The 144179-nt window shown below is 40.2% G+C and overlaps 3 long non-coding RNA genes and 1 pseudogene across 3 annotated transcripts, besides 2 other annotated features; 2 read left to right on the top strand and 2 right to left on the bottom strand.

Moving 5' to 3' along the window:
* Window positions 29300–29500: a silencer, noted in NCBI's record as "peak2041 fragment used in MPRA reporter construct". NCBI's record gives its function as "represses an SCP1 promoter by STARR-seq MPRAs in K562 erythroleukemia cells {active_cell/tissue: K562}" and the evidence as "EXISTENCE:reporter gene assay evidence [ECO:0000049][PMID:32103011]".
* On the top strand, window positions 32910–132812 carry LINC00508 (long intergenic non-protein coding RNA 508). Its single transcript, NR_126452.2, has 4 exons — window positions 32910–32999; window positions 33676–33734; window positions 76066–76227; window positions 131696–132812. It is a non-coding gene; the product is annotated as a long intergenic non-protein coding RNA 508 (long non-coding RNA).
* LINC00507 (long intergenic non-protein coding RNA 507) lies at window positions 65249–101391 on the bottom strand. Its single transcript, NR_046392.1, has 5 exons — window positions 101119–101391; window positions 82452–82511; window positions 72002–72083; window positions 67843–67977; window positions 65249–66827 (listed from the first exon to the last, which is right to left on the bottom strand). It is a non-coding gene; the product is annotated as a long intergenic non-protein coding RNA 507 (long non-coding RNA).
* Window positions 72623–72917: an enhancer, noted in NCBI's record as "tiled region #13079; K562 Activating DNase matched - State 9:DNaseU". NCBI's record gives its function as "activates a minimal TATA promoter and a strong SV40 promoter by Sharpr-MPRA in K562 cells {active_cell/tissue: K562}" and the evidence as "EXISTENCE:reporter gene assay evidence [ECO:0000049][PMID:27701403]".
* On the bottom strand, window positions 118162–135184 carry LINC02393 (long intergenic non-protein coding RNA 2393). The gene is made up of 3 exons (NR_033987.1): window positions 135070–135184; window positions 122840–122933; window positions 118162–119972 (listed from the first exon to the last, which is right to left on the bottom strand). It is a non-coding gene; the product is annotated as a long intergenic non-protein coding RNA 2393 (long non-coding RNA).
* On the top strand, window positions 139285–139802 carry LOC100419932 (FGFR1 oncogene partner 2 pseudogene; annotated as a pseudogene).

Raw genomic sequence — 144179 nt, 5'->3', positions numbered from 1 at the left:
ATTTCCTTATAGCTCTGTACTTTAAAGATGTTACTCTTTTTTCTTTTGGGCTGTGTGGTTTCTGATGAAAATTATTTCCTAAGTATGTTCTGTAGAACATAATTTATATACACATAGATTTTCTTTTGCTGTTTTTTTTTTTTTTTTTTTTTTTTTTTTTGAGACAGAGTCTCGCTCTGTTGCCCAGGCTGGAGTGCAGTGGCGCGATCTCGGATCACTGCAAGCTCCGCCTCCCGGGTTCACGCCATTCTCCTGCCTCAGCCTCCCGAGTAGCTGGGACTACAGGTGCCCGCCACGCGCGCCCGGCTAATTTTTTGTATTTTTAGTAGAGATGGGGTTTCACTGTGTTAGGCAGGATGGTCTCGATCTCCTGACCTCGTGATCCGCCCGCCTTGGCCTCCCAAAGTGCTGGGATTACAGGCGTGAGCCACCGCACCCGGCCCTTTTGCTACTTTTAAGATTCCTTTTTATTACTTGTTTTCAGAAATTTTATTATAATGAGTCCCAATGTAGTTTTCTTTATGTTTCTTTGGCTATGGGTTTATTTATCATTTTGAATCTATGCTTTACAGTTTTCATAAGATTTGGAATTTTTTAGCTCTTATTTCTTCAATTATTTTGGATTCTTACTTCTCTCTTTTTTGGACTCCAATTGCATTTAGAAATTAAATATATGATAACCACACAAATATTTCAGTGGAGGGGGTAACAGCTATATAGATACTACAGAAGAAGAAATTACTTTTCTTCAGCCATCAAAAATTATACGTGTGCATCCAAAGAAAAAGTTGCAAAATGAAGCACAGAGATAAATATGTCTTTTTTTAAAAAAGGCAAAACAAAAAAACAAAGCTTCAGTGCCCTTTGAGGCAGTACAAAGCAGTTTAATACAGATTCCTTTTTTCTTCTCATTACATTCATATTCTTCATTAAATCCTTGAGTAGACTCAGTATGTTCACTCTTTTAATGCTCATATCTGAAGATGCCATCATCTCTATCATTTATGGGTCTGTTTCTACTGACTTATTTCCTTCCTGTGTTTAGGTCATGTTTATCTGCTTCTTCATATGTCTTGTAATTTCTTAATTGAAAGCTAGACAGCTTAAATTTTGCATGGGCATATGCTAGATTTTCTGTATTTCTTATGAAATACATTGAACTTTATTTTTTATATCAGTTTGATGTTTAAGTCTTGTTTTAAACCACTTTTAAGACTTGTCCAAAGTACCCTTTAATCTATAGCTAATTTAGGTCTGCTTCTAAGGTGTGGCTCTTCTCTACTGAATGCCTTATGTATAAACAAAACGATTCCCAGCCGTTTGTGACCTCTGGTCATTTTCATCATACAGCTCCTTTGTGAACTCTGGTCATTTTCATCATACAGCTCCCTGGCAATTTTAATTTCCCCAGAAGTTTTTCTTTATTCAACCTGTGAGTTTTTTCCCAATACATATGGAGATTTTTTATCAGCCGAAGGCTCAAGTGTGCCTGTGTGCACATTTTTGGAACTCCTGCTTTGCACAGCTCCTTCCTTCCAGGTGTTCTGTCCTGTAAGTCCCAGGAACATCAGCCTTCCCAAAGTCCAATCTCTTTCTCCTCAATTCAGTGAGAACAGGAGGCTCTGTTTGGGTTGACCCTCCCTGCCCTGCAGTCCAGAAATTGGGAGTGATAGATCTCATCTTATTTGTTTTTCTTTTTTCAGGTATCGTAGTTTTGCCCTGCCTGTTGTCCAATTCCAGAAAATTTGTTTCCTATAAGTTGCCCAATTATAAGAATAATATTTTTCAAATTTGTTCACTGTAAAAAGGTGATTCTGGGCTGTGTTTCCCTCCTATGGCCAAGACATAAATTTCCCTTCTATTTATGCTCAACTATAAAAACAACTTTCTATGTTTTATCCTCCCATTTTCTTCTTCCTCCTTGTTATTTACCTTCTCCCACCTCTGTCTTACCATTGTCATGACCAACATTATTACAAGCATCAGCTAATGTTTTTTCCAGGTGCTAAGCCAAGCATGTTACTTGCATTTTAGAATTTACTTCTCTTGCAGGGTAAAGATGAATAAATTCTGTGGACCTAATGTACAGCATGGTGATTATAGTTACTAATAATGTGTTGCAACCTTGAAATTTACTGAGAGTAAATATCAAATGTTCTCATCATAGGCGCGCACACACGCAATGTAACTGTGTGAAATGATGCACGAGTTAATAGCTTGATTATGATAATCATTTCTCAATATATATGTGCCAAATCATCGCATTGGACACCTTGAAAATATACAATTTTTATTTGTCAGTTATATGTCCACAAAGCTGAAAAAAAGAAAAACACAAAATTTAATTCTAACAACAGCCCTAAAACTAGGCTGCCAGAAACCCCTTTATCTTAGCCCTCCTGATACGTGTGGTCATATCTCATCATTCTCAGCCTTCCAGCCAACGCTGCAAAGATGCTGGTTTAACTCAGTCTCCTAAAATGCATGAATATGTGCCCCTCTGGTCAGTTGGGGGTCTTTTTAGTTACATCTTATTTTATTTTATTTTATTTTTATTTTCATTTTTATTGAGATGGAGTCTCATTCTGTTGCCCAGGCTGGAGTGCAGTGGTATGATCTCAGTTCACTGAAACCTCTGCCTTCCAGGTTCCAGTGATTCTCCTGCCTCAGCCTCCCTAGTAGCAGGGATTATAGGTGCCCGCCACCATGCCAGCCTAATTTTTGTATTTTTAGTAGAGACGGGGTTTCACTATGTTGGCCAGGCTGGTCTCGACCTCCTGACCTCAAGTGATCCATCCTCCTCGGCCTCCCAAAATGCCAGGATTACAGGCGAGAGCCACTGAGGCTGGCCTACAACTCATTTTAAAGCTATTCATCAGGCTAAACCTGGCTCAGGATTCTGCTTGCTCTTCATATCCTCTAAGAATCTTCCGTGGTGGTCTTCATGTTCTCCCCTCCCACCCTCACTTTGCTAGGTTGAATTAGGCACAGCTACATGCACTTTGTATCCCAACCCATGCACAGCCATAATTCCTGTTGTTTATACCAGAGACTACTCTGTACTTCCTCCTTTCTTCCCTCAGAACGTCAGTGTGTGAGGTCCATCAGCTTCATCTCTTTGTTTCCAATGCCCAGCACAATGCCAGATGAAGTGGGTGTTAGCTAGATTCTAGCTGTATTAATGGATACATGCATAAAAGGATTCACTTTTCTCACTAATAGTCTTAGCTTCATGGAACCAGCGTCATTCACATTCACTTACATAGCCTACTCAATCGGAATCTGCTAACCTCCTTGTCCTTAAATACAGAAACAGTTTCCATATTCCTATTGTACACAATTGGTGCTCATTAATGCTCTCTTAATCCCCTGAGAAGTGGGAACCATAAAATCCAATTGAGCAATTGAATCTCTTTTCCTTCTAGCTCGCGCTGGAGCCAGAGGGATGGAGATATTAAAAGTTCCCTGAATCTCATTATCAGCTCAGAATTTTAAGTGTGTGTCCATGCCTCTATCACCCCCTGGAGCATCACGACATGAGTGAAAGCCCAGTGCTTCCCAGGTCACACAGGCTGGTCCCTTATTTTGTAGAGGGTTTAACTGACACTCAGACTGTGACATTCTCTAAGGTCATGTGATAACTTAGTCGCAGAACCAGGATTAGAGCCTATATCCTTCCTGCTTAGCCAGCATAAACTTCCTTCTCATTTGAGTCCTAACTTGGCTCTAATTTCATCTGATTTCTGCATGCATTTTGATATATATCATTTATTAATTCATTAATTCATTCATTTGATAAACAATAAGTATTTTATCTGTTATATATGCCAGAAAATACTCAGATAAACAAGAAACAGACTCTACTGTCTTCTTCAACTATTCAGCTTCTATTTAACATTGCTTCAAGCTTTTATTTATTTCAACATCATCATTTTTTAAAGTTGATACATACAAATAGAGCATATCTGAGTCTATACAGTGGCTAGTTCAAAATTGATCTGAATTTTATCTACATTTCTTAGTTTCTGATTTCTTTTTCTTTCAGCTGAATGACTGACATTTACTCCAAAACTTATTTTACTTAAAATGAATGCTTGATTTTTAGTATTTAGAAAAATATGAAATATATAAAATGCCCTCTGGTATACTTGAATTGAATTTTCTTCCTATCACAAACATTGAATTCTTTTCAAAGCATAGTTTAATATGCCTGTGCAATCGTGCACAATGATATATTCTAGGTTGGCCTCATGAATGAATTTTGAGACAATATCCTATTCCCAGCACTATCACATTGTATAGGGAAACAATTTTTAACTTTGTATTTGATTGATTAACCTTAGTGTTTTGAAATTGGGTTAAGTATTATATATGACCACACATGAATAAAAAATATCCATGACTGTTTTCCCTGGAGCAGAGAGTGAAAATAAAGTTGTCTTAGGTTGCAGGACTGGTTTCTAAGACATCTCCAAGATCAGTGCCCAGGGAGTGGCTGCCAGCCATATCTCATGCCTTTGAATCAATAAGAGCCTGAAAATCATTTCAGACTTCACACTCCTGCTTTGCTCCTGTTTCTAGGTGAGAAACTGCTTGTACCTATAAGAAAGTATAATTTGTTAAATCCTTCTGATTCTAAGTGTAGCTACCCACAAAAATTCAAAGTCTGTTCTCCTAATATCACACTTGGATCTGAGGGCAGCTAAGCCCTACAAACTACTTGTACAGGTAACATAACTTTTGGCTTTGACCCACGGAATTCATGCACGTGAAGCTCAATTTTACCTCTAAAAACATTTCAGCATGATGCCAGAGCAGGTTTTCATTCCTCCCATTAATTGATGATAATACAATATCACTTTTATTTGAACATAAGGAAAACCTTCATCATTATCCTTGGTGCCTGGGCCCATTCCCCATGGGGCCAGGGTTGGATTTCTTTATGTAAATCTCCCTTGCTGAGCAAACACAGGAGCATTATCTGGCTGGTTAGGATTTCAGAAGGTCTCTGTTGAGGAACAGGAGTCAAGAGCTCCACAAAATTGGGAAATAAACCTAGAAGTGATGCTTTCTTGCAGTTTCAGGGATTCTATTAAAAGTGACAGGTGTTTTGAGGATGTAGGGAAAGGAGAGCACATGCAAAGTAGTCTCTGTCTCATTTCTGCCAAAACTTTTATGCCTAAAACTTTACATCAAAATATTATCTAACTGAATATTTGCATTTCTCATTCTGGACTGATAATGCAAACAAGGCATACACTTATTAAAATATCCAGTGTTTCAGTTTCCTTATCAATGTCAGGATGGTAGGTGCTAGGGAGAAGAATGGAAAGATGTTAATGGATGGAATTGAAATGAAGCCTCTTCTGCCTATTTATGGAAATCAGAGAACTATACATGTCCTTAAGATATCTAAGAATTACAATGAGCCACCGGGCACAGTGGCTCACACCTGTTAACCCAGCACTTCAGGAGGCCAAGGCAGGCAGATCACTTGAGGCCAGGAGTTTGAAACAGCCTGGCCAACATGGTAAAACCTTGTCTCTACTAAAAATACAAAAATTAGCCAGGCATGGTGGTGCATGCCTGTAATCTCAGGTACTTGGGAGGCTGAGGCAGGAGAATCGCTTGAACCTGGGAAGTGGAGGTTGCAGTGAGCTGAGATCGTGCCACTGAACTCCAGCCTGGGCGACAGAGCGAGATTCCATCTCGAAAAAAAAAAAATAGCAAAAATCCTCTAAGCATATCGGGGAAAATGTAAACCTGGAGATGTGTTTCAGAAGTCCCCAGGGATCTCAGTTCCTGCCCCCAGTTCTTTTTTTAACTGGAGGCAGCCAATGTACTTTCTGATAACACAGTGCTTGGCACAATCAATTGGTCTGTGCTAATGTGGATGCCACAGTCCCTTCAGTGTGATCCACGCAGCACTAGTGGGTGGCCTTTACTGAATCTGGAAGAGAATGTAGTAATAATCAGGACCTTCTCAGCATAGGCTGTGTCCAAACCTTGTTTGAGTGGTATCCAGAAATCTCAGGATATCATTATAGCCGAATAGCCTGAGAAATGAAATCAGGATCTGAGTAGAAGTGTGATTCTCCATAGCCATCCGGAAACATATTTGTGTTTGTTTAATATCCATTGTGAGGTGGTGGCAGGGAAAGTATCTTTTATAAACCAATAATAAGGTAAGGTTCCCACAAAACCACCCCTGAAAAAGCCTCTTTCATCATGATTAAGATCAGATGCATCACTGTGAAATGATCTCAGTCAATGCCATTTTAAGAAGCATCCACCATTCAGATAACCCTCTCTGTGACAAAGAAGGACAGAGACATTCAGCATGGATTTTGTCATTATTCTGGCATTTGACCTCTTAATAGCAAGCATTTAATGTGAGATAAATGGAAAAAAAAATGCCTTGATGTAATGAAGATGGGTATCTGTGTCCAAGAACAATATTTGCAGAAAAGAATTATACAAAGAGCTTTTCCTCATATTACCAAGAGGAGTGATACATCTTTTTAAAAGTTACTTCAATGAGCCCAAGGATAATGAAAAAATATCCTGATGTTAAAGAGACATGGAAGGAGTGTGAATTAAATCATTTCATAAAATGAAAATGCATAATTACTTGTAGAGAGGTGTTAAACAAATGAAAAAGTTAAAAATATATTACCCTGGCATATTGACTGTTTTGAGTTAAAGGTACTTGAAAAATAGCAGGTGCAGGACGATTATTCTGACCTCTTTTCTGTGTCTTAAAAGCAGGAGATGAAATTCCCACGTGAAATTCACCTTCACTATACCAAAAGAAATAGCACCTTTATCCTCAAGGACGAGAAGTGGAGACCAAAAAGAATTCAGTACAGACTTCGTGAAAATAACTCCTGTCTCTTATGTCTTCCCACACAATTTAGCTGCTTCTTCACAACTTTCTATTCTTTGTCCAATCCAGTATATAAGTAACTCTCTCTAACTGCTTTAGTCTTTTTTTTTAATGACAGCTCCCATGCCATGTAAAACTTGTGTTAAAGACATTTGCCTGCTTTTCTCCTGTTGACCTATCTTAAATTTCAATTTAATTTTCAAGCCCATCTGACAAGAAGCCCTAAATGGGATCCCCACTCCCCTACCCACATATGAAACTCAGTGAATTATGTAAATAGATTATTTGACCTCTTAACTCTAAAATTTTACATGTTAAGTTGGCCCCTCAAAAGTTTTTAAACGCTATTCTTTTAATTTGAAAAATGGGGCCGGTCCCTTCTATTTGGGTATGACATGTAGTAGATATTGCAGGGCCCACCCAGATCCCCTCACCAGGAGCTGCCGGAGCATTAGCTGCAGACAGCTCAGAGCTGAGTCCCTCTCTGGGAATGTCGCTGGCCAAAGGAAAGTGGCTCTCAACGTTAGGCACCCTCCCTGCAGCAGGCTGCACCCAGTAACGGTAGGCGGCGGCGAAACAGTTTATAAAGGCTCAGCCCCATTGCCTTGATCAGGTCAACTCTGAAAAGCCAGCTCAGCATCAGGGCCTCCCTTGGGATTCCTGGGGGCTGATGTCACAACTCACAACAGATCACCACCTTCTACAGGTAATTCCTCCTCCCTGACTCCCCTCCCTCCCAGATGCTGCTTTTGAGAATTCTGCCCAGTGAACCTCTGTCTTAGAGCATGTTTCTCGCATACCTAACCTAAGACATTTTATGAAGAGGATCCTGTTAACAAATCGATGTACACCCAGGAGCACACTGTGCAAGCATCTGTGTGCTGGGTACAGTAGGACGCACAGGGAAAGATCAAAACATTCCTCTGCGCCAGAGGTTGCAAATGCATGGCAGTAAATCGACGGAGTTGAGCTCACAGATATGTTTCCTTTGATTTGCCTGAGGGTTTAAAAAAACTTTGCATTCACTGACAATGTGTAGTATCAGGAGATTTTACATTTAATATAAGATATGTAACTTTTCTTTAAAAATGAAAATCTGAGATGTGGCAATACTGGTATGCATTCCAACAGCCACAATCAGCTGGAGATGAGGTGGTAGCCATTGTGCTCTTTAGACAGCATGAGAGCTCTTCAGTGAGCCACAGTCTCCAGCACTCCCTATTGCCCCACACCAGTTAGTTTCATTCATCTGTCTAACCTGCCTGGCCCCTGGAGGCATTTGAGTTTGTGACTTCCCGTCTTGTCTATGACTTCTATTTCTACTAGAAAAAGACTGAATTTCTCAAGGCCAGAAACTGTTAATCCTATTCCAGCATTTTTCTCCTCCCAGAAACTTGACTTTTAACCTATGAGAGTTTATTTAACTGGTGATTCAGATATATCTATTTAGCTGGTTTATTTAACTGGTGATTCAGACATGTCTGCTCGGGGAGAGAGTGACTCCACGCCTGATAGTCTGTAGAATTTAAGTCACTCATTTATTTTTATCCTATTTAAAAAGTTGGACTGCAGGTACATAATTAAGTTACACTTTTCTGTTTATAACAGATCAGTGGTCTGTGTAAGGCCTCCTTCTTGTTTTATTCATTTTATTAATTTGATTGCATTCTCTATTCTCATACCCATTCCCACTTAGTCCACAAGCACAACTCGAGCATGTGTGGTATTTGTCCTTAATATAGCATGGTGTGTGTGTGTGTGTGTATGTGTGTGTGTGTGTGTGTGTGTATGCTGTGGGTTTTCATTTACATAATTGGTATTTGCCTACATTCTTTTTTCCAACATTTTTCAATCAACATTGTTTTTTAGATGTGTCTCTGATGTGCATGTTTACCTGGGGAATTTTTTTTGACTGTGTGAATGTATTTGAACCTAAACTTCTAATTATCTAAAAATCCATCATCATAAAATATTTCCTCAACCCTTGGTACGTAAGACTTGGGGTAATGCACAAGTCTGTGGCCCCTGCTCCTAACACACGACTCGGCCATTCCTTTCTATGCACACAGCGCTCGGAGTGCTGGTCACCGAGCACAACTCAGAAAAGCAGAAAAATTCTCCCCATTTCCTCTTAGTGAAGGGTGCTTTGGTATTGATTCTTGTTTGGAAAGATACTTTTCTCCCCCTATTTTTTTTAATCCTCCAATAATGGAAATTTCACTCCCTTCTTGACAAAAGACATCCATCATGACCCAACTTAAAACCCAGGTCTCTTAAATGCCCAGATTCTCATTTGCCAGGAGAAAGCTGAGTCCGGACCCAAGGGCTATAATTCCATCAGCTCTTTCCTGCAGCATTTCCACAACCTGTGCCTACCCTGGACAATGGCTTTTCCCCTCCTATGCCACATCCTCCCCTTCAAACCACAAGGGTAGGGGCAGTGTTGTAGTTATTTTCTGACTCCCACAGCCACAGCCTGGCACAGGGCTTAGCGGCAGATGACCTGGAAACATTTACTGGAAAAGCAGACGTCGTTTTTTTCTGATGAGAGCTTCAGTTCCACTGCATTCTCCTCCTTAAATTTGCCTGGTCTTCCTCACAATTGAGTTTTCCTGTGCAGTGCAATCAACCACAGACAGACACACAAGAAAGTGTGCTGGGCAAACGGATCAGCTTAGGATACATGTTCGATCATTGCGGAGTCAAGTCTTATGGCACATTAATGAACGTGAAATACACGTTGTGGTGTCTTTTATCCCCTCTGCAGCGGGATTACTGAGGAAAGATAAAATAAGCCCATGAGTACACTCTGAAAATAGCAACATAACTCAATCATGTGTCCTCAGAAGAGTTTGACTTAAAATTGAAAGAAACTATTTTGTCTGTTGTTAAGAATATAAAAGTAGGACAAGCTATAGGAGATCAATTTTAAATTATTTGAAGCTACAGGAAAGATTCTTCCTGAAACTTTTTTCAAATGAGGTAATGTGTTTTTCTGTCATGGCCTTTTAATAAAGAAATCATGCATTATGCAAACGTTAACATTTAAACCAATTATGAGCAATTGAAGTTAATTCTTTTAAGAACATAGAGTTGAGATATGACCTTCTTTTTATGAATATAATGCCTTTACCAAAATAAAACAATGAGAGTTATGTCTTATGCATTAGCTCACACTGTTGGAGAAAAAATGATTTTCTATTTTTCTCTTTTTGGATGAGAGCACATTATCAAAAATTTTTATGTACACAATATTATTTCTTAGTAAATGTAGGGGGTTCAACAATGACAGGCATTGTTTCACAATAACACAATAACTGTCATCAAAACACTAGGAGTAATTACAGCATCCTCATTATACAGATGACAAAAGTTAAGCATCAAAGGTTTATTTGTCACTCACAGTAGGTCAAAATAACCTGAAATACACCCAGTGTTGGGACTTTTGTTTAAAATGAGTGAATATTCAATAGGATAGTAAAAATGTAGTGTATTTTAAATCTTTATTTTTTAAAAATAATGCTTTATTTATGTATTTTTTGAGACGAAGTTCGCTCTCGTTGTTCAGGCTGGAGTACAATGGCACGATCTCGGCTCACCGCAACCTCTGCCTCCCAGATGCAAGCGATTTTCCTGCCTCAGCCTCCTGAGTAGCTGGGATTATAGGCATGCGCAACCACGCCTGGGTAATTTTGTATTTTTAGTAGAGACGGGGTTTCTCCATGTTGGTCAGGCTGGTCTCGAACTTCCAACCTCAGGTGATCCGCCCGCCTTGGCCTCCCAAAGTGCTGGGATTACAGGCGTGAGCCACCGTGCCCAGCCAGTAATAAGTTTAACCCTTATAAAATAGAGTATGATATTAGGATGTGTTATAATTCACAATATAAATCTAAGGGGTGTGTATGTGTTTAACTTCAATGGTGCACACTTGAGACACTTCATGAATATGAGGTCAGGGTCTCCCTTCTATATGGGAATTGACTTATTTGTGTATCCTTGACCCCTGTCCCCTTTTTTTCTTTGGGAGAGTCCTGGACTGAAGGACATGGGATTATGTATGCACTTATTTTTCGTTTACAGTGACCTTGAACAAGACTTTCCTCTTCTCTAGGCTTCAGATCCAATCTGAATGGCACAGGTGCCAAACAGATAATTTCTAGTCTGTGAGTCTAAAAAAGCTGTTACAGCTCTTTGTACCAAGCCTGCTCTGCAGACATGTGGCACATTTTATTAAGCTCAGGAAGTGTTTTAAACAGTTTCAAATCAGTCTTTTTAACATTTTAAGATTTTGCGCAAATATCCAGACTTCCTTTGTCTCCTGGAGCATCTGAGGTTTTGGTGCACCAGCCTGCATTTCTGCAGGGCCCTAGGGTGGGAATTGGGCTGCGGTTCCTCTTTTCCACACCTCAGGCATCCAGTGACTCCTGTCTGCTGGTTCCCCCACCCCACTGACATAGGAGCTAAAAAGAAATTATTTAGGAAGTTAGTGAGGTAAGAGAGTCCTCAGTAAGGTTTCCCTTTGAACAAAAAGCAGCCCCCCAAATAATTTCTTTTCTAAAGAAGAGCAGCCTGTAAAATGGAGCTGCAGACATAGAAAAGTAAGCTGGGACCCTGCACAGGTGAATGCCAGTAGTTGTGCCAACAGAAAAGGGCTACCTGAGGGCCAGGCATCTTCAACATGGATGCTCCATCTTCTCTTTTCTTTGTCAACCACGTGTACAGCAAAGGAGCAGGCAACATGGCGCCAGCCAGGTAGAGATGCCCTCTGCATAGTAAAAGATGAGGGTGGGGCAGCCAGCTTCTTTGTGCACTATGTAAATGGCACACCTGGTCCAACCAATCTTTGGGCACTATGTAAATCAGACACTGCCTCTTCAAGGTTGTCTATAAAAAACCCCATGCATTTCACCTGGAAACTGGACGACCCACTTGAGAGCCCCTCTCCGTCTGCAGGAGAGAGAGCTTTTCCTTTTCTCTTTCTTTTGCCTATTAAACCTCTGCTCTTAAACTCACTCCTTGTGCGTGTCCTCATCCTCGATATCCTTGGTGTGCAGCAACGAACCTCGGGCATTAGCCCAGATGCACTGCAGCAGGACTAGCCGCGGACAAAACCCCACAGGCACCGAGGTGGTGAAGGCAGTGCCTTTTAATCAGCTGCAAGCATCAGCAGACTAACGCCTCAAAATCCGAGCTTCTCGAGTGCACAATTTCTGTTCCTTTTAAGGGCTCACAACACTAAAGATTTTACATGAAAGGGCCGTGATCGATTGAGCAATCTAGGGGATATGTGACAGGGGCTGCGTGCACCGTTAATCAGAGTGAAACAGAACAGAATGGCAAGTTTCACAATGTCCTTCAATACAATGCCTGGAATCTATGGATAACATCGGTTGCTAGGTCATGGGTTGAATTTTAACTATCAGGTTAGGTCAGGCAGGTCCAGGCCTGGTTCTGGGTCTGGTTTTGGGTCTGGTGCCTGGCGCCGGGCTGCCTGCCTTTGGTTTCACTTCCTTGTTTCTTCTTAAAACAGGTACTGAGTATGAAACAATATAAAACAAATATGGAGGGGTCTCTTTCTCTCTTTTCTCAGCAGGACGCCACTTCACCACGTCCAGTCCTTTCTAGGCTGAGATGATGTCACTGCAATAACTCACTTTGCTTGCCCTACTGATCATCTTAGAGCAAAGTGGGGTCTTTCTTGTCCCTGTGTCTTTCTCAAGACAGCACCAGTGGTCAAGTATAAGAACTGTTAATTCCAAGAAAAGAAGCCCTTGTACTCCTTTCAGTTTGCAATCCTTTCCTCATGAATATTAAAAGATTCCTTCAATCTGGGTTGCTTTTCTCTGACCAGAAATCCCACAGCACCAATCCCATTAATCTAGGCTCAGAGACTGTATTTTCTTTTCTTTTTTTAATAGTCTTTGCATTTCTCATCTAAATTTGTTGCCCAGATTCAGTCACAATTAAACATTCATATGCAGGGGACTGGGAAGAGGCGGAAAAGAGATTAAATACACTTGATTTTCTCAAAAGGCTTAACTTCTGTTTTGGAAAACCCAAAACCCACTGTAAATAGAGTTCCTCATACAGCACAATGTAATAATGGTAAAAGCAATCAGTTATGAATCCTTCACTGTTTGCTGCGATCTGTTCTGTGTATTGTCTCTCCCTCTCTCTTTTTTTTTTTCGAGATGGAGTCTCAAAAAAAATGCCAGGCTGGAATGCAGTGGCATAATCTCGGCTCACTGCAACCTCAGCCTCCCCGGTTTTAGCGATTCTCTTGCCTCAGCCTCCGAGTAGCTGGGATTACAGGTGTGTGCCAACACACCTGCCTACTTTTTGTATTTTTAGTAGAGATGGGGTTTCACCATGTGGGCCAGGCTGGTCTTGAACTCCTGATCTCAGGTGACCCACCTATCTCGGCCACCCAAACTGCTGGGATTATAATAGGTGTGAGCCACCACACCTGGCCAATTCTGTGTATTCTCTCTTTTTAAAATTAAAATATTAATAATGATAATAATTGTAGTAACAAAACACATAACATATACTTCCAAATATTTAAACAGAATATATATCTCTTTTTTCATTTTAGACATAAAAATCTATCATATTCTCCATATTCCTGAAATCTATCATATTCCCCATATTCCTGATACATATGAAAGTTACCGTCGTAACCATTTTGAAGTATACAGCTCCATAGTAGCAACATTCACATCACTGTGCAACAAACTTTCAGAACTTTGTCAGCTTGCAAAACTGAAAATCTGTGCCTCCTCTCTGTCTGTGAGTGTGATTGCACTAGCTACCTTCTATTTGGAATCCTGTGGTATCTGTCTTTTTGTGACTGACTTCTTTCACTTAGCATAATGTCCCCAAGGCCCATCTATTGTGTTATCCCCTTTAACTCTTAAAACAATCCTGGGAGGTAGGTCTTATTTACAGATGAGCAAACCAAGGCTCCAACAGGCATCCAATGTCACCTGACAATGTGCGACAGGCCAAGGATTTAAATCCCAGTTGAAATCCCTGTTGCTACCTCTTAGGCCAGGGCTTCTCAAATCAGGATCTGCTGGGGTGCGAGAGGGCAGTCTTCAGCATTTCTCAGAAGCTCTGCCATTTTCTACAGTGTTTTTAAGTTTTATTTCTATTTTAGTGGCTATCTTTTCCTTTCTGTCTTTTATTTGGGAGCGAGTTGGGCTCAGGTGCAAATACTTAATCACACTTCTCATCTAATGGTGCAATCTATCCCATGATCTGTAGGAATCTGTGCTATTCATGCGTTTCCTTTTCCTCCCCCATCCTAGATTCTTCCTCCCGCCATCTTCTAAGGCACAGGTGCTGGCTATAACTTGAACAGAACAAACATCCTTATAAAGTCTGCAGCGTTGGTGTGTGCGTGCATGGGTATGTGTGTGTGCATGGGTATGTGTGTGTGCATGGGGGTGTGTGCGTGTCTGGGTGTGTGTGTGTGTTTCAAGTCACATATTGAACTCTCTATTTGACACTCTTCTTATTTTTAAATTTGTTTTGCGTTGTTCTTAGTTGTATCAAAGTTATCACTTTTCACATTTTGAAAAATCAACAGGTCTATAGATCTGTAAAACATATCACAAAAAGGAGCAAATTCTGTTCATCCACTCCTCCCATTATTCGTTTCCCAGAGCTGTTTTCAACACATCTAGCTGAGTTTCGGTATTTATCTTCAAATAGCTAAACAGCATGTCTTTCTTATTACTGTTTTTATTTACTAGCTTCTGCCATAATCTCTCATAGTCTTAATATTGGTGATGTGCCTTAAGCTTTCTTTCACCTCCCTCATCTCTGTGTGCACCCCTCCCATCCCTCATTTCCACAGTGTTTCTAACTTACTTTTTTTTAACTTTTATTTTAGGTTCAGGGGTACATGTGCAGGCTTGTTATTAGGTAAGTTGCATGTTATGGGGATTTGCTGTACAGATTATTTCATCACCCAGGTGATAAGCATAGTACCCGATAGGTAGTTTTTTGATCCTCACCATCCTCCCTTCGCCTTCAGGTAGGCACAAGTGTCTATTGTTCCCTCCTTCCTGTCGATGTGTATTCAATGTTTTGCACCCACTTAGGACGGAGAACATGTGGCATTGAGTTTTCCATTCCTGAGTTAGTTTGCTAATTAGGGTAATGGCCTCCAGCTCCATCCCTGTTGCTGCAAAGGACATGCTCTCATTTGTTTCTCATGTCTGTGTGGTATTCCATGGTGTATATGTACCACATTTTCTTTATCCAGTCTACTGCTGACGGGCATCTAGGTTAATTCCATGTTTTTGCTATTGTGAATAGTGCGGTGGTGAACATATGCGCATATGTGTTTTTATGGTAGAATGATTTACATCCTTTGGGTATATACCCAATAATGGGATTATTGGGTCGAATGGTAGTGTTGCCTTGAGTTCCTGTAACATGCATTTTTTTCTATCAGTATTCTGTTATATTTATGAACATACAAGCCCTAAGCTGAACCACCTTTTGCTTTCTTGACTTTTACTGCTTTTCCTTGAGCTAATAACTGTTATGGTTTTTATTTGCCTAGATATCTGTGCTTACTGCTCACATGGTCAGAACGATCCATTATTCTGTCCACCTTTGCTTCCTGAAGGAGCCTCCTGCTCTGCTGAGCTGCCCCAGCCTGGCTGGGTGCCTCAGGCCCGAGCACCACTTCCCCAGGCTCACCCTTCACCATCTCCCTGGCATCCCTCTGCCTCTCCGGGGCTGGATCCCCTGTTTCCCGTAGGCAGAGTCCTCTCTTTCTCTGTCTGGTGAAGTGCTTTCTGCACTATATGCTGGGGATTGGGTGTGTGACATTTCTTTCTGAGTTTTGGATGTCAGAAAATGTCTTTATTCTTAACCCATATTTGATTAAACACCACATATATTTGAATACTAAACTGGACATCAGTCTTCATTTGAATTTTAATACATTGATCTATTATTTTGTAGCCTTCCACTATGTTATTGAGAAAATGGAAACTACTCTCATTCTAACTTTTTTAATATGGTAGAAATATACACTCCCGATTCAAAATTATCAAAGACTGTGGTTTGTTGCTAGAGAGAAAGAGGAAGAAATGTGATTGGCTCAAATCTCTAGTCTTCTCAGTACTTCGAAGTTTACCTTGGATTTCGCAGTATTTTATTTTTAAAATGTACCTATGTGGTCATATGTAATGCATCCATGTGGTCACATGTATATTATGTTTGTTACTTCTATTTGCTACATGGCATTCCATGGTAAGCACCTATGGCTATGTCCACACCCATTCCTTCTTGATGGAGAAATCGGTTGCTTCCATCTTCCCACCAACACTCACAGTTGTTTACCCACAGCCCAGTGTGATAATGACCCTGGGTTATTTACCACTAACAGGACTGCAGAGAAAGGACATATATGTATATATATATTTATTTTCACAATTTAATCTGGTTCCACTAATTTGCTCTTTGGAAATCTGGCTGAGCCAGATTTATTTTGCCCCCAGCAGTGGCAAGGATCCCATTATGTTACGTCCTTACTAACTGTTGGAATTAATCCATCCTGCCCAGTATCCCCAACTGATGGGCATAAAGTGGTATCATGTTGCTCTCTTTTACATTCTTAGTTTCCTAGTTAGTTTGAACGTATCTTCAACTCTTAGCCTTTTCCTTTTGCAAGTATATTCTTAGGCATTTAGAATAGTCTAAGTGGCTGCTTTTTAAAAAATATTTTTAATTTTCATGGCTACACAGTAGGTATATATAACAGACTGCTTTGAAAGAAAGTCACATCTAACTATTTCAGCAGTTTTATTAGTGTTGATATTCATAATGGTTTCAGCATCGAGTGGACACTCAAACCAGGACAGCATTGCACAAATTGTAGACTGTGGGCTCCTGGGGATACAAACATACCCTCTCTAATGTGGATGTGTTGAGAAGAGTGCGTGAGTGTTTGGTCTGAGAATTCCATTCTATCCTACACTGCATGAATAAAGCCAAGTGCAATGATCTGTGTTAACAGCAGTTATAAGGAGGACTCCCTTTGAGATGGGACAGTGAGGAACAGTTGACTGGAGAAGGAGGTCTTTGGGTGGCTGCTGATGGATGGGGAGGAATTCTTGTTACCAAACCTCCATCGCTGCAAAGCACATTGGTGAATGAAGTCAAGAATGGAACTCCATAAGATATGATTAAGCTGATACGAGCACAAGGAAATGCCTTACAGTCTGGGGAAATCAAATAGAATATGAAAGCTTATAGGCAAAGTAACTTAGACAATAAACAGGTATATGAGTTAATAAAGATAAGCATAAACACCCTCTCTCAGCTTCCCAAACACCAATTTTTCCTACCACAGTTTGACATTTTTATTGTGATTTTTCATAGTTTATGGAAAATGAAAATAACCATCTATATGTATAATGTGAAATTATTTGCATAGATCATGTTTACTATTCTCTGCACTAAACGCCCTTAGTAGCAATTAATTTTTAACAGCTGTGCATGAAATTCTTAAGATATCTGATATATGTGTCTTTCTTATGGCTAATGAAAAAGTCTCTTTTTCTAGAAAAAGTGAAAGCTTGTTAGAAAAACATTTCATATTTATGCTGAGTCATCTTTTCCATAAATGTCATCTTTTTCTTTTTTCAATAACTAAACTAACTTTTACAATACAAAAGAATAGAATGGGCATGGCTGTGACTAATTTTGCTCCAGGATAATGGAAAATTTATATCCTTACAGGCTCAATGACCTGAGTCATGTGGCTCAGCTGCAGAGACCCCATCACTCACACTGGTCATGACGCGTTGCTTCAGTGTCCTGATGAGCAACCCTGCTTGTCAGTCCTTAGCAATGTATTGGATGCCACCTTTTAACAAATACGTATCTGCATTTTGCAGAATCGTATTTGCATTTTGCATTTTGCAGAATTTTAACAAATATGTATTTGCATTTTGCAGAATCAATAACGAAATGTGTTTTCTACACATCGGGTAGTCCTTTAACAGAATCATTTTTGTGAATCTGATTATTTCAGGAGACAAACACTCAAGAAAATGAATATATTTAATAATCATAATTATAGATAACCGCTGCTTATGGTAAAATATATAATACATTTTAATTTTCTCTGTTCCATTAAAATATAGGCTGGAGAGTGAAGCCATGCAGGTTTCATAGACAAGAATACGGTTGCCACTAGCACTTCAAAATAATGTGGTTCCTGACTCATGAGATTTTATCTGAATCTCCTTTTCCTCCACATTTATTTTAGAAGAATATTACTCCATAGTAAATAATGCAAAACTTTGAGCATTTATGAAGTGGTCCTAGGATACAGAGAAATGGCTTGGGAGCAATTTTTCCTTCCATTATTTTATTTTATTATTATTTTTTTGAGATGGAGTCTCACTCTGTCATCCAGGCTAGAGTGCAGTGGCGCCATCTCGGCTCACTGCAAGCTCCACCTCCCGGGTTCACGCCATTCTCCTGCCTCAGCCTCCCAAGTAGCTGGGACTACAGGCGCCCGCCACCACACCTGGCTGATTTTTTGTATTTTTAGTAGAGACGGGGTTTCACTGTGTTAACCAGGATAGTCTTGATCTCCTGACCTTGTGATCTGCCCGCCTCTGGCCTCCCAAAGTGCTGGGATTACAGGCGTGAGCCACCGCGCCCGGCCTCCTTCCATTATTTTTAATACTATTTTAGCATTATGGGGTGGATAATATGTTTATCATTTTTAAGCTTTTGCTTGAACCTAGTGTAATTCACTGATGATCACTGTGTATTCAAAAACTTAAAACAATAAACACACATATACACAGGGATCATTAGTGCATCGTGCCTTGAATTATCACAAAGTGGACAGAGGCACACATATGTCATCACCACTAAGGTCAGGAAACAGACATCTAGGAACATCCAGAACACGCCACAGCAGCCCCCTGTGATCACTGGCCTCGTCCTCCTTAAAGATAGCCATCATTTCCAGAGGATAAACCATTTTCCTTGTGGAGTCCAATACTGGAGATTTTATTTGGGAGAGTCCTTCATGTGGCTGGATGTGACCTTCATTCATTCATCTTTATTATGTATAGCGTATCATTGTGTGAATCCACTCACTTGTATTATCCATTCTGTTGTTGAGAGACACTTGAGTTGTTTTCAGTGTGCAGATCTCCTGAATAATGCTGCTAGGGGTATCCTGGCATATGTCTTGGTGGTCATGTAGTTTTGTTGAGTATAGTCCAAACACTGAAATTGCTTGACCATGGGGTGTATATTCGTTCAACTTGAGGAGATCTTGCTAAAATAGTTGTCCAAAGTAGTCAAAACAGATTTTATCCCTATTGTCAGTTTATGACTGTGAGACTTGCTCAGTATCTTTAGGAAAACATCACCTTGTCAAGCTTTTGAATTTTAGCCATCGAGTAAAATTTGTGATGATAGCTCATTGAGGCTTTAATTTTCACTGTCCTGGTAATTAATGAGGATATGCACATTTGGACGTATTTATATGACATTTTGGATACTTTTTGTGAAGTGACAATTCACATTTCTTTCTTTTTTTTTATTGTGTTCTATGTCATTTTCTTGTTGATTTTAGAATTCTTTATATGTTTTGGATATGAGATATTTGATGAATACATGTATATTGAAAGTACTTGTTCCAACTTGATGACTTCTCTTTAGATTCTAACATTGTCAAATTTGTAATTATTTAACTTTATTGTTACTGCTTTTTGTATCTTGTTTAAGATATCTTCGCATATCCCAAAGGCATGAAGATAGTATCTTATGTTTACTTCTAGAACATTTATTGGTTTGTTATTCACTTTAGATCTACACAATTCAACTATTTTTATTTATTGTGCACGGAATTAATTTTTCTCGTATAATATCTAGGAAACTCTACCGTTTATCATTAAAAATCACCTTTTCATAATTCTCTACATTGACAGAATATCATAAACTGAGTGGCCATTATGTGTGAGTAGGCGTCTGGGTTCTCTGCCTGGTTTCATTGGTTTATTTGTCTCATTCCGCACCTGTATCACACAGTCTTAATTAGTATGACATTAACTAAGTCTTGATATCTGGGAATATTTTTCCTAACTCTGTACTACATCTTCAAGATGGTTTTTGTTATTCTTGTCCTTTTACAATTCTATATACATTTTAGAATCAGTGCATACATTCTGATTTAAAATTTTGTTGAGGTTTTGATTGGGTGTGCATTGACTCTATAGATCAATTTGGTGACATTTACTTATTTGCACTATCAATTGTCCCAAGCTATGAATATTTTATATCCATTCATGTATTTTTAAAAAAATCTCTGAGTAATTTTTAAACTATTTTTATTGTGAAGGTCTTGCATATCTTCCTTTAGTTTTGTTCCTAGATATTTGTTTTTGTTATGTTGTAAATAGCATTGAAAAATCATTTATAACACATTGTTGCTGTAGAATATAAAACGCTGTTAAATGAAAAAACAATTGATTTTTTACATTGATTTGGTAACTGGAAAACTTGCCAAATTTACTCTTTAATTCAAATAGTTTTTCTATAGATTATTATAGATTTTTCATATATTTGTATGCATGTGTGCATGTATGTTTATATTTATACGCATATTCATGCTGTATTATTTTTATACATAAAATAATATATAAATTGTATATAATTATATATTAATTATATAAAATATTTTTATAAAATTTTATATATAATATGTATTTTGTATATATTATTTTTATATTTTTATATATTATTTTTATATAGCATAAATGTATATGTATAATATACACACATGCATGCATATATTTCTGTAAAATACAGAAACTTTATTTTTTCTTTTTTAAAATTTTTTTTAAATTATACTTTAAGTTCTGGGATACATGTGCAGAATGTGCAGGTTTGTTACATAGGTATACATGTGCCATGGTGGTTTGCTGCACCCATCAACCCGTCATCTACATTAGGTATTTCTCCTAATGCTCTCCCTCCCTTAGCCCCTGACCCCCCAACAGGCCCTGGTGTGTGATGTTCCCCTCCCTGTGTCCATGTGTTCTCATTGTTCAACTCCCCCTTATGAGTGAGAACGTGCTGTGTTTGGTTTTCTGTTCCTGTGTTAGTTTGCTGAGAATGATGGTTTCCAGCTTCATCCATGTCCCTTCAAAGGACGTCCATTGTGGAAGACAGTGTGATGATTCCTCAAGGATCTAGAACCAGAAATACCATTTGATCCACCAATCCCATTACTGGGTATATACTCAAAGGATTATAAATCATTCTACTATAAAGACACAAGCACGTGCATGTTTATTGCGGCACTGTTCACAATAGCAAATACTTAGAACCTACTCAAATGCCCGTCCATGATAGACTGGATAAAGAAAACGTGGCACATGAACACCATGAAATACTATGCAGCCATAAAAAATGATATATTTTTTCTTACTTTGTTTACTGACCCGGCCCTTAGTGTAATGTTGAATTGAAGTGGTGATAGCAGGAGGCTTAAGCCATTTCTGTATTCTTGAAGACAGATTTTGGCATCTGACTACTAGGTATAATACTTGATGTAATTATTTGTAGATACCTTTTATCACAGAAGTCAGCAAATTTTTTTTTCCATAAAGGGCCAGGTAGCAAATATGTTAGACTTTGTGGGCCACATGTAATTTCTATCACATATTCTTCTCTTTTATCACTTCCTTCACCTCTTCTTTTCTACCTCCTCCTTCTTCTTCTTGTTCTTTCATAACCATTTGACATTTTTAAAAAGAAAATTTTAGTTCAGAAACAGATCATGGGGCACCTGGTCCATGGAGGTAGCTGCAAAACCCAACTTTCAGATTAAGAACACTTCCATTTTCCAGGTATTTTTAAAATCATCAATAATGTAGACTTCTGGTTTTCTAAGAATTATAACAACAATGATTAATTTTGTGTGTTTTTTCCCTAAATCTATTGAGATTAATATGGATTTTTCTTCTTTATCTTCATAAAACTTTGCATCATGTTATTTTGCAGTAAGTAGCAAAGCCTTTTCTTTTTGATGGATTTTTAAACTAACCATAACACCTGATCTTTAAAGATTCTTTTATACTAACATGAAAGTTTTAAAAGATGTGAAATTTCTCTGCTTTTACAATTCACCCTCAGAAGCATCTACTATTAACATTTTGGTTTTAGTGTTCCTGTTTTTTTTTTTTTCCTATGGGATCTCAATTAAATTGTACATAATTCATATGACCCAGAAACTCTGTGTTTTTTGCTTAAAAGTAAATTTGATTGTCTAAAACAGGGGTCATTCTTAGAAAAAAATGAGTTTCTAGGTTGAATGAATAAAGAATGATATAATTATCTACCAAAAATCAGCTGAACCCTTGAGTATGCTCTTCAAATCTGTTAAAGTCATACATTTCAACATAGTCTGGAAAATGAAATGATATGTTTTCGGGTCAAAATTGGAAATAATAAAAGAAAAATGTAAAATCCAAAAACAGTCATTGGATTGGGTAGAGGGGAAATATGGTATAGAAGAAACATTGATTTGTGGTCATTCATTTACGTCTTCATTCATCGCCTCGTAAGGCATCACCCTTAATGCTGGCTTATCATGGTGAATGGGACAGATGTCCTTTCCTTTCAAGAGCTCACAAGCTACAGTGAAAGACAGAGTGAAATGGGTAATAGGATAAAATGTGGTGTTAAGGAAGGGTGATCTAGAAGCACACAGCACAGAGGCTTCCATACGCTGGAGTTAGGTTGGGTAGCCCAGAATCAGTGACTTGTCAGCAGAGACTGGAGTGTGTGGGACAAGAGAAAAGCAGGGTCGTCAGAGGGAACAGCCTGTGCAGAGGCTCAGAATGGAGACAAAGCAGGAGACTCCCAGTGTGATGTTGGGAGAGATGACCTCTGATGGAGCTGCTGGATGCTGGTTCATGAGGAGACCTGCAGCCAGACAGAGGAGTGTACATTTCATTCTAAGGGTGGAGGGCTATGATACAGGTGTATATTCCACCCTGCAGCAGGGAGGAAAGACTGTCATGCTCAAGAGTAGAGGCAGGGAGCCCTGTGGGAAAGCCATTGCAATAATTTGTGGAAGAGATGGTTGCAGCTTGAATTCAGATTAAGGAGGTGGCATAGAGATCAGGAAGTAGATTTGAGAGGTAGCCAAGGAGATAGAAGTAGTAAGATTCAGTAAGGCTGGGTGTTGTGGTTCACACCTGTAATCCTAGCACATTTGGAGGCTAAGGTGGGTGGATCACTTGAGGTCGGGAGTTTGAGACCAGCCTGGTCAACGTGATGAAACTACTAAAAATATAAAGATTAGCCAGGCATGGTGGCACATGCCTGTAATCCCAGCTACTCGGGAGGCTGAGGCAGGTGAATTGCTGGAACCCGGGAGGCAGAGGTTGCAGTGAGCCAAGATTGCACCACTGCACTCCAGCCTGGGTGACTCCATCTCAAAAAAAAAAAAAAAAAAACAAACGAAACTTGGTGATTGTGTCTACAGATGGAGTAGAGAACTGGGATTCCAGTCCCATAAGTGGAGTCACCTTAGGGATCTTGGGGATCCTAGGGTTTGGAAAATGAACTCTTTGCTGAAACCTGACTCTGGCAATGCTGGGACCAGAGCTGTGTGAGTTGAGGGCTGTCTGTGTAATGTCTTCTGCCCACGGTGCTCTGCTAAGTGCAGCCTTTCTCACTGAGAGCCTCTACCTTTCCCGATTGCTGCAAAACTCTGCTTCTTCTAATGCCTAGCATGGGTCATCTCCTCCACTGTGTCCATGTGGACTACCTGAGGCAGAGTGATGGTGCTCTCTTCTGTGATGCAGTGAGTACAGAGGTTAGCTCTGTCTATAGCTTATTTTAATTTTGCTTTCACATTTTAAAGCTAATTGATAATAGGCTCTGCAAGACTAGGAACCGTTCCTTGTATCTCAAGAAGCATCTGAAGAAGTCTTAAGCTCTGAAATTCAGATGCCTTTGGAAACCAAATGAATAAGATAAATTCATGAAGCAGTTGCATCAAGCCAATATATAATTGCCAAGGTTGCTTTGTTGTTTTCAAATCAAACGTTTGCCAATTATATGGTTTGAGAAAATTCTATGAAGACACTGGCTAGCAGTTGATAATGATTTAAGGTGAATGGTGGGTACTTTAGAGGTTATGATACTATTCTCTCTACATTTGAATGTGTGTGACATTTTCAACAATAGAAAGTTAGAAACATGCTGCCAGCATGAAACAAAACACACCTACCCTTTGTATCCAAGCTATAGCCACCATTGTGTGGCTCTTACAAGTGGCCTCTATGTAATTGCTAATGACAGAGGGGTGAGAGAAAGATGGGCTCAGGTTTACCCTGAGGTTCAAGGAAATTAATTTATTTCCAGCTGTTTCCAGGAGTATTCTCTTCACCTGTTGCTCCTTGTTTTTTCAGTTTTACACACACATGGACATGTTGGGCTGGGAAAGCTGGGTCTCGGCCTACCTATGAAGTTGATTTGATGCAGTATGTGTGATTTTAGAACAGAAAAGTGAGCTCAGCATAGTCACTGTTGGCTGCACAGCTTTGACTTGGACCCCAAGTTTACTTGTCTGTGAAACGGGAGATTTACAGATGTCAGTAATGACTAAATAGCACAGGATTTTTAATGATGCCTTAAATATTGTGTACTACTTTAAGCAAATGCAGATGGTGATTCTGCAAACCACAACAGTAATAGGTGTCATTTATGGACACTTCCTAAGTGACAGGGGATAAAGTCTGCAGACATGCTCACAGTTAACCTTCACACTGGCAGTAGTGATGCAGGGCAGGCAAGCCCTGAAATTGGGGCTTAGCCTGGGAGGGTTCTTGGCTTCACCCAGGAAATAAGTCAAGGGTGAGCTGGTGGTGTGAGACAGCAGCTCTTATTGAAGCGGCGTGCACAGCAGCAGCAGAGGCACTGATCCTTGCAGAGCAGGGCTCCCCCACAGGCAGTGCGTCCAGAGCAGCAGCTCAGAGGCAGTGCTGCAGTCGTATTTATATCCACTTTTAATTATATGCAAATTAAGGGGCAGATTATGCAGAAATTTATTTAAAAAGGGCTGGTAACTTCCGGGTCACTAGGTCATTGCCATGGAAATGGGCAGTAACGCCCAGGTGTTGCCATGGCAACAGTAAACTGACATGGCGCACTGATGAACATGTCCTATGGAAAGCTTCTTCCAGCCCCGCCCTGTGTTAGCTAGTCTTCAATTTGGTCCTGTGTCCAAGCCCCACCTCTATAGTTGAGTGCCGTTTGCTATCTCAGTGTTGTTACTCTATGAATATAAATAAGAAAACTGGGGACTAGTAAGCAGACACACCAGGCAGGGGGCCCAACACCAGGATTGGATGCAAGCCTGCCCCGCATGAAACCTGCACTCTTAGCTTGCCCTGCATGGATTTTCAGGGACTTAGGGACACAGTTGTTTCACTTTAAACCAAATTGTGATCCCCAGGCATGCTGAGGGCACAGGATTCACATTCTGTTTCAGCAGAATTTAGGGGAAGGAAATTTAGTGCATCTTCCAGCCAAGCAAACTTGGGCCTCTCAGGTTTCCACCCTGTGGGAATGACCAAGAGGCTGGTGGGTTAATGACAAAGGTGGCTCCAGCCCTCCCCCTCTGCCCCTTAAACTCCTTCTTTCTCAGCTGTGTTGGCTACAGGCAATGTTGTGGGGCGGGTGCTGGAAACAGAATGCACAAAACACACGGTGACAGTGCACGTGACCAGGACTGAACTTACCATGACTTACACACCTTGAGTGAACTCATCTTCCTTTTGCCAATTTTCCTGTATTCTTGTGAGCAAAATTCTACCCTGTATTTGGCTTCTTCGTAGGCCCTACATTTGTAGACCCATGCAAATGTGTTTCTCTCCACACACAAACACCACCAGATCTGATCGCAAAGGCTGATTTATGGGGACCAGTCACAGTGGCTCACGCCTGTAATCCCAGCACTTTGGGAGGCCAAGGCAGATGAATCACTTGAGGTCAGGAGTTCGAGACCAGCCTGGCCAACATGTTGAAACCCCATCTCTACTAAAAATACAAAAAAATAGTAGGGCATGGTGATGGGCGCTTGCTATCCCAGCTACTTGGGAGGCTGAGGCAGGAGAGTTGCTTGAACCCGGGAGGTGGAGGTTGCAGTGAATGGAGATCATGCCACTGCACTCCTGCCTGGGCAACAGAGCGAGACTCCATCTCAAAAAAAAAAATGAATAAATAATAAAACGAAGGCTGATTTATGGGGATTTGAAAACAAATAGGGAAACATCTAATAGAGTTTGAGCTGAATTCTCATGCTGCCTGTCTGAAAATATGCCATTGATACACCACTTACTAAAAGAAGAACTTCATATTTCTTTGAACTAAAATACCTTTTATCTTTGGAGTTTGGTTGAAAGAATCAACATAACAAAAAGCATCAACTCTGAAGCGGGTAGATCGCATTAAATAGAAAATTAGGAGAGTAGAATTCATGGGATATTATTGACTACATCAAACAATCTTCCTCAAGAGCAGAGAGAGAGAGAGAAAAGTAAAGGGCTTTAAACAATTTCACATGTGAAACCCACAGAGTTAATTACATTTTTCACATAATTATTTATATTATGCAGTTTTCTGTCTTTCATTTCTAAATAACTTCGACAAACTTTTATTTCCAATACATCGTTCTTCTGTAAGTTGCTAATTCAATGTAAAATTGACATAACTTTGCTAGCTCCTCCTTAGGGGACATTGGGACTCTTGCCTGATCTCTGAGTTTCTCCTTTACGTGGGGTGCAGTTTCGATCCTCTGGCAGGGCAGACCTGTGTGAAGGATCTGTCAGCAGAGGCAGAGGAGAGCGGCCCCAGGGGTCCCCATCCGGAGGAGCTGGAAGGGATGTGTTGTGATAACTGTACCCCAGAAGTCTGGGTCGTTTCTTCCCTGTACTCGGGAGCACCACGTTGCACAAAAACAACACAAAAAATTCACAGCTGTTTTAAGATGCAGCATTATGTATTATTCTAATACGAGCACCTGCTAATAAACTTCAATATTGGATTCTTATGCTTCAAAGTTGTGTGGTGCTAAAAATGGGACAGAGATTACATCGACTTATTGATATAGGACACAGAAATGTTATTTTCATATATAAAAGTTATATCTCTCAATATAAGAGCTTTGTCGCTTTTGTAAAAACAGAAGTGCACAGAATGTACAAAATAGATGATATGCTTGGGCTGTCAGGAACATCATCTTTGTGACCCCTTCAAACATGTCTTAAAAATGTTTATGGCCATGCACAGTGGCTCACGCCTGTAATCCCAGCACTTTGGGAGGCGGAGGCGGATCACCTGAGGTCAAGAGTTCGAGACCAGCCTGGCCAACATGTTGAAACCCCATCTCTACTAAAAATACAAAATTAGCTGGGCGTGGTGGCACGCGCCTGTAATCTCAGCTACTTGGGAGGCTGAGGCAGGAGAATTGCTTGAACCCAGGAGGCAGAGGTTGCAATGAGCTGAGATCGTGCCATTGCACTCCAGCCTGGGCAAAAAAGAGCAAAACTCCATCTCAACAAAACAAAACATGTTTATGATGCAGCGATACTTATTTCAATTCTAAAAACTACTAGTAAATTCTGATATTAGCTTCTATCTTTCAAAGCTCATGGGCTAAAACTGGGATAGAGAGACTTTCTAGATTGTAGGACAAAGAAGTATTGTTTTTATTAATAAACTTTTTTTTACACTAAGCAAGCATTATAATTTTGTAAAGAAGAAAGTCAGAAATATATAAATAGAAGTAAAAATTTAAAATATTTATTCACCATCATCTCTGTTTTCCTATCCCCAAATCCCATCCTCTGGACACACACACACACACACACACACACCACAACACATTCATATAGACACACACACAGACACATGTTCACAGATACACACATGCACACCCTCATATTTATAAACACACATACCCAAGTATTCAGGTGAGAGTCAAAGAGACATAGTAGCAGTCTTGTTCTTTTGCTGCAATTGTAATAAATTATATGGTTTGTGTCAAATGAATATAAGGCCTTCCTGGTTTATTATATAGTTTCTGGGAATTTGGTTGGCATAAATTGTGATCTCTGAGTCTAGCTCATTCTGGGGACTCAGACACTAAATATTTTTAACTTATAATGTGCAAGGATTGAAACACATTCATCATTGTCAAGATTTGTCACATGCTGGATTTTAGAGAGCCCAGTCAGAAGCTACTAGACCTCTAATAATTGAAACAGTAAATAAAATTATAATCACTGATAAATTATTTAAAAATTCAAATACAAAAGCTATTGAATATCTACTGAGATTCATCCACTGTGCTTATTACTTAGGACATAAAGCATAAACAGGACAAAACTCCTTACTATTTCCAAACTCTCAGCCTAACAAGTGAGACCGATATGTACATGAGAAGCAGCAAATTTAAATGTGCACAGGCCTTGAGCAGGTAATGACAAGATATGAATAGAACACATACAAGGCAGTAGAAAGTGGTGAGGCTTTGTGCTTCACCAACTAGTATATTCCCTTCTAAAGGCAACAAAATATTATAAAATATTCTGAAAAAAGATTTAAAGGTGTTTATGATGCAGCAATACTCATTGTTTCAATTCTAAAAACTGGTGTTTTAGGCCGGATTGAGCCAAGGTGTTGGTGACTTACAACACCTGAGGCAGACAATTAAATAGCATATTTGAAAAGCTCTAGGCAGAAATACAGCAGAAATTAATTATTCCTGTGGAAAGTGGAGGTGATCAGGAAGCTACAGACAGGAGGAATATTCCAGCAGTCCCAGGAGGGTGATTGGACATATACCAAGTGGAATGAGGCCGGCGTGGGGAAGAGAATTGCAGGGTGTTCTTCTAACATGAGACCCTCATTCCTCCTTTATCCAGAGCAGGTTGCTTCTCTCTGAGATATCTGCACAGGGGTGTGTGCCTGCATGTGCATGTAGACATACCTCTACATCTGTGTCAATACGGGATACATATAGGGATTGTATTTAAAAATAATTTACTACTCAAGCAAAAGTGCGAAAGTGCCGGCATTTATCAGCATGAATCACGTGGCGTCAGCTGACTCAGAGTGTTGGGCGTGCGTTGGTGGCGCCATGCTTTGGTGGTGCTGTGATTCCTGACACATAGGTATTCACCAGCTAAGGGCCTCTAGGAATTGTGCTTTACGTTGTCAGATTCACCTCAGGATGGTTTTTTCTTTCCTTAATGGAGTAGCTTCTGCAGAGAGAATCACATCTGGTGCTTCACTCAGTTCTCCCTGGATCCCTTTGGCTTCTGAAGCCTGCCCCAGCTATTTTCCTATCAAGAGTGCCTTCAGGCCACTGCGTCAACTGTCACCAGGAAGGGTCATAGAAAGGCTCGAGGGCCTGGGAGTTTACTCCCTCCCCACAGTGGCTCCCTGCCAGTGACTGATGATTCTGGCATGAGAAAGCCCAGTTCTCATCCCAAGGTCTCTTTATGAGACAGCTGATCTAAGACTGGGGCTGTGGCTAAACAGCACACATGTAGGTTAGCCCGCTGGAGTTCAAATTCCAACTCCACTGACCACGACGTTAACTGAGAAAGTGAGCTAAATATGCTGTCTGTGAAACAGGGTTGTGGTGAATATTAAATGAAAGAATCTCTGTAACATCCCCCAAGCTCGTGCGTGGGTACAGTGAGGACTCGGTGTACAGCGGTGACCCTATTATCCTGCAAAGGACATGAGGTGGCTTCTCTAGCCTGCTCCCACTTTTGATGTCCGAAGAAAGGAATGTTCCTATAGGGTATCAATCATGGCCTGGGTGGCTTGGCTTACTTTTTCTGGGAAGAAAACAAGCCCAGGTGAGCCAGAATGAGCTAATATGCATTAAAGTTCATGCCTGGTGATGTGGAAGCAAAGTGTGCTACAGGAAGATGGGCAGAGGCCAGCATGGCAGAGAATAGGTGCAGGGGATGGCCAGTGAGAGGTCTGTGTAGTCTGTGTGTGTGTGTGTGTGTGTGTGTGTGTGCGTGCGTGCATGTGATCATGAGAGAGGCATGTTTTTTCCCAGACCAGAAATGAGATGGAGGGAGAGGCATATGCTCCCGGAGCAATCTCTTATGCCTAGGGTGCTTGCTGATTTGCAAATGTCACCTTTCAAGGCTACAATATGAAGTCTCCTTTAGTTTTGGGAACAAAGGGATTGAAAGAAATTTACAGGTTTTGTTGTGGGATGGGTGGCGGAGAAGAACAAAATGTACCCAGTCATGCAATCCTTCCATGACTAGGGCTTTAGAAATTGAGGGCACGAGATTTTGCAGGAGTGAGACAAAAGTGGGATCCGAGGAGGGACAGGCATGACTGGCTGCAAATAGACTGCCTTTTCTCAAGGAAGCCTGTCTGATGTATTACGGAGAAGCCGAAGTGAGGTTAGTGGAGGCAAAGATTAAAAACGAAGCTTCACATTTTATGACATTTTGGTGCTCAGGCTGAAAGGGATCAGAAATGATAAATTCTTTGTGACATCTGGGTGTTTGGATCATTCCCTTCTCACCTGCAGCCTCTCTTCACTCACGAGTCAGATGTGGGTTTCTGCACGCAGCCCAGCAAGCTTCATAAACACCCCTTCAGCTGCTGTTGATGTGTAACGATCATGGCCAACCATATCAAGTACTAATGATGCATGTCACAACGAGGCTATATGTTCAATGCTTTATTCTGTGTTTTTTTTTTTTTTGGTCATCTGCACAAATGCCTTAGAATTAGTAAGCTCAAAAATTATTCTCATTTAATTTGTGCATTAACAGGCTCAGAGAGGGCAAGTGATTTGCTTAAAGCCACACAGCTTGATAATAATAAAGCTAGGATTTGAACTCAAGTTTTAACCTGGTATGTATTGGTAGTGTATTCTGACTCTTGGGCTATATAGTAAAAAATGAATCTTAAGTTACATCAGGCAACCAGCGCAAAATTTTCAGCTTCTTAAATTCATGATTTCTTTTTTTTTTGAGACAGAAGAAAAGTCTCAATAAATACAACATTTAATGTGTCAATTATCCATATTGAAATCTCTATGGTAATTACTTCAGAGTGGTAACATTATTTATAATTTCCTAATTCATAGAAAAAATATGTAAGTAAACATTTTCTCATTTGAAATAAGAAAAAACAGGCAAGACACAGAAAAACAAAAGCAGAATAAGTTGACAGCCCAAATATATTAAGAATTGCATTACATATAAGGAGACTGAATCTAACGATTAAACAAAAATAAATGCCCCTTTGAATTAAAATGAAATGATATTTATAGGAGATTCACTTAAAACAGAGATAAAGATTGAAAAAATTATACCATGCAAACAATACCAAAGAAAGATTGTGTGTCCAGAAAAATATTTGACAAAATAATCTTTATAATAAAGCGTGCAACTAGAGTTAAGAAGACTTCATAAAAGTTAAAAATCATTGAGAAGATAGAATTTTTTTTTTTTTTTTGAGACAGTCTCTCTGTGTCAACCAGTTTGTAGTGCAGCGGGATGATCTCAGCTCACTGCAACCTCTGCCTCCCAGGCTCAAGTGATCCTCCCACCTTAACCTCCCAAGTAGCTAGGACTATAGGCATGTACCACCATGCCTGGCTACTTTTTGTACTAGTTCCTTGATTTCTTATAATTATTGGAGACTTTATCCCTGCTCATTCCCTAGTCCCTTGGTGTCAGTTAGGTTGCTAAGGGCATTGCAGACAGGGCAGGTTAAGAGCAGGGCCCTGGTTTTAATACTGCTTTTACTGCTTCCCAACGCTGCCCCTAGACAAGTAGGTTTACATCTCTGAGCTTCAGTTTTGTCATCTCTAATATGAAGATCATAGCATCTCCCTCCCCAGGCTGCTGTTGGAATTCACGTAGGGACCCACATCTATAAATCAGTTTGCAGAATGTTCCACACATAACAAACGCCCATCAAATATGAATCATCATGACATCTTCTTACTGCTTCCCACAAAGACCATTTCTCACATAGTTTTGTATCACAACAGTTTTAGCTACTATCTGACCCTAGGATAATACTAGTCCATCAGTTTGATAACTGTTACGGCAAAAAAGAATGTACCAGCAATTTATAGAAACAGACATGCAAATGGCCATTAAATACGAAAATATAATGAAACTCACTGATATGGTTTGCCTGTGTCTCCACCTAAATCTCAACTTGAATTGTGTCTTCCTGAATTCCTACGTGTTGTGGGAGGGACCCAGTGGGAGGTAATTGAATCATGGGGCTGGTCTTTCCCACGCTATTCTCATGATAGTGAATAAGTCTCATTGTGTCCGGAACTGGTGGGTTCTTGGTCTCACTGACTTCAAGAATGAAGTTGCAGACCCTCATGGTGAGTGTTAGAGTTCTTAAAGGCCAGCGTGTCCGAAGTTTGTTCCTTCTGATGTTCAGATGTGTTCAGAGTTTCTTCCTGCTAGTGGGTTCGTGGTCTCGCTGGCTTGAAGCTGCAGACCTTTGCAGTGAGTGTTACAGCTCACAAAGACAGTGTGGATACAAACAGTGAGCAGCAGCAAGATTTATTGCAAAGAGTAAAAGAACACAGCTACCATGGTGCGGAAGAGAACCCCAACACGTTACCATTGCTGGCTCCCGCAGCCTGCCTTTAATCTCTCATCTGGCCCAACCCACATCCTGCTGATTGGTCCATTTTAAGGAGAGCCGATTGGTCTGTTTTACTGAGAGCTGATTGGTCCGTTTTGACAGGGTGCTGATTGGTGCGTTTACAATCCCTGAGCTAGACGTAAAGGTTCTCCAAGTCCCCACCAGAGTAGCTAGATACAGAGTGTAGATTGGTGCATTCACAAACCCTGAGCTAGACACAGGGTGCTGATTGGTGTGTTTACAAACCTTGAGCTAGATAGAGTGCTGATTGGTGTATTTACAATCAATAAATGCTAGACATAAAGGTTCTCCACGTCCCCACCAGACTCAGGAGCCCAGCTGGCCTCACCCAGTGGATCCCGCACCAGGGCCGCAGGTGGAGCTGCCTCCCAGTCCCGCGCCGTGCGCCGGCACTCCTCAGCCCTTGGGTGGTCGATGGGACTGGGCGCCCTGGAGCAGGGGGCGGCGCTTGTCGGGGAGGCTCGGGCCGCGCAGGAGCCCATGGTGGGAGGGGGGAAGGCTCAGGCATGGCGGGCTGCAGGTCCCGAGCGCTGCCCGGCGGGGAGGCAGCTAAGGCCCGGCGAGAAATTGAGCGCAGCGCCAGTGGGCCAGTACTGCTAGGGAGACCCGGCGCACCCTCCGCAGCTGCTGGCCTCGGTGCTAAGCCTCTCACTGCCCGGGGCCGCCAGCGCCGGCCGGCCGCTCGGAGTGTGGGGCCCGCCAAGCCCACGCCCACCCGGAACTCTCGCTGGTCCGCAAGCGCCGCGCGCAGCCCTGGTTCCCGCCCATGCCTCTCCCTCCACACCACCCCGCAAGCTGAGGGAGCGGGTTGCGGCCTTGGCCAGTCCAGAAAGGGGCTCCCACAGTGCAGCGGTGGGCTGAAGGGCTCCTCAAGTGCAGCTGGAGTGGGCACCAGGGCCGAGGAGGTGCTCAGAGCGAGTGAGGGCTGCGAGGGCTGCCAGCATTCTGTCACCTCTCATCATGAGATCGGATGGATTTATCAGGTGTTTCCAGTTTTGCTTCTTCGTCATTTTCTGTCTTGTCGCCACCAGATAAGAAGTGACTTTCGCCCTCTGCCATGATTGTGAGACCTCCTCAGCCACGTGGAACTGTAAGTCTAATTAAACCTCTTTCTTTTGTAAATTGCCCAGTCTCGGGTATGTCTTTATCAGCAGCGAGAAAATGGACTAATACATTCACTAACAGTTAACAGAAAGCCCATTAAAATCATGAACCATCCAATAATAGCAAATCTTGGCCAGGTGTGGGGAATTATGGGTTATTACTGTCTGCTGGTGGAAGTTGAATTGGCATAGTTACAGTGCGGTAACTATTCGGTAGTATCTATTGAATTATTTAATAAGTAAGCCCTCTAGCCTTTCAAGTCAACCTCTTCTAATACCTTGAGAAAAACGCACATGCATGTATAACGGAGAGACCCAGAAACACATCCCATCATTGTTGGCAGGACTGAAAAGTTGGAAATAACCAGTGTCTATCATTGACAGAAGTGGCTGATAAAACTTTATATCTCTGACTGGGCACAGTGCTCACACCTGTAATCCCAGCACTTTGGGAGGCCAAGGCGAGTGGATCACCTGAGGTCAGGAGTTCAAGACAAGCCTGACCAGCATGGTGAAACTCTGTCTCTACTAAAAATACGAAAATTAGCTGGGTGTGGTTTGGGCGCCTGTAATCCCAGCTACTCAGGGGGCTGAGGCAGGAGAATCACTTGAACCCGGGAGGCGTCAGTTGCAGTGAACCGAGATCGTGCCATTGCACTCCAGCCTTGGTGACAGAGCGAGACTCCATCTCAAAAAAACAAACAAAACAAAACCGTTATCTCTCCATGAAATACTTTGAGGCAGTTGGGAAAAAAAAAAAAGCTACAAATACAGATGTTGAAAAAAACTCCTAAGCCATATTTTTGAGTGCTAAAGTACATTATTAAATAACCATGCAGTATGATATTTTGTAAGGAAGCAAAGACAAAAACATTATATGCTCCAATTCCTATCCGTGGGTAAATATGTTAGCAAAACCTCAGGAGAAGATCTGGAAGGCTGTACATGACATTGATCATGATAGTTACATCAGGTCCCAGGGGAGTGAAGCGGTGACCCGAGGAGCGTGTGCTTTCTCTGCAGCATGTTAATTTTTTACTAGGAACGTTTATTACAAACTACCTACATGATTAAGTTATTTTAAGGATATGACAAACATTTTTCTATAACCTGTTTTAATAACATTTCAGCAAAGTGACTTTCTCTCTGCACCCTGCCTTATCCCTGTTTGAATTATTTTAATGTGCTTATTCCCAGCAGGGCAGAATCCTTGGTGTCTGTAGTCCTCAGAGCCCCTCGGGCACACATCAGTCTCATGGTCCCTGTCCTCATAATCTGTGAGGGACGACCCTGGAGGCTTTCTAGCATTCCACACTTAGGGTGTTCACAACCCATGCGCAGGTCTCCACATCCACTTTCCTCCTCCGCTTTCACTCTCTCTTGTACCTAAGATATACCTCCCTGTACTCTTCAGGCACATTCAAACCCCCACCCATCTTGCAATTGCTAACAGAAACTCAGCTGCTTTCAAGACAACTTTCCCCATTCCTAATAACTTCAGGTGAACTTCTGCTGAATTCTGCTGTCATTCCTTCCTTCTGCTATGTGTCATTATGGAAGCTGTAGGACATGAAGCCGGAAATCCCAGAATCTGAGGTATCTATAGTTGGGTTCAGATACTGTTTCTGTAAATTACTTGTGTGCCCTCAGGTGTGCTATTTAACATCTCTGGTCGTTGGTTTTATGCATCTGTAAAACGAGTTTTAAAACAGTATTTTCCTCAGGTAACTGTGATAATGCTAAAATGCGTTAACATTAGAAGGGGCTCTACAAAAAAAAAAAAAAAAAAGAAGGGATGTTGGGAGCAGAGTCTCTGCCATTTACTTTTACATTTCCTATGGCACTGAGCACAAGCTAACTAGGTAAATAGCAGAAGTTTCCTAACAGGTGGGATTCTTTTCATTGCTAGTTCTGTGAAGTAGAAAAAGAATGCTGTATTAACCAAGAGTGACAAAGGGTCTTAATTCAGTTTCTCTCTCCTGGTGTGTTACCAATGAGATACATTATTGAGAAAAAGAAAAAAAGAAAGAAAAATAATTCCAATGGTGTGGATTTTCTAGGCCAGGCATTTCTCTGATGCACTGATATTGGGTGTTTCATTTTGTTTCAAGTTGGAATGAAATAATGACTTTATGCTCTCTCAGAATTGCTCCTGTAGGACCCTTTGGCAGAGTTATTTGTTTTTCCCCATCTGGCTGCCCACAGGGGTCAGACACTTCTCTCCTTTTAAACCTGGGGGCGTAGGGGGTGGGAAGGAGACAGTAGGGGTCACTGTGGTCCTCAGGCGTGGAGAGAGGTGTTGCCTGAGCAGAGCGAGACAGAAGGAAGACAGCTTTATCTCAAGGCTACTTGCACGTAGGCATCCTTAAAGCACCTTAGGCTCATGGTCTGTAAGACAGAGGGTCAAAATATCTTACTGCATGTTCTCATATGTGGGCACTTAAAAAATTGATCACATAGAGGTAGAGGAGTAGAATGATAGATACCAGAGACTGGAAAGGGGGTGTGCTGGTGGGAGGGCTGGGGAATGAAGAGAGCTTGGTTAATGGGTAAAATCATACAGTTAGATAGATGTGGGGGTCTGTCCTGCAGACCCTGACCCAGCGACGGATGAATAAAGTACACTGACACACAGATATTCTGCTTTGCCAGTTTGGCTGAGCGTCTGGGCCACTTAGTCGCAGCCGTGGCCTTGATCAGTCAGTGATACTTAAATTTATTCAGTAAAGATTAATTGACAAAGGTTGTGAGTAAACACCACTAGAGCGTAATTGACATTGCTGACTTCCCGAGTAGAAAGCAATTAAGCACCCACCGTAGATGAAAGGTTAGTCTTAGGACCACATGAGTAAACAAGCTAGTTAGGTAAACTACCTTGCTTTGTACCCACTTTAGGCTATTTACTCAAAATAAGGATTAGGTTGCCTTCAGCCATAACCTTATCCTGAGACTTTTGCAAAAATCTTCAGGCCTTCCAAGAAGGTTTGTGGCTTATCATTTTCCCCACCATCCTGAATAGATAGAAGGAATAAGTTCTAATGTTTCTTAGCAGAGTAGGTTGACTACAGTAAACAATATATTGGATCTTTGAAAATAGCTAGAAAAGATAACTTTTTGGGGAAGGTTATATATACAAATTTACTTTTTAAGTGTTATTATAATTTACTGGATTAATTTGGATTTTTTTATTTTAGATTCAGGAAGTGCATGTGCAGGTTTGTTTCCTGGTTACATTTTCTGATGCTGAGGTTTGGGTCATGAATGATCCCACCACCCAGGTAGTGAATGTGGTAACTAAGAGGTTTTTAACCCTTTCTTCCCTTCCTCCCTCCCACCTCCAGTAGTCCCCAGTGTCTGTTGTTCTCATTTTTATGTCCCTGAGTACCCAATGTTTAGCTCGTACTTATAAGTGAGAACATGGGATATTTGGTTTTCTGTTCTGCATTAGTTTGCGTAGGATAATAGCCTCCAGCTGCGTCCATGATGCTGAAAAGGGCATGATTTCATCCTTTTTTATGGCTGAGTAGAATTCCATGGTGTATATTCCCCTCTGTGAAACATGGTTGCTTTCTGTTTCCCTGTCTGAATATTTTCTTTATCCAGTCCACTGTTGATGGACACCTGGGTCGATTCCATGTCTTTGCTATCGTGAATAGTGTTGCCGTTAACAGGAGAGTACATGTGTCTTTTTGATAGAACAATTTGTTTTCTTTGGGATATATAGTCAGGAATGAGATTGCTGGATGGAATGGTAGTTCTGTTTTCAGTTCTTTGAGAAATCTGTAAATTGCTTTCCACAGTGACTGAACTAATTTACATTCCCACCAACAGTGTGTAAATGTTGCCTTTTCTCTGCAGCCTCGCCAGCATCTGTTGGTTTTTGACTTTTTATTTATTATTTATTTTTGTTTTGAGACAGAGTCTCATTCTGTCATCCAGGCTGGAGTGCAGTGGCATGATCTCAGCTCACTGCAACCTCTGCCTCCTGGGCTCAAGCTGTTCTCCTACCACAGCCTCCCAGGAATCTGTGATTACAGGTGCCCACCACCACGTCCAGCTAATTTTTGTATTTTTAGTAGAGACAAGGTTTCACCATATTGGCCAGACTGGTCTTGAACTCCTGACCTCAGATGATCCGGCTGCCTCGGCCTCCCGAAATGCTGGGATTACAGGCGTGAGCCACCGTGCCTGGCCTGACTTTTTAATAATAGCCATTCTGACTAGTGTGAGATCGTATCTCACTGTGGTTTTGATTTGCATTTATCTGATGATTAGTGATGTGGAGCATTTTTTCATAGGTTTGTTTGCCACTTGTATACCTAGAAGAGAGGACTTGAAATGTACTCATTGTATAGAAATGATAAACACTTGGGTGTTGGATACCCTGAACACCATGACTTGACTATTACACATTCTATGCATGTAACAAAACCTCACATGGACCCCATAAATATGTAGAAATGCAATGTAGCAAAAACATTTTTTTTTTTTTGAGACGGACTCTCGCTCTGTCACCCAGGCTGGAGTGCAGTGGTGCGATCTTGGCTCACTGCAAACTCTGCCTCCCGGGTTCATGCCATTCTTCTGCCTCAGCCTCCTGAGCAACTGGGACTATAGGCGCCCGCCACCACGCCCGGCTAAATTTTTTTTTTTTTGTATGTTTAGTAGAGACGGGTTTCACTGTGTTAGCCAGGATGGTCTCAATCTCCTGACCTCGTGATCCACCCACCTTGGCCTCCCAAAGTGCTGGGATTACAGGCGTGAGCCACCGCACCCAGCCACAAAATCAGTCTTAAAAGAATGTAAATGAAACGTCTATTTCCTAAGCAAGTAAGGTGCTTGGATTATTTTAAAATTATACATTAGTTATATGACCTTGAACAAAAACTTAACTTCTGTTAGATTAATTTTCCCCATCTGCAAAACTAGGACTTGAATTAAGTGATTTCCAAAAGTCTCATAAGATTGAAAATGCTGGAATTACATCAATTGCATACAATTCAGCTAATTTTTAATAACTGCTTCGCATGTATACAGTGCCCTGTGCACTGAAAAATAAAAAGTTAACATCACACACATACGTGAAATCTTACTGCATCTGTGAGTCTGTCTAGCTTGGCCAGGACAAGATGTAGAGTGTGTGGCCATTGCACCACATTGATGCGAACCCTGAGAGTGCCATTCCTGGCTCAGCTGCTCCCTTCACACTCACAATGTCAAGACCCCTGTTTCCCTGTCTGGAAGCAAGAGCATGGCATCCCCATTCACTCATCTACTAAGCAGGTATTTGCAGATGGCCTGCTGTGCCACAGGCTTTGTGCTGAGTATTGGGGATACAATGATAAACAAGACAGGCATGGAGTCTGGCCATCAGGAGTAGAAAGGAGAGTGAAAAAAGTGAAAAGAGATGGTGATTACAGAAGTCTGAATCTTCACTTCCTCCCTCAGGAGTTCTTAGCAGGAATGCGGGCGGTGAGGGGATCTATCTCACCTGGCCAGCTCCAGAGTGGATGTTGCTCTTCTGCCCCCGGACTGACCCTTGTCCTCCTTTCTATGTCTCCCCTTCGTTTACCTTGCTTCTTCTTAGTGTCCTGGTGATTAGCTGATGCTCTGAAGGAAAGAGTCTGAGAAAGAGAGAACAGCCTCCACTGATGGGAGCCAGGATGGCAGGGATGGTGGCCGTGGGAATTAATGTAGCCATCGAGAGGGAGATGGGGACAGGGAAAGAGGAGGAGAGACTTGGAGAGGAGGTACAGGAAGCATAGTGAGAAGGGAGGAGGGTGAGACTGCAGCCACCCATGTCAATGGGACAGTTTGCAAAGAGAGAGAGAGAGAAGAGAGCCAAGCCGGGTGGAATTAGAGGTGGAGGGGCTTCAGGGAGCTCCAAGAGGGATAGGACTAGAGAGGTGAGGACGAGAAGAATATGCTAATGTTGAGCCATGGGCAATGACCTGAGAAGGGGAAAGCAAAAGTGTTTCACAGAGAGGAACATGAGTAGCCAAGAAGAGTGTGCAGCAGGGAGAACCATTAACTTTGATGGGGACCTTAGCATCAAGTCCACCAAAGTTTTCAGATTGTGAGGTTGTTGTTAGGTAAAGTGGATATGCTTTGTCTCTGGATGGAATGTGAGAGTGAAGTAAATAATAGGTCTAGGATGATTCCAGGTAACTGAGTCAGTATCCCCACAGCCTGTCCACCCAACAGCTTTCTGTAGTATTAAACATTCAATAGAACTTCATCAGTCACTTCAGAAGAGGGGGAAAAAAGAGTTGGGAATTATAATACCCATTTAAGAATTCTGATGTTATCTTCTAGAATTTTTATAGTTTCAGGTCTTAGATTTAAGTCCTTGATCCATCTTTAGTTAATTTTTGTATAAGATGAGAGATGAGGATCCAGTTTCATTCTCCTACATGTGGCTAGTCAATTATCCCAGCACCATTTGTGGAATAGGGTGTCATTTCCCTGCTTTATGTTTTTGTTTGCTTTGTTGACGGTCAATTGGATGTAAGTATTTAGCTTTATTTCTAGGTTCTCTATTCTGTTCCATTAGTCTATGTGCCTATTTTTATATCAGTACCATGCTGTTTTGGTAACTATGGCTTCATAGTATAGTTTGAAGTCAGGTAATGTGATGCCGCCAGATTGGTTCTTTGAAGTCAGGTAATGTGATGCCTCCAGATTTGTTCTTTTTGCTTGGTCTTGCTTTGGCTACTTGGGCTCTTTTTTGGTTCCATAGGAATTTTGGGATTCATTTTCTAGTTCTGTGAAGAATGAGGGTGGTATTTTGATGGGATTTGCATTGAATTTGTAGATTGCTTTAGACAGTATGGTCATTTTCACAATATTGAGTCTACCCATCCATGAGCATGGGATGTGTTTCCATTTGTTTGTATTGTCTGTGATTTGTTTCAGCAGTGTTTTGTAGTTTTCCTTGTAGAGGTCTTTCACCTCCTTGGAAAAACCCTGCTAGACGTTGGCTTAGGCAAAGACTTCATGACCAAGAACCCAAAAGCAAATGCAACAAAAACAATGATAAATAGGTGGGACTTAATTAAGCTAAAAACTTTCTGCACAGAAAAAAAAATCAGCAGAGTAAACAGACAACCCACAGAGTGGGAGAAAATCTTCACAATCTATACATCTGACAAAGGACTAATATCCAGAATCTACAAGGAAATCAAACAAATTAGCAAGAAAAGAAACAATCTCATCAAAAAATGGGCTAAGGACATGAATAGACAATTCTCAAAAGAATATATACAAATGGCCAGTGAACGTATGAAAAATGCCAACATCACTAATGATTAGGGAAATACAAATCAAAACCATGATGCTATACCACCTTACTCATGCAAGAATGGCCATAATCAAAAAAATAATAAAATGACAGATGTCGGTGGGGATATGGTAAAAAGGGAACACTTCTACACTGCTGGTGGGAACGTAAACCAGTACAACCACTGCAGAAAACAGAGTGGAGATTTCTTAAAGAACTAAAAGTAGAACTACCTTTTGATCCAGCAGTCCCACTACTGGGCATCTACCCACAGGGAAGGAAGTCATTATACAAAAAAGATACTTGCACATGCATGTTTATAGCAGCACAGTTAGCAATTGCAAAACTGTGGAACCATCCCAAATGCCCATCAATCAGTGAGTGGATAAAGAAATTGTGATATATATACACCACAGAATACTATTCAGCTGTAAAAAGGAACAAAATAACGGCATTCACAGCAACCTAGGTGAAATTGGAGACCATTATTCTATGTGAAGTAACTCAGGAATGCAAAACCAAACATCGTATTTCTCACTCGTAAGTGGGAGCTAATCTATAAGGATGCAAAGGCATAAGAATGACACAATGGACTTTGGGGACTTGAGGGAAAGGGTGGAAGGGGGATGAAGTATAAAAGACTGCAAATTGGGTACAGTGTGTACTGCTTGGGTGATGGGTGCACCAAAATCTCACAAATCACCACTGAAGAACTTACTCATTTCACCGAATACCACCCATTCCCTGAAAATCTATGGGAATAAAGAGGAAATTAAAAAAAGAATTCTACCTGTTTTTCATTCAACTAGAAGAAATTGAGGTTTATAACAGTAAATGAGAAGCTGAAAAGTTAATGTTAAATGCAGTTAACCAGACCCCCTATTTTCATAATATTTCACAGCTTGAATATATTTGCTCTTTGAAATGTTCTCTGCTTGTTCTCAATAATAGTTTCAACTCTGAAGAACTAGGGGATTTCATCCCAAAATCTGAAAAACAGGACTTTTTAAGAAATAAAAAACATTTCAAAACTATGGCTTGCAAACCTATTTGTAATATTAGATATTATGTAATAAAATTCCAACTTCTGCAATGAAAATGATGCAGAACACTCAGTAGTGAAATAGATGCATATTTAGACCTGTTTGATTCAATAGCATTTCAGTAAAGACTTTCTATGGGAAGAATATCTCCTCAAGTTTTACTCTATAAGTGGTCTCCACTTCATTACAAACCTTTAAAATTACATCAGTTCTTGTACTATTAAAACAAAATATGAAAAATAAGTTATTTTATGAACAGCATCTTAAACTAATCCATTTAAACTAAACGTGACCTGTTTGCAACTAAGGTGGCAAAATAGGATTTTACAGATTTATCTGTGAAAGAGTGGAACAGATTTAAATAAACACTTAACTCCATAACTCTAAAAGTAACTAGAAAGTGACAGAAACATAACGACACTAAGAAGGGGGATGAAAAGAGCTTTGCTCATTCTAATGACACAGTAAGCTCAAAAACAAACTACGTGGGACAGTGAAACTACTCTGTGTGATACTACAGTTGTGGATGCATGTCAGTATGCATTTGTGCAAACCCAGAGAACTTACACCAAGAGTGAACTCTAACATGTACTGCAACTTTGGGTGATAATGATGTGTTAATGTGCGATCATCCATTGTAACACATGGACCACTCTGGTGGCTGATGTTGATATGGGGGAGGCTGATGTATGTGTCAGGGTGGAGCGTATATGGGAAATCTCAGTACCTTCCTCTCAATTTTGCAGTAAACTTAAAACTACTCTAAACATAACACAAAATCTACTAAAAAAGAATAGCAAATGAAAGATGAAGAGAGAAGGGAAAAGAAAAGAAAAGAAAGAAAAAAGAGAAAAGAAAAGGAATTAGGATTCTCTGATAAAATATTACTGTGTATTCCAGAGTCAGCTAATGGATAGTTTTCAGATTGAATTTTTTCTACAGTGAGTTTTTTCTTATGGTGCTCAGTGTTTAAACTTACATTTAATTGGTTACCCCAAAGAAATACTGTGTGGTGCTCTAATGGTGGATACGTGTCAGTATATATTTGTGCAAACTCTTACGACTTCCACATGAACATCTCTATTTCAGTCCTCACCCCTGCCCCTTGGCCCACGTTCTTATGGGGCAAGATCAGTGGGAGCAGAGTCTCAACCTTCCTCCCCTGCAGGGGCTCCCAGTTCTCCACAGGCCTAAATAGTTTTCCTGATTCTTCACTGTATTAGTCTGTTCTCATGTTGCTAGTAAAGACCTGCCCAAGACTGGGTAATTATAAAGGAAAGAGGTTTAATGGACTCACAGTCCCACATAGCTGGGGAGGCCTCACAATCATGGCAGAAGGCCAAGGAGGAGCAGTCACATCTTACATGGTTGCGGGCAAGAGAGAGCTTGTACAGGGGAACTCCCATTTATAAAACCATCAGATCTCAAGAGACTTAGTCATTATCAGGAGAATGGCATGGGAAAACCCACTCCCATGATTCAGTTACCTCCCACTGGGTCCCTCCCATGACACGTGGGGATTATGGGATCTACAATTCAAGCTGAGATTTGGGTGGGGACACAAAGCCTAACCATATCATTCACCTTGCTCACTTCATCAGGCATTGGAGTGGCCCCTCTTAAACGGATTTTAAGTTACTTGTGCTAGTGTTGGCTTTGCCCAGTTGCTGCAGAATTTGCTTGCAAAGAAAATGAAAGCTTGGTTGAATTTACAACAAAAAAAAATCTACAGTGTGTACTTTAATACCTGCTAAAATAGAGTGGTAACAGAGTCAGAGGAGAAGAACACTATCAAGTTACAAGTGGAATAAGAGCCACAGGATATTTCCCTGCAGGGAAAGCCAATGATCCTACGGCACGATGGAGGACCGGAGCCTGGCCGTGGTGTTGGAGGGATAGAAATTACTAAACCATCAGGAAAGATGCATTTTCTAAAAGGACTAGGACTTTTTTTTTTTTTTTTTTTTTTTTTTTTTTTTTTTACCACCAGGAGTCTTTTGAGAAATGGTCTCACCCCTAAAGGGACTGATATTTACACAAAGGGCTATTTTAAAACATAAATATAAAATCATCAGGCTGATGGGCCAGTTTATTCAGCAGAGTTTATCCTATGTAGGAGATATTTGTTAGACTTTGTGGCCACACAATTTGTTTTTGCATTTTTTTATTGAGTGAAATTTACATAACATAAAATTAATCATTTAAAGCATACAATTTAGTGGCATGAAGGACATTTACAGTGTTATGCAATCATCACCTCTATCTAGTTGTAGAGTATTTTTATTATCCCCAAGGGAAACGTCCTGCCCTTTTAGAAGTCACTATTTCCTCTCATGTCCTGACAATCACTAATTTACTTTCTATGTATTTGCCTAATGTCAGCTTTTCATATAAACAATATCATACAATAGATGGCCTTTTGTGATGGCTTCTTTTACTGAGCAGTGTTTTCAAGGTTCGTCCCCATTGTGAAATGTAGCATGCTTCATTCCTTTTTGTGGCTAAATAATATTCCTTTTTATGGATATGCCACTTTTCTGTACCCACTCACCCATTGACGGATATTTGTGCTTTTTCCTTTTTTAAAAAATTGTGAATCATGCTGCTATGCACATGCAAGTTCACTTCTTCTTGAACATCTGTTTTTATTTTTGGGGTGTGTACCTAGGAGTAAAATTGATGGGTCATATGATAATTCTGTGTTTAACATCCAATATATGTTAATGAGGTTGTTAAGTTTGGAAAATTTCCTACTTCATGGACACTTTTGTTCTTCAAGGTATTGTCAGAAAAATATTCCAGATTTTACTCTTAAGACAACCCATGGAAGTCATTGATAGGGAAGATGGTGATATGAAGTGGGATGTGCTAATTAGAATCCATTTGGCAGGGGTGGGGGTGAGAGATCCTTGACTTTCAGGGGCTGCAGCAGCAGCAGATGTACTTGGATGAGCGTCCTGTGCTCTACGGTGGCAGTAGGAACTACCATACCAGTGCTAATGATGGCAATAGGAGTGTCTGCCTTGCAACAGCTTGGATGTAATTTGGGCATTTTCCAGCTGTGGATCTCTGCCCCTGTTTCCTTAGCCTTTTGTAGGGTCTATAGTGAATTCATTTGTTTTTAAACACATTATCATTTAGTGCCAAACACATGATGCCAGGCACTATTCTAGATAAAATAGCCTATGATAGTGAATGCACAAATCAATACCTACCGCCTTGTAAGTTGCATTCTAGTGTGTGTGGCAGAGGCAGACAATAAACAAAAACACATATGAAATATCTAGTACATCATTTTTATTCCTGAGTAGTTGCCATCTACTCGTGATCTCATGAGATCTCGTGAGACTTATTCACTATCATGAGAACAGCATGGGAAAGGCCTGCCCCCATGGGGGGCAATTACCTGCAGTGGGAGGTAATTGAATAAATAAATAAATAAACTGAATAAATAAATAAAATGAATAAATAAATAAATAAATTGAATGAATAAATAAATGCATGAACTTTTTTTTAAACATTTACCAGTTGAAGAGCATTTGGTTTGTTTCCAGTTTGGGGTGGTTATAAAGAAATATCCACACAACCATTCATGTACAGGTTTTTGCGTGAACATAAGTTTTTATTGCATTTGAATAAATACTAAAAAGTGGAATTGCTTGTTCACGTGGTAAGTGCATGTTTAACATTGTAAGAAATTTTGGGACATTTTTCTAAAGTGGCTCTTTCAATTGCTGTTCCCACAGGCGTTGTATAAGTGTTCTAGCTGCTCTGTTTCTTCTATTCTTGGTAATGTGAGTTGTCTTAATGTGGTATTTCATTGTAGTTTTAATCAGCATTTCAATAATGGCTAGTTATGTTGAACACATTTTCCTGTGTTTACTATACATCAAAGGAATGAATGACGAATAACATATAAAAACATACATATATCTGAAATTCATTATAATAAGTAAAAGCAGGCTCTGCACCATGTGTTTTCATTTCTATGGCCTTCTGGAGGGGGCATAATTATAGGAGAGAAGATTTGACCCCTGCGTAAGGCCTGGGGCTCTGGAGAGTGAATGACTCCCCCAGATGCAGCAGACAAAGAAGTGTGCAGTATTTCTTAGGGTAATGTGATGATTCTGTGTTTTGAGTGTAGCGGTAATTACATAACTATGTGCATCTGTCAAAACTCAGAAATGCACGCTAAAAAGGATAGATTTTATTGCATATACATTATACCTCAATAAAAAAGATATTTTTTTTGAGTGGCTAAGGATAGAAATAGATAAAACATCACAAGCGTATAGTCTTATCAGGTGGTTAACATCCTTACTGACAGAGTGGCATTTGAGTCAGGGTGAGGATGTTGTCAAAGAGAAATTTAGGTATGTTGCTCCATTTAAAATAAATGTCTTATTTTTAAATGGGCTAAAGTATATGTGCTTCTACCCCAATCAAGAACTTCTACTAGCAACTGTCTCAATGAGAAAGGAGAAGTACAGACAACTTCCTGCCTTTGAAATGTCAGGTGTAAAGGAGAAAAAAAAAAACCTATGATGTGATAATACAGTGGAATGGATTTAATATTGAAATAAGCATATAATGGCAGACACAGATGAAATGGGCTCTTTTTTAATAACTCAACTTTCAATACATGTTATTAATGTGTTTTACAATATTTATCTCTTCCTTATAATAGTTAACATTTTAAATCCCATTTTACAGCAGGAAGCTGAGGTACAGAGAGTTCAAATAAATCACCCAAGACTAAACAGCTAATGTCAGAGCTGGAGTTATAACTAAGCTAGTCTGCCTACAAAACCCGTACTTTTAAGACCTAAATCTATTCCCTTTACATTTTGCCTGAAATTAAATATTCAAGTAGCCATCTTGAATCATACATTAAAATAAGATTGGTGATATGACTAAGATCATATACCTTAGCTACGTTAATGAAGTCAGAGTTGGTTGTTGTCTTCTGCTGGAATCCACATCATGTATGCATTTCCACCACCAAAGAAAGCCATAAGCTCTTCAGGGATTTTGCAACCAGTTATTCCGTGGTGAATTTTCTTATCAACATAAACATTTTCTCACCCGAGCAGCTGTTTATTGTGATATTTGGTGTTAAATCATGGACAACTTTTATAAATAAGAGCGAATTTAAAAAATAATAAAAGGTAGTTTATCTAAAATGAACCTCTATAAACCAACATTGCTGTATATTTTCATGTGCAACAGTGTAATTTAACTCATCAGTTGATTGATTGTCTACAGTGCCTCCCACTGTGCTGTATAAAGATGAAATATGATCATGTAGAATGTAGGAGTTGGTTGTGCTTCCTGGATTGGTGGGTTTCTTGTTTTCATTAAGTTGGAAGAGCATTTGGCCATTATTTCTTCAAATATTTACTTTTCCTCTCCTCATACTAAGCTGCTTTAAGTTGTTCCACACCTCACTAACCTTCTTTCCATTTTGGGTGGGTAGGGGGAGGGATTCTTTTTCTCTCAATGTTCCATTTTGGGTATTTTATGTTGTTATGCATGAAAATTCAGTTATATTTTCTTTTGCAATGTCTAATCACCATTAACCCCTTCCAGCATGTGTGTGTGTGTGTGTGTGTGTGTATATGTCTGTGTGTGTATGTATGTGCGTGCATGTGTGTGTGTGTGTGTGTGTATTTTATCTCAGTATCTCAGGCACTTGGAATTTCCATCTTGGAAAGTCCAATTTGTCTTTTTAAATATCTTTCATGTCTCTGTTTAACTTTTGAACATATAGGTTTATAATATCTGTTTTAATGCTCTTCTTTGCTAATCCTAACTCTGTGTCAGTTGAAGCCTGTGTTGACTGATTATTTTCCTCATGATGAATGGTGAGTTTCTGTCATGTTTTCATGCCTAATAGTCTTTGTTTGAATGCCAGCTGTTAAACATTTTGCCTTGCTTGTGTGCTATTTTTATATTCTGGCACATTTTGAATATTGTTCTGGGATTCAATTAAGTTTTTTGGAAAAAATTTGATTCCTTTGGTTCTTGCCTTTATGGTTTTTCAGGTGGGACCAGAGCAATACTCAGTGATATGGTTTGGCTGTGTTCCCACTCAAATCTCATCTTGAATTCCCACGGGTTGTGGGGAGGGATGAGGTAGGAGGTAATTGAATCATGGAGGTGGGTCTTTCCCATGCTGTTCTCGTGATAGTGAATAAGTCTCATGAGATCTGACAGTATTATAAGGGGGAGTTTCCCTGCCCAATCTCTCTCTTTGCCTGCTGCCTCCATGTAAGACATGACTTGCTCCTCCTTGCCTTCTGCCATGATTGTGAGGCTTCCACAGCCACATGGAACTGTAAGTCCAATTAAACCTCTTTCATTTGTAAATTGCCCAGCCTCAGGTATGTCTTTATCAGCAGTGTGAAAACGGATTAATACAGTAAATTGGTACCGGGAGTGGGGCACTGCTGAAAAGATACCTGAAAATGTGGAAGCGACTTTAGAACTGGGCCTAAGAGGCAGAGGTTGGAACAATTTGGAGGGCTCAGAAGAAGACAGAAAAATATAGGAAAGTATGAAACTCCCTAGAGAATGGCTTTTACCTAAAGCCTGATAGAGATATGGACAATAAAGTCCAGGCTGAGGTGGTCTCAGATGAAGACAAGAAACTTGCTGGGAAGTGGAGCAAAGGTGACTCTGGTTATGTTTTAGCTAAGAGACTGGTGGCATTTTGCCCTCACCCTAGAGATTTATGGAACTTTGAACTTGAGAGAGATGATTTAGGGTTTCTGGCGGAAGAAATATCTAAGCAACAAAGCATTCAAGAGGTGAATTGGGTGCTGTTAAAGGCATTCAGTTTTATAAGGGAAGCAGAGCATAAAATTTGGAATATTTGCAGACTGACAATGTGATAGAAAAGAAAACCCCCCCATTTTCGGAGGAGAAATTAAAGGCGGCTGCAGAAATTTGCATTAATAACGAGGAGCCAAATAATAATCCCCAAGACAATGGCGAAAATGTCTCCAGGGCATGTCAGAGGTCTTCACAGCAGCCCCTCCCATCACAGGCCCAGAGGCCTAGGAGAAAATGGTTTTGTGGGCCCAGGTCCTCATGCAGTGTGAAGCATAGGGACTTGGTGTCCTGCATTCCAGCCGCTCCAGCTGTGGCTGACAGGGGCTAATGTAGAGCTTGAGCTGTGGCTTCAGAGGGTGCAAGCCCCAAGCATTGGCAGCTTCCACATGGAGTTGAGCCTGTGAGTGCACAGAAGTCAAGAAATGGGGTTTGGGAACCTCTGCCTAGATTTCAGAGGATGTATGGAAATGCCTGAATGTACAGGAAGAAGTTTGCTGTAGGGGCGGGGCACTCATGGAGAACCTCTGCTAGGACAGTGCAGAAGGGAAATGTGGGGTCAGAGTCCCCACACAGATTCTCTACTGGGACATTGCCTAGTGGAGTTGTGAGAAGAGGACCACCATCCTCCAGGCCCCAGAATGGTAGATCCACCAACAACCTGCACTGTTTGCCTGGAAAAGCTGCAGACACTCAACGCCAGCCCATGAAAGCAGCCAGGAGGGAAGCTATACCCTGCCAAGCCACAGGGGCAGAACTTCCTGACTATGGGAACCTACCTCTTGCGTCAGCGTGACCTGGATGTGAGATAGGGAGTCAAAGGTCATTTTTGAGCCTTAAGATTTGACTGCCCCACTGGATTTTAGACCTGCATGGGGCTGTAGCCCCTTTGTTTTGGCCATTTGGAATGGCTATGTTTATCCAATGCCTGTACCCCCATTGTGTCTAAAAAGTAACTAATTTGCTTTTGATTTTACAGGCTCATAGGCAGAAGGGACTTACCTTATCTCAGATGAAACTTTGGACTGTGGACTTTTGAGTTAATGCTGAAATGAGTTAAGACCTGGGGCACTGTTGGGAAGCCATGATTGTTTGAAATGTGAGGGCATGAGATTTGGGAGGGGCTGGGGCAGAATGATATGATTTGGCTGTGTCCCCACCCAAATCTCATCTTGAATTCTCATGTGTTGTGGGAGGGACCTGGTGGGAGGTAACTGAACCATGGAGGCAGGTCTTTCCCATGCTGTTCTGATGACAGTGAATAAGTCTCATGAGATCTGACAGTATTGTAAGGGGTAGTATCCCTGCCCAATCTCTCTCTTTGCCTGCTGCCATCCATGTAAGATGTGACTTGCTCCTCCTGCCTTTCGCCATGTTTGTGAGGCTTCCCCAGCCAAGTGGAACTGTAAATGCCCAGTAAATTGCCCAGTCTTGGGTATATCTTTATCAGCAGCATGGAAATGGACTAATACACTCAGTCTAGAGCTAATTCTTTCCTACTATGGAGGGAAGACCTTCTGGAGCACTCTACTCAATGCCCCATGGATTATGAAGTTTTCTGGTCTGAGTGTTGGGAACAGGTACTATTTTCACCTTTGAGTGAACACCAGGCACTGCTCCCCATCATCCTTTTGAATGGTTCTTTCTCCAGGTACAGGAAGGTTCTCCACACACGTGCAGACCAGCAATCCACTCAACATTCCAGGAGGCCCTTTCCAGATCTTCAGGGTCCTCTCCTTGCTTTGTACCCTTTCCCATCAGCTCCAGATTCCTCATGCTTCCTCAGCCACCAGCTCTGTCTCTTCAGCTCAGAGACTCTTCCAGATTCTACTTCAGTTTCCCCTCACATGCTGCAAACTGGGGACACTCTAAGGGAAGCAAGCTGGGGCAACTGCAGGGCTCATATGTTTGTTTCCATATCTCAGGGATCATTGTTTATTACCTGATGCCCAGTGTCTTTCCAGCTGTTGTTTCATAATTTTTAAATGGTAGATCCCTCTTAGTTCATCTTGGCCAGAAGCAGAACGTCTTCATTTATTTTTAAATGGTGCTGAAATGGCAAATACTCACTGAGACTAGCAGTTCTTCTTATGCATGTTTCTTTCTTATCGTACTTTATTACCTTTTGGTAGCTAACTCATATTTGCCATCATTTATTCAACCTTGTCTTCTAATTATGACGTGCTGATTTTAATGAATATATGCATTCAGTATTAACCCCATGTGTTTTTATTTTTATTTTTTTCAATCAGACACTCAAACATTTATTAAATATCTGCTCCAGGACAGCCACTGTGCTAATGATAAAACTTTTTTAGTGGATAAAATGTTGTATAATACAGCACTCTTTCCTTCCTGGATCATGCAATGTATTTGCGAAATAATTAAGTATAAAATGAGCGTAGGAAGTAGAGAAGATAAAGGAACATTTTTAAAAACACCCTCATTTATTAAAATCAATATTTGAGATAGTGTCTAAACTTACCTGAAATAAAATTCAATCTGTACAAAAATTAAGAATTTTAATTCTCTATCTCAAGATCCTAGAAGCATCTCTAATTTCACAATTCAAGGCCTATGGAAGACAATTTGGATTGAGCACACCAGAATTTATTTTTTCTTTCCTCTTGTCTTCTATTACAGAGGTTGAAAAGCCAAAAACATAAACAACATAAACAAAAACAAAATGCTTCACAGGTTTTCTTGTAACTGTGAGTCACCATATGATTCACTTTGAGCCAATGACCCCCAATGACAGCAAAGTGGAAATACTTAGAACAGATATCTGTGCTCTCTGTCCCCTGCAAAACAACAACAACAACAAAACCCAAAAACCTTTTTGAGTAAAGTGGTTTTTTTTTGTTTTTAAATATACCACCCTTTTTCTTTCTTCGGATGTAGCTGTGATGCCTGGAGAGAGGTGCCATTTTGTGGCCATGAGGGCAAAACATCACATGCTGATATTGATTGAGGCTAAAGAGAGCTGAATACTGGCCTCTTGATGGCGACATTGAGCCACATCAACAGCCAGAAACTGCTTCATCTGATGAGAAGACATAACTCCTCCACATACTTATGTCGCTGATGTAGAGATTGATGTTATTTTCAACCAAACACAATACCTCATACTATTATGTATTCACTTACAAACTATTTTCTTTGTCTTAACTCTCAGTAAAGCAACTCTTAAAACTCACACCTTTTTTTTTCCCTACATACTTTTCACATCTTTAAGGAAAGGATTCTACTTCCTACTGGTAAAAATAGAGGCAGTGGGGTATAATGGGACAACAATAGGTTTTAGAGTCTGATAAATGCAGGTGACTCCTGGATCAGTGACTTTTAGTTGAAGCAGAGCTTATTCTCTGGTTTCCTTGGAGCATCTGTCAACCTCGTGTAGGTTACTTCATTTCTCTTCTGATTTCTGTCTCTGAAATCACATTCGTTATGGAAATCAAGAATAATTAAAAAGCCTAGTTCACAAAACATGCAATTGTGGTCTTCTAGTCCTCAGAAATCACGTAAGAGAATCTTCATACCATGTGATTCTCTTACATGATTCTGCTTAGGTGAGATGAGCATAAAGGTGAAGGAAACACATTTCCAGACAGACTCTGTGTCTATCGTCCATTGCTGGGGCTCTTTGTTCTTGTTCTTGGAGCATTTACTGGAAATTAGAGGAAGGAAGATTCTTAGGTGGAAGCCAGTAACACTCTACAGCTGCATGTGAAACTCTGGTATGTGGATACTGGTCTCAGAGATGGTCTATGATTAAGAAGTTAAGAAAACAACCATGCAAATTTCACTCATCTGAGCCCCAGCAAAATTATGGCTTTGCAAAATAGCATTAAACTGTCATAGCCCAATCGTCCCCATGATTATGTAAAATACTTGAGCTATGTTTGTCCAAACCAGTAAGATAAACTTCTTATGTAAAAAATGTATTGATTAATGAAATATGAGCATTTTTAATTCAGCTGTCTTTGCCCATCTACATCCCAGTAACTTTTATTTCTCTTATTCATACAAAGCTTTTTGAAATTTTAGTTTTTCAAATATAGTTATGATTTAGTGCAGTCATAGACAGTTATTGAAGAGAGGTGCTGTTCATGATTTTTCCAGTTATGATTTTCAAAAGGCGTTTCATTAAAATGCGTTTTGCACCAGGGTTCACCCAGTGACTTGAATCTTTGACAACAGAATAATGTGCCACTTGCTCATAGCATAGTTTTTGGGCTTTTTTGTTTTTTGTTTGTTTGTTTGTTTTGAGACGGAGTCTCGCTTTGTCGCCCAGGCTGGAGTGCAGTGGCGCGATCTCAGCTCACTGCAAGCTCCGCCTCCCGGGTTCACGCCATTCTCCTGCCTCAGCCTCCCTAGTAGCTGGGACTACAGGCACCCGCTACTACGCCCGGCTAATTTTTTGTATTTTTGGTAGAGACGGGGTTTCACCATGTTGGCCAGGATGGTCTCGATCTCTTGAACTCGTGATCGACCCGCCTCGGCCTCCGTAAGTGCTGGGATTACAGGCGTGAGCCACCGCGCCCGGCCAGCATAGTTTTTTAAACTCCTTGTACATAGTATCAATGACTGTTTCTGGAAAACATCATGGTTTTCCCAGGAGTGAGAACTGGAGATCAGGGTGGTATAAATGCAGAAGCAACTTCAGCACAGAAAGTGCACATAGTTCTTTTTAAGAGCTCTTTAAACCTTCTGATTTATACTGAGAAAAATAATGAAACCCTCGGCATCCCAGCAATGGCTTGGGTAAAAGAAAATGGCTCCTGAAGAACTCTTTTTTGAGGTCTTTTGTTGAAACTTCAGTCATTTGGCCTGATGCAATGCACCGAAACAGCCATCTTCACCAGCTTCTCCTCGTGAACATGGCTGGAGGAAGTACTGGGAAGCCCCTGGGTAGAGGGCACTGTGAGTTATGAAACAAACATTGTTTACAATGAATAAAAGTCCTTGTGGAGGCTGGTGGTTTATCTGTGGCATCTTACAATGTACACCGCATACACTTAAATGGAGTGAGGGAACCGTAACGTAACATTCAATTTCCCTCTAGTTAAAAAATCACTTGCAATAAATTCTTTCTATAGGCTGTCTCTGACTTTATATTCCCAGTACAACATTTTATGCAAAAAGCTCAGCAAAGAGGTTGCGCTCTTGAGCACTCTTTTGCATGGTTCACATTTGAAGTTTTCTCCGAAGTATTATTACATCCCTGTAACTAGCAGCCCCTGGTGAGTAGAAAGTGACGATGGGAACTGCAAGATGCAGGATGGTATTGTCTTCTCTGTGTAAAGAGAATCGTGGAGAAAACACACACTTGTATTGCTTTTTGGAAATGAGTGGGCTGGGTTTGCAAGGGACTTATCTGTGAGCTACAGGGGGAAAGTCACAACAGTTGAGTTGTGTTGCTTCCTGCCTTGTAAGTGAAGTCAGATAACTTCTGCAATATTGGAGTTACAGAACAAACTCAGGGAGGTCACAGGCTGCCAGTTAATGATCACAATGTTGAAGGTTAAGCCAGTTTCTCACGGAGCATGCATTATTTCGTAAGGGATCAAATGTATTTTTTAATAGAAGGCATCCTCACAAACACGGTGAGCATTCATAGTCTCAATATTATAAGGCAGTGATCCTGCAGCTATTACAACAAACCTTTTCATATCCAGGAAACCTCTTTGCCCTTCTCCATAAATGATATACATTAACCTCAATTTTATGATGTATATGTATGATACATACATCAGGTCAAGATTCAACTTAAGTGTCACGATAGCTGGTATATAAATATAAATATTCACTAGCATACTCCTTATCTCTGTACCATGATGGGAAGTATTCTCCATGCCAAGCACTTGAGTCCACAGGTCCCTTAATAAAACGATTAACTGAAACTTCTTGCTGTTGGCTTCAGCGCTACTTTCTAGCCAACACCGAATTTAAGGAAATGGAGCAAGGCTTGTAATTTTCAGTTTTCCCAAAACTCTTTTAAAGTATCACCAAACAAGATTTTATAGATTTATCTCTCTGAAAATGTCACTTTCATTTTTGCATAATGCCTGAGATTTCTCCCCTCATTGAACAGATGCCTCTGTCTTCATATTAGAGCATTGAAAACATAGATGTGTATGTCACAAAAACCCTTGTCCCAACCAGTCTTCACCATGTGGCCCTGGTCAGTCATTAAACATCTTTAACACCTATTTTCCCATCAATAAAATTATAGTAATAACTACCCGGTAGGGTGAGAAGATTAAATAAGGAGACATATGAAAATTCTTAGCGGAAGGCCTGGTAATTGGTCGTGTTTAATATATGCGAGTTGTGTCTGGAAGTTTTTGTCTTATCCTCACATTCCACAGAAAACACTTGTTGGGGCAAGTGCAGTGGCACTCGCCTATAATACCAAGGTTTTGGGAGGCTGAGGCAAGAGGATTGCTTGAGGCCAGGAGTTCGAGACCAGCCTGGGCAACATAGGGAGATGCTGTCTCTACAAAAAATAAGAAAATAAAGAAAATTAGCTGGGTGTTGCAGCTGCACCTGAAATTCTAGCTATTTAGGGGCTGAGGCAGAATTGCCTGAGCCCCCAGCTGTCTGAGGCTGCAGTGAGCTTATCCTGCTGCTGCACTCCAGCCTAAGTGACAGGATGGCATCCTGTATTTTCAAATAAAGTAAAGAAAATACTTGACCAAGTTGAACAACCTGAATGACCTGAAGTACAGGTGCCTTGGCCTTCTCAGACACGTGGGTTGAATGTAAGACAGAAAGGGGCTGCTTTTTGACAACCAAAAATAGATTAAATGTGACTATTTAGATATAGATTTTTAAAAAACACTATTTCCTCTTTTATTGTGGCAAGAACACTTAAAATGAGATCTACCTTCTTAATAGATTTTAGGTGTAAAATATAGCATCATTATCTATAGGCACGACGCTGTGTATCAGAGCCTGGGATGGATTCTTCCCACAGAACTGAATTGGAACCTCAAAGAGATGCTAGCATCCCCGTGTTATTGCAACATTATTCCCAGTAGGCAAGATGTGGGAACAACCTGGATCCTGAATCCACAGATGAGTAGATAAAGTGCTTGTGTGCATGTGTGTGTGTGTGTGTGTGTGTGTGTGTGTGTGTGTGTGTGTATAAAACTTTCCAACTTTTAAAATGACAGACATGTTCAGGAAAATGGCCTTTCAGGGACACTCTTGAACCTGAGCATGGTAATGAGTTGGAGCATGAGTGGTGGTCACGTGACCACAGTTCACCGCCTGGACAGGTCTATGGCGTGGAGCAGTTTGAGGACAGCTGCCCCGAGAACCAACTCCAACACTAGCAGGAGGCAGATGATATCCTCAGTCAAACCTGGTCCCTTGTTATCAGTATGGTGAAGAGAACACAATCTCTGCTGTTAAAATGACCTCAATTCATACTTTGGCCTCACGACTCACTACATGTATGACTGACAAATGCATTCAGCTCTCAGCCTCTGATTCCTCATCTGTAAAATGATTTGACCCCACCCAATCCTTAGAGGTGCTTGTGTAGACTAAACTTAACTGTCACACATTGGAGCAAGAGTTTATCATTTTCTCTCACCCCTTGCTCCTTTAACTATCATCTCCCCTACCCCTGAGTGATCCTGTCTCTGCCTCAATTGGTCTCAAACATAGGGTAATGTTACCACCTCCTAGACTTGGGTCCTTAAAACCCAGTGACCTGCTTGTCCTCATCCCAGCTCTACTCTCCTGTCCCACCCTAGTCTATGGCCATTCCTGGCCCCTGCATGTGGCCTCTTTCCCACCCACTTCCCAGCAGCAAAGCCAAGGACAACACTGACAAATGCCAGGAACCTTAGACTCTTAAGTGTGAACAGACTTTAGTTTTTATTTTTTGTTTGTCTTCTAAGCAGATTCTCCAGAAGTAACAGCTGCCCATAGGACCACGATAAATCAGATATAAGTACAGATATTATCACTCGTTTAAATAGCTAGCTAATGAAACAATTTCTTAGGACATATATTTGACAAAAATTGACACAAAGTGTCACTCCATTACTAATTTGAATCCTCAATCACAGTAGTTTTATTCCTAAATTTATGCTTTATTTGGAATACTCCAGGAAAGATGAATTACTGTGACCTATCTTGCTAAGTGAAAATTATTGGCCAATGAAGATGGGTTTCTTAGAATTCTATTCTCTTTCTTGCATCAGGTAGGATTAGTTTGGCTTCCTATTAATAGACAGATTTAAAACAAAGAGTGGTTTAAATAAGATAAAAGTGTATTTGGTTCTAATATGGTAGAAGTCTGGATGGATGCTGCACAGGTCCGGTATGACAGCCTAAAGGACATCAGGGATCAGGCTGCTTCAGACATTCTCCCTCCCTAACACTAGGCAGAGCTCTGCCTTCCCTTGGTCCACAACAGTGGCTGGAAGTAACCATCACACCTGTTTCAGGTTAGCTAGAGGAGAAAGAAGAAAGAAGACAGAAAGGGGAGATGTCAAAGGCTTTTAAGAAAAGTTCCTTGCAGCTCTCATATTTGGTTCCCCTGAAATACATAGTTGGAATTCTTTTGGAGACACAGTGGGCAGATTTGCATGAGGACCAAGGAGCATCCAGGAGTGAAGAAATAAAAAATGTAATCCCTTTCCTTTGGAGTTCTTGGAGGAAGTCAGACACCATGAGGGATAGGACAATCTATAGAGAGGGTGTGGTAGGCAGAATAATAGTCCCTCAAACTTGCCTGGATCTAACTCTTCAGAAAATGAATATATTGTCTTACCTGTCAAAAGGAACTCTGCAGATGTGATTAAGGTTCAGAACCTTATGATAGGGAAATGATCCTGCTTATTTAGGTAAGTGCAATCTAATCACATGAGTTTTTTGTTTTGTTTTGTTTTTTCTTGACGGAGTCTTGCTCTGTCGCCCAGGCTGGAGTGCAATGGCACGATCTCCGCTCACTGCAACCTCCACTTCCCGGGTTCAAGCAGTTATCCTGTCTCAGCCTCCCAAGTAGCTGGGATTACAGACGCCCACCACCATGTCCAGCTAAGTTTTTGTATTTTTAGTAGAGACAGGGTTTCACTATGTTGGCTAGGCTGGTCTTGAACTCCTGACCTCGTGATCCGCCCGCCTCGGCCACCCAGTTTTTAAACTGAAGAACATTTTCAGCTGTGCATGGAGGGAACTGTGAGTGCAGAAGGCTAATGTGAGAGATGGTCACATAAGGTGGCCTCATGTTCCTTCTCCACTCCCGCTGCTTCACTTGACCAGCCTAAAAAAAAAAAAAAAAAAAAAGCAGTACTTATGTTAATGTACAGTTTCTGGCTTTAAAGATGGAGGAGGAGGGCCAGAGGCCAATGAATGTGGGTGACCTCTAGACGCTAGAAAAGGCAAGGAATTGGATTCTGCCCTAAAATCCACAAGTTAAACTGCATCCCTGCCAGCTCCTTGATTTTAGCCCAGTGAGACCTATGTTGGACTTCTAACCTACTGTGAGATAATAAGCGTGCAGTATTTTTAACTGCTACATTTTGGATAATTTGGTATAGTAGCAATAGAAAATTATTACAGGCACCGATGCCCATCAGAGATACAAGCTGTCGTATGGAGTTCGTGTTAGTGTCCTAGGGTCATCTCAGCAAAGTGCAACAAACAGAGTGGCTTAAAACAACATAAGGTCATTCTCTTATAGGTCTGGAGGCCAGAAGTCTGAAATCAAGGTATCAACAGGGCTGTGCACCCTCTGCGTGATCTAAGGGAGAATCTGTTTCATGCCCTTCTCTTAGCTTCTGGTGCTGTCGGTAGTGCTTGGCATTCCTTGCCTAGTAGATGTATCACTCAAATCTCTGACTCTGTCATCACTTGGCCTTGTCCCCATGTGTCTCTATTCACATCGTTTTCCTCCTGTGCATTCCTGTCTCTGAGTCTTCTTGTTCTGAAGAGGACACCAGACATATTAGATCAAGGACTCACCTTATTGCAATATAACACGTTTTAACTAATTACATCTGTAATGACCTAATGACTCTATTTCCAAATAAAAGTCACATCCTCAGGGGGACACTCTTCAACCTGCATGGGTGGTTGAGATGCTTCTAAGCACATCATGATATGGCTGTCCCATGAGAAGTTCTTGCTATGTGTGCAAACGGAAAGAAACGTATTGCCTTAGAGTAGCAATGAACAGGTTTTTTTTTTTTTTTTTTTTTTTTTCCAACTACCCAATACTCTAAGAAAACCCTGCCAGGCTGGCATCTATGGGGTATGGCTCTGTCCACACAGTACTTCCTCCTAGGGACAAAGATGTGTGGGACTTCCAGGCCCACTGGTTTTGGTAGAAATACACTTGCACATCGTGATGCTATTCAGCCAGAATTGTTACTTATCCACTCACCTTGTAGGAATTTATTTAGAAATACAAATGTGACATTCATTTGCTGTGCATCACTGCTCATAAATATGTGTGCCAGTGGTCAGTGTAGATCTTTGGTAAAGGACCTAATAGTAAATATTGTAGGTTTGCAGACCGTGTGGTCTTTGATGCAAATGCTAAGCTTTGCTGCTGCATGGCAGTCATAGATTATATGTAAACGCGTGAGTGTGTCTGTGTTCCGAGGAAAACTGAATTAACAAAAATAGGTAGCAGGCAAGATTCAGCCTAGGCACTGTAATTTACTGAGCTCTGAAGTAGGCTGATGACTAAACTCTGAAGCTGTCTAGATCATTCCTCAGGGAGCAAATTCTAACCCACATTCCTTGTGCCAGAGCATGGTTTTAATCCTGCTTGTCTCTTGGGAAGGCTAAAAAAATCTATTAAGCAGATGCTGCATTAAAAAGTACAGTGTTAATTAAGATACAAAAAAAGGATTATTTATTTCCTTTTGATATGAAAAGAGGTATTTGAGTCTTTTTACCTCTTAAACCCATCTACTTTGCTGGGTGGTTTGTTTTACTTGTACCCATATAGGTACACACAGAACTCAGGGACGAGGTACTCCTTGTCCCTGTCTGGACACTCACTGCTGGATAGTTCTGTTTGGAAGGAAAAGGGCATTTTAACTGCCACCTCAGCACCTGCAGCAGGAAAGGGTCAAGACTACCATCACCAAGAACGTGAAGGAGCTCCCACCTTTAGAAAAACCCCTGAAAAAGGACCCAGCTCTCATCCACTCTTGCTGTATTTCGCAGCCCTTGTTTCTTGTAGTCTTCTCTTGTCCAACATGGTTCAACACTTCCAGGACAAATCTAGTGAATATTCAGATTCTTCCTTTTTTTTTTTTTTTGAGACAGGGTCTCACTCTGTCACCCAGGTTGGAGTGCAGTGGTGTGATCATGGCTGACTACAGCTTTGACCTTCTGCGCTCAAGTGATCCTCCCACCTTAGCCTCCCGAGTAGCTGGGACTACAGCTGCACACCACTATTAACACCCAGCTAATTTTTGCATTTTTTTTTTTAATAGAGACAGGGTCTTGCCTTGTTGCTAAGGTTGGTCTCAAACACCTGGGCTCAAGTGATTCTCCCATCTCGGCCTCCCAAAGTGCTGAGAGCTCTATTTTTTTCAGAGACTATTTTATCTTCTGTATTCAAGTTTTAGGTTTAAAAAAATGAATTTCAATCCAGGGATTGATCCATAGCAACATAATATCTAAAGTTTAGCATATACCAAAGTTTCTTCACATGTCAAATGAAATTAATTATGAGAAATTATAGAAAATTACTATGGAGTTGCAAAAATAAATATCAATTCAAGCTCAGAACACATTTCAAATGATTCACTTGCAACCATAAAATTGAACAATTAACCCAAAAGAAACTAAAAGTTGATCTATATCAGCCCACACTCTCCTTTTGTGGGTAACAGGACTGAGGATCAGAGAGGACAGTAATCGGCTTAGGGTCCCACATCCAGATATTGGCAAGATTTTCCTTTTGCTTTATTATCATATTGCTTTTATCACTGTAGGCTTTTAGTATATGCGAATCAGCAGGCGATGGTGAAATGGGAAGGTTAATGTAATCTAACTAAAGGAAATAGTGGAAAAGGCTGTCAATTGTCTTATTCGTCTCTATGATAACCAATTTAGAGGCATCTGATCATGTCCAGCCCTTTAAGTACTTCAACATTTACAATCTTTTTTCTTCTTTGGTAGGGATATAAGAAGACTCAAATTTCTTTGGTCCTGTAGAGGTACAAATGTCAATCTACAAGCTCAAGTATAGAGAAAAGATACATTTCTTTTTTTATTTCAGTAATTTATATTACTTTTTTTTTTTTTGAGATGGGGTCTCACTCTGTGGCCCAGGCTGGAGTGCAGTGGCGCGATCTCAGCTCACTGCAAGCTCTGCCTCCCAGGTTAGCGCCATTCTCCTGCCTCAGCCTCCCGAGTAGCTGGGACTACAGGCTCCTGCCACCACGCCTGGCTAATTTTTTTGTATTTTTATTTGAGACAGAGTTTCACCGTGTTAACCAGGATGGTCTCCATCTCCTGACCTCATGATCTGCCCGCGTTGGCCTCCCAGAGTGCTGGGATTACAGGCGCGAGCCACCGTGCCCGGTCTTATATTACTTTTTATAAGTACCCTTGCTATTAGATACCTGCATGTTACTCTCCATCAGTTCAGAAATCCCACCCGCAGTGACTTCCAAAGTCAAGACTGAGACAAAGGTTACGATGTAACCAACCCTTCCCACCAGAGCCTCAGTTTCTTTCAGGTCCTCTTTTTTCTCTGTATCTTGCCTGGTCTTGAAGACAGAAAACCTTCCTCGACTTTATCAATTTTTAAATGATATGCTCTGAGTTATTTTAGAATTCAGAATTTTAAAATCCAGGAGGCTTTCCTTTGACATATCACCTCTTCTCCAATGCCATGAATGCTAGGTGAGTTGACCTCACAAATGTGAAAAAGAGTGAAGAGTAAGAAGAAATACCAAGGAAAAATCAGTTAATGTTTCAAAACATGAATTCCCCACAGATCCATTTTTAATGTCATGCTTTTATCTGGATCAGAAATACAAGTAACAGGCATAGGTGGAAAGGCATTGTTATAATCGCTTCCTCCCAGTGGAAGGAAGAAAACCTCCCAGCAGTTCTCTTCCAGTTTGCAGTGGACATCCATGTACTCGGGGCACTTAGAATGAGATTGGAGTCTCCTCTGACCCATCCACTCCTTTTAAGCTGGGACTCAGTTTTTGCCTTGATAAAATGTGATGGCTGAAGAACATGATTTTTAAATAACAGGTGCTGGTGAGATTGGAGAGACAGAAGAACACTTAAACACTGTTGGTGGGAGTGTAAATTACCTCAACCATTGTGGAAACCGGTGTGGCAATTCCTCAAAAACCTAAAAACAGAACTACCATTCTACCCAGCAGTCCCATTCCTGAGTATATACCCAAAGGAATATAAGTTATTCTAATCTTAAAGACACACAACATGCTAATGTTCGTTGCAGCACTACTCACAATAGCAAAGACATGGAATCAACCGAGATGCCCATCGGTGGTAGACTAGATAAAGAAATGTACATATATACCATGCAGTACCATGCAGCCGTAAAAAAGAACAGGATCATGTCCTTTGCAGGAACATGGATGGAGCTGCAGGCCATTATCCTTAGCAAACTAACACAGAAACAGAAAACCAAATACAGTATGTTCTCACTTATAAATGGGAGCTAAATAATGAGAACCCATGGACACATAGAGGGAAAAAACAGCCACAGGGTCCTACCAGAGGGTGCAGGGTGGAAGGAGGGAGAGGACCAAGAAGAATAACTAATGGGTGCTAGGCTTAATACCTGGGTGAAACAGGCATACCTAGATGAAATAATCTGTACAACCAACTCCTGTGACACAGGTTTACCTATATAATAAACTTGCACATGTACCACTGAACTTAAAAAAAAGTCAGAATGAAAAAAAAATTAAAAATACTTTATTTTTAGGGCCATTTTAAATTCAGAGCCCATTGAGGAGAATGGACAGAAAACTCCTGCATACCTCCTGCCCCAACCTATGTTCCGATATGACCTGCTGGACTATCAACGTCTCTATAATTGTTTGTTACGATTGTGGTACATTTGTTACAATTGATGAACCAGCACTGATACATTCTTATCACCCAAAGCCACAGCTTACATCAGTAACCCTTGGTGTTGTTCATTCTGCGGGTTTTGACAAGTATATAATGACTTGTACCCTCCATTATATTATCATACAGAGTAGTTTCACTGCTCTAAAAATCTTCTGTGCTCCATACACTTAACTGTACATTTTCCCAGTCTCTGGAAACCACTTATCTTTTTAATTTGCCTTTTCTAGAAAGTTACATAGTTGGAATCATATGGGTTGTAGCCTTGTGTGATTGGCTTCTTTAAATACACATTTAAAGTTCTTTAGTAGCTTTTCAGGACTTGATAGCTCATGTCTTTGTAAAGCCGAATAATATCCTATTGTCCGGATATATCTGTTTACGTATCCATTACTTATTGAAAGACATCCCAAATTTTGTTAATTATGAATAAAGCTGCTATAAACATTCATGAGTAGGTTTTTGTGTGGACACAGGTTTTCAGTTTCTTTGGGTAAATGCTATGGAGCGTGAATGCTAGATTGTATAGTAAGCATACGTTTAGTTTTTTGAGACTGCAAAACTGTCTTCCAAGGTGAATATACTATTTTGCATTCCCATCAACAATGAAGGAGACTTCCTGTTTCTCCACCTCCTCGGCAGCATTTGGTGTTGTCAGCGTTTTGGATTTTTGCAAGACTTATTTTTTGGTACTTTTCTTTTATGTTGCTATTGTTTGGCTTCAAGTAGAATCTCTAGGTTTTCTTGTTTTGAGTGAAATCAAGAAACAAGAATGAGCTGGCATGGTCAATCTGGTTGGCTTGTAAGAACTGGAAAACAGGAGACTAGAAGATAGAACCCAAAATTGTGACAATAATCCTATACACACTTTGGTTACCTATCCACCAACTGTTCTGAATTATGATTTGGTTAAGACATCTACTCTTTCTACATACAGCATGTACCCCAGGAGAATCTGAATTCACTCCAACTCGAGGAATGGGCTAATTCTATCCTCATTTCCAGTGAGGGTGTAAATGGTTATGTGACCCAATTTTGGCCAATGACAAGGAAGTTCTGTTTGTGGGTATCCGGGAGAGAAATGTCCAGATTCCTAAGAAAGAGACACAGGATGAAGTGGTCATTTCTTATGCCTGCTATTACGTCTGAATGAGACACTTGGGATTGCTACAGCCATTTGCAGCCCTTGTGAGGACAAAGTCATCAGCAAGAATGAAGGATCAGACAGATGGAAAGAACTTGGGGCCTTGGGTACAATATTTAGCCCTTGGATCAACTTCCCCCAAAGCCATTCCTACTTGACTTCTTGTTAGGTGAAAAAAGATGTATCTTTATGGTTAAGTTGAGTTAGAGTTCTCTCATGTATATTGGGAGTTGTCCTCACTTATAAATACTCATGCTATTTTCTTTGTATGGAGAGTAAAATAATTTAGAAGACTTGAATACTTAATATGGGTCTTGAGTAGCAGTGCCAGGGAGAAGGAATTGACTTTCATGGTTCTGGGTTTATGTTTAGTGAAGAAGGGCAGAGAGGAAGAAAATTAGGAGAAATATTCTTATATTGGAAGGTTGGTGATAACTAAGAATTGCATTATTTTCTGGTAACAATTAAAAATTGCATTAATAACATTCTAACTTTTATTAGCTTTAAGTCATTCTGTATTCCAGCTATTAGACTCACTTCAAAGACGGAAGGTACATTGAAAGATGGGATCCCATCTCTTTGTCTTTTTTATTCTTCTGAGACTAGAAGTCAACTTCTACTTATCCCCATCCCATTCTTTTCTGACATCTCTTATTATTCACTAGTCCTAAGAGACTGAGGTCACTGAGTCCCGTGCAGACACACAGATGGGATATAGGTCATAGAAGTGTATTTTATGTTGCTGTTATGACAGTGTTTAAAAAACAAGATTTTTTTCCCACTTTTCCCTACATATTGAAAGACGTCACAAAAAAGAAGCCTCTGGAGTTGTGTCCTGGGTGCCCCACATTAGGCAGAGCAGAAGCTCCCTCATTTGCCACAGTCCTCACCATTCCCTATTGCCTTATGATCAACCTCCCAAACCCACTCACACTGCTTTCCTCGACACCTATTAACATTTGAGTTTATTGCCTATATAATCATTCTAAGCTGGCATCCTGCTTGCTCCCTCATTGGAAGGACTTCTACCACCAAATATTCTACAGGGTAATGTTCTCATTCCAGGCACATAAACATTTGTAAGAAAGAACAAAACACTGGTGACTGGAAAATTCAAACTTTAATGAGGAAATGAGCCAAAACGTTCACTTTATTTTTACAACTATAAGGAAAAATTTAAAAAGAAGAAATAATCGGAGCTAATTTATTTATTTTAGAGGGGATATTTTGATTTAATTTATTTAGCATTTTTTAAAAGTTGACATTTATCTCTGAGAATTATCTCACAGTTAAATATATAATATCTGAATGGGATGAAAATATAATTTTTAATCATTTTTAATTTTCTGAAAATAATTACTATGAATGTTGCAAACATCCATTTTTTAATAACTGAACTTGATTACCCTAAAAGTTTGTGAAGAAAGGGTCATTTGTAATTTTTTCTTCTTAATATATTCATTTACAAAAGCAGTAAGAAATTGATATAACATGTCAAAAGCCATTAGATATAGCTAAGGCTTGTCCAGCTCTATCTGTAACCAAATCCAGACTCATGGAATATTATGAAGCCATAAAAAAGAATGAGTTCGTGTCCTTTGCAGGGACATGGATGAAGCTGGAAGCCATCATTCTCAGCAAACTAACACAGGAACAGAAAATCAAACACCACATGTTCTCACTCATAAGTGGGAGTTGAACAATGAGAACACATGGACACAGGGAGGGGAACATCACACACTGGGCCCTGTCAGGGAGTTGGGGGGCAACATGAGGGAGAGCATTAGGTCAAATACCTAATGCATGTGGTTCTTAAAACCTAGGTGACGGTTTGATAGGTGCAGCAAACCACCATGGCACATGTATACCTATGTAACAAACCCGCATGTTCTACACATGTATACCAGAACTTAAAGTAAAATAAATTTAAAAAAATGAACTTTTGCACTGTTACATTGTAATATGGAGCTTGAATCACAAGTCATTTAAACCCTATCAACCACCATGAACCTCCACCACCTCAAAGGTGCTGGAAATTTAAAATGTGTTTGGATAGAAGTATCTTTAAATCTCTCTCTTAATGAATGGGTATTCAATCTATGATTTGTGGGGCTTGCTCCAGAATCTCCCTTACTAATAGAGTAAACTGTAGTAAACTCTTTACCATAGAGTTGGGAGGCTGATCAAGTGAATGAATGTGAACAGAATAATGGGTAAAGACTAAGTATGCCTTACACACAGAAATTAAGGAAGGTTTGGAGCACATAGGATGTGCCAATTAAGCATTCCGTTCAGTTGCAGGTAACATAGATCTCTTCTAAAATAGGAGTTTATTTCTCCCTCACATATCATGAAGTCCAGAGGTTGGTGGTAGAACTTGTGCAATAGAAACTTAGTTCCGTCAATATCCACCTACATCCTATCTTTCTCTCTCTTCTCTGCCATCTGTAATCGCCGACTTTTATTCTCATGTTTATCTCAACATCACAACAGGGCATCTGTATACCAGCCATCACTTCAGCATCCCAGACAGGACAAGAAGGAAGGTGAGAAAGACAAAAGAACAATTGCTACCAGAGTCACCTCCTCATCTAAGTATTCCTTGTAGATGCCATCCGATAACTTCATGGCCTTTATTTCCATCTTATTGGCTGCTGTTGAGTCACAAGGTGATGTCTACCTGTAAGAGAAATTGATCCACGCAGTTTTTGTTTGTGTGTGTGTTTAGGTATATTTATTTTTCCACTTCCAAGAAAACTACAGCACTTTTAGAAAGAAAGGTGAATACACAGTAGACAGAGAGGTTCAATTTTAAGATGACAAGGGTCCGGACACACCAGCATGCAGGGTCCCATGAATATCACTGACTTATGCACTACCAGCAAATATTGCCGCTCCTGAGTTCTACCTATGCTGTTTCTCAGTATTTGTCTATAAATTGACACACTGTTGTGTTTAAATTCATCTACTTAAAAACGAACCTTTTCTTGAACTCTAAGTGAAAAAAAATCACTACATCTTGCCATAAAAATAAATATAATAAAGATGAACAATTTTATAGTGCTCTACCTACATAATCATACCTCCAAAATTCTGAACATGGATTTGCTGTTTTAAATAGGAGCTCAAAAAGTGTGAAAAAATGCTATTACAGAAAAGATGATCCTTTCGTATCACCAGAAGGATAAAAGAAGATGCTAATGGGAAATGATTCCTCATAATATCATTTAACATTTTTGGTTGTTTAGAGACGGAGTCTCGCTCTGTCGCCAGGCTAGAGTGCAGTGGCGTGACCTCAGCTCACTGCAACCTCCGCCTCCCGGGTTCAAGAGATTCTCCTGTCGCAGCCTCCTGAGTAGCTGGGATTACAACCGTGCTCTAATTTTTGTATTTTTAGTAGAGATGAGGTTTCACCATGTTAGCCAGGATGGTCTGGGTCTCTTGACCTCGTGATCTACCCACCTCGGCCTACCAAAGTGCTGGGATTACAGGCGTGAGCCACCGTGCCCAGCCATATTATTTAACATTAAGAGTGATGACACCTAAAATTATCTCACATTCCAGCCAAAGCATGTGTCCTCTGTGCTGACTTTGTCTAACAGTTTCATTTACAGATGAGATAATGAAACCTAAGAAGGGCGTATTGTTTTCCTGAGATTTACCGCAGACAAGGGGCTAGGACACATGTTACCAACCTCTAAGTTTATGGTCATTCTACTTCATCTCATCACCTTTTATCAACACCAATACATTCAGGAGTTCTGAAGTTCCTGGAACACAAACTTCACTGCCTCAACACTACGTGGATTGGAGCACCCATGTCTGGTGTTCTGCAAAGCAATGGGTAGACACTGGTTTAGAAAACACGTATGCTGCCTGCCCCTGTGGTGCGCAAAACTGAATGCCTGATTTGTTAGCAAAACAGATCAAAACAAAATGAATTCCAATGCAAAGCAAATGGCTGAGATTATCTTCAAATAAAATAAAGCCAACTGATTGCTAAAAATGTTTTTTGTGGGTTCCGATTCACAGTTCTCATTCACTAAAACGACCCTGGCTGGAGATCGAGACCATCCTGGCTAACACGGTGAAACCCTGTCTCTACTAAAAATACAAAAAATAGCCAGGCATGCCAGTACTATACTGCATGTACTACAGGCACGTGCCTATAGCCCCACCTACTCGGGAGGCTGAGGCAGGAGAATCGCTTGAACCCGGGAGGCAGAGGTTTCAGTGAGCCGAGATCACACCGCTGCACTCCAGCCTGGGCGACAGAGTGAGACTCTGTCTCAAAAAAAAAAAAAAAAAGACCCTGGTTGTGAATTTGACTCAGTCCCTTCATCATCAGAGTGCATTTTTTCTTTTTTCTGTACATGTTAGCATTTAATTTAACATAAAGTGCAAAGAAATGTTCAGTTGCTTTATTTCCTCATATAGAAAAAAAAAGACTCATCTTTAAGTTAAGCTTGATTTTTATTCTGTTATATCATTTAACACATTTCCATGAGTCTATTTAAAGATATGGGCTAGCACATGGAATATTAGCATGTGGCCAGACTGTGAACATTTAGTGTGGACCCCAGGACTTCATTTGCAAGTGTAGATTTCGTTAGGTTAATGGGAACAGTGACCACACAACAGCAAGGGAGCCTGTCCCCAGGGGAAGGACGTTCAGAGGAAATATTACAATCAACATTTTCTTACTTTTTTTTTTTCCTTCTTGAATTCATAAGTCAAAGTTAAGATTTGCTTAAAATGTCACAGAGTTGAGGCATTTGTTGAGGGTGAAAATAACTCCATTGTCTTAGATGGACAATTTCTGAATGTGTGGAGATGCTCACCAGACACGTTCTTCCTGCCCATTGCACAGACAAAACCAATTCGCTGAGACTATGGTATGGCAGTAAAGAAAGAGTTTAATTGACACTAGACCAGCCATGCAGGGAACAGAGTTATTACTCAAATCAGTCTCCCCGAAGGCTTGGAGGTTAGGATTTTTCAAAGATGCTTTGGCGAGCAGGAGGCTAAAAAATGGGTGCCGTTGATTGGTTGCCTATGAAATCATAGAGGTGTGGAAAATGATCCTTGTGTGCTGAGTTTATCCCCAGGTGGGGCCACAGGACCGGTTCAGTCATGACTCGTGATTCCAGGTGAGGTCAGTTGATTGCCAGAATGCAGAGGTCTGAAAAACATCTCAAGAGACCAATCTTAGGTTCTACAGTAGTGATGTTATCCATAGGAGCAACTGGGGAAGGCTCAAATCTTGTGACCTCTGGCCACATGACTCCTGAGTAGTAAGGATGATAGAAACTGCCTACATTTTAGCAGAATTCAGACTCCTCCCATGATCCTCATCTTGAGGCCTTTCATTAGTTTTTGGTCCCTGAGCAAGGAGGAATTAGTTTTAGGAAGGGACTATTGTCATCCTTGCTCTAAGTTAAACTATAAATTCCTCCCATGGTTAGCTTGGCCTGTGCTCAGGAATGAGTGAAGATAGCTGGCTTGTGAGGCTTGAGGCAAGATGGAGTCAGTCATGCAAGACCTTCTCTCACTACCCTGATTTTTGCAAAGGCAGTTTCAGTGTTTTGCGTGATGTGCCTTCTACTCAACGATCCAGGTTCATTCTTCCACACTTCTAGGCTGAGACATAGGTCCATGTCTGAAGTAGCAAAAGATGGTCCCACCGGGCGGGGTGGCTTATGCCTGTAATCCCAGCACTTTGGGAGGCTGAGATGAGCGGATCACAAGGTCAGGAGATTGAGACCATACTGGCTAACACGGTGAAACCCCGTCTCTACTAAAAATACAAAAAAAATTAGCCGGGTGTGTTGGCGGGCACCTGTAGTCCCAGCTACTCGGGAGGCTGAGGCAGGAGAATGGCGTGAACCCGGGAGGCGGAGCTTGCAGTGAGCCGAGATCGCGCCACTGCACTCCAGCCTGGGGGACAGAGCGAGACACTGTCAAAAAAAAAAAAAAAAAAAAGATGGTTCCTCTGGCCTTGAATTAGGACAGTAAAAATATTCAGGACCAACAACTGCCACCCCATCAGGCAGAACTCACCACTCACCTGGAACAATTCCATGCAGCTCAAATTCGAAATCAAATCTAGGTTCTTAATGTGCTACTTGGAGCCTGTGCTTGCCCCCGGAGACTTGTTTCTTACCTGCTTTCCCCCTTACACGCTGGCCTGCAAAGAACTGAGGGAAAAAAATCAGTTGTTTGCTGACATTTAAAAATAAAAGGATCTAAGGCCAGGTGTAACGGCCCAAGCCTGTAATCCCAGCACTTTGGAAGGCTGAGGTAGGTGGATTGCTGAGCTCAGGAGTTCAAGACCAGCCTGGGCAACATGGTGAAATCCCCTCTCTACCAAAAATACAAAAAATTAGCCTGGTGTGGTGGGGAGTGCCTGTTCTCAGACACTCAGGAGGCTGAGGTGGGAGCATCACTTGAGCCTGGGAGGCGGAGATTGCAGTGAGCTGAGATCCTGCCACTGCACTCCAGCCTGGTTGACAGAGTGAGACTCTGTCTGAAAATAAATAAATAAATAATAAAATATAAAAAATAAAAATTAAGAATTTAAAAAATGAAATTAAAAATAAAAGGATCTGACAGCAAATGACAGATTTCTGGCACTTTCTGGCAAATCTAAGGGATCTACTACCACATTTCTTCAGAGTAACAACCATGGAGCTTTTAGATGGGTGCCTTCATTTCCTGAGGCAGACACAACAAACTTAACGGCCAGAAACAATACAGGTTGATTCTCTCACAGTACAGGAAGCCGGAAGTTTCCCCGGCAGAGTCGCACTCCCTCTGAAGGCTCTAGGGGAGGATCCTCCCTTGCCTGTGCTGCCTCCAGGTCTTCCTGCCTCTTCTGGTGGCAGCTTCACTCTCATCTCCACCTCTGTCTTCACAGGCCTCCTTCCCTGTGTCTCATATCTTCCGCTCCTTTATTTTATAAGGACACCACTATTTGGATTTAGGGCCCACCCTAAATCAAGGATGGTATGATCTCAAGATCCTTAACTCAATTACACCTGCAAAAATCCTAGTTCCAAAATAAGGCTCACAGGTGCCAGGAGTTGGATGTTAGATGTAATTTTGCGGGGACACTATTCACTCCCCTAGTGGGGTCTCCACCTTCCAGCATCTTCCCCATTCCATCTTGTATATGGCCAAATTCTCCTTGCCTATCTCATTCACCCATGCATTAGAGTTTCTAAACCTGATTCCACTGTATCTTCTAGCCCACGGTTTTGAACGGAACTGTCAAAACCAAATTGCACTGGGCAAAGTTAAGGAAGGCTTCATTCAAAGCTACTGCAATACGGTAAAGAGACCAGAACTCAGTTTGAGCACAGCTCCTCTGAAGAAAGTGTGTGTGTGTGTGTGTGTGTGTGTGTGTGTGCGCGCGCGCGTGCGCGCACATGTGAAGACCTGGGGTCAGGGAATTGTAGGCCATCCGTCTTGGTGAATCAGCTTTCCCCAAAGGAAAAGTGAACTTTCTCGTATCTTTATGACAAGAGGGAGTTTTAACATTTGGAGCAAGACTCCCGCTGAAGTTAGGCAACTTCCCTCCCACAGAGATGGGGAGATAGGGCAGCCCATGTTCCTGGATGTCTACATTTCAAATGAATGTCTCCCAGGTCCTTGAGAAAGACAGGTCAGGTTTTTAGCACTGGCAGGAGGATTTGGAGCAGATTTCCCTCTCCAAGGGGCAGAGAAAGAGCCGCAAAGGCAAGTCTTCTGAAGTAAATGCTCTAAGAATAGGGAAACCAGGGAGCTGGTGGCAGCAAGAAGAGTTAAGCTGAGAGGAACATTAGGGCTGTCTTGGTCTATACCCATGTATCTTACCTGAGTCCTTACATTTATTCAAGCAGTTGATTTTCACTTCCCAATGGCAAGCTCAAGAGCTATTATGCGTCTGTTTGTTCACCTGTCGAAGAGGAAAATAAGGTCACTGCTTCGTAGGGTTGATATGAAGAGCAAATGAGACCAACTATTTAAAACACCATGGTGACAGGGGGTCACAAATGACCGGAACACAGCCCTCAAATCTCGGCCGCATTGTTGCCAGTGCAGAAAATCTTTCCCATGAAGGTCATGCCGTTTTAGGGGTGGCTCATAACCAATAATAGTAATAATCGTGAAACAGCCTTTGCAAAATTATGACTGAGACCTAACTTAATCGACTCTATCTTGCTTCTAACCTCCAAGCTGTTCTTGTTCATTCCTAGGCTTAGGCTGAACTAACCTTGGGAGAAACTTAGTTTATAGTTTAAACAAAGTTTATAGTTTTATATAGTTTAAACAAAGTTTATAGTGTAAACAAAGATGGGAACAGCCCTTTCCCAAAGCAGACCTCCTTCTTGCCTGGGGACTAGATTGCCTTTGTAGGACTAACATTAGCCACAGGATTAGAAATTATGGTTTGGGAGTCATGCAGCTGGAGGCTACAAGATTCTGACCCTCCCTAAGCTGCCCCTAAGATCAGGGCTTGAGACGTTTTGCAGACCCTGCACTTGATGAGTCAGCTGGCACCACCCAGATGGATAAACTGGCCCATATGATCTTGTGACCCCCACCCAGGAACTGACTCAGTGCAAGACGACAGCCTCGACTCCCTGTGATTTTATCTCTGACCAATCAGCACTCCTGGCTCACTGACTTCCCCCAACCCAGCAAGTTGTCCTTAAAAACTCTACTCCCTGAATGCTCGGGGAGACTGATTTGAGTAATGGTAAAACTCTGGTCTCCTGCACAGCTGGCTCTGCGTGAATTACTCTTTCTTTGTTGCAATTCCCCTGTCTTGATGAATCCACTCTGTTTAGGCAGAGGGCAAGGTGAACCCCTTGGGTGGTTACCATTGCTGAGGAGTAAATGCCTGACCCGATGGAGCACAGCTCTGACAGGCCATGTGGGCTCCTGAGCACCAACAGAATGGGCTGAGGCCGCCAGGACCACCTCCAAGCTCAACCTCCGTCTCTGCCAGCTTTCTCCCCCTTCTCCCATAGATGTTTATATCAAGGACACTCCCAAATAAATGTCTTGCATGCTAAACTCAAATTTCAGAATCTCCTTCCCCGCAAAAACCAAACTGCAATGTGCACTCAGCACAGAACTTGGAGTGGGACGCCTCTCAGCCACCCATGGTGACTTCCACCACTGCCAGGGCTTCCGCTGCTGTCTCTGTTGACCTCAGCAGCCTTTCCCATGTCAGGCCCTGGGTGAAACCATCCCCCCAGGATTGATAAGAATTGTATACAAGGTTTTGGACAGAAATAGAGTTATGGTTAAGGATGCATCTGGCTGCACTCTGGCTCCTTCCTTGTTGCTAGAAGCCCGGTAGCACCAGGTCCTCACCAGGTGCTTCCCTGTTGTTCCTACAGACAGGATTTAGGACACAGGGTCATGAGACTGTTGAAGGATTGACTTGCATTCCCATTGCTCCTGTCGACAGGACCTCTGACAATCAGCTCATGGGGCTTTTGTTTAAGGATTGCTTAGGATGTTTTTCAGACCACACATTCTAGCAACTAGTGTGTAGGCCCCCACAGAGGAATGAGATCGGCATGAAAATACAACTTCTTCCTCTCTCTGGCCCATGACTTCACCCTGTGCTCCAACCAATCAACAATTTCCACCCTTCAGCCCACTCCAAATCTCTTCAAACCTTAGCCCCGAATTCCTGGCGGAGATGGATTTGAGGTTTCCTCCCATGTCCTCCTTCGGTGGCCTTACGATTAAAGCTCTTTCTCTGCTGCAACCCCGTGCCTCCAGGTGTTGATTTGCTGCATATTTTGGGTAAGGGACCCATTATGGTTACACAGGGAGGCAGTGCCCCCCACCATCCTCTTCGCATTCTGCTGCTGAACAGATGCTTCCTACACGGCTGGTAATGTGGGCCCTCCTGTTTCAAGGTCCCCAATTCAGAAGTCTCATTTTCCCAGAGTGTGCTGTCATGGGACCATGTTCTTCCCTTTGCTCTTGGAGAATAGACAAAGCCACTCAGCCCAGCCACAGCCTGAGTCTTGCCCTACCTCCCTCTCCAGCCTCAACTCATTCCAGGCTCCAGTTCAGCATCTGTCTCTAGCCACACTGATTTTCCTTGAGTTTCCTGTGTTTGCTGTTGTCTCTCCTGCCAGCAACATATCGGGGTGAGGCCATAGCTTCTTTACTTATGTCATTTTTTTGTATGTTTCTTATTTGCTTCAATTCAAACATCTTGTCTCAAATGGAATGCAGAAGGAGAGATGAGATTCCTGCTGTCTTCTATTAAAGAAAACATTATGCATAATTGCAAAAATATAGTACAATGCTGCTATCCTCAGAGTAATTTTCTTTTGAAAAATATATTTTTTCATAAAAATATTTTATGTATATTCACCTTTAATTGGTTTTTGTTATTTTTAAATGAAATATTTTAAATATCTCAATGTTTAATATTGTATTAATATTATATATTAACATCACAATAATAAATTACATTATTGCAATAATGTATTAAATATAGATGCATCTGAGGCATAGAAACAAAACATCTTTGGGGTCCTCAGTAATTTCTAGAGTGTAAGTCACCAGTGAGAATACCTGAAATGGACAAAACATGACAGATCCTATGAAGCTCAGATGTGGGTGTAGCTCTTTCCATCTCTAGCCTCATTCACCTCTGCCTCCTGCCCCAGTGAATGTCATTCTCCAACAAAGTATTTGAAAAGGTATTTTTCTTTGAAAAAAGTACACAGATGGATAGTTAGCAAAGGAAGAGATGCTCAACGTCGTTAGCCATGAGGGAAATGTAAATCAAAACCACAGTAAGGTTATACTTCACAACTACTAGGGTGGCTGTAATTAAAAGACAAGTAATAACTAATGTTGATGAGGATGTGGAGAAATGGAAAGCTTCATAATTCCTGGTGAGAATATAAAATAATGCAACCCCTTTGGAAAACAGTTGGATGTTCTTCAAAAAGCTAAACATAGTTGCTAAATGACCCAGCAATTCCACACGTAGGTATATACTTAAGAAGGATGAAAATGTGTGCACACAAAAGCTTGTACAGGAATTTTCAGAGCAATATAGTCATAATAATCATGGAATGAAAACAACCCAAACGTCTGTCCACTTGAATGCATAAACAAACTATGGTCTATCTAGACAATAGCATAGCACTCATCCATTAAAAAAAATGAAGTACTGACTCATGCTACAGCAAGGGTGAACCTTAACAACATTATGGTAAATGAGAGGATCCTGTCCCAAGAGATCATCATATGTTATGTGATTTTATTTGTATGAAACGTCAAGAACAGGCAAAATTATAGAGATGAAATGTAAATTAGTCGTTACTTAGCACCCGGAGGGTGGAGATGGAGGGTCATGGGAGTGGCTGGCAGTGGGCACAGAGTTTCTTCTTGCAGGGTGAAAATGTTCTAAAATCAGATTTTTCTGGTAGCTGTGAACCTAATAAAACCATTTAATTGTACCCTTTAAATGAACGGTTGTATGGTCTATGAATTATATCCCAATTAATTTGTGAAGTTGCATTTTCAAACATTAGTAACAGTGAGTTATGTTTAAAATTGATATTTTGGGAAATTCAGAGAATGTCCTGGTTAAACTTGAAGTTCTTTACCTCAACATAGCTACCCAATAATATGCTACTAATGAAAACTTAAATCCCATTTATAATTTATTCCTCCAGAGGAGAGCAACTTTAGTCAACAACTTCCTTTTTGTGGGTGAAATAAAAGCATGAAGCAATTCTCTGTCTTCTTCATCTCAGTGTTTTCAATACCTAAATGTCTAAGACAAGTTCCAAGACAAAATATATAAAACCTACTTTAGATATCATAGTATGGACATCTTGTCAAGTGATCATGTTTAAATGAAATTAAATCCTCTTTCCTTCTCACAGTCTTTGAGTATGCTCAGCGCGTGCCATCATGGGGCCATGTTCTTCCCCTTTGCTCTTGGAGAATAGACAAAGCTACCCAGCCCAGCCACAGCCTCATAATCTTGTTCTACCTCCCTCTCCAGCCTCAACTATTTCCAGGCTCCAGCTCAAGTCATACATCAGGTAAGTGGCATTCTGTAATAGCTGTCTATTTGATACTCAATCCCCTTTACTTCTCAAGCTTAAAATTGCTTGAGATGAGAGTGATTGTTTGACCTAAGTTAAATTACAAGTCTACATATAAATCACTGTGAGGCATTTCTTGCCAAACTTTTGTTTATGGATAATAGGAGAGATATGGCTGGCATCATCTCTTTCAGATATTTTTGTGTTGATTAGGATGTGATGGCTTGAGATACAGTGGTCATTTTTCAATGATAAGGAAAAAGCCAAAGGATTCCAAAACATTCTCTTGATTCCTCTAAACTGCTGTACTAACTCTTCCAAAACATTCTCTTGATTCCTCTAAACTTCTGTACTAACTCCAGTAACCTCTAGAAATGCTGTCACATGAGGAAAAACAATCTCTAATGTTTAATCCATTATGATTAATTTCACCGTTACTTGTAGATGAACTCAATTCTGCTTGATAGAAAATAAATATCATAATGGTCTTCCTATTTCCTATTTTTCCATGGATTATACCTTGTGTGTACATCTGCCTCTTCTACTATATTTAAAGCTATCTAGGGATATATTCAAATCTTATTCACCTTTATGGTCTTCAGAGTGCAAAGCAGAGAAAATTGCTATAGTATACTTGCAGAGGTGGCCTTAAGAATACCACGAGTTATCCCAAAATGTAATGAAAACAAAACTAAACAAAACAACTTCAAAAGGACTCACTGTGCCTAGTTCTGAGCATCATTAAATCACAAAATACAATCTCTGCCCTCAAGAAGTTCATGGTCTTCTGAGGAGAAAATGAATTTTTCTAATACAATTAATTTTCTGTAAAACATGGCCATTTACAAATAAGTTGTATCATTTCAATGTTTTCAGCTGTAGCTACAGAAAATCCTGGCTCATCAGACTTCTGCAATGAAGGGTCTTATTCTCTCTCTTAGAAAGCCCGAAGATCCAGTGGCGGGGAGTGGGGGTGCTGAGTTGGCAAAGTAAACAGCTCAGCAATGTCAACTTGTCCCAGGTTCCATTCATCTCTCTGCATGGCCATCCTCCTCAGAATGGCTTCTTCCTTAGACTAGTGGTAAGGTAGCACCTGAAATTCCAAGTGCCATCAAATGAGGTAGGAAGCTCCTCGTAAAGAAGACAGCAGGTAGCTTCCTACATCTTTTTTTTAGAAGAGCAAAGCTTTTTACTAGAATTCCCCTAGTGAAATTCTCCTTATATCTTGTTCATCTGAGTAAGTTCATAGGTTTACACATTCCTGAACCAATGAGTGCAAGGGAACTAGAATACTCCAGGGTCAAGCAGACCTGTCCCGTCCAAGGCTGTGATGGTGAGAAGTGAATCCCTGGAAAATATTATGGCTTAGCTAGGCAGGCCTGAGCAGGCAGTAGATTCTACGTGTGTGACCAACACTTTTCATGGAAGACGTAACAATTCTAGAGTCAGCCACAAGTTAAGTCATTCATGAACATTTCAGAACATTTGAGCACAAATTATATTGGATCTCTTCAAAAATTACAGAGAAACCCTTTATTTGATATGCCAGACGTGTCCAAGGCTGACCCTTTGATTCTCAGAACACATGTGCATTTGTGTGAGCTGTAATGGAAAAAAATAGAAGAATATTTGATATTTTTAATGCATAAAGCCCTTGGAACTGAAATAGGGATTATTTCAGGAAAATTCAGCTTTCTTCGGAATGTTTATAAACCTCTTTCCAAATTTATTCAACAGAATTTTATTGATTTTACAGTATGTGCCAGGCACATATCTTCATTTCAAAATGGAAACATGAAGACTCACATTGCTAGCCATTTCGTCTACATGGAAAATTTGAAAAATCCATGCCATCTGAAACACCACCTCATCAAATACACAGCTATTTGTCATATTCCTATCATTTGACTTTCAGGAGCATCGACATATTTGAGAAATAGACCCCAGTATGAACAAACATGAGGGGTGAAAACCGAAAATAAAATTCTAAGCCCCTCAACCAACTGGAGGGGCTCCCTCTTGGCCAAGGGGATTCCGAAGAAATCTGCAAAACCAGTTCAGGCCATGGCTGGGAGGTGGTGGGTTGGACATACCTGGTTACACCTTCCTCCCTTTGAAGTTCAGGTACAATTGACCAGCATTAACATTAAAACAGAGATCTCAAGACTGACAGAGCAGACTCTCTGTAACATTAAGTTACCAAATTCCAACCCTATCTGTCATATATCACATGACAGATAGCAGGCTCTGAGGGAAATCAAAGTATTTTACCCCAAAATGTATTTATTTGACATGTTTTAGAATGGCCCTGCACAGTTGTCTCTTATGAGGGATATTTGCATTCTGTAGCAAATTCTCTTTCTTTACTAGGTCTTTTCCAGAGAGTCCAGAACATTTTAAAGGTCTGGATAGGAAACATTTGCCATCTATTGCCTCAAAGCATAGCTACCTATGAGACTTCATCTACATAATAAGAACCTTGGTCTCCACAACCCCTTATCTTCAGTCAGACACTCTTTTGTATTAATTCCAGATCTTTAGATAATAACTGTTTCAACCAGTTGCCAATCAGGAAATCTTCGAATCCACCTATGATCCCCAGGTCCCCACTTTGAGTTGTCCTGCCTTTCTGGACCAAACCGATGTAAACCGTACATGTAGTGACTAATGTCTTTTGTCTCCCTAAAATGTATAAAACGAAGCTATACCCCAATCACCTTGGGCACATATTCTCAGGAACTCTTGATACCATGCCTTGAGCCAGCCATGGTCGCTCATATTTGGCTCAGAATGAACCTCTTTAAATATTTTACAGAGTTTGACTTTTTCCATCAATAATGGTGAACATACATTTTCCCTGAGAGAGGGGATCTTTTTAAGTAAAGATGTAATGATTGAAGACCCAGTTTATGGGGAAAACTTGAGTATTTAGAATTTAGGAAATTGAGAAGTATTGATCGTACAGAGCTGGAAGGAAGGTTGACAAAGATACTTAACTGCCACTGTCTCAGACAAAATTGCCAGACTATGCCATGTTCGGTTTCCAACAGGGACCTCACCCACACCTAGCACAACTCCAGGGGGCTCCATTTACATAGAATTCATGGGAATGGACTGCTGCAGATGTGAGTGAGGCTGCCCTGGCCCTGCATCTGCACACTTGGCAGCCCTGAGCTCACACCTCTGGACTGGAAATCCTTTAGGTCCCAATCATCTAGAAGCTGTCAGTCACCAGATTGGCTGTCTGTCCTGGTTAGACCCTGTTACAGCCATTCCAGAGAGGGCCTCCCTGACCAAGACCCCACCCTAGAGTTCCTCTGCCCTCGTGTTGAAATGCTCACCCTCTAACCTGAAGTTAAGCTTTCTTTCTGCTACATTAGAACACTCCTGTCCTTTTGTGAGCAGGTAGTGGAAATGAGCTTGGTGTTCCAGGAGCAGGCACTTAGTCGGTGGCTTCAACTACAAACTGAATTGTTGGTTCTTTTCGTAGTCTGCCTCCACCTCCTCATCTCTTGAATTTCATTAGATCCACATTTCGCTCTGTTCTAACTGAGGTCATTTCTAGAATTTTGAGAAATTTCTAGAAAATACATAGGGTTATCTGTCATTCTGGTTTGAAAAAGTAGAGGAAAGGAAAGTCTGAACTCATTCTATCTCACAATGTAGTTCAGTGGAAAATGCATTATTTCAGAGGCTGGGTCCCCTTGCCCTTCTCTGGGTGCCTGGAGAGAGCTCACAATAACATAAGCAATTTCTATTGCATCTCCTGCCAAAGAGGAACAACTCTAGGCAAGACTGTGGTTGTCTCTATTTAAATTTTTACTAAAATATTTATTCAAATTTAATTTAAATGCAAATGAGTCCCTTTCCACTTGGCTTCTGGATATCCATGAAGGCAGCATATTGTTAGTAGGACCTGGAATTTCTGGTTGGACAATGAATAATTCCAGACTTAAACAGGATCTGCCCAGAGATTTCTCTTCTCACAGGCCTGATCCATCTGACCACTTTCTCAGAACACAATGATGCGGCATCTAATGCACCATTATCTTCGTGACAGCTCAGTACTCCATGTCAAACCACCAAATCTAACATGTGTCTTTCTCATTTAACCCCTGATTGTGTCCTGTGGACTCCATACGTGGTGCTTCTGGACACACAAGGGAAAGGCATGCTTCCATAGTTATCTATTTCAGTTAGGTCTTTCCAAATATTGGTTACATTTTCTGTTCTTCAAGCGATAAAACAATAATATAATAAATAGTAGCAGATTCGTAGAAGCAGGCTTTCTGAGCCAGCAGTAAGGAGGGCGTAGTGGCAAGCTTAGATGAGCCTTTGTGTGGCTGTTGACCAGTGGAAGTTGTCAGTCGTGTGTAATAAATTGCACCTCTTCTCAGTAACCCCCATGCTCAGTTCCCATCCCAACAAATCTAGTGGGACATAAATGTCTTCATTTATTACTTAATTTTTCAAAATAATAGAAACAAAATATTTAAAAATATTTGTAATAAATACAATAACATAAGCACATAGTTTAAAGATTTAAAAATATATTGTGGAATATCTGCCCATTTAAAAAAAAATCTGATTTCCTCACTTTCTAAAACCAACAATAAAGTATTTAAAAATGTTTCAGGCGTTTCCCAATAAGACAGCATACAGCCAAATCGCAGCCCAAAACTTACTTGCTCCTAATTTCATGAATTGCGGAGACAAACAAAAATAGTAAGTTTTTGAATATACTGAGCTTTTGTTTAGTGCCAAGTGATTCGCCCACATTATTTTATCCTAATCTAATTACACTGTACAATATGTTCAACGCCTCTTTTACAGGTGAGGAAATTGAATAGTTAGGAGGTAACATGAATTGTATGAATTTATTTATTTATTTTGAGACAGAGTCTCGCTCTCTTGCCCATGCTGGAGTGCAGTGGCGCAATCTCATCTTACTGCAACCTCCACCTCCCAGGTTCAAGCAATTCTAGTGCCTCAGCCACCCAGGTAGCTGGGATTACATGTGTGCACCACCATGCCCAGCTAATTTTTGTATTTTCAGTAAAGATGGGGTTTCCCCATGTTGGCCAGGCTGGTCTTGAACTCCCAGCCTCAAGTGGTTTGCCTGCCTCAGCTTCCTAAAGTCCTGGGATTACAGGCATGAGCCACCATGACCTGCTGAATTTAGAAAGATATTAAGTAGTACAAGAGCTGATGTTTGAACTTAGGGCACTTCAACCTCAGAGGCTGTAATCTTAGCACCCCTCTACTAAGTCCCTAAAACAAGGTTAGCCCTTGATAAAGAAAGGACTGAGATGAGAGTTCTTTGGTGCCCTCATGAAACAAAATCTAGTTCATGAGATGGGGAGTTAAAGGAGGGCAGGAGACCAATGTTTGGCTTCTTCTTCTCCTAATTAAAAGGCTCCTCGGGAGGCTGAGGTGGGCGGATCACCTGAGGTCGGGAGTTCAAGACCAGCCTGACCAACATGGAGAAACCCCATCTCTACTAAAAATATAAAATTAACCGAGCATGGTGGCACATACCTGTAATCCCAGCTACTCGGGAGGCTGAGGCAGGAGAATGGCTTGAACCCAGGAGGCGGAGGTTGCAGTGAGCCGAGATTGCACCATTGCACTCCGGCCTGGGCAACAAGAGCAAAACTCCGTCTAAAAAAAAAAAAAAATGCTTCTCAATGTGGAATTTGGTGAACCACTAGCGTAATTGTTCTATGTATTTATTTGACAAGTGCCATAATTGTTTTCTTTTAGTGTTTATGACTAAATCATGAAACTCTGTATACTCAAATGTATTCCAGAAAAAAAAACATTCAAAATATGCTATTAGGATATTCAATAAAATATTTAAATATTCGCAATATTTAGAAAAGAATATGTACATTCTTCTGACTGCTCTGAAAGTTGATTTTCCATGTTGATCATGACAATGAAGTGGTTTGGAGGGTCCTCTGGCTGAAGGCAATTTAGAAACTTCATCCTGAATTGCATGCTTTTTGCAGATGTTAATGAGTGGATTGTTGTTTTGGGTTATAATTATAATTTCTGGGAATATGGCCAGAAATGGAATGCAGTGCTGAAGGTTGGCCTTTTCCTCCTCTGGACCCTCCTTCATAAATTGGTTTATTGGAAATATTTCTAAAGCAAAATAGAGACAAAAGGGTAGGGGTATAGTATTCACAAACTAGTGAGATAAATCTTGGATGACTTACATGTAAACATTGATGCGTCAACTTGATGACCTCTGTAGTCTCTGGATATTCTCAGGTAGCCTTTGTAGGGAGAGAATACAATTCTTAATGCTAAGACCTGACCGTATATTTTTGCTAATTTCTCTTCTTTCCTCATTGAACACCAGGATGGCTTTTCTATGCAGATAACTTGACACACAGAGCCCAACTTTGGTCCTGAATTCTGAGAACCACAGTTCAGAATAGACGCTAAAACGTCTCAATGTTAGCAGCCTTCCCCTATGACTTTATGAAGTGCAGCCCTACAGGAGAACTCAGGAAGCCACATCTTCCATCTGTCACCTTCTGACTGTTGATCCTGTGAGTTCACAGGCCAGGGGGATGCTGGTGAGGACCCTTTTCACTGGGACTCCCAGGTGTTCCTGACAGAGACAGACTTGGAGACACCAGTAGTCTGGTGAGAAAGGGGCTTAATGTCATGAAGTATTAAAAAATCTAATATATTCAAAAATTTACGAGAGAATATTTTGGAAGGAAACTTCAAGAAATGTAGAAGAGAGGGAGAAGAAAGAATCTCTGAAAGTCACCTCTTTGGGTGGAATTTTCTCATTTCTATATTTGTGGTCACCATTGTATACTGGTAACAAGATTTCTTGCCATAAAAATTTCTCAGATGGTGAAATTATTTACAATATGGATACATTTATTTCTTCCTGTGTGCCTTTGTTTGTTTAAACATTATTTTTGAGTACTTAATGTGAGTCAGTCTTACTCTAGATACCAGTATTGTGGAGTTGATCAAGACAGAGAGGACTCTCATCCCCTATTACTTAATTTTTCAATAGGATCAACATAAAATACTTCTAAATAGATGTTTATAATAAATATAATGACATAAACACATAGTCTGGAGATTTAAAAAATATAATAGACTATCTGCCCATAAAAAATATAGCTGATTTCTCTACTGCCTAAAATCAACAATAAAGCATATCCAAAATGTCCCAAGACTCTAAAAAGAGTTATATTTTTGTGAAAGGAGACAGGCAGTAGATATATAGACGATGATATAATTTTAGGTAGTGATAACTGCTATAAAAATAAAACTGGATGATATAATAGAAGATAATTAGGGAATTAGGGCTAGCTTAGATAAGGCTCTAAGGAAAATTCATGCACTTCATTTATTAAACACAGATATAGTCCAATTTTCTCCTTCTTGTATCAGATTCATTATATATTCTCAGTAGTTTTCTAGGAATTTGGCTATTACCTGAATTTTTTTCTTTAAAAATAATATTGTTTATATTATAAATTTCTTATTTTAAATGTGCATAGGATCTTTAATGATGCCCTATCTTCATTGTCAATATTTGCAATTTATTCATTCTCTTACTTTCCTTCATCAGTCTTCCTAGATTCAAATCAATTTCATTAGTCTGCTCAATGAAATACCTTTTGCATTTGGTGATTTTTTCTATTGTATATTTCGTTTCTATTTCACATATTTCTGTCCTTATTTTCTTCCTTCGGTATTTTCTACTTTTAAGAGAAGTTACTTTCTGCGACTTGCTGGTTTTTGAAAATAACATCATGGCATGAATATTTAGTTCATTGATTATGGTATCTTTCTTTTTTTCTGGATGAATATTTTCATTCAAAGCTATTATTCCACTCTCTGCATCCATTGTGCATTTATTCCTGGGCTAGGGCCCAAGTAGAGGCTAAAGAAAATAGAATATGAAGAAGTAGAACACCTTTGTTGCTCCGTAGGACCTCTCTGTCTGGCAGTGGACACAGGGCTTGTGAGTCCTGCATAATGAGATCATATACGATGGACTGCCCTGAGGATCAGACAGATACTTCACTCACATTTCCATGGCTCTTGAAGGAGAACTTCCAACTTGATGGATTTTATTACTGCCCTGGATTTGACAGGTCCCCTGTTGGTGGGGAATTGAAAAGGAGCATTTCCTGCCTTTCCTAAGTCCCTCCACAGTCTATGGGCCCTATGCTCACACAGACCCCCATGGAAACCCACCCACAGTCTGCACTCCCCCGTTCCCAGCTGCACAGACAGATCAACATGCAGAAACAGATGCACACAATGATGCCAAACTCAGGTTCCAACCACGTATCAAGAAAGATGAGAAATTCTGAAATAGTATCCTGAATCTGCTATGCATGGGTTTTTCAAAAGAAATAATACTTTTTTTTCACAATTATTGAAATCTTTTATTTGCTTTAAGACTTTAGAAGCTTTGAGAGGTGAGGAAGAAAGATTCTTGGAGGTGTATTATCTTTGAAAAATCAATTGTGCTGTTACCTCTATTCCCTCCAAAGGGAGAGAAAGTGCCCATCTTCTTATCCCAAACCCCCCAAAGGAAGAGGATCCAACAGGGCGGGCTATTTGTAGGCATTAAGATGCAACCCCTATGACTGGGGGAGATGGTGGCCTGAGTATGATTTTCCAGGGCAGTGAAAGGGAGATGTGCCTATAAAAGCTTAGCTCTGGGGAGCAACCCTGGGCTTTCAGATTTTCCCAAGACCAGAGACACAGGTATGTTTTATCTCTAAGCAAGGCAAGTGATACAATCTACAAAGACATTGGCACAAAAGTTGAAGGCATTTTAATTTTTAGCATCAAAGAATAAAATAAAACAAAGCGAAGAGCACATGAAAAGAATAGTCACCTTTTCTTTGGAAATGAAGCTGATGAGAATATCAGAAGGAACATGCATTGCTCAGTAAGTTGTTTTCCTGCAAAGGTTCCTAATCATCTCAACAAATCATAGTTCTATTAATTTGAAATTGATGTAAAGTTGGAGGAAGAATCAGGTCTAGGAATACGTGTGTGTGTGTTCACTTTTTCTTATAAATGCCTCCAGAAAGATACAGCTCAGCAGGACATCCAAGATGATTGCTTATGTAAAAATTCTAATCCAACTTGTATTAGGCCATTCTTGCATTGCTATAAAGAAATACCCAAGATTGGGTAATTTATAAAGAAAAGAGGTTTAATTGTCTCACACTTCTGCAGGCTGTACAGGAAGCATAGCTCTGGCATTAGCATCTGCAGAGGCCTCAGGACGCTTGCAATCATGGCAGAAGGTGAAGTGGGAGCAGGGTTTTACATGGTGAAAGCAGGAGCAAGAGAGTTGGCAGGGGGAGGTGCCATACACTTTTAAATGAGCAGATCTCCTGAGAACTCACTATCATGAAAACAGCACCAAGCCATGTGGGATCCACACCCATGACCCAAAAACCTCCCACCAGGCCCCACCTCTAGCACTGAGGATTACAATTCAACATGAGATCTGGGTGGGGACGAACATCCAAAATATCTCACAATTATTATATACTGGGTCAAGTACAGTATATGAGGTTTACCAAGAGAAGTTTGGCTAAAAGTGTCAATATCTCACTAGATAAAAATCTCAGGCTTCAAGGGGCAGTGCGTTGAAAAGAAAAGCCTTATTAAGATATAATTCAGTCTCTACTGAAAATACAAAAACTAGCTGGGCGTGGTGGTGCCCGCCTATAATCCCAGCTACTTGGGAGGCTGAGAGGCAGGAGAATTGTTTGAACCCAGGAGGCAGAGATTGCAGTGAGCCGAGATCCTGCCACTGCACTCCAGCCTGGGGACAGAGCCAGACTCTGTCTAAAGAAAAAAAAAAGATATAATTCACATAACATGCAATTCATTGCAATGCAATTGGCTTTTAGTATATCCACAGAGTTATGCATTCATCACATGACCAATTTTAGAACATTTTCATTACCCTAAAATTAAACCCCACATCATTTAGCTGTTGATGCAGGATTTTTCTCTGCCCACTTTGCCAGACTCGTGGAAGGGATGCCCATCTACTCAGTCTGCCATGCTCAACCCTCTGCAGAAGGGAACAAGTGAGTGAGCAACAACGAGATCTGGCTGACTGCTTTGGGCGTCAACACAGGAGCAAGCTCTGAGTGAGACCTGGGGCCAGTCCAGGCATGTCACCTTCAGGGGAATGTGGCAGCGCCCAGGTGAGGGTGCCCATGACCCTGAAGCCTGAGAGGAGGTGTTGCAGAGCTCCTTTAGTTCAGCCGTCCACAGGGTGTTAGCAGCTCAGTTGGCCCCTTGCCTCATCCATGGGGTGGTTGCCCTCTGCCAGCAAAGGCAAAGGGCTTGTGTGACAGCCTTTCTGGGTACCCACACTCAGTGGGTCCTGAGCTCTTGTCTGACATCCAAGAAGAATGAAGTCATGCAGACAATTGAAGGATGGTGGAGGTGCAGAATTTTATTGAGTGAAGAAAACAGCTCTCAGTGGAGAGGGAAGCTGGAGAGGGGACAGGAAGGGCAGGTCGTCTTCCCTGAAGTCAGGTTGTCCCTTCCCCAAAGTCAGGTTGTCTCTTCCCTAAAGTCAGGCCATCTCCTTCCCTGAAGTCAGGCCATATTCTCCTCTACTGACTGAGTCTGGGAACTTTATAGGCACAGGATGGGGAGTGTGTGCTGATTGGTTTGTGAGTATGCAAAAAAGGTTAAAGTGAAGACACCATCCAAAGGTTGGCATGATAGTGTAGAAAACCAATTAGGCAAGGGTAGCTATATGTAAAATAGGTGAAGGGTGGGCATGAATCAGAGGAAAGTGTGCCAAACAGGAAGACAAGTTCTCAATCCAGTCCAAGGATTTAACTTGTAGCCTGGCTTTCAGGCTTTCAACTGTCTTCGGCTTGGAGATGGGGTCATGGGCTCCCACCCCTGTCTGTCTGGGCATTTGGCTGCCTCCTGCTGCTATCACTGTCACTCCCAATCTTCTCATTCACTCATCACTCCTGCCCTAAATAACCATTAATCTACATTTTTCTCTAGATTTGCCTAATCTGGATCTTTCATACACATGGAATCATATAATAAGTAATTTTTTGTGACTGGCTTCTCTCACTTAGTGTAATAATTTAAAGATTCTTTCCTGTAGCATAAATCAGTGTTTCATTCCTTTTTATTGCTAGGTAATATTTAACTGTATGGATATACAATTTTATGTATCTTTCAGCTGATAGGCATTTGGGCTATTTCCACACTTTGGCGATCATGAGCAATTCTGCTGTGAATATTTATGTCCAAGGTTTTGTGTGGATACATGTTTTCATTTCTATTGGGACATAAACAACTCTTTTAACTTCTTGAAGGACTTCCAGGCTCTTCCAAAGTAACTGCAGCTCAAAAACATGCAGGGCTTTGTTTTTGTCACTGCTGGATCCCCAGTGTCTAGAACAGAGCTTGACACATTACAAGCCTCACAACACATGACTTGAGTAAAACAAGTAAATTCCACATCTTGTATTCCTGAACACTAACATGTAATATCAACATTTTTCATGCATTCTCTTGGAAATTTAAGCAAGAATTGCACAAGGGATTTTGAAAACTAAACACTTCTCATTTTAAAATGGAAATAAATACCTACCTTCCAATAGAGTTATTACAAGGCTGAAATGTGGTTATATACATGAAAGCGGCTTGAAAATTACCAAGTATTATAGAAATGCCAGTTGCTGTTACTATTTTTATTCAAGTTGTTTTTGTTAGGATTATCACTCTTCCTGTTCACAGTCCAGAACCAGACTCAAAGGCACTGAGTCACTTCCACAGTTATATTTGTTCCCTTAGTGTTTCTTGGCAGTGGGGTATGCAGCTATATTGGTAATATTTGCTCAGTTTATTCATACTGATCGCATGCATAATATAGATTGCCCTAAGACCACTCTCCTTGGGGGCTGATATTTGCCAGTCTCCCCTCCAAATCTATTCCTAACCCTAGTGCACCCTGCACTACTCTAACCTGTAGGCTGACCTTTTCATATCGCAGCACCTGGCTTCCTCTGCTCTCTGGCTTCTGGTTAGATTTTCTGATTGGAGACGCTGGGTTTTCAGGGTCAAAAGAAGAGAGAAGTCAAGAGATTTATTACCCTCCCTCTCTCCCTGCTCTCCAAGACTTGGCATCGTCTGTGTTCCTTTTATGGAGGCCACAGCTTCCATGGCTTCAAATGCCAAGGTCTTCTTAATGCCAAAGCTCCTGTGTGGTGTGGCAACTGTCCCCTCCTCTTGTTCGTTTGGTTGGAGTAGTGGTACGGAGTTAGTGTAATGGCTTCCCACTGTTGCTAGGACCTGGGTGCAGTGCCATCTCCCATTTATTTAATGTTGTCCAATCTATTGAAGTACTATCTTTATTAAATTTATTAAATTCAGTCCCATTTTGAGTGTACCATGTGTTTCCTGTGAGGACCCAACTAATAAACTAATAATAATAATAATAATAACTAACACTTACTTTGCACTCTTTACATGCCAGGTTCTACGGGGTGCATTCACACACAAGCTGGTTCACTTTGTCCTCACAGTGACTGAACGAGATTGGCACTCTTTCTGTAATTCCCATTTTGCAGATGAAGAAACTGATCCTCAGAGAGCACCCCTGACTCCCACCAGGTCATACAGCTAGTAGCTAGCAGAACCAGCGTTTAAACCTCCTTGGCTTGCATATAGGATCCATGCTTCAGCCCATCTGTGGGGTTCCAAGTTATGACATGAGAATGGCTCAGGCTGGTGACTTTCCTAAGCAAAATGTTGGCAGTGGGATCCATGACACTATTTAGCTTTTATTATTCATCATTAATTGTAAGAGTGCATGTTCAATGTCACTAGCTGAGGTTCTCAAGCTTGCACAGGGAGACTTTCAATTAATCCACTAAAAAAGCTCTTTGTGCCACAACTAATGCATGCCTATTAATGTGTGATTACTGTAGAAGGCCCAGTGTTCTTTGTCTGAGACGATGTGAAACTGACCAGGAGCGGGGATGATTTAGACACAATCAGAGTGCATTACACAAGCTCATTTTCACGTTAATAGGAACAATAAAAGGCTTCTCACCATATTTACACCCAGGCCTTCTCATATTTTAGAATAAAAGCAGGTTATAAAAGAAGTTGTTCTACACAGCACATTTACTATTTTCCAGAGCTATCTGCAGCTTCCTGCAGTGCTGGCAGAATGCAAATAGCCCCCATAATTTGTTAGGGATTTTTAAAATACATGTGCAGTAAATTAGATTGATTAGTAGCTTTATTAAATTGTATGAGTCACAATTTTAGGATTTAATAACAATGCTCACATATTAAGAAATTGTTCTTTGCAAGGAACTGTTCTAACATATATATATATATATATATATATATATATATATATATATATATATATGCCTTAACTACTTCCATCCCATAATAATCTTATCATGTAGGTCATATTTTCAGCCCCATTTCACAGACAAGGAAACTGAGGCACAAAGGTGTTATTTAGCTGGGATACAGATGTACCACTAGGAGACGAGCACAGGTTTATGAGACAGACTTCAATATCCAGGCTCCTACCCTTTATGCAAATCTCCCATTAGGGCTTCCACTCACTTTATAGATATCATTTTTTTTTCAATTTGGCTACGCAAAAACTTCTGGACTCATGAGCCTGAAGGGTGAATTGAGCTGTGATTTCTCTCAAATGTGTAAGTGAAGTAACTCAGGAATGGAAAACCAAATACCGTATGTTCTCACTTATAAGTGAGAGCTAAGCTATGAGGATGCAAAGGCATAAGGATGACATAAGGACTTTGGGGACTCAGGGAACATCGGGAGGTGGAGTGAGGGATACAAGACTACATATTGGGTGCTGTGTACACTGCTAGGGTGACGGGTGCACTAAAAGCTCAGAAATTACCACCAAAGAACTTATCCATGTAACTAAACAAAAAAAATATCTATCAGTTTTTTAGTCTTATGAGCCTGCCTCTGGCTGCAGTTTCGTTGCCTTGCTATAATTTGACAGGCAATGCCATTTTTGTTAATTCCTAAATGGCTGGTAATTGGGATATTAATTCTTACTTTAGCCTGATGGTTATTTGCGTGTTTGGACATTTATTTTCCTTATCATTTCTACTTATAGTTCATGAATATTAGAGAATGCCTGGCCTTTTAATAGTTGAATTTTTAAATTCTTTATTTGAGATAAACACTATAATAAAGTTTTCTAAGTGTTAAAAAAACCCAACACAGAGGTACTGTCTTGAGTGAACATTCTCTGGCTCTCAGCATGCAGTGTACAGACCAGGAGCACACTGGCCAGCAGATGTCAGGAGTTCCTCATGGAAACCTAGGCTCTGGGCTCCGGACTGAATTCCGTGGGAGAGTAACAATAAACAGCTGGCCTGTGAAGCCCCTCTCCTCAAGGCCAAATCTCCCTCACATGACCCCAAGATACGATCAGGTACTTGGAGTTCTAGAAACACAACTAAGCCTAACCGGATCAAAGACAGGGCCTACAGCAGTGATGGAAATACTAAATAGTGGTTATATTTTTGTATCTTCCATGACTTGCATCTGATGAGCCCTAAATGTCTCAGGGAGGATGGCTTATAAATGCCGGGTGAGACAAATGACTCTCATGCTTTGCTTTTATGACTAAATTATAGTAAAAACAATCGACTCTGCAGGACTCCAGTTCCTACTTTTTCCTATTTGACCATTGTTCTGTTTCGATTACGAAAAGGTTAATGGTGATGGAGATATGTGTGACGATGCCAGTTACCATGTATTGAGTGCTCGCTAGGGGTTAATTGCACGTTGAACAAATATGAGTAGTTTCTATTTAATCCTATAGCAGTTCCTCATATATTTATTGTAAACAATTAAAAATACAGTGATATGGTTTGGCTCTGGGTTCTCACCCAAATGTCATCCCAAATTGTAATCCCCACATGTCAAGGGAAGGAGGTGATTGGATCATGAGGCTGGTTTCCCCATGCTGTTCTCATGATAGTGAGCGAGTTCTCATGAGATCTGGTGGTTTTATAAATGGCAGTTTTCCTGCACTCACACTTCTCTCTCCTGCCACCATGTGAAGAAAGTCCTTGCTTCCCCTTCGCCTTCCGCCATGAGCGTAAGTTTCCTGAGGCCTCCCCAGCCATGTGGAACTGAGTCAATTAAACCTCTTTCCTTTATAAATAACCCAGTCTCAGGTAGTATCTTTACGGTAGTGTGAAAACAGACTAATAGACATAGATTTAAAAACATAAAGCAGAATACATATAGAAGCATATAATCAATGTCACCCAAAATAACCACCTTTTGAGGCTAAACCATTTAGGTGCAAGCACATTGAGAATCATTCTATCTTCTCAATGATTTTAAACTTTTATAAAGTCTCTTTATCTCTAGTTGTACATTTTATCTTAAAGACTAATTTGTCAGATATTTTTCTGGACACAAAATCTTTCTTCGGTATGGCTTGCATAGTCTAATTTTTTCAATCTTCCTCTGTCTCTGTTTGAAGTGAATCTCCTATAAATATACATTTATTTTAATCCAAAGAGATGCTTATATTTGTTTTGTTAGATTCAGTCTCCTTATACGTAATGCAATTCTTAATATATTTGGGCTGTCAGCTTACTCTGCTTTTGTTTTTCAGTTTGTCTTGCCTGTTTTGTCTTTTCTTATTCCAAATTAGAAAATGTTTATTTACATATTTTCCCTATGAATTAGGAAATTATAAATAATATTACTCTTTCTAAGGGATTATCTTAAAGATTGCAATATGGATAACTGACATATTAAAGGTTACATTAATTGTGGCTTTTCTTCTTTTCCAGGAAAAAGCAAAAATCTTAGAATTGTTTAACTTCATTTATGCACTTTTTGAATTAAATGTCATTTTGCCATGCATGTTAATTCTGTTTATGTGTGCATTAAATTTCTCACATGACTATTTGTATTTGTGTTACTGTTTTATGTGGTCATTATTCATTCTGCATATTCACCCTTTGTGGTGATTTAATTCCTTCTTGGTTTTTTGTTATTGTTATTGTTTTGGGGTTCAGGGTGTGTGCGTGTGCGTGTGTGTGTGTGTGTGTGTGTTTTGGCCAAGATTTGGGATTATTTCATTCTTCCTGAATAACAACCCTTGATATTTTCTTTAATCTGGGTCTTCTGGTAACAAAGACAGTTTCTCTTTGTCTGAAATGTCTTTATTTCACTATCATTCTTAAAGAATATTTTTGCTGAGATACTTTCAATTATTTTGGTTGAGAAGTCACCTGTCAGTCTACACATTTTTTCCCTCTAATTGGAAAGATAACAATGAATTTTAAAGAACTAGACTTTAGTTCTGGAGGGACATGGCTGAGAATCCTGGCTCTGCTATAACTAGTGAGTGCCTCAAGCTTTCACACCTGTGAAATGGGGATAACAATATCTCCCTTGCTGTGATTTTGTAAAGATTGGAGATAAATTATTATTATTTTTTAGACATGTGGCCTAATGGGCACTTAAAATAATAACAATATTATTATAAATGTTAATAAGTTAATAACTTTCTTATAAATCCTTCTTGTTCAGAAAAACAAACATCTGTATAGCCCCTGCACATAAGAGCAAATGGACCAAATTTGATATTGTAAAAATGATCAGATTGGATATTTTAAAATTATTCTTACTACTAAATTCTTTTCATTCAAGTCTTGCTAACCCTTTTCTCTTCAATCTTTATCTCCACCATAAAAGCTCTCCTCCTGTTAATACATAAAGGGCGGAGTGTGGGCACCAGAGCACGTGCAGGTTCACGTGAGCACAGGAAGGTCACAAAGAAGGGGAAGGCCACACACAACCTGATTTGGTTGCAAGACAAATTTTCTATCAGAAACTCATTAGTAGGCTGAATGCGGTGGCTTATGTCTGTAATCCCAGCACTTTGGGAGGCTAAGGCGGATGGATCACCTGAGGTAAGGGGTTCGAGACCAGCCTGGTCAACATGGTGAAACCCTGTCTGTACTAAAAATAACAAAAATTAGCCGGGCATGGTGGCAGGTGCCTGTAGTCTCAGCTACTCATGAGGCTGAGGCAGGAGAATTGCTTGAACCTGGGAGGCAGAGGTAGCAGTGAGCTGAGATCGCGCCATTGTACTCCAGCATGGGCAACAAGAGTGAAACTCTATCTCAAAAAAAAAAAAAAAAAAAAAGGAAACTCATTAATGCTGGCTCAGGAGTTCTGACAACATTACCTTTGTTTTTATAGGTTCTTACAGTAGAGATAAGTTTGCAAAGGCCAGTGTTTGCCTATTTTTCTAATAATTAATTCCTTTCCTAATACCAGATGTGATCTCAATCATTCCATAATGCCACACATTTTATTAGCTTTGTCTCTCATATAGGGATTACTTATTTGTTTTTTAGAAGGGCTGAACGAAATAGAAGTTTAATTCCTTCACACGTGGCCTGTAAGAGAGTCACCATTCTTACTGAAGCTGAGAAGGAAGTTCAAGAATGAGAAGGAAAACTATCTCTGATCTTCTCCAAAGACGATAATTTATTTACAGCTGTCTCTTCTCTTGTCTTTACCTTTATTATTAAACACACACAGGCACACGCACGCACACAGGCGCACACACACATATACACACATGCACACCACACGCACACACATGCACACCACACGCGCACACACATACACACACATGGTTTCTTTTGTTCAGTCATTCAAATGGTTTCACTGTTTCCTTGGTTTCTTCAAAGATTCCGTGATGGTTTTATTGGTTCTCTCAATTGCCCCTGTGATTTCCTTCGAACTAATTTCTCTATTTCTAATTCTTTTCTTTTTTCTACTCACTGTTGCTCTTTTGTTCTATTTTTTAAAATTCTCACTTCCAGAATGCACGTATGGTGATGTGTCCTCTACACACCGTTTCAGTGCCTGTCCCAGGATCTATCGGCCTTGTTTTCATTGTGGTTCAACTCTAAATGTTTCTCATTTTTATTATAGTTTCCTGTTTTATATAAATTCCAAATCTATGAAGATTTGGTTTACTTTTAATATTTTCTGATTTAAAAATGTGTTTTCAGCACTTTGGGAGGTTTGAGGCAGGGGGATCACTTGAGCCCGGGAGTTCAAGACCAACTTGGGCAATATAGCAAAACCCCATCGCTACAAAAAATACAGAATTAGCTGGGTGTGATGGCATGGCCCTGTAATCCCAGCCACTTGGTAGGCTGAGGTGGGAGGATCACCTAAGCCCAGGAGATTGAGGCTGTAGTGAGCCAATGTGGCACCACTGCACTCCAGCCTGGGTGACAGAGTAAGACCCTGTCTCAAATAGAAAAAAAAAAAGTCTTCATAGAGGGGAACAACACACTCTGGCCTACCAAAGGGTGAAGGATGGGAGGAGGGAGGGAGTCAGGCAAAGCAACGAATGGCTATTAGGCTTAATACCTGTGTGATTATAAAATAGTCTATACAACAAACCCCCATGATGCAAATTTACTTATATAATAAACCTGCACATGCAATCCTGAACTTAAAATAAAAGTTAGATAAATAAATAAATAAAAAGAATATTTATATGGATGAAATCAACTGCTCAAAAAAGTGTTTTGTTTTATATTAATTGTTTAAAGATTTTTTATATCATTAGAAATGATATTTTGTGTTTAGAGGAAATGCATATTCTTTCATTTAAGGGAATGGGTTGTATATAAGTCCTTTAGTTAAAATTTGCTCAACTAGTGCTTATACTTACTCATTTTCATCGTTTGGCACATCAACTTCCAAGTAAGGTATGATAAACCTTCCTGCTCTTATAATTGTTTGTCAAATTCACCTGATATTTCTGACAATACATATAGCAACTTACATTTAAATTATGTTCTTAGTTAGTTACAATTTTAAATTTCTCACAAACTTGTAGGTTGTCTCTTACTCATTTAGTATTCTATTTGTATCCAGAACATTTTTGCCTAGAATACTATTTTCTCTGATATTTAATAAAACTTTATCAGCTTTTCCCTGGTTGGCATTTATTGTACATACTTTTCCCATTAGTTTTCTGGTATTTTGTCTATATCATTGTATTTTTTTCTTCACCTTTTATTTTAAGTTCCAGGGTGCATGTGCAGGATGTGCAGGTTTGTTACATAGGTAAACGTGTGCCATGGTGGTTTGCTACCCAGATCATCCCATCACCGAGGTATGAAGCTCAGCATCCATTAGCTATTCTTTCTGATGCTCTCCCTCCCACTACCTCCCCCTCCAACAAGCCTCCGTGTGTGTTGTTCTTCCTCATGTGTCTATGTGTTCTCATCATTTCAGCTCCCACTTATAAGTGAAAACATGCGGTGTCTGGTTTTCTGTTTCTGCGTTAGTTTGCTGAGGATAATGGCTTCCAACTCCATCCGTGTCCCTGAAAAGGACATTTACAACTGTATCTTTAAATGACTTTTGTACTATGCTTGATTTTTAAAATCTAAATATTAGGACACTGTAACATAATTTCAAATTATACGTACTTAACCACCATAAACTCAAAATACACAATGCCAAATTGTTAGAATTATATATTATTATTATTACTTGGAATTTTAGCATCACTTGATTTTTAATATTTGTACATTTAATTATCATTAAATTTATCATAATTCTTATTATTTTCTGACACACACATATATATACACACATACACACACACACACACACACACACACACACACACACACACACATATATATATATATATATATATATATATATATATATATATATATATACTTTTTTTTTTTTGAGACAAGAGTCTCTCCCTGTTGCCCAGGCTGGAGTGCAGTGGCACAATCTCGGCTCACTGCAACCTCTGCATCTTGGATTCAAGCAATTCTCCTGCCTCAGCCTCCCAAGTAGCTGGCACAGGCCACCATGCCTGCCTAAGTTTTTGTATTTTTAGTAGAAATGGGGTTTCACCATGCTGGCCAGGCTGGTCTCAAACTCCTGACCTCATGATCTGCCTGCCTCAGCCTCCCAAAGTGCTGGGATTACAGGCGTAAGCCACCACACCTAGCCACTATTTTATATTTTTAAAGCTTGCTTGAATTTACTCACCAAGTGCTATCTAGACACGGGCTTAGAAAAATTCTGCTTGGGGTTTTGATGTAAATTCTTGAATCTGAAGGTGCATTTTAAAAAAATGAACTTCAGATCATGCTTAGATTAAGCTCTTCAAATGCTGCGTCTCTTCGTCCTTCTTCTCTCTCCTTATGGAACACCTGCCTATTTTATCCTTCATGTCTCTTAACTTCTGTGGAATATTTTTCAGGGCTTTGTCTCTCTGTGTTCTGGGTAATTTCCTTAAATCTATGTTCCAGTTTGTTGGTTCTGTTTTCTCCGAAGTCCTTGCTCTTTAAAGAGGAAAAATACATCTCTGTGTCTGTCTATGTATAACCCGTACCTATATCCACCTACACCCACTCCTGCATCTAAATGTGTATATTCACATAGAGGTACATGTATGGGGATACAGTTATTCTCCATTATCTGCAGAAGATACAGCCCAAGACCCTCAGTGTATGTGTGAAACTGCAGATAGTATAAACCTTACATATAGTATGTTTTTTTCTATACGTATATAACTATGATAAAGCTTAATTTATAAATTAGGAAGTTGGATATGGTGGCTCTTGTCTGTGATTCCAGTGCTTTGGGAGGCAGAGGCCAGAAAATTGCTTGAGGCCAGGAGTTCGAGACCAGCCTGGGCAACATAGTGAGACCCTATCTCTACAAAAAATTAAAATTGTAAAAGTATAAATTAAGCACAATAACAGACTAGCACTAACAATTAATAGTAAAATAGAACAATTTTAACAATATACTGTAACACAAGTTTTATGCATGTGGCTTCTCTCTATCTCAAAATACCGTACTATTTTTGAACTGTGGTAACTAAAATCAATGAAAGCTAAGCCCCAAATAAGGGGGCCCTACTGTGTACATATAGGAATAATTAAACAAGTTTAAAATAACATCATTACTAGCAATAATTACAGTGGTTAACACACAGCTTGGGAGTCACACTGTCTGAGCCATTCTATAAATGTAATAGTAGCATTATTATTACTTAAAATTTTCTAGGGCCAATTATGTGTCTTGCACACGTTATGCAAAACACTCATTGATTTCCTTACAAAACAATTCTGAGGGCGATGCCACTGTAGCGCTTATTTTAGAGAGGAGAAAACTGAAGTGCAAAGGATCTGTAATTCAGCCCAGCTCACCCAGGTAGCAAAAAACAGGGCTGAAATTTGAACTGAGTGTGGCCAGAATGCACAGCCTGCCATGCCAGAGTCCTGCACCCAGTAGATCATCAGTGGAAGCTGGCTTGATTAATGAAACAATGAATGAATCATTACCAGTCACATCTGCCATTTCCTGGGAACCCGCAGTCAAGAAATTGCAGGACTTCAGGGGAGCCATCATACACTCACAATACTGATAGGCAGATTGGATTGTTCCCTCTTATGAAGATTAAAAAATGGAGGCCTTGGAGGCGTGGAAAGACTTTGGCCACAGCCACGTATCAGTAGAACCAGATTTTGGAGTCCAGATTTTCCTGAAGGAGGCAGAAGAGAGAAATCATTTCTGTGATTGTCTCCCTTCTTGGCCACACCCCAACTGAGTTGCTTCTGGAATATATAGGAAGAGCAAGGTCCATAGAAATATAATTCTGGGGAGGGGAGGGCAGGCTGTGTCCACAGCAGTGACATCACGAGAGGCATGCACCGACAGCAACAGCACAGAACACGGGGTGTGTGGAGGAGACAATCACCTGTGAGCAGACCTCATGGAATGTGCTCAAAACAGACTTAGTGTGTTAAGCCATTTTTACATTACTAAAAAGGAATATCTGAGACTGGATAATTTATAACGAAAAGATGTTTATTTGCCTCACAGTTTTGCAGGCTGTACACAAAGTATAGTGCCAGTATTTGCTTCTGATGAGGACCTCAAGAAGCTTAACAATCATGGTGGAAGGCTAAGGGGAGCCAGGGCATCACACAGGGAGGGTGGGAGCAAGAGAGAGAAGGAGCGAGGCAGTGAGAGAGTGAGAGGAGACCAGACTCTTTTCAACAATCAGCTCTTCTGTGAACTCACTCATCGCCAAAGGAATGGTGCTAAGCCATTCATGAGGGATCTGCCACCACGATCAGGATGTGCCACCACGATCGGGATGTGCCACCACGATCGGGATCTGCCACCACGATCCAAACACCTCCCTCCAGACCCCACCTCCAACACTGGGGCTCCCATTTCAACATGAGACTTAGGGGGGAAAATGTTCAAACTATAATTACCCAGGATGGCATAGGCTACGCCTTCCTTGCCAGGGTTCAGGTGTCAAAGAGGAAACAGGGAAAACACAGGCAGTGGTGTCCAATGGCTAGGCCTACAGTGTGTTTGCGCAGGGGGAAAGGACAAGGGCAGGCAGGAGGGGCAAGATGTAGGGAAAGAGATGCAGAAAAGCCCTTTCTCCTATCAGAACCTCTCTGGAAAAAAATAATGTATTGATTCTGAGATTCCCATTTCTGTGCTTTATGTGTGTGTGTGTGTGTGTGTGTGTGTGTGTGCGCGCGCGCGCATGTGGTCTTCTCACATCGCCTTTGATTTCTCTTTGCAAAGGAAAACTGAAGTCTAATGGTGCAAACGCACTGGCCTTTGCAGAGTTTTAAAGAATAATGATGATTCTCTTGTTAGCCCAACATTATCTTTGTTCAGATTTCAATTCATGAGGCACGTATCCCAGGGGCCCAACCCAAACAAAAGAAAAGCTTCACAATTAAAGTCTTATTAAGAGAAATCAAAATAGGCCAATGAGATTTTTTTCTTTAGACCCTTGAAAGTGAAAGACTGACAATGCACTCTGAAATGGTGCTGTCTCTGCTTGCATAATTTTCAAAAGCATAGTCACCCCATCTGCAATGATACTTCATCTGCAAACCGTTAAGTATGTATCTCATTTTGTTCCATAATAAGAAACCAAAGACATATTTAAAGTTGCTTGGAAATAAGGATGAGTACTTCAGGAGCCCTAAGTGGACAGAGATAAATAGAGTTGATATTTCTCACACTTCTTGCCGAAGAAGAATAAAGAATGCACATCATTCCTTGTACAAAGACAACCATTGATGTAGCAGTTTTCCAAGGGCTAAAAAGCATTACTTTAATCCATATATAATGAGTCTTCTCTCTGTGTCAGGTGCTGTTTTAAGGTCTGAGATGCAGAGGGGGCACAGTCTCAATCCCCTTTGAGACTAATGTCACACAGCGTACATGCGCCCTCTGCACAGTGGGGGCCTAGAAGATGAGTCTGTGTTTGATGGAACAGATTATTTCTTTCTCATTGAGTTGATAACCTGTATTAGCTCCTTTTGCTGCTGCAACAAATTACCACTAGCATAGTCTTACAACAACACACATGTATTACCCTCCAGTTCAGAAATCTAAAATGGGTCTTACTGGATTTGCAGGTGAAGTATCACTGCGGATGGGGTGACTATGCTTTTGAAAATTATGCAAGCAGAGAGAGCACCATTTCAGAGTGCATTGTCAGTCTTTTCAATTTCAAGAGTTTAAAGAAAAATCCTCACTGGCCTATTTTGATTTCTCTTAATAAGACTTTAACTATGAAGCTTTTCTTTTGTGTGGGTTGGGCCCCTGGGATATGTACCTCATGAATTGAAATCTGAACAAAGATAATTTTGGACTAACAAAAGAATCATCAACATCATTATCCCTTAAAGGTGTCTTCAAGTCTCAATTTCTTCTGAGGCTCTCAGGTAGAATCTATCTCCTGGCCGTTTTCCACGTCCAGAAGCTTCCAGTGTTCCTTTGCTCATGTCCACATCACTCCTATCTCTGCTGCCTTTATCACAGATCCTCTCACTCTGACCCTCCTTCCTCCTTCTAATAAGGATATGTGTGATTCCAATGGGTCTGCCAGGATAGTCCAGGACAAGCTCCCAGTCTCTCCATTAGATTAACGCTCATCTCAGTCACATCTTCACAGTCTCTTTTGCCACGTAAGGTAGCCTATTCATAGGTTCCAAAGATTAGAACATCTTCGAAATGTTTGGAGAACAATTATTCTGCTTATGTATTGGGGGCATCTTTGAGGGAATCAATTATTCTGCCTATCACAGTGATCAATATTTAAATACCAGAACATTTACCATTTATACTTTTGGTTAAAATATGAGCTTTAGTTAATAATAACAAATACACCATACTAATAATATACCATACTAACATATAGTAATTATTGCTACTACTAATACCAATGTATAATACTATACAATATGTATTATTAGTATGTATTATTATACATACTAATATATAATAATTATTAGTAACACGCATAGTAATGAATAATGTATGTCACACATACTATGCATATGTATAACACTATACTAATGTATAATACTATACTAATATATAATAATAATATACCATACTAATGTAAGATGTCAATAATAGGGGCACTGGGTATCCCCATTGGGTTTACAGGAACTCTGTACTATCTTTGCAGTAATTCTGTAAAGCCAAAAATAAAAGTATTAAAAATGACATTTCCTGCTGCCTTGAAAATGTGGGAAATCAATTAACAGTGGGGCATGCCAGCATGGAGACAGTTGACTGTATGAGTCTTTGTTGGGACACACCCCTTTCCGTTAACTGAAGTCCCTAAAATGACCTGCTTCATTCATTGATGCCATTTCTCTAGTGGCTTATGGAATTTGAGATTGTGACTCTTGAGTAAAGTAATTGAACAGACAATTATGTAATTACCTCTGCGCTCTGCACCATGGAGAAAGAGGTCCGTAAGTTCCCAGTGTGTCCTTGAAGGGGAATCTTGCCTCTTCTCAGGCTCAGGTTGGTCCCTCAGAGTCCCTCCAAGTCAGATGGAGAGTCAACGACAGATGTGCAGGCAGGTGAAACTTCTTCTTCTCGCTGTACTTTACAGATTATAGTAATTTCAAGCTCTATTAAATGAGGATGCATCTTTGCTGGTTGATGTCCCTGTTTTTCTGGTTAAGTGCATTTGTTTCCAGGAGCTGATGTGCTAAGAGAATTGTTGCCTAAGATCTAGACAAGTCATCCCAGTTATTGTGTGGGAGGGAAGGGGAAAAGGAGGTGGTGGGTTGTTAAAAGCTGGTGGAAAATATGCCTGTGGCTAAGAATAATGTAAATCCTGGTATTATAACTTTAAGCCAGGTGCTGAGCCATTACAGTATTCAATTATTTTGATGCTTCAAGGCAAATGTTTCCAGGTCTGAAATTCTAGTCTACTTGACATTCAACAAATGATATTGTGTTTTCATGGAAAGATGCCCATTTATGAAGGGAAGAATTCATGTCATTCAGCCTGTTCCCTGCCTGCCATCAGCACCCCCATTAATACACCTGTTACTAATGTAAGGTAGTCACCTTTAATGTTTTCTAAAGGAGAAAGAGTCTACAGCCTTCTGCGGAGATACTGCAAGGTCAGGGAAGGCCACATCAGGAGAAAATCAGCCTTTCTTCCTATTCTATTTTGAACTAGGAATCTTGGAACTGTAACCAAATTCTGTCATTTTCCTTACCTTTATTCCTGCACGTAGTTGCTTCTTAGCTAAGTTAACCTTACTTCTTAACCTTCCTTGATGAAAATTAAGAAGGAAGAACAGAGGGTCTGAAGATCTGAAAGCCGTATGTAATTTTCTAGGTTACATATAAAATATCTGCCTTATCATCATAACTATCATTCGCTGAACACCTTTCACAGGCAAGATACTGTACCACACACTTCTCGTATAGTATGCCACTAACTTCTCATCGAAATCCTTTGATGATATAACCCACATTTATCTTGTGAAGCAGTCAGCAAACCACAATCCTGAGGTCAAATCTGCCCCACTGCTTGTTTTTGTAAATGAAGATTCATTGTTAACACAACTGTGCCCGTTCATTTCTGCATTTTGTATGGCTATTTTCCCATGAAAAGAAAAGAATTCAGTAACTCAGTGGCTGCAGTTCTGTCCTGGTAGCCAACAATGTTGAAAATATTTCAAAGTCTCACCTTTTACAGAAAAGAGCTGGTGAACCCCTGATCTAGTACCATGTCTTAAGAAATACATGAAGACTAATGCATTTAATCCTCCCTCACAACTTGGCAAGCACATATTGCTATTTTCCCAGTCTTGCAGATAAGAAAATGAAAGATACAAGGAGTTAACTTGCACAAGGTCAAAGAGCTTACAAATAGTAGAGACAGCAATCAAATCCAGCCCTTTACTCCATAGCTGGTTATCTTTATACCACAGAACATGACAATCACCTGCACTCAACAGCCCAATCTATTTTCCTACTACCAAACTTCTTTATCAAATATGTGTGTTTATTCTTTCCAAAAGAGATCTAATGTGCTTGCAAAACCATCAGTCTGTAGGAATTCAATATATATGGGCCTGTATCAGCACACAGACGCATGCTTTGTAACATGAGGACATTATAACTTTAAAACTTGTGTTTCTGTCATTTTTATTCCTCTGAATAGTTTCTTTCCTAATTTGTTTCCCACACTTACTCATTTAATAAACTTTGAAATCAACTCACTAATAACCATGCTTAATGAGAACAGCACAGGCTCCCCCAGGCTCCAAAGAGTTACATTAGTTAGTTTCCTTTTAAAGATATATCACATATTTCCAATAATTTTATTCTAGAGGGCAGTAGGATATGTTTCCAATAGAATAAAGCTTTTGGCTATCTGCAAGTGTCACAAGTGAGCTATGTGTTGTGGTACTTAAAAGCAGGGCTGGGGCTCGGCTGCTGGGGTTTGAATTCACACTTCATTACTTAGTGGCTCTGTGATTTAAGAAAGTTACTTAATTTCTCTGAGCCTCATTTTCTTTGTCTGAAATGAGCACCGTCAAATGCTAGATAACAATGCCTGTTACATATTAAGAACCATGTATCGGCCGGGCACTGTGGCTCACGCCTGTAATCCTAGCACTCTGGGAGGCCGAGGCGGGGGGATCACGAGGTCAGGAGATTGAGACCATCCTGGCTAACACGGTGAAACCCCATCTCTACTGAAAATACAAAAAATTAGCTGGGCACGGTGGCGGGCGCCTGTAGTCCCAGCTACTTGGGAGGCTGAGGCAGGAGAATGGTGTGAACCCAGGAGGTGGAGCTTGCAGTGAGCAGAGATCACACCACTGCACTCCAGTCTGGGCGACAGAGTGAGACTCTGTCTCCAAAAAAACAAAACAAAACCACGTATGAGACCACTAATATGTGAGGGAGATAGAACTGTGCTTAGACATATTACTGTATTCCTTGACTCCATCAACTACAAGGATTATCAGTCTCCTCAGGGCATCTGAACATTGTAATTATGAACATGTTTCTTGACAGTGTGATGAAATTTGTAGATACACGTAAGACCTGCTGCATCCTGTAGAGCTATTTGCTCCTACATTTAATGGCCCAAACGGAGATGTTCTTGGAGGTCCCGTGCCTGCTGTATTTGCATTATTTTCCAGAGTTTTCTTATTGCCCATTGTCATTTCCTGTATACTTTGCTCTGTTTCATTTTGTAATTTGCTATTTCTGATCTGCTGTGGTTTTGTAAACCAGAAAACCAAACTCAGAAGATTCACGTGCAGAACAAGTTGTTAGTTTTTCATGGATGAGCTTTCAGGTTTGCACGAGGTATTTTCATTTCGAATTTTCCTCCATTGTTCTGGATAGGTGGGGGACCACAGGTTTCCTAGGCTCGTAAAGACATTTAGCATCCCCCCAAAACCTGGGCAGCCAAAACAGAACACTGACTCTTTTGACCCTGAATCTCCAGGTGATGGAAAACATTCTTTGCACTCGCATCTTTTCACGGTAGCGCACTCAGGCTCCCCTCAGAGTGTATGGGCCCGACGCTGTCCAAGAAAACCCACGACTGCCAACCCTCATCCCAGCCAGGGAAATTGTGCTGGATTCTTCATGAACCAGCACATTTCATTTATGACACCCAGTGATTAATCTCATCACCTCACTATGAGTACCATCGTTGCCAAATTACAGCATACTTGGAGTCCTCATTACACTCATTGATTCAATTTTAGTGTGACTGAGTTATTGACGTGGATGTGAATTAACTTATTTGTCGGCAGCCAAAGGCCAGTAATAGAATTTAGAGAGAAATTATGTCTAGATAACACTCAGCGTGGGTGAGAGTGTCTGATTTCAGTGACTTAACACAACAAGGAGAGGTCTTCTGGGGCTTGCCAGTAGGCAGAGGTTCTCTGGCATATTATCCTTAGCTATCGTCAGCCACTTGGATGCACTGTCTATCAGGGTAGTAGAAAACTGCAAAAGAAGTAAGAAACAAAGCATGTGAATTTTTTTTGCATGGGTAGAACTACTTAGAATTCTAGGAAAGGAATCTATTTTATATCCAAAATCAAACACTTGCTTTATTCCTCAGGCCAAGGTTCCATATATTAAATATGACAAAATACAACTGGTTCAAATATCATGCTAAGTGAAATACACCATTCACAAAAGACAAATACTGTAGAATTCTTCTTATACCAGGTACCTGCAATGGTCAAATCCATAGAGACAAAAAGGAGAATGGTGCTTGCTGGGGGCAGGGGAAATAGGAATAGCGTTTGGTTTTGCCAAAAGGTGAAAATAGTTCTGAAGATCAATTGCACAACAGTGCGAATGTGCTGCACACCTACCAATGATTAAGAGCGTAAATTTTTATGTTATGTATATTTTACCACCATTTAAGAGATTCCACAAAGTTTAGTAGCTTAAAAGACAAAACCAACCAACCAAATATGAAAACACTAACTGATTTAGACAATAAATCTGAAGTCACTAGATGCTTTTAGCAGGGATTGTTTCATGTAGAGAATTAAAGGTTGACTCAGCAAAGGAAGGACTGAGCCGGCAAAGTCAGAAAGGCTGCTATAAATCTTGCAAATTATGTTGGCACCCAAGTGGCTGATGCCCAGGAGGAAGTCAGGAAACTGGCACCGCTTCGTGCTCACCATCCACCAAGGCCCACATGCGTTTCTGCACCTGCCACTGGAGACCAATGCCTTCCCTGCTTTTTACCTTTTAAACCTCATGCACCTGACGTTCACTTGGAGACAAAAATTAGGACTCTACTAGCAAGGCAGCCTAGATCATCCTTAGATAGAGTTTTAGAAGCACAGAGGTAACATTAAGGCTTAATAAACAATCAGGTGCAATCTCCACTGGAATTTTTTTTTTTTTTTTTGAGGCGGAGCTTCACTCTTTTGCCCAGGCTGGCGTGCCATGTCTTGGTCTCAGTTCATTGCAACCTCTGCCTCCCAGGTTCAAGTGATACTCCTGCCTCAGCCTCCCTAGTAGCTGAGATTACATGTGCTCACCACCATGCCTGGCTAATTTTTGTATTTTTAGTGTAGACAGGGTTTCACCATGTTGGCCAGGCTGGTCTTGAACTCATGACCTCAGATGATCCGCCTGCCTCAGCCTCCCAAAGTGTTGGGATTACAGGCTTGAGCCACCACGTCTGGCCATCCACTGGAATATTAAGAAGTGAAAATTAAGAAGCAAACCCATGTTTTTTGAAATTACCACCATATTTAGAGAAAATACAGCAAGTGTGAGGTAAGAGAGGAAGGTAAATGAGATGGAGACAGGCACTTCACTATGGACATTAAGCTCTGACTGTGTTCCACAAAGAACATCAAACTGGTAATACAAAGATGATTTTTAGGAAATAGAGTAGACTGTGAAAAAATAGAAATTTATTTTAATGAGTATTGAAGATCATACAATTAGCACAGAAAACTGTGATTTCAGAGATGTTATTGATGATGGCTGCTAAATTTGGTAGTAATGAGTTCATGTATCTTCCACAGACAACAACATATTTTAATTCCAGGGCCCAGGAAGGAAACAAATAAGCTTCCTCTCCCACCAACAAAAGAAATATAAAAGAAGATTTCCAAAGTTTGGGGAACCACAACATTGGTGACTCACAACTATTTGCAAATACTTTTCTGTTACATCTGGTTTGTTTGTTTGTTTGTTTGTTTGTTTGTTTGTTAACAGAAAAAGTGGCAAATAAATTGTGGACAAGTATTTTTTAGCAGCTTTATTGAAGTATAATTAACATACACTAAACTGTGCACATTGAAAGTGTGCAGTTTCCTAAGTTTTGCTATATGTATGCACCTGTGAAAAACTCCCTTCAATCAAGACAATGAGCCCATCCATCTTCTCAGAAAGATTTTTGTTTTTTGAGACGGAGTTTTTCTCTTGTTGCCCAGGCTGGGGTACAATGGTGCGATCTCGGCTCATGGCAACCTCCGCTTCCTGGGTTCAAGCGATTCACCTGCCTCGGCCTCCCTAGTAGCTGAGATTACAGGCATGTGCCACCACGTCTGGCTAATTTTTGTATTTTTAGTAGAGACGGGGTCAGAGAGATTTTTCACCTTGATTTGTAATCCCTCCCTCACACCCCTCCATACCACCCTCCTCAGACAACCCCTTCTCTGCCTCCTGTGACTATAAATGAGGTTGCATTTTTCTCAAACTTCATTTAAAGAAATCATAGAATGCGTACTATTTTTTTGGTCTGGATTTTTTTTTTTTAGACAGGATCTTGCTGTGTTGCCCAGGCTGGAGTGCAGTGGTGCGATCACAGCTCACTGCAGTCTTGAACTCCTGGGCTCAAGTGATCCACCCACCTCAGCCTCCCGAGTAGCTTGGATTGCAGGTGTGTGCCACCACAGCCGGCTAATTTTAAATTTTTTTGTAGAGACAGAGTCTCACTATGTTGCTGAGGCTGGTCTCAAACTCCTAGCCTCAAGCCATCCTCCTGCCTTGACTTCCCAAAGTACTGGGATTACAGGGGTGAACCACTGCACCCAGCCTGGATTCTTTTACTCAGCGTGGCTATTTTATACTTCATCCATTTTATTCCTAATATTTAATAAAATGTTATTCAATATTAAAATATTGAATAATATTTTGTTTATTGTTGATTAGTATTCCTTGTATGAAGATACCACTCTCTGTGCATCCATTAACCTGTTAAGGGACACTTGGCTGGCTTCCAATTTGGGGCTATCCACAAATAAGGCTGCAGTGAAAATCCATGTGCTGGCTTCTGTGGATATACCTTTTCATTTATTTTGGGCAAATGCCTAGGATGGTTGGATCATATGTTAGGCATATGTTTAACTCGAAGAAATTGCCAAAGTACTTGCATTCCAAAGTCATTGTGGAGTATTTCTTTCACATTCCTGACATTAGTCTTTTTATTTATTTATTTATTTTTGAGATGGAGTCTCACTCTATGGCCCAGGGTGAAGTAGAGTGGCATGATCTAGGCTCACTGCAACTTCCGCCTCCTGGATTCAAGCACTTCTCCTGTCTCAGCTTCCCGAGTAGCTGGGATTGCAGGCGCCCACCACAATGCCCTGCTAATTTTTGTATTTTTAGTAGAGACAGGGTTTCGCCATGTTGGCCAGGCTGGTCTCGAACTCCCAACCTTAGGTGATCCACCTGCCTCGGCCTCCCAAAGTGTCGGGATTACAGGCGTGAGACACTGTGCCCGACCCCATTTGTCTTTTTAATTTAGCTATTTAAATAGATGTGTAGTAATCTCTATATGTAGTAATCTCTTATTTTTCTAATGGTTAATGGTGCAGAATACCTATTTGTGTGCCTGCTTTCCATATATCTATGTTGCTGAAGCACCTGTTCAAATTTTCCTCCCATTTTTCACTCATGTCATTTTTTTTCTTCTTGAACTTTGAGAATTCTTTATATTCTAGATACAAACTTCTTGTCAAATTTATGATTGCAAATGTTTTCACCCAGTCTGTGGCTTGCATTTTTATTCTCTTTAGTTGTGTTTTATATAAAAAGCATGTTATGATTTTGATTAGTGCTAATTTTGTTCTTTTTTTTTCAACATTGTTGTGGCTATTCTAGGTCTTTTGCCTTTCCATATAAATTTTAAAATCAGTTTGTCAATTTCTATTTAAAGTATCTTCATGGATTTTGATTGGGATTTCATTGAATCATAAATTGATTTGGGAAAAATCAACATGTTAACAATTTTGAGAGTTCTCATCTACGAACATGATAGATCTCTTTGTTTATAGTTTTCCCAGCAAAATCTTACAGTTTTCAATGTAGGTCTTTCCCATTTTTATTATTTATCCCTAAGTATTTTATATTTTTGATGCATTATAAATGGAATTTCAATTTGGAAGTCTGACTGTTCTTTGGAAGTATGTAGCATCTTTGAATTTCAATTTGGATGTCTGATTGTTCTTTGAAAGGATTTTTGTAGTTTGATTTTGCTGAATCTTGTGCTTGGACCCTGCCAGTGTTTTAAGCAGTTCCAGTAGGTTTATGATAGAGTTGATTGGGTTTCCTACATGGAGTTTTTCCACTCTCTATATGGTGTATAAATAAAGGCAGTTTTCCTAATCCCATTCCATCTGGGTGCCTTTTATTTCTTTTAATTGCCTTATTGCACTGGCTAGAACTTCCAGTACAATATTGAATACAAGGGATCTAAACAGGCATTTTTGTCTTGTCCTTGATTTCATGGGGAAAGCATTCAGACTTTGCCAGTAAGAATGATGCCAACTACTGGTTTTTCAGTAGATGCCTCTTACAGATTGCAAGGATCTTCCTTGATGATTAGTTTGGTTAGAAGTTTATTTATTTATATTTTAATCAGGAATGAATGCTGAATTTTGCCAAATGCTTTTTAACATCTAGTGAGATTATCTTATGACTTTGCATTTTAAGTTTGTTAATATGAAGTAAATAATTGATGAATATATAAATTTTAAACCAACTAGGCAATCCTAAGATGAGCAACACTGGATCTGGAGGTATTATGATTTTTTTACACTGTTAGATTCAGTTTGCTAAAATTTTATTTAGAATTGTTATGTTTATGTTCATGAAGGATATCAGTCCTTAGGTTTATTTTCTTGTAAAGTTTTGTCTGGTTTTTTGTATTCTGGCCATGTTGGCCTCATAGTTTCTTTTTTCAATGTTTTAAAGTAAATTTGTAAAATTAGTATTGTGTCTTTCTTAAATATTTGGTAGAATTCAACGGTTAAACCATTTGGAACTGGAATTTTCTTTAAAGAACTTTTTAAACTAATAATGCAAATTTCCTTATTAGATATAGGGCTGTGGAAGTTAGCTCTTTGTTCTTAACTTGAGCTTCAATAGTTTTGTTTTTCAAGATTTTTTTTTCTATGTATGTTTTCAAATTTACTGCTACATAACTGTTCGTAATATTGTTAGCAGCATTTTAGCGTCTTTAGAATGTGTAGTGATGCCATCTCTCTGCTCCCTGGTATTATGAATTTGTGTGCCTTTTTTTCTTGATCAGTGTGAAAGGTATTTATCAATGCTTTTTATATGCTTTAAAAACAAGCTTTCAGATTAATTTCCCTCTTTTTTTTTTCTATTTTCCATTTCATTGACATCTACTCTGAGCTCTTTTAAAAACCATATTCTTTCTTCTGCTTCCTTTGAGTTTTATCTGTTTTTTCTAGTTTCTTAAGATGGAAGCTGAAGTCATCGAAGGGCTTTTCTTCTTTTCTGATACAGGCATTTAAACTTCCCCCTCCCAAATTCTGGGTCATTGACATCCTGCAGATTTTGATATTGTGTTAAGATTTTCATTCATTTCAAAATTCTTCCTGATTTTCCTTTTAATGTCTTCTTTGACCCATAGAAATCTAAAACTGCATATTTAATTTCTGAAAAATTTGAAAATTTTACGGAAATCTCTCTATTATTGATTACAATTTTTAATTCCTGTGTGGTCACAACATATATTTTGTATTACTGAAATGCTTTTATATTGACTGAAACTTGTTTTTTTTTCCCCAAGGTCACAGATTATATATATATATATATATATATTACTTGAAGTTCTAGGTTGCACAGGATGTGGTTTAACTTGATGATTATTCAATGTACAGTTGAAAAAACTGTGTATTCCGCTCTTCTTTAGTGGACTATTCTATGAAGCTCAATTAGGTCAGGTTCATTGTTAGTGTTGTTCAAGTATATTATATTCTCACAGATTTTTCCATTAGGCCTATCAATTTTGGGGAGGAATACTGAAATCTCTGATTATAATTGTGGTTTTGTCTACTTCTAGTAGTTCTATCAGCTTTTGCTTCATATATTTTCAAGTTCTGTTAATAGGAGCGTAAATATTGAAGGTTATTATAGCCTCTCAATGCATTGACTATTTTATCATTTTGAAATAAACTTTTTTATCTGTGATGATATTCTTTGCTGTAAAATTTACTTCATGAGATATTAATGTATCAATTTTACTTTTCCTTGGTTCAGTGTTAGCAGGAATTTTTTCCATTATTTTAATGTTAACCTATATGTTTCTTTATACTAAAGTGGGTTTCATAGTTGAGCCTTCCTTTATATTCAAAATAAAAATATCTGCCTTTTTAGTGGGAGTATTTTTACATTTACATGTAATATAATTACTGATATGTTTAGAATTAAATCTATCATCTTACTATTTATATTATAGTTTCCTCAAATGTTCTTTCTTCCTCTTTTCCTCTTCTGCCTTCTTTTGGATTAATTGAATATTTTTATGATCTCATTTTATATTCTATGTTTGCTGATTAAATCTTTGTTTTGTTATTTTGATGCATTCTTAAGAGTTTAAATTACACAACTGTAACTTATCACAGTGTAGTTTTTTTCAATAGATTTAAGCGGTATAAGTGCAGTTTTGTTACATAGGTATATTGCCCAGTGTGGCAAAGTGTGGGCTTTTAGTGTAGCCATTACTTGAATAGTGCACATTATACCCATTAAGTAATTTCTCATCCCTCATTCCCCTCCCAGCCTCCCTTCCCTTTGGATTCCCCAGTGTCCATTTTTTCACTCTGTATGTCCATGTGCACACATTTTTTAGCTCCCACCTGTAAATGAGAACATGCCGTATTTGACTCTCCATTTCTGAGTTATTTCACTTAATATGATGATCTACAGTTATAGGTGTGGCAAAGGACAATCACAGTATACTTTAAAGTGATTTATACTACTTTGCTTAAGTATAAGAAACTAAAATAGTGTACTTCTATTTCTTCCCCTAAACCTTTTGCAATTGTTGCCATACTTTTACATAAAACTCACATTACATTGTTTTTGTATTTGTTGCAATAGTCAATTATCTTTTAAAGAGATTTATAATGAGAAATGAGAAAAAAATTTTAGGTACTTATCCATGAAATTATCATTTCTAGTATTGTTTATTTCTTTGTGGACATCCATTTTTCCTTCTGAAATCATTTTATTTTTGCCTAAAGGAGTTCTATTAATATTCCTTGTAGTGTGGGTCTGTTGCTGATAAATTCTTTTATCGATCTTTTGTGTAAAGAAATCTTTATTTTGCCTTTACTTTTAAAATATTTTTCTGCGGATAGACAATTGTCTAATACACAAACCATTTTTTTTCAGTTTTTAAAATATGCTGTCCGACTCTCCTCTTGCTTGTCTTGTTTCTGACAAGAAATGGTTCTCATCATTATTTTGTTACTCTGTATCAAATACTTCTTTTCTCTGACTGCTGTTAATATTTTATCCCTGGGTTTGTCTGATTTGATTATGATGTGCTTTTGTGTATTTTTCTTCCTGCTTCTTGTGCTTTGGGTTGGGTTCATGGAGCCTCTTGGATCTCTAGTTTTGATAAAACTAGGTGAAAAAAAATTTAGTCACTATATCAAATCTATTTTTTTCTGTCACCCCCTCTTCATCTTCTCCTTTTGGAACTTCAGTTACTCAAATATTAGGTGACTGGGATTGTTGTGCAGCTCACTGATGCTCTTCTCATTTTTCTGTTTTCTCTTTTCTTTGTTTCATTTTGGATAATTTCATTCTACTGTTACAGTTTTATGTTCACAGTTCTTATTCTGTGATGCTTAGTCTGTTGTTATTCCTCCCCAGGGTATTTTCCATCTCAGACATTGTGGTTTTTATCTCTAGAAGTTTTAATTGGGAGAGATACGATTTTCTACATGTTAAAACACTTGTATCTATTCATCACATATGTAGATATGTAGATTTTGACATATATGCATGGAAGTATATACAAATGCACGTACTTACGCAGATAGTTTCGGACTTACAATGTTTCAACTTAGGATTTTTTTAACTGAACTATGGTGCAAAAGCAATATTTATGCAGTAGAAATCATACTTTGAATACTCATACAATACAGTTTTCCACTTTCAGTGTGGTATTCAATAAATTACATGAGATATTGAACACTATATTATAAGATAGGCTTTGTGTGAGATAATCTTGCCCAACTGAAGGCTAAAGTAAGTGTTATGTGTATGTATGAAGTAGACTAACCTAAGCTATGATGTTCCGTAGACTGGGTGTATTAAATGCATTTTTTACTTATAACTTATGTTGAGTTTATCTGGACATAACTCTGTAGTAAGTTGAGGAGCATTTCTATCTGTATGTGTGTGAGCGTGTCAGTGTTTATGTGAGGGAGAGAAAGAAAGAGAGGAAATAGCTTTATTTACCTCGTGGAACATATGAAATGCAGTTATAACAACTTCATTCATGTACTTGTCTAATAATTCTAACGTCTGTGTCAGTTCTCTTTTGTTTCTGACTGATTGGTTTTCCTCTTTATTATGGTCATATTTGTGTGCTTATTTCCATGCCTAATAAATCTGGATCAGATGCCAGACACTGTACAGTTTACCTAGTTGGGTGAGGGTTTTTTGTTTTTGTTTTTTGGCATTACTAGAAATAATCCTGGCTTTTGTTCTGGGATGCCATTATATTTTATGAAAATGGTTTGTCAGTTTTAGAACTTACTTTTACAACGTTTTCGTTGCAACTTGAACAGTGCTCATTGTAGGTCTAATGATTCGTCCCTTCTTGAGTGAGATCCATTCTGCACTCTGTGTAATACTCCATGAAGCATGAGGCTTTCTGTTCTTGCTGGCGAGAACAACAACTACACTTGGCCCTGAATACGGTTATCACAAATTATTTCAAATATTTCTTTCCTCTGGCTTCAGGGAGTTCTTCACATTCCTCTGATGACCGGAATTCTGTTTCATGTTGATTGAGGCTCCCCTGAAGAATGTGGGAGTTCTTTCTCTCTCTCAAGAGAGTGCTGCTCTCTCTCTTCTTCAGTATGATGTCCTCTTGATTCTGGTCTGCTGGTCTCTCAGAGTCCTCAAATCAAAGAGCTTTCTTTTTCCCTGTACCACAAGAATACTCTCTTGAGGTCGTGAACTAGAAGCATTGTAGTATCCATCTAGTTTGTCTTCCATCCCTCAGGGATCAGCGTTCCTTGTTGGCTAATGTCCAATGTCTTAAAATCTATTGTTTTAAATATTTTTATTTCTAGGCTTTTTTTTTTTGTCTGTATCAGGTGGGAGGGTAAAACCTGCTCTCATTACTCCATACTGATTGAAAGTGGAAGTGTTCCTACTCTTTTGTATAGTAAAATTTAAATAAATGATTTTAAATGGAATTATATATACAGTTGATATAAAGAAAAAGGCACAAATCATAGGTGTAGAACTCAACAATTTTTTTACAGTTAACATGCTTGTATAACCACCATCAAAATTAAGTCTTACTATACTACTGGCCCCCAAGAAAGACCCCTTTTCAACCCTGTAAGTCACCACCACACCCAGAATTAACTAACTGCTATACTGACTTTCAGTGATCATTTGGATGTGTTTTTTTTTCTTTGTAGGAAATGCTTGTTCCAAAATTTCCCAGCATTTCTGTTGAATCTCCTCTTTTTAAAAAATATATTTATAGTGTTTCTACAGCTTGCCTTTTCCTACTGGTATTTTTGTTCCAACAGTTATATTGAGGTATTATCGACAAACAAAAACTGATATTTTTTATGTGTGCAGTGTGATATTTTGATATTCATGTGCGTTGTGAAATGACCATAGTCAAGCTAATTATTGGTGTTTGTTTGTTAAGTAAAACTCTCCAATTTAATGTAGCTAAATTTATTTTTTCCTTTAAGGTTTTTACTTTCCATGAACTAATGAGAAAATATTTTCCTGACCCAGTGTCATAAAGAGATTCTCCTATACTCCTTTCTAGAAGGATTATCATTATATCTGTAACTTATAGAAGTGCAGGCAATTTAGAGTTTTGTGTATAACTTTTAGATAAGTCTCAAGAATCATTTTTTGTCTGCATGAATATTCATTTGATCTAGCACCATACATCCAAAGAATGATTCTTTCCGCCACTGTACTATGGTGTCACTCTTGTCATAAATCAAGACAACGATTAACTGTAATTTTCATCTCCCCGAAACTACGAGACTGCTGAAAGCTATGTTTAGCTTTTCAGTCTTTTAATGAGGTTTCTCTGCAGGTTCTTTGCTTCTTTCACTGTGCAAATAAGGCATTCTCAAATGCCTTGAGTTGAGAAGAATCTCTGAGTTCATTTCTGTTTTTCCCATTTCTCTGAGATCTTAGTCTTTAAAGTTCTAGCTACCTTGATGACCGTGAACTCCAATTTTTATTTCCTTGTCCTTGAGAGGCTGCTGAGAATGCTACCTTGCTTCTGTTTTATGCTAGGATTTCTACTGAGATTCACAGTCCCCCATCCCATCACACTTAAGCTGGTAAGTGCCTAATGGATAAAGGTTGTGCAAAACAGTAGCTGACACCAACCGGGCTCCTTTATACCGAGGTCTTTGTCGCTCATGGTCTCCTACCCTTAGGGCTCTCCAATGTCTTGAAAAAGGTAGCTTAGGCCAGGCGCGTCGGCTCACGCCTGTAATCCTAGCACTTTGGGAGGCCGAGGCAGGCGAATCACAAGGTCAGGAGATAGAGACCATTCTGGCCAACATGGTGAAACCCTGTCTCTACTAAAAATACAAAAACTAGCTGGGTATGGTGGTGTGTGCCTGTAGTCCCAGCTACTCGAGAGGCTGAGGCAGGAGAATTGCCTGAACCCAGGAGGCAGAGGTTGCAGTGAGCTGAGACCACACCATTGCACTCCAGCCTGGCAACAGAGCGAGGCTCTTTCAAAAAAAAAAAAAAAAAAAAAAAAGCTTAAAAATATTTTGGCTATATGCTTTTAGTTTCTCTTGTTGGGAGATTTGGTTGGCTGCAAACCCTGGAGCAATTCACTTTTCATATTTTCCGTTATGTAATCTTTTACTCACTTTCATTTCGTATCATATACTGCCACCATTTTTGGCTTAGACACAATCACGAACCTCTGAATCTCCCTGAATGTAATCATGGAGCAGTGGTCTACACAACTCATCTCAGACGATGTATTTGAAGATTGAAACCAAATTCACATTTATCTGAGTACAGCTGTAAAGTGAGTAGCATTAGGATAAACATCATGTCTTCCAGCATTCACCTGGAGGTGTAGACAGTGAAACCCAAGGAGTACATTTGTTAGTTCCCAAAGAAGAGTTTTTGTGATTATCTGAAAGAAATCTTTGATTGGCACAGAAAATAAGCTTTAAACAAGGGCTGACTGGAAGACAGGGAATGGGGAATTCAATAGTGATTAACACAATCCAAATATTTCCTGTGACAATATTTCTGGGGTCTAGGGAGATGCCATTTCAGTTCTCAAGGGTTTATTTCTGCCAGCTTTCAAATGGCATATGAGCCACAATATGAAAATAGGAGTATTATATATCATGGTGCCCACATCCCATTAAAGAGTCGTCTTTGAGGATCTGTGCACATGACCTCACATCTTAATGGGAGAGCAGCAATGACAGGTCCGCTTCTCTGGAGGGTGAGCAGCCCCCATTAGGATTTGCCTGTGCTTCACATGCCGAGTCATCTGTGTTTGCCAACCATATTACACGCAGGCATCCGTTAAGTTTTCTACAGTGTCATTGTGTTTAAACTATGGGTCTTTTTCTTTTTACATATGTCCCTTGTAGATAGGCCAAAAGAAGTCACAAAAAGATCACTCATAAACCCATTACATTCTTGAATATTTGAAGTATTCCTTTCCAACATTTCTTTCTATCCATGAATGAGAATGTATTTTTTTGCATGCATGTAATATATTTTTCTTTACTTATTCTTCAGTGATACATTCTCATGAAAATAAACAAACATAAATCATGCTTCCTTACTGAGGTGGAAAGGAACCAGGAAGACTACTTCTTCCTTGCCCCCACCTCAGTTCCATCTCGTACTGTTTTCCTGTTACTCACGACATGCCCGCCACACAGGAACTTGTTGGTTCCCTGCGTGCACGAGGACTTTCTTGTGCTATGCATGGCTGGTTCCTCCTTTTTTTTTAAGTCTCAGAGTCAGTGCCTCCTCTGAGAGACCTTCCCTGATGACCCCTGTGGAAAATAGGCTTTCTCTTTTCTATTTCTTATCACAGCTCCCTTTTCTTTATAGAGTTGCTATAGTTTGTAATTATTTAGCTTATTGACTTGTTTATTATCCACCTTTCCCACTGGAAAGCAAGTATCAGTTACTCAGAGGCGAGGCAGGCATTTTCTTAAACCATTATCTTCCAGGGCCAGCTTGGGAATCTGGGAACAGGGCACAAAAAATATTTGTTAAGTGAATGAATTAAATGAACTTGGTTTTAATAACTGTATAATAAACTATTGGATGTGCAGGGAGTGGTGGCTCATGCCTGTAATCCCAGCACTTTGGGAGGCTGAGGCGGGTGGATCACTTGAGGTCAGGAGTTCGAGACCAGCCTGGCCAACATGGTAAAACCCCATTTCTACTAAAAATACAAAATTAGCCAGGCATGGTGGTGCATGCCTGTAATCCCAGCTACTCGAGAGGCTGAGGCAGGAGAATCGCTTGAACCCGAAAGACAGAGGTTGCGGTGAGCTGAGATCGTGCCACTGCACTCCAGCCTGGGCAACAAGAGTGAAACTCCATCTAAAAAAAAAAAGTTCTTATTTAATCTATTGTTGGCTATTTATGCTGATGCTATTTTCTATCATTGTAAATGTAAACAGGTTTCCTGGCTGGATATGAGCTGAACCTCACATAGGTTATGTTACAGATTTGGTAACACACACTCACTTCACAGATTCACAGGGAGGTGGACCTAAGGGGATATTGTGAAATCCCATCCCAAGGCATAAAGGGGCTGTTGATCCCCTGGACCCAGAGAAAAACTGGCCCTGGGATGTAAAATCTCAAGGCGTCTCAGAGAAATTTAAGGTGATTAAGGTGACACCCATAAGCCCCTTTAGGGGTTCTGGGAAATGCATGGGTGGACCAACCTACACAAGACTAAACATCTTGCTCATTAAATGCATGGCATCTAAGAGCATCTCTCTGTAACAGTGACCCCATTTGTTGTAGGGCTTTCTTTTTGGTTCCGCTAAAAGCCGGGTTCTTGTCAAACGGCCGTGAAAGATGAGGCTCGCAGACACCTTGAAGGGTGAGAAAAATAAAATTCACTGGGCGAAAAGAAAAAATAAAAAAGGAAAACAGGGACTCTCAGCAAAGCGAGAGTCCTGCTAGCCGGTTGCCTGCCTCCCAGATGGAATCCCCAGTTCCACCCCAGAACAGGAGAGGCCAGGCTCCTCCTTCCTGCAAATGACGCGAATTTCCCGAGGCCGCACCCCAGCGCGCACTCCTCCCAATGAGCAGGCCGGACGGAGCTTCTTCCGGGAGCCCTTTTTACTTGGCTGTCTCATGTTCATCCTCACCAGCTAGCGAAATACAAAATACACACAGTACAGAGCAAATTGTGAGATGAGTATCAGTGAATAAACTGCTGTGCAGACATTTCTTGTATTTGAAATGTTTATTTGTTATGAACCCAATTCAAGCTGGCTTAAGCTAGAAAACAAACACACACCCACACAAGAATATGTTAACTGTCATAACTGGAAAGGAGTACATTGGCTTCAGAAATGGCTTCGTTGAGGTACTCAAGGGGCCTCATCAGGATTTTGTTCCCCAAAGTCTTTATCCCACAGACATTTATGAGCATTTCCCAAGTGACATTCTTGGTAGCAGAGACACAGCATTGCACATAGAAAGTCTGTCTTCCTCAAGCCAAGATTCTAGCTGACGGTGAGAGAGGCCTGGAGTCCATCCTAGGTTCACGTGCTCAGCCCTACTATTTTCTGTGACAGATACATTTTTAGCTAGGTTCTCTCCGTGTGGTGGTACCCTACCTTTCCAAGCTCATATCCTTCCAGCAATACATGTAATTAAAAAGAGACCTTATTTCCACAGTTCTATTAACGTTCTGGGACATCCCTGGCTTAGAATTTAACTGATCCTTATTCTCAGCTTTGAACAGATTACAATGCAAAACGATGAAATTCACTAATTTCTTAGACCTGACACTGGGGCTGCTCTCTGAGCAGAGGAAGGCATTGGCCCCACCTAAACACATGGATGGAGAGTGGGCAAGAGAGACATTCCCAAAGGGAATTTGGGTGCCAGTAGCAGAAGGAACAACCTTTCCAGGGCAGGCAGAAGCAATAGTTAACTGCAGCATTGAAATTATTTCCTTAGGATATATTTTTAGAAGTGAAATATGAATGCATAGTGGAAATATATTTTAAGACTTCTGACAAAATTGCTAATTGTCTTCTATGATGTGTCTATTTGTTTTTACACTCACCCCATGCGTGTGTCTGTGTGGTTTAAATGGTGTAAGATGTTAAAAGTGCTTAGAGTATATTAAGTTGATTTCTGATCACCGAAGACTCTCTTTTTGTCTATAGGTGACAGACTAATAATATTAATCCATTAGTTCACGTTTCAATTACAGATAAAATGAGATCCTGGTGTTAGCTTTTAGGCAGATACACACAAACACACCACACACACACACACACACACACACACACACACACACACACACACAGAGAGATCAGCTTTGAAGAAGACTGAATTCTCTCCCTGCACAAATGAAGCCTCAATTGTTCCACCCTATGCTGCAATAGCACTAACTCCTCTCAGGTAACATGGCCATACTCTTCTGTTCTCCCTGGTAAGATCAATACCAAATATTTGTGTTTTTTGAAAAAGAAAAAAAAGCCTTCTCAGGATTAATAATAAGGCCAAATAGAAGGGAATTAAAATTAAAAAGAAATAGCAAAATCCAAGGTTAATGCTTCGATGTCAAAATGACCACCAGAAGAAATGACACAATGCATCTGTTATCAAAGTGGTAAACTCCTTCTGAATTTCCAAACCACATTTCCACCCAGGCTGCACTGCCTGTGCTTTGACATATCTCTGACTGTGATGACCATCATCTCTTGTAAGGGATTTTGCAGCCAACTCTCTCATTATAGTGTCATCTTGAGTATGGAGAAGAAGGGAAAACAAGCCGGTCCTCCTGACTGTAGTTCTGAATATTGACACAGAAGTCGATAGATCAGGAATTCCCCTGCTCCAGGAGGGGGATCTCTGAGGGCAAACTCCAAAGTTTGATGAATATGATGTTCAGCCCCTGCAGAACCTTGCTTGTTAGTGTTGCCTCTGCAGTGTCATTTACTGTCTGTCTTTTCCCTCGCCCTGATCTTGAAACTTCTGCACGGCCACTGAATTTGCATGTGTGCATCACCTGGTCTCCATGGCAACTGCAGAAAATCAGAGCAGAGACAAAGGATTCAGTGTCCACTTGTGACCAGTGCTTTCTACCTAAATCAGGGCATTTCAGCCTTCGATCCATTGACATTACAAGTCAGATGATTCTTTGTAGTAGGGTCTTTCTTTTGCACTGTAGGATTTTTAGCAACATACCTGGCCTCTGCTGGCTAGACGTCAGTACCATTCTCTAATTGGGATAACCTCAGTAGTCCCCATACATTGCCAAATGTCTTCTGTGGGAAGAAATCATTTCCAGCTGAGAAACACTTAACTAGGTCATTGGAACATAGAACTAAATTGGATGGGGTGTCATATAATGTATAATTTTCTTTACATTTTAAAAATGACCTTATTCTGAAATTGGTTCTGGTTGCCACAGAGAAATGAGCAAATATCTTCTTAGCAGGCACATCATGAAGACCTAGAAGGAGTTCCAAACCGCAACCTCAAATGTGTTATTAACTGAGACGGTACTTACACAATTTATAAAGTATTTTAATATTTTTCTTTTATGTGCTTCTCATAAATTATTTTTTTTAAAAAAACTTTGAAATGTACAAAGTGTCTCATGCCTCTAATCCCAGCAACCTTAGGAGGCTGAGGTGGGAGGATCGCTTGAGCCCAGGAGTTTGAGACCAGCCTGGGCAGCATACTGAGACTTCGTCTCTAAAAAAAAAAAACAAAATTAGCCAGGTGTGGTGGCATGAGCCTGTGGCTCCCAGCTAATTGGGAGGCTGAAGTGAGAGGATCACCTGAGCCTGGGAGGTAGAGGCTGCAGCCTGGGTCACACCACTGCACTGCAGCCTGGGTGACAGAGCAACACTCTATTTCAAAATAAATAATTTTTTTTTTAAAAAGTCAAAAATAAAAAACACTTCCTCATCTACAAATTCTTCTAGGGTGCTCATGCCTATGCTTCTGAGCTTTTTGTACAATTTGAAATTACACATAGATGGCCGAAAGGCTTAGGACAGGTCTTGTCTGTTCCTTGAATAAGCCAAGGAAGTGGCCTGTTTCTCTGCTATTTCTTCTGCCTCAAATGCTCTTTCTTCAGATACCTGTGGGGTCACTCTCTCCAATGAGAATACAATCATTCTGTCCTAGTAAACCTCCCTTCCTCAGAGATGGCTTCCCTGATACCTTAGAGGGCCACTGCCTACCTCTGTGCCATCTCTTTTTCTTTGCACTGCTTTTCTTTCCTTCTTAGTATCCAAAGTGACTACCTAAAATCGTATGTGTATTCAATTATTCATTTTATTATCTGTCTTTATTGTCTTCCCTGCATAGGAAAGTTCATTTGTCTTTTTTGTTCACTTCTGTATCTTCAGGAACTAGAACCTAGGCCTAGGCCACAGTGCTTTAGAGAAAGACTGCAGAGCACATACTTGGTGGCATGTGTGCCATTATCTGATTCTGTGCCCATGGCAGACTTTGCTAATCGTTCAACACACTTCTCCACTAGATTCACAAACAATATCAGAGTTCTTCTTACTGGTGCTGCCACAGTTTTGGAGCTAGCTGCTGCTCAATTTAAACACGATGTCACCCTCCTTACTCCAAGACCAACTATGCCTATCACTTAAATAAATTGGATTTATGCAAATAGGATTATTAAACAAATTCCCATTCACCTCTCTTCTCCAGATGACCAGGTAAGAAACTTTGCCAATAGATCCAAGGAAACATAGGCTGCCTGTTTGTGTTTGAATTCTAGCTCCAGTTCTTCCTAAATGTGCAACCTTCAGGAAATTACTTTACCTTTCTGTGATTCAGTTTCCTCAGTTGCAAAATGAGGATAATAATAATGCCGATTCCAAGGGGATTGGTGGTGAGTCACTGAGATAGTGAAGAACAAGTCTGTAGTAAAACACACTAAGAACGTGGCCTGGGAGATAGTAATTATATGTATATGAGTGTGCGTTTTGTGTGTTACTACGATTATCTTTTTTAAAATTAAGTTAAAGCTGAAAGCTATGGATGAGTGTTTCTTTTAAATTAACATCACTGTATTACCCATACAAGGCTGTTCTCTGCATTTAGGTGTATGCACTAGCCATTTCGTGGTATAAGTTGTAGAAAAGTAAACTTGACTTTTTTAGCATAACCCACAGTAAGAATTACATTTTGTGTTAATGACATATTATGCGACATACACATTCAAAACTCAAAGAGAAGTTTCATAAATTTGTACACACCCTTACTACCTATAATGTGCTCTGACATTTCTTACTCTGTTCTCTATTCGGTTCTGTTTTAGCCTATTCTGTTTTTTAATAGCTGGTTGCAATCCATTAAACTGATTTTGTGCCACTGACACAGAGTGAGCAGTAGTTTGAAAGCCAGGGCCCTCTGGAAGGCAGATCCTGCTCTGGGGAAACACTGCCTGTTTTGCATATGCATTGCTGAAAACAGGCACTGCTGGCTTAGGAGTAGGAGACTGGCCTTTCAAAGTTGTCCAAATGTGCTCCTATGTAAGAATAATGCTAATTGCATTGGCCAGTCTCAGAACTGAAATAAGCCAACGAACAAAATAAATTGCAGTGCATGAAATTTGCAATAAGCTCACTCTGAAAAAATTCCTGAAATAATCTCTGTTGTAATCATAAAATTGCAAAGGCCGTAAGACAATGTCTTGGCCCAGCAGCTGAGCTCTGCAGGTTCAGAGGTTTCAGGCCCCACGTTGGGACTGCTTCCACCAGAGGATTCAACAATGGTTTTACTGAATTGAAGGATGAAGACAGCCGTCGCTAAATGAACAGGCAAGAAAAGAGTGCCTCTGCTGGCTGGGGATGGAAATTACCAAATTACCAAAAGGAAATTGGGTTCGTGTTTAGTACACAGAGCAAGGGGGACTCACTGGAACCAAGTAATTTCTTGATCCTGATGTCTCCTGGTGCTTCCGTGCTCAGTGGTAAAGGCTGACAGATCAGATCAAGGATCCTGGGAGGGAGCTGGGGAGGTGTTGTTCAAAGGATACAAAATTTCAGTTAGGCAGGAGGAATAAGTGAATGAGGTCCATTGCACATGACAACAAAGGTTCATCATATATTGTATTCTTGAGAAATGCTGAGAGAGTAGTGTTTTCACCACCAAAATGAGGACTATGAGAGGTAATGAATATGTGAATTAGCTGGATTGAGCCATTCCACAATGTATATATACTTTAGAGCATCATAGTGTACACAGAAAATACAAACCATTTTATCTGTCAATTAAAAAATAAAAATCATTATATTAAGTTCTTAGTGAAAATCAAAGCAACAATCAAAAGTAGGACTATTGAAGATTCAGACTCTTTAGAAATGAAGGCTTGAGTTACTCTACCAGATAAGGAATCTTGACTAATTGACTTTTTGGCTGAGAGCAAGAGAAGTATGGAAATATGGAATGGATCCTGAGAATAATGGCACATGTATATATAAGCAGAAATGAGTGTTCTATGCTTTTGCGTAGTTTCTCTTTCCTTGTTATGTGTGTTTGTTTTTATAAATAATAATTTTTATTGTCTTTTCCTCCTTCCCTTTATTACTTTACATACAAATTATATGCTATTGTTATACAATTTAGCTTTCAGGTAACAGAATAGTCAGTGGGACCCTGACTAAATTTGAGGAGTATCTAATGCAACCAGGGATGATGCAATGACTTGAGGCCTGTTTTTCCTCATGTTAGGGAAGGGATGGGGCTGCATATCATGTATAAAGGATGCTTGTAAAACAGGGTCATGTACTAAGAAGGGTAAAAAGCAATCTGAAGAATATGGCAGTCACAGATGTGGGGAGCAGGCACTACCTCTGGGACTGAAGGAGCATGCCAAAGACAGAAGAGACTTGGGAAAGGGCCATCTCCAAGTTTGAGATCAGACTCTTTGGAAAGGATGTGGCTCTGAACCCAGGTAGAGGGGTTCAGTGAGGTGCAACAGGCTGGGCCTGGCAAGCAAGAAACTGCCCACGGGGGCCCAGCAAAACTTGTTGGATGGATGTACTATTGAAGCCCCATGCATTATGGCAAAGAAGCTGCTCACTGGAAGAGAGTTTCCTGGTGACTACTTCCTTATGGGAATAAGAAGGAGAGTATTGGGATCAGGAGGAGAAGCACAATCCTTTTGTAAATTGTTCCAGCTAACAGATGTGCAATGTTTACAAAGTTCAGTCCCAGTGTTACAGAGGAAATCAAAACGGATGGGTATAGAACTGAAAGTCAAGAACTCGATAACTGCTCCAGCCTCACCTGTGGTAAGCCAGCTTCCCACACACCTATCTACACATATTTTGACTTCTTTAAAACCATGACAAAATGACTCTATGCTTCCATCTACTGATCAATCAGAACATAATTGGAGGGAAGATGACTTGCTATTATCTGCCTCCTGAGATAATGCAATAAAAGAAGTACAAGCCCACCTCTAATCTACTCCTCCCCCTAATACTATTGAGCCTCAATATTTAAAAAATCCAGTTTACAGAAAACATGGGGATGTAAGAATATGTTAAAAATGCCATGATAACATAATCGGCTTCTGTTGAGGGCCCTCAGGACCACCCTCCATCTGGAGTTTTCCTAGAAAGTTTCATAGGGCTAGCATATAGTTGTGCTCATGACTCAGATTTGTAACAGGGAAGTGATAAGAATACACATTAGATCCCAGGGGTCAAAGACACTGGCAGCGTCTGCGGGAATCTCCATGTCGGCTTCCAGTGATCTCTCCCTCTTATGAGGGTCTCAGAATCCATTCTTCCCCCAACTATGAAAATGTAGCAACAGGTAGGCCATGTTTCTGCCCAAGGAAGCCCATTAGAGACTCAGCACCCAAGGTTTTTTGGGAGCTGGTCACATAAAGATCTTCTGCCAGGCACATACCAAAATGCCAGACTCCCGGAAGAAAAGCAGGTGTTCAGAATAAATCATATTGTTTGAATGGTCCAGGCATAGTGAGCTAGTCTTACCATGGAATGGCAGGCACATTTCCAAAATCCAAATTCCTAGACATCAACCAAGGGCCGACTTGCAAGAACACCTTTCTATGGAGAGTAGTCTCCGTCCTGCTATGCTAACTCATTTCTGCACACAGCCCAATGTAGAATCTGGGAAATTCTATTGGAAAATTATTTTTATAAGAAAACAAATAAATGGCATGGATAAAGAGGAAAAATACAAGAAACTGTAAACACTTAAAGGATTTATGGAACACACCAACCAAAGAAAATATCTGGATCTTGCTTTGTGTGGACCTTAATTTAAATGAACTCTAGGCAGACATTTTTAAGGTAGCAGGGAAGTGTGAAGATAGATTGGTATTGAATACTATGAAATGAATATTGCTGACTATGATTGCATTATGTACGATCATGTATCTTAGTTACTTAAAAGAGTCTCTATTAGCAATACATACCACCATATTTACACGTAAAATTACTGGAGGTCTGGGCATTTAAAAAATAATAATCTTGCTTTGTTGGTGATAATAATGAGAAGTATTAGTGGAGATAAAACAAATTAAACAAAATATTGATAATTGTGGAAGAAAAATTTTGTTTTTTTTTTTTTTGAGATGGAGTCTTGCTCTATCTCCCAGTCTGGAGTGCAGTGACCCGACCTCAACTCCCTACAACCTCCGCCTCCCGGGTTCAAGTGATTCTCCTGCCTCAGCCTTCTGAGTAGCTGGGAATACAGGCATGTGCCACCATGCCTGGCTAATTTTTGTAATTTTAGTAAAGACAGGGTTTCGCCATGTTGGCCGGGCTGGTCTGAAACTTCTGACCTCAGGTGATCTGCTCGCCTCAGCCTCCCAAAGTGCTGGGATTAGAGGTGTGAGCCACTGTGCCCAGCCTAATAGTGGAAAATCTTCAAGGAGTACAGGGAGATTAGTCATGTCATTCTTTCTATATTCATGCATGTTTGAAAAGTTCCATATTTAAAAAGGCTAATGTAAGTAAAGATATATTTTGTTTCTTTTTATGTGTAGCCCACATAACCCACAATTAACCAAAAATGTGAAAGCAAGAATAACAGGGTGACAAGAAAAAATTAGCTTTACATTAAGAAGTTACCTGTAGATTACAAGGTAGAGTAAATGTAGTCTATCTCCTGGCATTCGTAGGCATATTTTTGGCAGGAGCGAGAAGTCTGATCTTTACAAATGATGTTGTTTTACCACCCCTTCTTTTTGTACTAGCTTCCTGGTAAAGGTTAATTGATTTACCTTTTCAAGAATTTCTGTACACACACCTCTGTATCTTCTTTTTTTTTAAAAAAAGAACAATATACATAAAAGTGAAAATTAGTAGTGAATCTAAGATAATAATTCAGATTTTTGTGGTTCTGTGTGTTTTCATCTCAACTCACTTGACTTAGGCTTTTGATTGGAGTGTTGTTTGGAATAGGATCAAGAACATACGGGCAATTAGGTCGGGCGCGGTGGCTCACGCTTGTAATCCCAGCACTTTGGGAGGCCGAGGCGGGCAGATCACTTAAGATCAGGAGTTCGAGACCAGCCTGGCCAACATGGCGAAACTCTGTCTCCACTAAAAATGCAAAATTAACTGAGTGTGGTGGCACACGCCTGCAATCCCAGCTACTTGGGAGGCTGAGGCAGGAGAATTGCTTGAACCTGGGAGGCAGAAGTTGCAGTGAGCCAAGATCGTGCCACTGCACTCCAACCTGGGTGACAGAGTGAAATGTTGTCTCAAAAACCAAACAAACAAACCAAAAAAACAAAAACAAAAAAATGAAAACAAAAAGAACACATGGGCAACTGATCTGGGACAGCTCTCGCTCACTTACCTCCCTAATTAGTTTTCACCTGTTGCTTTACCAACTAATTAAAGTACAGCTCCCATTCAATAATATTTGGTTCCTTCTCATGTCCAGCGCAGACATCAGCACTGGGTGTTAAAGGTTATCAGGCAGTCAGAAGCTCAAAGACATCCCAGCTTATTGAAAGAGGAATCTTCAAATAAACAGCAACAACAATGTACTATTGGGTTCTTCTCATAAAGCTGACTGGAGAGAATGGAATAGGAGATAAAGAGACGGACAGCTAAGGTCTATGAGAAGGAAAGAAGCAAAGAGTATCAAGAATGTAGAGAAGGTAAAGGTTGTGTGCAATTTTTCTTTGAAACAAATTTGGTTATCTTAGCCCAGAATAGAATCCTATTGAAAGAAAAATAATATTGATCACAGCATCAAAGGTAAAGAGAAAAAGCTGGCTTTGGGAAACAGCAACTGAATAGGAGCTAAGATGTATTTGTTGCCACAGCAACAAATGGGTAAAGCAGCTCCAACTGTTTTCAGCCTTTCCGACTCAAGATTTACATTTCTGAGGAGAGCATGTGCATGGCCCAGATTTCTCCCTACCCCTCAGCCAAGAGAGCATTGGGCATTTTGATTGACAGCCCCAGGAAGTTAGTACATCAGACAGGGTTGGGGTGGAGGGGAGGATGGACGCTGAGCAGGTAAACGCAACACATGTGCCTGTAGTCAACACAGATTATTACGCAGGGATGAAGATGAAAAGTGGCAACCCAGGCAGCCAGAGCTGTGTACACCATGACAGAGATATGAGGGACTGATGGCCTATAAATGGAACAAGCTCCATGGAACAGGCTGGGAAGTGTACTCAATTTTGGATTGCTTTATGATTACCTCATCCTCAAACATTGCTCTGAGAGGTCTGGCCTGGATCACAGATACATATCTGAAGCCATTATTGAGGGTGTGTATTTTTCCTTGGCTTCAGAAAGGTCATGGGCAGAGAGCCACAGAGTTGACTCAGCCCACTGGAAGGACATAGACTGTGAGTGAGGAAGGAGTTCATCTTCAGAGGAAAGCTGAGGGCTCTTATCAGAAGAAGAAATGGAACCCAGAGAGGAAGAAACAAACAGGACATCATAATTCTCCCACTGGTTCTCAAAATATTCTCTTCCTAGGACATAGGAGGAGAAAACACTGCCCTCCTTAATTAAGAGATGAGGAAATTGAGGTGAGTACCAATGGACATCCCACATTCCCACAGCTACCACAAGGTGGAGGTCAGACTAAACCCTCAATCTCAGGACTTCTGGGCTGGTGTAGCCTCTATTGATCTCTCTGTGGAAGAGTATTCAGTCAGTCAGTGTGGAAGTGTAGTCAGTCCTCTGAGACGTTTCAGAGGCAACCCCAAACTCTACCTAATGCCACTCTACCCCCAAGCCTCCCCAAAAGAAATAGAAATTGAACATTCCTCTGGTTCCTAAAATGAGACCCCCAACTATCTGACAGAAACAGGAACTGCCGAAGTAACAAGGAGGAAAAAACCAACTGATCCAAGGAAGCACCTGTTCCATTAAGAACATCACTTCGGTTGGTTCATTCAGGCAATAGAGAAGGTCAGTCTCTGGAAATCCAGCTGCACTTTGAATGCTCCACCCACTTTGTCATGCGCCTAAATCTAGGCAGGGCTCCACATTGTTATTCTGGTCATGAATCCAAACACAGAAAAAATGGAAAACTCCAACCACCCAATCCTGCCTCTAACACGTGTGAGCCATTGGCCCTTGGGCTCATTAAATACATTATTTAGGCCTCGGTGACCTCATTTGCCCATGGGGATGACAATAGAAATGGTCTCAGCCGCTGTTGAGAAACCCATGCAATAATGTACATGAAACCCTGAACACAATGGCTGACATAGGCAAATGCTCAATAATGTTGGTTATTACTATTACTGCTATGTGTAATAGTAATGATCAGAAACCATCCCAAGATGCCAAACTAAGACACTGCTTAATTATGGCAAGTCTACATATGAAATATTTGGGGCATCATGAATGTGTTTATAAAGAATATGGAATAATAACACAGAAAAAGTTTATACTTAATACTGAGCAAAAGGAGCAGAATTCAAAACTATATGCCGACATGAATAGGACAGAATTAAAATGTACAGGGGGAAATTAAGGAAATGGACTAACGTTCACTGTCAATAGATTTAGTTGAGTCGTCTTCCTACCTTCTGCTTTTACTGTGTCTTTAAGTGTTTCTATGATAAAATTTACTTTCATGACAATAAAAGGTTTTAGTACTTTAGAAAAGATGTACGTTCTCTTAAATTTCAATTGCTAATTCATTATGCATTGGGAAAAATGCAACCCACTTTGGGAAGGCTTCCCTCCCTCATCTATAAAGAATGAGGAGGAAACTCATTCGTTGAAATGGCTCTTTGCAAGCTCTTTCTCTTAGCATTCCAAGCCAAGTGATAAGGCAGCTACTTAGGATTCAGGAGTAACAGCATGAGCTATTTCCCCAGAGAACCAACGACAAAATTTCTATATCAATTTCCAGCCCATGAATCTAAGATTCCATAGCTACGCCTACGAAAGGGTTTTTTTGGGGAAAGTACATCAAAATAATATCTGAAGTAAGCATTTACAGTGGAAAAGGGGGAAAATGTTATCCAGGGATTGGAAAAGCATAGGGTGGGGGAAAGCTAACCCCACTCTAATTCCCACTAGCATGTTCTCCCCCTGGTGTGGCTGCATCGTTGTGCCAATGAGTATAATAAATAGAAAAATAAGTAATAGATGCAAGGCTGTAGTGTCAGGGAAACAGACAGAAGGAGATCTCTCTCACCATAGATTTTCTTAAATGAGCCAGTTCCCACCAGTCCTGAAACTATCAAGTTCTCTGCAGTTTTAACTTGCAAGTAAGTATAGCTTGAAAACCCACATAACACATATGTCCCTTCCAGGGAATTACTAAGGAGTGCACATCATGAATACATAAAAACCAGTGCCAGTTGGACCTGTGTTCCACTGGACTTTAAGGAAACCCCAAATCTGAGCAAATACAAGTTTATGGGCTCCGAAGACTAGTCTTGCTCACAAGCCAGTCTCAGTTAAATAAAGGCTGTTTTTCTTGAGCTGAATGAAGGGTATTGGCAGCTAGGAAGCAGCTGCCATTTCTAGGAGCTCACTGAGTTTGGCTCATGATCTAAAGATTTAACCTGCCTCATTGACGAGATCCTCACAAAAGCCTGATGTGTGTAGGTGATTGCATGCATGTGTGCGCGGGGAGCATTATCATCCCTGTTTCACAGACAAAATACTGAATGTAGAGAGGTAAATTCAGTAACTGGATATAACAATAGAAGCCAGAATATAACTGAGGCTAACCCTCTCTAAACTTTATGCTGGTCAACCCTATAGGGATACTCTCATGCATTCTCCAAATTCCATTTATTCCACCAAGATTCCATTTTACATATGCTGACAAAACATAAGCAATGTTTTTTACATTCATTTGCTTTGAGATTCTCCCATGAAACAGTATCCCTGGGAACAGACTGTATTCTGTCAGAGCAAAGGCGGTGAACTGGTGGTTATCTGGCCCAATGCTGTTTGCAATCACATTGTGTTTGCCTTGCAGAATGTTTAAAAATTTAAAATTAATATCCAACATGTAAAAATAAAATGTTTTACAAAAAATAGCAATATCTGGCTTTCTGTGAAACGTTAGAAGATTTGTGAATACAGGAAATACACTCCCATTTGGCAAAGATAACCCAGCCCCTTTAGAGCCTCTCTTCCTACCTGCACCCCCGACATGAGCCTAGGGTGAAGCTTCCTAAGACCACGGTCCAGGTGGGAGGCTGCTTACTCTCTGAGTCCCCTGACTGCCGGGAAAACTGTCATCAAATTCCTCCATCCAAGGACATCTGAGAACCTTCACTGCAGCCCATTGTTTCTCATAGTAATATTCAACATTTACTCAACAGTAACTGTGTGCCAATACTATTTCATAGAATCTTCACAAAACCCCCATGAGATGGTCAATATTATGATCTATTTAAATGAGAAATAAAATGATGTTTCCTCCATGACACTGGAAAGGATCCACTTAAACGATACATTATTTTTTGCTCCAGAATTTTTTCTCAACTTTGATTCTACAAGAACTCAGCATTCCATTGTCTCTAATTTTGCACAAACTGAGCTATACTTTGTTATTGTTGTTAACTTCTTGAGCAGGTATCAGCACCCATGGCTTTAGGAAGAGGGAAAATGAGGTGGAAATCTAATCTACCTGAGTCTAAACAATAAACATCCGTGAATAGGGACACTGCATTTGACAAGATGGAAAAGGCAAATAAATGTACTCTGGTTATAAAAATGTCATTATTTGCTTTTACTTTAAAATGGCTCTTCAGGTTGTTCAATGTAAAACAAAGAGGCTTTCTCTTTAATGGTTTCTGTCAGAGATAATATGGTGTGAGGTAGAAATGATGAACTCATCCCAGGATATCAACCAAGCAAATGTCCATCAGGTAGGGAGGCAGGGGTCCTGGTAATACACTATGTGGAAGAATGGGGAAAATTTATGGAGGACATGATTGGAATCAGTGGATTTAAATTTTATCTCAATTCCCCCACATCTTATAATCCTAGGCATGTATATTCTTTATTTTATCCAAAAGATACCAACTTTATATCAACTAACAATTAATTTACAGGTGAAAAGTTCTATTTAACCTCCTAAAGATGAGTCCCATACAATGAGTGCCTCCTCTTTCCCAGCCCCTGTTCTAAGTACTTAGGATGTATTATGTTACGTGAGTCTCAAATACCCAGTGGACTGGGGACTCCTAGTATGACAGGTAAAGTAAAATCATACAGGTTTTCATTTTTATACCTGCTATCTGCTTTCTAAATGTTCTCTCATTTGTTTTGTTTTCAAGATGGAGTCTTGCTCTGTCACCCAGGCTGGAGTGCAATGGCGCGATCTCCACTCACTGCAACCTCTGCATACCAGGTTCAAGCGATTCTCCTGTCTCAGCCTCCTGAGTAGCTGGGATTACAGGTGCCCACCACCACAGCTGGCTAATTTTTGTATTTTTAGTAGAGACTGGGTTTTACCATATTGGCCAGACTGGTCTCGAACTCCTGACCTCAGGTGGTCCGCCTGCCTTGGCTTCCCAAAGTGCTGGGATTATAGGAGTGAGCCACTGCGCCTGGCCATTTGATTCTTATAACACCTTTGAAAGTAGGCATGACAAATATTATAATCACAATGTTACATAATATTATGCTGGTTTTAGAAAGAAGGGAACTGAGGCTCTGCAGGGTGCTTAGAAGTTTTGCTGCTGAAGTTTAGGTGCATTTGCTTCTATTCAATGTCTTTGTTACCATCTGAACAACCATACAGTTGGCTGTGATGCTGAAAATGTCCCGTCATGCACCTACACTGCCACAGACAATATAGTGCACCTTGACCTGAGCTCAGAATTGCAGGTATATTAAATGTTAGTCTTCACCATTTAAAGGCAACTGTATTTCCTATGGAAGAGACTACTCGTTTTCTCCCTATGCATTTCCCCCATAAGAATAGAATTTGTGTTTTTTTTGACTTCATAGGTAGCTGTCCAGAATAAAGCGTACATTACCCAGTACACATTGGGTCAAGGGAATGTCAGGTGACTAACTAAATTCTAGATGAAACTAGAAGTGTCACATGACAGCTTCCAAGGCATAGCAAGGACATGCTCCTCCTATGGACTACAACCTAGTTTTTTATTTGTCTTCTCCTATATACTTTAATGTAGAGGTGGTGTCTGTAGCTGTTACTGCCATCTTGCTAATGAGATGAAGAGGAATGGAGGTCAGAAGCAGAGCAACAATCTGGAAGAAGCCTGGGTTCCTGACGACCTTTAGGTCCAAACCACTATTCCAGCTTCAGACCTCTTTCTTAAGATGTTTTCATGAGAGAGAAACAAACTTCTCTCTCATATAAGCAGCTAATTTTAGCCTCTAATTCAAATGAACACTATTCTTAACTAATAAAATTTTCAGACAAAACATTGAGACCCACCAACTAAATATTGCATGTTTTAAATATGAGGATGAGCAAAACATATCTGTGCCATTAACACGACACCACAAACCTTAATGAGGTTCTCTGTCTTAATATACTTTTAAAAACCTGATTTAGCCAACAACCCACCCTTTTAATATAATGTTACTGTTCATTTTTGGGTTTTAGGAGGGCAACAGTTAACCCTACCTCATTCCTCTCTGAGTTTGGAACCAATTGAAATAAAAAGAGGCATATTTATATAAAAATATGACAAACATAGCAATTTCATTGCTCCTATTGCTGGTTTGGTAGACATGGTTGGGCCTTTAGTAAAATTATCCTCTACATTGGACTCTGTAAGTACAGTTTTTCTTTGGGCCCATTCGTATAGAGGACTAGGGCCACCTCTCACCTTGTCAAACACAGAGAATCCAGGAACCTTACAAGTAAGTCACACATGACCACAATGTTCACATATTAACCTTGCTAGTTAGAAAAAGGAGAATAAATACTGTAAGCATCCTCCATCTCCACAGTTCTTCAACCTTCCTCTGGGTTGAACAAGTAAAGTGGGGAAGGGGTTCAGTTTTATTTCAACAATCCCAGAAAGTGAGAGGCTTCTATGTCATGGTCTCCAGCTGGAACAAGTGGAAAGAAAGAAAAGAGATCTCCTGCTGCTCAAGATAAAGAAGGAATATTGCAGCTAAGGATGGGAGACATAGGGAAGTGATGGTTTCTAACCTGACACAAGGTGGAGAGAAGTAATAAACTAGAAGATGAGGGAAGTAATTAAAGTAAAACAAATATATGACACGAGGTTTCCTTAAACACACCCACAAGGAATATGGGACTTGATTGCAAGCTTCTTGTTCTTTCATGTTATTATTGAACTCATTATCATTATTGCTGTAATTGTAGTGGTGACCCACTTTATTCATTTATTATAAGACATTCCTGAAACCAAAGCAGAAATAGGCACTATTCTAATACAATATTTACCTGTCATTGTTCTACAGTATCTGTCTCTCTTTTGTTGTGGTGTCAAAGTCTGTTTAGGTTATGCGGTGCCCATATCCCCTGTTATCAGCACCCTCTCATGCTCAGTTCTTCTCATCTACATACACAAGAGTCCATTTCTCTGGGAAAAGGATTGTAGATAATAGACAAAAGGAATGTCTACTAGAGAAACAGATGAGCTTGGCTAATGAAGGAAATGAAAATTGGAGCCATAATGAGCTACTGTATCATAAATGAGCATAAATTATTTTGTCAGTGCTATTTACAATTTTACATGGTGCAGAGCTTTGCAATTACGTCTATTCAATTATGCCATTCAAGGGATATTTCAATAAGGATTCTTCATTGTGGCCAAACAACGCATTTGGAAGCTTCTGTTGTACGTGGGATTCAAATCTAGCCACGAAAGAGTCCATTGCTGTAGATTCAGAAGAAAACTCTTGGTTAAATGTCAAAATACTAGCAAATTCTTGAAGGAGAAATTTTCAATTGTTTAGGAATAAAGCATAATGAATATGACCTCTATCTATGATTGTGGAAATTCTGAGTTGAATTCCAAATATCTTGGTGGTTAGGTCAGTGTATTACCAACAATGACAACAACAAACAATACGAACAGAACAAAATTTGGGAACAAAACATGATCGGAAGATTTTGCAAAGGTTAAAAAAGCCCTACTGAGAGGTTTTTTCATAGAATACGTAAATATTTTTATGCGTGTTAAAAACATAAGAACTCTTAAAATATGACTGTAATACTGTAATCATTCATAAATAGAATTAAAAATATAAATATCCTCAAATATCTAGTCAATGTTCAAATTTCCTTGCATGTCTGAGCCTTTTTTAAACCTCTAATATATCATTTGTACATGTTTCATTTTTTTCGTTCCATAGATAAGCATGGCAGCCTTCCAATCCACTTTCTTTTCACCAAACTTAACAAATCCCATAATTACATTCATCCATGTTGTACTATTCACAGCTGCACATCCCATCATGAAAGAGCTTGTTTTTCTGTAGGAGTCAAGCTAAATAACCCAATTGTTAAGACAAAACCAGGCTGAGCTTGGCTTAAAAATTGAATTGTGTTACCAACCTAGTGGAAAGTTCCATTATTGGACTGGAAGAAACACTGTCACCTTTTCAAAGAATGAAAGTGAATATTAAGCTTCTAGTTATAGTAGTAGAGGTGAGAGCCACAGCCACTGAGGCAAGAAAGTGAATGTTAGCATTTACTTACCCTATAGAACTTCCAAGGCAATGTTGGGCTTGTTTTACATCTGACTCCTACCCCAGATGTGGATACATTAAGCCTTTGGTCTTAAATACAGCTGGCACATACTGACTCATGATTTCAGATGGTTTCAGGAAAGACCGTCTAGCAAAAGTTGTACTTGGGGGAATTCCTGGCAAAATAACAGATGTAGCAATGTCTAACTGCTTTTGTGATGTAAATTGATCTCCCTGTGGCATCAGTGAATCTTCGTGCATTCCTTACATTGATCAGATAAAACTTAACTAGAAATAAAAATAACACACACAAAAACATCTTCAAATGCTGTGTATATTCATTGATTATTTTTTAATTTAAATGCTTCAAACCTGACCTATAAACTTTTTGAAATGTGTTCAGGCAGCAAATACACATACCATCTACCCATGTCCATTTTGTTTCTGAAACTAACCAAGCTTATTCTTGCCTCAGGACTTTCCCTTGCTGGATCCTGTGCCTGCAGCTCCTGTTCTTGGCCTGTCTGCTTTGCACCTTCCCTGCTTAGAGGACAGCACCCCCATGTCTTCATCTGGGGAGCCTTCCCTGACTCGCTGTCTCAGGTGGCTCCGTCACTCCCATTCCAGTCTCCCTTCATCAAATTACCCATTTATTATCTTCATAGCATTTTATCATAACCTAAAAATTGTGTTTGTTTATTTGTTTTCTTGCATATTGTCTGAATCCTTCATTGCATGTGACCATGATGAGGGCAGGGAAGTGACTCACATTCACCATGGGATCCCCAGGTCTTAGACCAAAGCCCGGCACATGGTAGGTGCTTGTGAATGAATAAATGAAAGGGTGGATGGATGGGTGGATGGATGGATGGATAGGTAGGTAGGTAGGTGGATGGGGCGTGGATGGGTGGGTGGGTACGTGGATTGATGGGTGGATACATGCATGGATAGAAGGATGGATGGATAGGTGGGTAGGTGGATGGATGGATAGATGGGTGGGTACGTGGATGGATGGGTGGATAGAAGAATGGTTGAATGAATGGGTGGGTGGGTGGGTGGATGGATGGATGGATGGATTTGTGTAAGTATAGATGGATGGATGGATGGATGGATGGATGGATGGATGCATGGATGGATGGATGCATGGATGAATTAGTGAGTGAATGAAGCACCTACAGAGAAAGTTGAGGAGATTTTACTCATAGTGAATTTTATTTAGTACAACCAACATAATAAAGAATTTCTGACAAATTTGTTTTAAAAGAGTTAGAATTTTACTAGTGAATGACCCAGAATAGTTGGTGATGACTCTAGATCTTTGATTTTCCAATGAGATTACTCTAAAACTAACAATGACTTTAACTGGAAAGTAAGCCAGGGAAAGTTTAAAATATGCTTGGTGTGTATAAAGAGAACCTAAGGATTGAGTTATATAAAAACAATATGGAATGAAGCCCCCTTCTCACCTCCCCTGCTGTGTCAGTTGCATGTTTGTCCTCACTTTGCTTGTAGCATCCAGGATGCTAAGACTCTGGAAAATCATAGTCGAACCCCTGCAGCAATCCGGTTACATTTGCTTGCAGCAGAGAGAATTGATTTGAGTGTTCTAGCATCCTTAAGACTTGGGCTCTTTCACCAGGTCTCCTCCAAATCTGTTGTACTGCTTTGGACAATTACTCTCAGCCTTTAAAAACTCCCCTGCCATGAAGGTCACTGCAGGACAGCTTCCTATAGACTATCTGTTATTGTGTGCTGTTTCCACGGAAAATGGGTAAAACATAACTGATATTATTAGAAATATGATCCTGACCACAAAAAGGGCCAATTTCCTTTGGTGATGACTCTCTGATTCAATTCAGATGACTACATTTGCATCATCGTAAGCTTGGACATGTCACTGATTCCCCCAGCAAAGTCTGTTCTTTCACAAGCTATTTTAGAAGTAAAAAGCCTTTATGGACCTCTTTCCAAAACTTTGATTCAGGGAAATTGGCAATGACTGAGCAAAAAAACACCAAAGGTCATTGTTACGTCATTCCGGAGGACAGAAGTTGGGATGGAAACCTCTCTTGCCCGTCCCACGTGGATATCAATGCATTCTCTCTGCACCTTGCTCTTTCTGTTTCTAGCTCACAGAGTTGTATGTGGAAATGGAACCTCACAAGCCACTGCTCCTTGCTCTGTGACTGCAGGCACTTGGGAGTTGAACACAGGGTTAGGAGGAGGGATGGCTGGTGTTACATGTCCTGCCTGGTCTCAGAGCTTGGAAACCAGTGGACTAGAGGCTGGCTGGCCACGTGTCTATTGTGCTAGGGTGTCCATGTCTTTTTCTCCACCTCTCTTACCTCCCTGCATTTGGCTTCACAAGATCTGACTTGCCCTGCTCTCCAACATGGGCTGCTTTTCCCTGCCTGGAATGGAGTCTGGCTCAGAATGTGAGAGCTACCCTCAGATTTCTCGGGTGGGGCTAACCACAGGACAAGAAGCTGGGGAAACTCAAGGAAATCAAGCAGACTCTGTTATGTACTAAGAGCTCTTGTGTTCTCATTGGAATATTATAACTCAGATTATTAGTTAGCATAGCAAAGTCTCTACCAAAAACAGAGACAGAAGCTGTCTACAATCTTACCTTCCGCAATGGATCAGGCCCCACAGGTCATGCAGGTCTTCCCTGTTGGCTCAGTATTATACTGAGTGCAGAAACATACCCCAGAAACAGTGAGAACTACGTCTACCACAACACCCTATGGTATTGGTCAAAATACAGCTGACGGCAACATTAACAATAACAAAATTTACTAGAAAAACTAAAACAAAATCTACAGGTAACTTAATTTCAGTCATATAACTTTGGCAATGGAGAATATTTGGATATTTTAAACACCTTTGTGACATTCCTACAACTATAACAAATACACAAGGATATTCTTTGAGTCAACTCATCATTTTGGTAGAAATGAAAGGTTTACTTAGTCTCAACTGTGCCTTTATCTGTTTCTAGCTTCAACTACTGAAATTACTTCAAGGGATTAATTTTTGGTTTTTGATGCAAATACTTGGTTATTTTGGCTTGCTGCTCTCCCAGCTTTCCCTAAGTTTGCACATGGTGACCATGGCAGCCTGTAAGATGGTGATCACTGACCCCTGCCTCAGGGTGTCTACTCCCTGTGGAATCCCTTTTCCTTTAACATGAGCTGAATTGAAGAACTCTCTTCCAATGAACAGAATAGGCCAAATCTCAGAGGTATCTGCTCTGAGATTAGGTTATAAAAAGAAGACCAAAAAACCTGTGGCTTTCATTGGGGGTGTCGCTTCTTATTTTTTTTCTGGAGGAAAGCAGCTGTCATAAGATAGCTCTGTTGAGGGGTTGAAATGGCAAATGCCTCAAGACTGCAACTATCACATGAGCAAGTTTTAGGTGATTTTGAGAGGACTACAGCCCTGGCTGACATCTTAACGGCAACCTCAGAAGCTTCCTTGAGCCAGAACCACCCAACACCATTTATTAAGAGAAATAGGAAAGGAAGAGGATGGAAGAGAAAAAAAAGACAATGATTGAGAAGAAAATAAGAAAATGAAAAGGCCAAGATGAAAAGGAGGAGAAGGAAAACAAACAATAGCAATAATAATATTTAACAAAGATTTAGTAGCTATTTTTAGGGCTATGAATTTAAAACTGCGAGCATTAAACTTTATAAGGCATTCAAAGAACTCTAATAGAACAATATTGAAGTTGTTTTGTTGTGATCATGTATACTCATTGAACAAGGAAAAAAATAAATATCCTGAGGTTAAGCAAATAGGCACTGGTGGTCTGAGATACAATTTCCAGGCAAAACAAAACATCAATATAGCTTGCACTCTATCTCAGGCAACTTAACACATGTGCTCTGGAAAACTGCATTAGACAGGTGTTTCGAGACTGAAAAGTATATTGATGTCAAGCATACATATGATGTACATATGATGTGTTTAAGTAAATTGCTTTAGGAAATATGAGAATGAGTAAAAGCAACACTTCTAACTTTGTATATAATACAGTGATAGAATAGGTTTAACTAAATGAGTAAATGTAACTATGTGCCTAAAAATTTACACATTTAGGTTTTTCTTTTCTTTCTTTATTGATTGGGGAAATGTCCAGACACATAGAACCATTTATTGTGGGGCTACAGATCTCTGCTAGCAGAGACTTGGAGACTCAAGGGCTACCACTGATTAGGAAATGAGCTACACAATTGAGAAATACTTGTTGATGCTAAAGGTCACCTTGAAAGTTGATGAGATTATGTGAGTGCAATAGAATCTTGGACTGAACAAACTGCTACTCTCCATCAGCAAGGAGACACCGTGATGCAGTATCAGGAAGAAATCAGGAATTTAATGACTTTGCGTATTTACTTTGGTCCACAGTAGTTATGGGCATCCAGCGAGAAAGTTGATAAATCAGATAATTTCAAGACGAGAACAAATAATTTTGTGTAGCCCTGAAGGAACACCAGTGTGCCTTGGAATTTAAAATAGAATTGACAAATGGAATCTAATTAAACTAAAGAGCTTCTACACAGCAAAAGAAACTATCAACAGAGTAAACAGACAACCTACAAAATGGGAGGAAAATTTTTGCAATCCATGCATCTGACAAAGGTCTAATATCCAGCATCTATAAGGAACTTAAACAAATGTACAAGAAGAAAACAAACAACCCCGCTAAAAAGTGGCAAAGGACATAAAGAGATACTTCTCAAAAGACATACATGGGGCCAAAAATCATGAAAAAAAAAAAAAAAGCTCAACATCACTGGTCATTAGAGAAACACAAATGAGATACCATCTCACACCATTCAGAATGGTTACGATTAAAAAGTCAAAAAATAACAGATGCTGACAAGCTTGTGGGAGAAAATAAATACTTTTACACTGTTGGTGGGAGTATACATTAGTTCAACCATTATGGAAGACAGTGTGGTGATTTCTCAAAGAGCTAAAGGCAGAACTACCATTAAACCCAGCAATCCCATTACTGAGTATATACCCAAAGGAATATCAATAATTCTATTATAAAGATACATGCACGTGTATGTTAATTGCAGCACTATTCACAATAGCAAAGACATGGAATCAACCTAAATGCCCATCAATGATAGACTGCATAAAGAAAATGTGGTACATATACACTGTGGAATACTATGTAGCCATAAAGAGGAATGAGATTATGTCCTTTGCAGGGACATAGAGAGAGCTGGAGGCCATTATCCTTAGCAAACTAACTCAGGAACAGAAAACCAAAAACCGCATGTCCTCTTTCACAAGTGGGAGCTAAATGATGAGAACACATGGGCACATAGAGGGGCACAGCACACACTGGGGCCTACCAGAGGGAGGAGGATGGAGGGAGAGGATCAGGAAAGATAACTAATGGATACGAGGCTTAATACCTGGGTGATGAAATAATCTGTATACCATACATTTACCTATGTAACAAACTTGCCCATCCTGCACATGTTCCCCTGAAGTTAAAAGAAAGCATTACAAGAAGTAAAAAATGCACACTATTACTATTTCAGATAGCTGAAATCTTTTTTTTTTTTTTTTGAGACAGAGTCTCGCTTTGTCACCCAGGCTGGAGTGCAGTGGCGCAATCTCAGCTCGCTGCAAGCTCTGCCTCCCGGTTCACGCCATTCTCCTGCCTCAGCCTCCCGAGTATCTGGGACTACAGGCGCCTGCCACCACGCCCGGCTAATGTTTTTGTATTTTTTTAGTGGAGACAGGGTTTCACCGTGTTAGCCAGGATGGTCTCGATCTCCTGACCTTGTGATCCGCCCACCTCGGCCTCCCAAAGTGCTGGGATGACAGGCGTGAGCCGCCGCGCCCGGCCCAGATAGCTGAAATCTTACAAGAAGATTGTTGGTATTTTCACTTATGGGCCTAAAAGTTTTTATATTCAAGTCTTTTTTCCTCCTAATCTCTTTGCAAAGATATTCACTCAGAAGTATTTCCTTTGGGTCTATAGATCTCTGATCTCAGAGACCTTGAGACTTAATTGCTAGAGCTAATTGGAAAATGAGTTCAGGAATCATTTCAGATAACTGATACGGTAGTAGTATGAAGACAGGCTTTGAATTTGGTGAACAGCAGGTTGCAGGAAACGGGTAAATTTGCTGGCTTGAACAAGAAAGCAAAGGATTGAGAGAGTAAGATCCTGCAAATAACTCAAGGACCTTTTTTGGACCTTAGAAAGAATGGTGAATCAGAAAGGACACCTTGTTGAGCATCAGTGACCATGAGTGACCTGAGCACTTGGAAAAGCTGAAGAACTTTGGAGTCTTTTTGTTTTATGTTTTTTTTTTTTTTTTTAACTTAGACCCACAGAGCCTCTGCAATTGGCCCATGGAACCTTGACTCGAGTAACTCGAAATCCAAAATCTCTATCCACTTGAATTTTATTTCTATTTTTTACAGGAAGTAAGGCACAATGGCAATGATATTTGGAAGGGATAGTCTCAGTAATGACCTTAGGCTTTATTCTTAAAAATAAGGCCGGGCGTGGTGGCTCATGCCTGATGTCGTGAGTTCAAGACCAGCCTGGCCAACATGGTAAAACCCTGTCTCTACAAAAATACAAAAATTAACTGGGTGTGGTGTTACATGCCTGTAATCCCAGCTACTCAGGAGGCTGAAGTGATGGGATCACTTGAACCTGGGAGGTGGAGGTTACAGTGAGCGCAGATTGCGCCAGTGCACTCCCACCTGAGTGACACAGCGAGACACTTTTTCAAAAAAAAAAAAAAAAAACCAAACAAAAAACAAAACAAAACAAAAAACAAACAAACAAAAACTTCTGGGAATTTATGTTTTCCCGTGAAGAAAATGGTCACTTTTCCCTGTAATCTCAGAGAAGAATAAACTTTTCTCCTCCCAATCTGTGTCCAAGTGAGTGAGTGTTGGATATGAAATGACATTTGAATATGACATAGTTCAGCCGATAAATCACCTAATCTGAGACTATAAAAAGAAAACAGGGCCGGGCTCAGTGGCTCACGCCTGTCATCCCAGCACTTTGGGAGGCCAAGGCGGGCGGATCATTTGAGGTCAGTATTTCGAGACCAGCCTGACCAACATGGTGAAACCCCATTTCTACTAAAAATACAAAAAAAAATTAGCTGGACGTGGTGGCACATGCCTGTAATTCCAGCTACTTGGGAGGCTGAGGCGTGAGAATCCTTTGAACCCGGGAGGTGGAGGTTGCAGTGAGCTGAGATTTTGCCATTGCACTCCAGCCTGGGTGACAGAGCAAGGCTCTGTCTCAAAAAATAAATAAAAATAAATAAATAAATAAAAATAGTCAAAAATAGTTGAAAAGTGAGAATATGAGGTCACTATCGGTAGGCATACAAATGAGAGGTTCTCCAGACAGTGATTGGAACACCCAGTGCTTCCAGCCCTGCTGTAGGTTCTTAGGTGGATTCCTGGGTGATCTGAATACTGTCAGTGAGCGTTTACAAAGAACTTAGAGAACTACCTGTTTTAAAAGATGCAAATGTGCCATGCTTTGGTGAAAGGAAGATGTTCATTCTAAATTTTATTCTTTCTATCTGGACAGAAAAATCATGGGCTTACACACTATAAAATTTCAGAGTTAGAGATTTGTGTGTCTACCTTCCTATTGATGCAGACATCTTTCGACCAAGGAAAGTCAGTTTTAGAAAAGATATTCATGTTTTATATACACCACGATAAAAAAGTGATGAGTTAACTTTGTCTAGTGATTTTCCATAACAGATATAGCTAGCAAGTATCCATAACTTGATCAAAGCGAGTATTTCTAAAATATTATTTCTGTAAAGAAGGAGAAGGCAGTGCTACCATTTGAAATATAAGACATTCTAAAAGAAATATTCACTGGGTCAAACTACTCAGAAAGAAGATATGTTGGTTCTGAGCTGATCTTTGTACTCTTCTCTGGTTCATCCTGAAGGATATTATGTTGCCCTTTAACTGACAAAGATTAAAAAGTAGCATCAAGCAAACTAAGAACAGTCATTTCAAAGTAAATTGAGAATCTCTCTTGCTTAGGGAAATCTTTACATTTTTTAAAATAGCATTTTTTAAAGATACAAGTAACACGTATATTATAATTTCAATCGTTTATTTTCTGAATCTATTCTTGAGCTCCCTTTGTATTTTTTACAGTCTTTAAAAAAAGGAAACCATTTTATTGATTTAGATGTACTCAGCATTTTTTTTGCTTGTTATAAGAGAACATATTTATGCTGCCTAAGTTGTTAAACTACTATTAAATACAGGAATGTACTTTAATTCAATCATTTAAAAGTTATCACTATTTTATCCTGATTATAGAACAAAAGGGTAAAACTGAAGTAAGAAAATAATTATGTATTTATCTATCAATATAGATCTGTATATAGGTATTGATATAAATATATAGGTACAGATATACCTACACCTATGCAAATTAGCAGAAATAGAAACTTCTGCCTCTCAATATATTATTGTTAAAGAAATATTGCTTCACACGGTAATATATTTTATGCAAAATTCATGTATTGCTAAGAATCAAGATTTCTTTTCACCTTTTAGTTTTTCTATCTTAGGTTTGGGGAGAGGGGCTGCTTGAGGTTAGTTAATTAGAAAAAAATAATAGCACAAACATTAATAGGATTCCTATATATTACAAACCTTTTATTTTAGCATTATTACTATGTCAAAAATCATTCCAAACTCAGTGGCTTAAAACAGCATTGATTTTCCTTGTGGATAATCCATGTGGGCTGGGCTAGGAGGGGCGTGCTCTTCTCCCTGCACTCAGCATTAGTCCCATAGGTAAGTATGGGATGGAGTCACCTGAAGGCTTGTTTACACATGCCTGGGGATGATGCTGGCCATCCACTGCAACCTTAGCTGGGTCTCTCCATGTGGCTACTTGACTTCCTCAGAGCATCATGGCTGGATTCAAAGCCTGAGAGTCCCACGATGATCAGGCAGAGTTGTAGAGTCGTTTCTATGCTACAGTTGATAGTCCCACATCCTAACTTGTGACATATCCTATCCATTAGGACAGTCACAAAAGCCTGCTTCGTTGCAAAGGGAGAGGGAAAA

Source organism: Homo sapiens, chromosome 12 (genome assembly GCF_000001405.40).
Source record: "Homo sapiens chromosome 12, GRCh38.p14 Primary Assembly".
Lineage (NCBI taxonomy): Eukaryota > Metazoa > Chordata > Mammalia > Primates > Hominidae > Homo > Homo sapiens.
Note: the sequence above shows the minus strand (reverse complement) of the source record. Positions and strands in the feature narration are given on the sequence as shown.